The sequence below is a fragment of the Crassostrea angulata genome, chromosome 9 (genome assembly GCF_025612915.1).
Source record: "Crassostrea angulata isolate pt1a10 chromosome 9, ASM2561291v2, whole genome shotgun sequence".
In the NCBI taxonomy this organism is placed as follows: Eukaryota; Metazoa; Mollusca; class Bivalvia; order Ostreida; family Ostreidae; genus Magallana; species Magallana angulata.
Window position 1 is genome coordinate 36,830,469 of NC_069119.1, and position 144,179 is coordinate 36,974,647.

At 34.3% G+C, this 144,179-nt stretch overlaps 1 long non-coding RNA gene and 3 pseudogenes across 1 annotated transcript; 2 read left to right on the forward strand and 2 right to left on the reverse strand.

Moving 5' to 3' along the window:
• The first annotated feature begins 1,413 nt into the window (after positions 1-1,413).
• On the forward strand, positions 1,414-49,093 carry LOC128162321 (plasminogen-like; annotated as a pseudogene).
• Positions 49,094-59,413: 10,320 nt separating this feature from the next.
• LOC128162322 (uncharacterized) lies at positions 59,414-63,931 on the reverse strand (annotated as a pseudogene).
• Positions 63,932-112,895: 48,964 nt separating this feature from the next.
• LOC128162562 (uncharacterized) lies at positions 112,896-114,505 on the forward strand. The gene is made up of 2 exons (XR_008240685.1): positions 112,896-113,337; positions 113,775-114,505. It is a non-coding gene; the product is annotated as an uncharacterized LOC128162562 (long non-coding RNA).
• A 20,611-nt stretch (positions 114,506-135,116) lies between these two features.
• Positions 135,117-139,566, reverse strand: LOC128162557 (translation initiation factor IF-2-like; annotated as a pseudogene).
• Positions 139,567-144,179: the final 4,613 nt, after the last annotated feature.

Here is a 144,179-nt window from a genome sequence, read left to right on the forward strand (position 1 = left end):
TTATAAATTAATATGGATAATATACAATTTCACATGAGATTAGGGATGGTATCTGTCATTAAATGTTTACTTATTTGATAATACCCCCACCCCACATACAAACAAATATCCAGTTCCTTTTATTTCATCTTAAACATAGAAAATTGGGGGTGGATGGGGGGGGGGGGTCCCGGCCTTGTTAAGTTTCTATTGTTAACTCTTAAAATAATTTTTATTTTACTGCCCTTTTTCAGATTGACAAACTTCATTGACATTGCTGTGGATACATTCATATTTTTATATGTTTGCTATGCGGAGCTAAATATACTAGGGGCGAATACAGTTAGTTCGTTGACCATGACATTCACATCAAAACAGACGCGTTTTCACGAAGGAAACTGGAAGAGGAAAGATGTTTGTGCGGTTTTACGGTTATTTAGTGAACAATGTCGTGGAGTGGATTAAATTCAGGGTCGCAATATGAAATTATTTTAATGAATCTCCTTACGCATCTTTGAATATTATTATCACTGATTGAAGAATGAAAATCTACCATACATTTCGAATTTTCTCGTTGAAAGACAACGGCATTGAAATGGGTAAATTTTAAAATCTATACTTGAAGTTGTGAATAGTTTTTACCTGTAATGATCAATCCACCAACCTCCACACCGCCGACAAACCCGGTGAAGTTAGGGGAATCCTCGTGCAGGTCCAAAATCTTTTGTGACACCGCATCGAGGGGGGCTTTCGGTGGTCCACCGCCGGTCTTTTTTTGGTGTACCCTTTGGGACACACTCTCCCCCTTCGCCTTTGAACAGGCTGTACGATATTTTTCCTTCACCTGTTCGATGGTCCGACAGACACCCCCCCCCTCGCATTACAGACTCGGTAATTTTTCTCCAACAGTCATTTTTTTTTTGCGTTGGTTACCTGATTTGTCTGTTTACTCTGGATGATATCGATATGTTTCTCAACTTGTTCAATTATAAATAAAATTTCATCGGGTGAAAAGTTCTTACTTCTTTTTTTGGCAGCCATGTTTGACAGACGGACAAAGTAAGTGCATTGTGGGATACTAACCACTGGTTAAACAACAGTAACCAGTGGTTAGTTAACCACTGGTTAAATTCTTTTTGAGCAACACAACTTTGACCACTGGTTAGTAAACCAGTGGATACTAACTTTAACCATTGGTTAAGTTAACCAGTGGTTAAAGTTAACCAATGTTTTGAGCAACCCAGTCCTGAATGCTATGTTTGCGTCATAATGATTAATTATCGTTTATTTAGTATTGCTTATTTTCCATTACAAAGACAAACAAAGAGTCGGGAAGGAGGAGGGGGGGGGGGGTAAACAATAAAACACATGTCAAGAGGTAAACAAGAGTGGGGGTTAACAATTGGAACGGATGATGTTCGGGCATGTGTAACCATGGCAATGAACAACGTCATAGCTGTTGTTATGGTTATGGATGACGTCAGAGGATCCTCAGGATCCTCTGAGGAGCCCATAGTAAGGTATCTGGGCCAGAAAGGGTACTTTTACACTACTTTTCTGTAAGAGTGAGATTATCAATATTCAAACCTACGTACTTCTGCACTCTTTAAAACAGTTTTTGGTAGAGAAAATTGTGTAGTTTTGGACATGCCTGAACATTTGCGATCAATTTTGGATCAGTTTAGATGTGGGATTTTACCATTGAGAATTGAGACGGGTAGATACCACGGTGAATTATCCCGTTGGTGAGCGAATTTGTACTTTTTGTTGTAAAACAAAAATTTAGAAAACGAAACTCACTTATTATTAATTACATTGTCCTTTATATAACGATTATAAAAGAATCCTTTTCGAAAATACTGAATTTAATCAATTACTAGAATTGTCAGATACAGTTGCACTAATTGTTCTTATTTCAAATTATCCTCGGCAGGTTGCGAATTACATGTACTTACATTTGTATATCATTCTTTTCTCTTTTACACGTAGACATCTTTATTGTTCAGAAAATAAACATATACTGTATCAAATAAACTGTGCAAACTCAAGGTTCTAAAGAAAGCTTTATACTTATACATGTATATGTTCAATCATGTCTTTGTTTACTACTTGATGCTGTCTTATTTTCTTTTCTTTTTTCCTGTGTAATGTTTTTAAAGTGGCATATAGGCCAGACGGGCCGGGTGTTAAATCTACCGTATGCTTACTGTGTTGATATTACACTTGGAAATGTATACATATGTCACTATAAATAAATTAATGAATAAATTAATTACTAACTTACTAATGATAAAAAAGGAGTGAATAAATGCACATATATGCTTTACAAATTTGAGTTTCCGGGCGCAAAAAAATAGAATGAGACAAACGATATTCTAAACATTTTAAGCCATAATTTAACGGCAAATAATGAGATTACAAGAGCCTAGTATTTTGTTGAACTGATACAATGCTTTAAGGATGTTACCAACCAACAGCACAGTGTTTAATCATCTCACCGTTAATTATTGCGGTTTATTATTTGCTCATTAAGTTACACACAATTATTAAGTAATTAAAATCAAGAAATGGTACCATATATTTGAATACTTGTACAATAATCAATTGTGGCAATTAATAGTTTTTCTCTTTAAAAAAAATTCCATTGTGTTGTGTTTTTGTTCCTTTTTAATTTAATCGAGTATAAAAGCTCGTCCGTCCGTCCGTCCGTCCGTCTGTCTGTCTGTCTGTGGTGTGTGTGTGGGGCTGAGAGAGAGAGAGAGAGAGAGAGAGAGAGAGAGAGAGAGAGAGAGAGAGAGAGAGAGAGAGAGATCAAAAATATAAGTCATGTACCTACTAACTAGGAGCAAACATTATCAATGAAAATCACGCGTGTTTTTGTTGTTTGTTTTTTGCTTTTTTTTACTATTTACAACAATGCAAAAACTTGAAATGATTTTAAAAGATTGGTAGCTAATTAAATGTTGAATATTTATGAAATTTATCTTGTTTTTAGCGGTGAATTGAAACGTAACACAAATATAGTGTTTAGTTATAGCATAAAATGACCAACGCTTGAACCTAATTTTTTTATAGATATTAAATAATTAAACATAATGTGTTGCAAGGATATTTTGGGACAGAGTGCAATGAAAAATTAATACAATCCTTTTTTTTATATTTCCTGAGGCAAAAACACACAAAAGTAGAAATACGTGCTACTGGAAAATGATTTTTGTTTACAGAAAGACGGTACGACGCGAAAGGGCCATTAGAAAAAAAACAACAACACCACAACGTTAACATTCATCAATGAATTAGAGAATATAATAGCCTTAATGAATTACAAACACGGTCCATCAGTTATCTCTGGATCGGCGTGAATTATTCAATATCTGTTTTATACAACGCTTGCATTTAACAAAGCTAAAACTGTGAGCGGACAAAGAAAGTAATATCTAGGTCATAATAGCAAAATAAGGCAATGTTAATGTACAGTCTTGTATTTACCAGTCGACAATCGATTTGACCTTTATTAAAATTCGTAGTTTATGAATCAATATATTTTCTCAAACGTTTGAGCAGCGGCATCGAATCTAAAAAAAAAACACCAAAAAAACTATGAATTTTAATTAAATGATTTCGATAAGCTGTATGTATACATGAAATGTTAAATGGGATCTGCGGACATCTTGTAAATTTGAGGATCCAAATGTAAACATTGCATGCAAGAATAAGATTGGTTCTGCCCAAAACTGAACAAAACTGTTTTCAGAAGATAACTTTGCCATCAACTAGATCTATTTTAAGGACAAACTCTACTTCGAACTGTAGTGTCTATGGCTACACATTAACGATATATGTACACCGCTTCATTTGATATTTGATTAATATATATTACAATAGGTACATGTGCAACATCTTTCATAAAATGAAATGCCTATCCATCTATATGTGTTGGTATTATACGGTAGTCTGACTTTTGATATTTATTCAAGTTATATTTGACCTGCCTCTGACGTGTTATCAACAATTGTAAACACAGGCTGGAAGCGTCGCTGGGGGGGGGGGGGTGACAGTGCTTGGCATGCACCCCAATACCTTTTTTCTCGCAAATTACATATCTATATATATTATAAGGTTTACACATTTTATAATGAAGGTCAAATTTTGAGGTAACTGGGCTACCCCTTTTTTGGAACAATAAAAATAGTAAAGAGTAATTAACAAAAATGATATTTGAGTTCTAAGAGAAACCATTTCCTCTATTACACACACAGACACAAATAATGCATTTGACGATTTGTTTATCTTTATTTTTTTCAGCTTTATTTCGACGTTTCGTGTACCTCCCCCTTTTTTTCAAAAACGATGAGCTACGAGCCTGCATGAAACCATATGTTCACAGGCACGTAGCATGGGGCCAGGGGGGGGGGGGCTTGGCCCCCCCACTTTTTTCTCGCAGCCACAAATTTTTAAAATTTACATATAAAAAAATGAATTATAATGGAGTTGGCCCCCCCACTTTTATGGAAGTTAGTAAAAAATTGATATGAAGATAAGGAAATGAGTAGTGAAATGGAAGTAACCGGCCCCCCCCCCCCCCCCCCCCCCCCCCCCCCCCCCCCCCCCCCCCCCCCACCCCCCACGGATTAGGATTTTGAAGATTTTTGGAAACTTTAAATTTCCCTTTTTTTTTATTTTTTTGCTTGTCAAGATTTTTTGGATGGGTCTGGCCCTCCCACTTTCAAAAACGATGCTACGTGCCTGTGTTCATGCATATATAACTATGTACCCCAAGTATCGTTTCATTGACAGTGTTAGTGAATTGCATTGAACTGAATCTAACTAAAATAAAAGTTCAAAATAATCAAAATGAAGCCCCTATCTCTCTCTCTCTCTCTCTCTCTCTCTCTCTCTCTCTGTCTCTGTCTCTCTCTCTTTCTCTCTCTCTGCGAACGCTTTGGTCTATTACTAATTAATTGATATATCTAGTATGTATATAGACCCAAGATCTTTACGGTTTACACCTTTCAGTAGATTAAGTGCTTGTCAAATGTGATGAGAAATCAAATCGATTTTCGATCACTTTCGCGCTTGCGCAAGCATTGATCTTTTTGGTTCATTGTTAAATAACTCGGGGGTTTGAGTGCAGTTAAAATTTAATCATATATATGTACTACAGTGAAAGATTTACATTCAACGTGTCTGAAATGATCTGTTTTAAAATTCTTTTACTTTTATGTGTGGATTAATTGTGTTGAGACTGGGAGAAGACTGATTGGTTATAATTCAAAACTGTTCGTCCAACAGGACATCAGCAGTGTTGGAAACTGTGTACTGGTCATGCAGATTGCCTTTCGGTCAATTTCAGCAGAAATCGGCTGCAGTGCGAGCTGAATTCACAACACGAGACGGACACTGTCCAAGTCACGGAAAATATCGCAGAGACAGAGGATTTTATTTATATCTCAAAAACATTTTTCCCAAACGTGAGTTTTAAACTGGATTGGGGGGGGGGGGGAGGGGGGGAGGGTTTAAACAAACTTACCCAAAATATTAAAAACAAGCTTAAACACACATATATATATATATTTATTTGTTTTGTTTTTTTTAATCTTCAATTTTCACATCCGTGTTTGCGTGTACGTGTGGGAGGAGAAGGGGTAAGTGTTACTCTTACAATTTTAAAACTGTCAAGTCCTATAGTTATCTAGACTTGTCTTGATCTTAGGACAACCCGATATTATATGCATTAAGTCCAAACTTAGCATAGATGCAGCCTATATATTTTGTTCCCAACACAGAAGTTTGAGTTCGTACAGAATTCGGGGTGCGCAGGACTCTGCGTGTGTCGGGTGCGCAGGACTTTGCTTGTGACTTTTATTTTAATTCTGCAGTTGTTTAGAAGATTATAGTTGTTCTGGGTTATGTTCTTTTTACGGAAATGTAAAATGACCACCCTGTGTTGTGGTGTTACAGTCAGTTCAAGCATATCTTTTACAACATACACCATAGCATAGCATAGCATTGAAATCTCATAGTATAGCATTGAAATATCAAAGCATAGCATAGCATACAACAGTATTTTAACTCGGTTTTAAATGTTTTTATTTGAAAAAATAAATGTTTACATAATAGATTTGTGGTAAACTTTGGCTTCTTATTATTTTACTTCGAAATGTTTGGAACTCTTCTGTGTATGGAGGCGTTTTTGTTCAAATCTCATAGCATACCATAGCATACAATTTCATAGAATCGCATTCGTCATATCATACCATAGCATAGCATACAACAGTATTTTAACTCGGTTTTAAATGTTTTTATTTGAAAAAATAAATGTTTACATAATAGATTTGTGGTAAACTTTGGCTTCTTATTATTTTACTTCGAAATGTTTGGAACTCTTCTGTGTATGGAGGCGTTTTTGTTCAAATCTCATAGCATACCATAGCATAGCATAGCATACAATGTCATTAAGCCCTTCATTTCAATTTCTCATAGCATAGCATACACATCTCATAGCATAGCATACAAATCTCATAGCATATCATTAAAATCGCATACCATAGCATAGCATTAAATTGTAAAAGATATGCATGAAATGACTGTAGAACACAATATACATGTATTCATATAAATATATTGTCATATATGATTGTTTCAAAGTTAAGCAATTTAATAAGGACAACAAACTCTTTATAATGACGTTATTTTGACAAGTGGGGTATACCCTAGATCAATCAAAGCTCTTGATAGGACCATCTTGATACAATGTATTTTATATTTTAAGTACTATTCTGTTTAAACTTTAGAAAATATATTTTTGGGATCCTTTTTACTGTTTCGTTTCCATAAAATAATCTAAGTTAAAATGGTTCCGAATAGGTATAACCCTAGGATTCAACCCTTCTTTTTTACTTTTGAATTGAAGTTTAAGAATTAATAAGAGCATTCAAGAATGTTTTTACCAAACAATAGGCTACGTCCCTGTCTTTTAAACTCAGGGAGCTTTGTAGATATTTTCTATGGGTACAGTACAGAAACTTAAAACCGTCTCTTGATGTGTTAAACCTCTTAACGGCACATTAAAATCAATGCAATTTTCCTATAAAATCTATATTTTGTCAAAATTATGACGACTTGTACAAAGATATGTAAACATTTATATAAACAAGCCGCAATATTTTGGATAATTCAATCGCTCAATTCAAGGTTTGGTGACTTTGATCAACGCATAATATTTTTTTGCGTTTTCAATAGATTTGCATTAATGCAAAATAAATGCGTGGGATATATATTGAGAATTAATTATGATAAAACGATGCAATTTTTTTGGCTTTCGCGCCCATATTTTAATGACTTCTTGTCTGTTAACATCGAATGTCAACTTAAGATTATCGTCTTATTAAAGTTTCAGCAACATTGTAACTACATTATTTGACAAAATGATTATAATTAAGGTGTTCAATGTATAATGAAGGGATATTGAACGATTTTTAATAATTTTAAAGTAGTTAAATATGTATTGCTAGATAACTATGAAAAAAGAAATGAACCAAATTCACGTGACAGACAACATATAAGGAGCTTGTCATTTTGCACCTTAAAATTTTTTAAAGTTATCTCCACTTGATGAAAAAAAGAAAATTTTAATTTCTTTAAAATATCTGCGGTAAATGATTAATTTTATTTCATATTTTAATAAAGAGACAGTTTATGCATGTATTAACCAAAAGAGTTTTACAAATTATAAGTTATTTTTTACAATATTTTAATAAAACATATGTTGCCCATAGACTTCAATGCAAAATTCAAGGTGTAATTGGTTGGACTATAATCAAAATTTTGAAAATTCCCTTTGGTGGAGTATTTTTATTTGATAACACATTCAAAATGATATCATGATTAAGAATATCGGACCATTCATTTCTTAGGTACAAAATGTGGTCGTTATATATCTAATATTTTAAAGCTGTACGCATAGTAATTATCTGCAAAGCTCCATGAGCTCAAGAGACAGATGCCTGGAGCATAGATGCAGACCCATCATGACGTGCATATTTTTTGGTAAAATTGGAAATAAACGAATGCCACCCCCCCCCCCAAAAAAAAAAAAAACAAAAAAAAAAAAACAACAAAACAAAACAAACATATATTAAACAACCATGACGTAAACAGTTCTTGGTTAATTAAGTAAATATTTTAATCAATTTACAACATTGCTCTCATTACATTTGTGATAGAAACTGATTGAACTTTTTTGTGGATCATAATAAAGTTCAAAATCAGACATGTTAAGATGTATACCTGAGGAAAGGTTTAAATGAACACAATTGATGATCACGATTCTACATTAGAAGTGCTTTTAAAAAGATGAAATATAAAGTTTCTAAACATAAAATTCTGAATGCTTTTTGCAATATTTGATTAACCGAACACTAGAAAACTAATAATTCTCGATCAAATCTTAGTGAATAATTCTCTTTGAAATAGACAAGTCGCCTACGTGAATTCGCCATTCATGTTATGTTTTAAAGCGGCATAGTTTATATGCATTATTTTACTGTGACATTGTGAAATTCGACTTGGAAAGATTAAAGTGTTTCAGTCTTCAGAAACATGTCAGAAAGCTTCATTGAAGTCACTGAATAGATATTTGCCGTAATTAAATTGCTAAACTTTGAAACAATCATATATGACAATCTTTTTATGAGAACGTATCGTGTTTTAGACAACGCAACATCAAAAGGCTGTTATATATACGGACGCTTATCGGCGCCTACAATAATTATTGTTGTGTTTCAACTATAAAACTGTCCTTCTTTTTATTGTACTGTCAACATATAAAGTGTTGTGATCTCTTATTTATGCAAATTAATTGAATTGCATCTTGTGATTTCTATATATAATTTAAATCACCTTAAGTTATTGACTTTTATCAGTTTAATTGCTATCATCGTTATCGAATTCACAAGATGTGGAGATTGAAATGTTGATTTAAGAATGCGATTTAATTATTCGGAAATAGAAAGTCAAAGAACAATTGAAAAAAAAAAAGATTTATGGTCATGTCGATATTAATATGGTTTCATTTCTGGGGAACATGTTCTTTTCAAAAATATTGTTTTTGATCGAACTTTGCAGAAGTTCCTCTCGTCACCTCACTGTGAATCTAGCTCCAGACGGCACATGTAGACTTGCATTGACAGTTTGATATAAATAAAATAACCCAGTAATTACATTACATGTATATTTATTGCAAGTTATATTAGCATTTGATATCGTAGCTAGATGGATGCAGTATGATCTTCGTTTTAACAGTTCGCAATAATCTTCTATGTTTGGGTTACTGTCCGTAAACATTTAAACATGGAAACGAGTTTTGAGACCAATGGTAGAACAACGTAAATCTGCTTGAAGGATATTTGAACCCGACATGAAACTAATTGAATAATTGAAAAAATTGTTTAAACAGACTCTAATCGATTCGTTTTTGTCAACAAAAGACATTTTAAGCATATGTAAATGAGTTTGTTTCCATGGCAACGACCTTCAAACTTACTAATGTTCAAAAAATTAGAACGAGAAAAAAAACTTAAATGCAAATTAAAAATGTCATAAAAGACATATTTACAATTCACTAGAAAACTGATCTCACCAAAATATTAAAAAGGTTAATAAAATACCTTATTTATCTGAAAATGGATTATAAAAATTCCTTTTATTTAATCCGCTATTTTAGTTTGAATTTCCTCTGATCACTAAAAAAGTGACATTTTTTTCACGTGACCAGAGCTAGAAAAATTACAAAAAATACTATTTCCTATCATTACACTATTATTTTTTTAATGTTGTTTTGAAAAAATGATAAATAGCAAAAAATTTATAATAAACAATTGGCATGTTAGTGAATTGGAAAAAAAAGAAGATAATAACGTCTGAATTTCCTCTGACCTCTATTGAATTAGATGCTACAAACCATACATGCTGTTAGAAAAGACGTATAATTCAGTTTTAAATTGAAATTTCTTTCAACCAGTTATACTGTGAACCTGCATGAGTTCTTGTAGAATAAAATTAATGGAGTTGTGTTGCAAATACTACTATTAATTGAATAAAAAAGGCTGAAAATACGAATTTCCTCTAATCTGACTTTTACAAAAATATCACTCTGCGCGCTACATGAAAATCAATACTGCCATGAATGATTGTATTTCTAAAAACCAATCACATAAAGAGAAAAGGATTCTTTAATTTAACAATTATTTTCACTTCCAATGTATATTAAACGTTTATTTTAATGGTAATTAACAGAGTGCCATAGTTGTGCATTTGGTATAATCAAGAAACTTTGGTCTCTGTACACAAAAAAGAAAACATGCATGAAAACTTTAATACACACAATCTTGATTAAGCCTTTGTTGAAAGATTTAAAATCACAGGTTTCATAAAAATCATATACTGATTGTAATTATTTTGAATTTCCCCTATCAATCTTTAAAAGTTTTGCCTAATTTGCAAGGTGTTGCATTTAAATGGGTGTTGGAAAATAGGAGAATCTTTCAAATGATTACAGGTATAAAATGAAATTTGATACTAAATCATGATTATTCTTTAAATCATATCATCTGATTGGATTAAACAACACTGCAGATTCTGAAATGATTTATGATTTGTCCTTATGTATATTATATGATTGTATGCAATCCTATAATTCCTATATATGCTGAACTTTGAACTGTGAACCCTTCCTTGGTCTCCACATTGGTCTTGATGCTATTTATAATGTATGATTTAGACTTTATCAGAATGATTATGCAGGGTAATATATTACAATGGTTCAGCCTCAATTTGAACAAAAAAAATAGAAAATGTGGAAGGCCACACCAATTCAATTTCTTTTTCATCGGATCCTGCATGCTCGTGTTTAAATAAAACTTTACAAATCATATCATTATGGACCGCCTAAATATTTCGGCTACAAAAAATAATAATCTTATCATTTTATCGCTCGCCTGCTCGTACCCTTTTCCACTTAATGTCCGACAAGCAAGAACTTATATTGGTGTTGCCTAACTAGGATATGTATAGTTTTTTCATGCAAAAATGATAAAAATATAGATAAGTTATCTTTACCGGTATATATAAAAAAAAATATTCTTATCCACAAAAATCATTTCAAAAAATATTTAAAATAAATATTTTACTCAACCATATATTCATAACTCAGTCAAAAACTCTGTCATTTAAGAGGACTGATATTTTCTGTGAGGCTTGTTGTACATGTATATAAGTGTCATAATGGTGATCTCAACTTGATCTACAACCTCATCAGGGTTATAAAATAAAACAGACTTCAGACAGATAAATGGATGGACAGACAGACACTGATAGACAGAAATGATGATTTGATATACTATGCAATCATAAAATTAAACATAATTATAAACATAAGACATATATTTTAAAAACCAGTTTCTCCACATGAACAGTAAACAGTATATATCCATTACAAACTTCAGTACTGCGCACTTGGTCAGTATAAACTACTTTTGATATCTATTAATTGTATTTCTTATAGCATATGCATTATCATAATATATATTCTCTCTCTCTCTCTCTCTCTCTCTCTCTCTCTCTCTCTCTCTCTCTCTCTCTCTCTCTCTCTCTGACTTGTTCGGCTAAAAAGAGCGGCTGTTAAATAAGAATCTATGGATAATCTAAATGGTAACATTTGAAAATTGTGTTAGGTTTTCCAAGAAACTTCCAAATGAAAAAAATAATAAATTTCATAAGAAATCTGTTCTTCGTTCCTGTGAAAATCTCTGAGTAAAAAAACGATGACGTTTTAATTAAAGGAAGTGAACATGAAAAAAATAATTGTTGTTTAATAAATTATAAAAGCCTTTTGAAACTTAAAAATGAGGTCTGTTACCTATTTGTTTATTTCTATCAAGAGATTTTATCAATTTAACACTCTTAGTGAAAGGTTTATGGAGGTAATCCATTATTCCCCAGCATGCATCTGTTCTCTGACGTAGATAAGCCACATTGCTGCTGGTGACTGGGTCAATGTTGGAACTAGGCCAGTGTTTATGTACAGAGTTGATAAAAGTTGACGAGAAAAATTATGCCTTGATGTGAAGAAAAATTTTGTGTACTGTCATGAGAAGACAAGGATTTAGTACATTTCTATAAATGAACCTCAGATAACTATTTATGATTTGTACAAAAAATGAATATAGATAAATTAATTTGTGAAATATAAGACCATCACATTCCAGATGTTTGTACGGAGATGCATGTGGCAGTCAGTTGTAAGCCTTCTGTCTTACGGATCCAATTGAGGGTCAGCTCAAACTTAGTGATGACAAGTTCAGTATTTCTTTCTCAAGCGGTTTTATTAAGCGTGATCGTATAGTTACAATTACATCAGCTAATAGCAGCCCAAATCAGGAGTCTCTGAATTTCTTTAAGCGGTATCTCTCTAAATCTCTAAATCTCTCTATCTTAATCTGTTCAACATCATTTTACATGGGTATATATAACATTTAACATATGATGGACAGTTCTGACTAGTTCGGCCCATTTACGACGATCATGAGTGAACATTTAGTGTTCAAAATTAAGATTAATATTTTATTTCTAAATAAAGTAACAAAACTGTCAAAACTGCCAATCAAAGAGTCTGGATGCAGGATTTGAGTCTCCGAGTCCTGGGTCTCGGAGTCCCCCACCTAGTATGAGGCATCACTTACTCACAATACGTTCATTCATACACGGCATAAAAGGTTACAAAGGTTAATATATAGAATACACAATACATGACTCAATAAAGAGTACTAGAGCTATCGTTGCAGACACAGAATCGCCAAATATGTCACATGTTGTTAAACTCTCAATTTGGATTTTATTATGCCCGTATTATGCACCTGGTTTCATAACATCATTTAGGAATACTACGCATTGCTACAAGAGTCACAGAGTTCATTCTGTCAATTATCATTAACACCATTCAGTGCGCAGCATCTAGGTACACATAAATATCATAGTGACCATTATGGAATACTAGCAATTCAAGGTCATAGCATGGCTATCTGTTTATATACGTCCCCCAAACAAAAGAAATATCCGAAGGGAGATTTCTCATGCCTGGCGCCCGGAATAGGAAAGCGTCCTTGATCTACCCTTGATCAGACGAACTTCCTAGTGACATACCAATCAGAACATCTATGTTAAGAGATAGTAACAAGTGACATGTTTCCACCTCCGGCTTGGAACATCATTCATCTACAAAAACAAATCTATAACCAGGATGTATACATGTTCATAAAATCATATAGCTTAATTATATCGCATTACAATCATGAAAACAATAATGAATAAAGTATGATAATAATGACCAAGATGAAATAACCAAAGTTGAATATAATCGTAATTGATCATCGAAGTAATACTAAGTATGGTTAAGCTTAATGTCACATATATATATATATATACAAAGTCAATGCATGCTTGTAAGTTCACAGAATATCTCTTCCTTCTTAGGGGCGAGGTTAGCGTCATAGGTTCGGAGTCCATCGGTTTCTTCCTGAAGTTCTCCAGAGTGAATCACCAAATGCGAGATTTATATTAGCACAAGATAACGCACATTTCTACTTTTACACATTTTACACAATTCACATTTTTAATTTTCACTAACTTTCACAATTCCTTTATAAGGAATACACAACTTCTTCGCGGCTGCAGCTTTATTATTCATCCATCATCGGCACCCGTGGATAGAGGGTCGGCGCAGATGGCGAGGCGACTTCTCGCGGAGCGTCTCCTGCGTTCCTCAGTTGCGTAGACATCGCGGCCTTCTCTTCCAGGTATTTACGTGCCAGCTCTGGGTCCGGTCGATAGTATTTGGTCCATGGATAGTCTTCATTTTTCTCCTGTCCAAGAAATTGTTGTGCTAGTTTAGTCGAAATTGTCCCCGTGTTACTGGTCAATTTGCGAGTTGCAATTCTTCCGCTTCGTTGGGGTTTCTCTTGGATCCTAGTGTCTTTCGGGATTGGTATAAGTTCAATAATGTCACTAGAGGTCCATTTCTCTGGATTCACACAACAAAAATACAGTGTCTTTGGAAGAACCTTTCTTATCTCCGTCACTACCCCTTTTTCGACAATCTGTCCAGCAACCACTACAGCATATACCACCCCACTTCTTAATAGTTTTCCATTTCTTAATACAAAGTCCTATTGTTATTGTTACTGCCAAAGTTAAACACACATAAAACCAGGGGCTTCCCACCCAAGACGAGGATTTCATGGATTGCAAATTAATTAGTGGCAATTCCGCCATTAGTGCATTCATACGGAAAATTTTAATATCTTTTAGTCTTAAGACATTAAACCATGAAAACCTGATCAACTTTGTCCCATACTCAAGATGTTGATCGCAAAATTTAATTGTTTTTTACGAATTATCTTAAATCACTTAAAAAAATTAGTCTTACAGTTTCTTTACTTAGTCGCTGTTTCATGTATTTCGAGTATATGTTAAATCTCTTTAACTCCGCATATACATACAAATAACCGAGGTGCTGAGTCTGCGTTTGCTAGTCAACGTATCTCGTCATCTGTTTTTATGTCACAGGGGGTCATCCTGTTATGTCTTTTTAAAAGCGTGCACTATATACAAAGCTAAGCTTATTCAAGATTATTTACATCTACATTAAAGCAACTTATTTATTCCAGTACTTTAGTTAATTGCTTCAAAATAGCCAAACAATCTTCAGCATACTTTTGTTTGCTATTTTTCTTACGGGGTTTAGGGATTGGTTTACGCGGTTTAGGGATTGGTTTGAAGCCTAGACCTACTTTAGGGACTATTTCATCTATTTCCATATTTTCATCTAAGGGTACATTAGGGTTATCTAAGGGTATTTCATAGTCTTGACCACTATTTTCATCACATTGTTTTGACTCATGGGTCTCATCCGATTCTGAATCTACGATCTGATCATTCTCGTGTTTATACTGCTGATCATCCATGATCTTTTTAGCTCTTATACGTCTTTGAAGTTCTGCTAGGGGAATATCCTCTTCATCTGAAGATCCTTCTCTTTCCCATTGTTTGGACTGTATAGCTCTTTCTAATGGTTCTGGTTGCATGTCTTCATTTTCTGACGACGATTCATCTTCCGGTGGCACCACATAGTTAGTTTTTCTTAGAGTTCTTCCACCATCTTCAGTAGTTTGTGAAAGGGGACAGTGCGAAATATCTGCCAGTCTTAATTGTCGTGCATGGCATTTGGTGGTTAATCCAGTCAATTGATCTCTCACCACGAAACTAACTGGTCCTTTCTGCTCTATGATTCGATAATACGGTAGCCACTTTTTATCTAACTTATTTTGTCTCCTGTTGTTCTTAAGGTAGACAGGGTCACCTACCTGAAAATTTTCATCTTTGCTTTTCTTATCGGCCTGAGCTTTCTGTTTCTTCTTGGCTTCCTTCATATTATGATGTACTAGCATGAAAGCTTTATGTTGTTCTTGTAGGGCGATCTTGTGTTGATCTTCTCCCGCGTATCTCCTTCGAGGTTTCATCAACGTATCAAGAGGTAATACGACATCTCTGTTGTACATAAGGTAATATGGAGAAAACTTTGACGAATCGTTAGGATGGAAACGAATGGCTGCCAACGTCTGATTAAGATGAATATCCCATGTTTGAGTGTTGTCTGTTATTTTCTTTGCCATCACGTCATGAAGAGTTCTATGAAATCTCTCTACTTTACCATTACTTTGAGGACTGTAATAAGATGTTTTGATATAGTTGATATTCAATTCTTTTAAAGTTTCTTCCACTTTCATATTCACATTTTCTGTTCCGTTGTCTGTGAGGATTTGAAGAGGACAGCCATATCTTGGATATATTTCTTCTAAGATTAGATGTACTATGTTGTCAGCTAACTTATCAGGAACGGGAAAAGCTTCTGGCCAACCAGAGTAAATGTCAATAAAAGAAACTATGTACTTGTTTCCCGACAAGGATGTTGGATATGGTCCTGATAGATCAAGTCCTACTTTAGCCATTGGAAAAGGTGGTATATCTGTCTCTTGAAGTGGAGGTTAATTTTTCTTATTGCTCCTCGTTTGGCATACTACACATCCTTCTATATAAGAGTATAACCTTTTGTACAAATTTGGTATGTAGTACTTTTGTCTGATTACGTCATATGTTTTGTCCACTCCCATATGTCCAAGTCCGTCATGATATTGCTGCACTACTAAAAGTTCTAACTCACGTGGTACATACAGGCGAAGTTTTGGGCCTTCTGAGTCTCCATCTGAAAGATAGTACATTAAACCATCAATTTCCAAAAACTTCTTTTCTTCGGTTGCCGTTGCTGTTCCTTTATTTAACCGATTCTTCAGTTTCTTGATCTGCTCATCGTGTTGTTGACTTTCTTTGATGTTGATTTCTTCTGGTAGATCAATAAAGGGTTTGACCAATTCGTCGTGTTGTTTAACTTCACATCTGGCTAATCTCTTAGGCGAAAAGGCATTGGAGTTAAGTACGTTCACTTCAAAGAAATTGTCCTTAACATCTGGTTCATCATGCTCTGAATGTTCTTCCTCTTCACACTCGAGGTTGACTGTCGGTAATCGGGATAAGAGATCTGCACAGCAGTTAAATCTTCCTTCTATGTACTCTACCTTACAGTTATATCCTGCAATACTTAATGCCCATAAATGAATTTTCTTATTTTGCATTGGAGATTCTAAGATATACTAAAGCGGCTTATGGTCTGTTCTTATAGTAAACTGAGCACCGTGTAAATAATGGTCTAACTTCTGAAGAGCGTAATGGATTGCAAATGCCTCCTTTTCTATGGTTGACCACTTTTCTTGAGTTTTACTCAGCTTGTGTGATAAGTAATATATTGGCTTGTCTTCTCCTTCATCTGTCTTTTGAGTAAGGCACGCTCCAATACAACTGTCGCTGGCATCGGTGTACAGGATGTACGGCTTATTAGTATCTGGATATGCTAGTAAAGGCACTACCGTTAAACTTTCTTTAATAAAGTCAAACGCTTTTTGGCAACATGGCGTCCATTTGAACCTTGCATATTTTCTGGTTAAGTCAATCAATGGTTCCGCAATCTTAGAGAAGTTCGGTATAAATCTCCTGTAATAACTACACATACCTATAAAGCCACGAACTTCTCGGACTGTAGTGGGCGCTGGTAACTTTCTTATAGCTTCGACTTTCTTTGGATCAGGTGTAACGCCATGTTCATCAATGATGAAACCAAGATATTCTGTCTGTTCCTTGAAGAAACTACATTTCTTTAGCTTCATTTTAAGTCCATGCTTCCTTAGGCGGTTGAAAACGTCTTGAATATGCCGAAGATGATCTTCCGGTGTCTCTGAGAATATAAGAATGTCATCCAGGTATGCGATGGCAAACTCCTCTTGTCCTTGAAGAACTATGTTCATCAGCTCTTGAAAGACTGCTGGTGCATTACTCAACCCAAATGGCATCCGGTTGAATTGGAATAGTCCTTTGTGACATGCAAAGGCCGTTTTTTCTTTACTTGAATCTTCTAATTTCACTTGCCAATATCCACTCTTTAAGTCTAGTGCAGTGAAATATTTTGCCTTACCTAGTAAACATAGGATGTCATCAATCAACGGTAGCGGGAATGATACGGGTTTCACTATCTTATTCAAGCTTCTAAAGTCAACGCACATCCGGTCTGATCCGTCCTTTTTCTTCACCACTACTAAGGGAAATGACCAAGGCGATTGTGATCTCTCAATAATCTTTGCGTCCATCATTTCCAGTATGGCCTTGTCAATTATCTGTCTTTTATTCAAGGGTACACGGTAAGGTCTGTTCTTTATTGGGTGGTGATCTCCAGTTTCTATCTTCATTTTAACAGTATCAGTCACTCCCAGGTCACTGTCTTTCTTTGCAAATAAATCATTGTTTTTGCTCACAAGTCTTTTGATTGAGTGTTCAAATCTTCTAGGTACATCAATCTCTTCTTTTGTGTCTTGAGTAGTCTGTATTTCTTAGATTTCCTTCTGTTTTAATGCGGTAATTCGTCCTACTATGTAGCCTCTTGGAATTTTATAATTTTTGTTAGTTTGGTTAACGAAGATCATTGGAACTTTCTTATCTTTCCGAACTATACAAACGGCGTCTTTTAAATATAGTCCTGGGTCTTCCATAATGCAGTTATTATCTATGCTGTTCACTTCAACCAAGTCATTTTTTTTCCAGAGGAAAATTGTTATTTATTTTTCCATAGAATACAGTCACCGTGTTTGGTCTCAAAATAAGTTTCTTAGGAGTTCTTAAAATAGTTGAGATGTGTAAATCTTCTTTAAGTTCCGCGTATACTTTGCCATCAATACGCATGAGTCCAAGATCAAAGTATAAACGAACATTGTTTTTCTTGAGACAATCACGACCGAGAATCATGTTTCGGTTGAGTCCCTTTGTCACATAAAGTTTGTGGTCTAAAGTTAACCCTGAAATCTTAAAGGAAATATTTACATACCCTATCGCAATTAAAGAATTGCCATTTGCTGCTTGTAAAGAGGGGATGTCATTATTAAACAACTTGGGGCGGGGAAATAGATTATCATACATTTTCTTACTAATTAGAGATACGGCTGCACCTGTATCTACCAAAGCTCTAAATTTATTTTTACCTACTTTTAATAAACAGCTACTGGGGTTGTTAGTAAAATTAATTTCATATGTAGGTCTTTGTTTAAAGTTCTTTCTTCGGGCTTCAACGAAGGAAGAACGTCTTAGTTTTCCTGTTTTTGTTTGTCAAAATAAGAGCGCGATTTGAAATTTTGAGACGATCCCCTATTTACTTGGTCGCTAGATTTATATGTTCGGCCTTGACGATTTGATGGTCTGCCCCGATTTTGCTGCGCTCTTTGATACATATGCGAGCCCCAACAATCTGCACGCACATGACCTACTTTACCACAATTCCAACATTCCACAGGCGAACGGGGTTTCTGCTCTATATTATGGACGGGTTTGTTTTGACTGGGTCGTTTATTTATTTGAGGACGGGACCTGACTTGGGGTTTATTTTGAGTACAAAATCGAGCCCTATGACCCGTCTGTTTACATTTAAAACACCTACTATTACGCGCATGGTCAATTTCCATTGGTTCTACATGCCTTGTTTCTACTGAGGTAAGATTATCTGCTCTATCCTTTAATAAGGGAAGAGTAGTATCAAAATTTGAAAGAGTTCGTCTGTTGTCATTACTTTGTACAATTTCTGTCATATTTGACCCTCTTATCGCTAGCCTCTGTCTCAGATTTTGTTCTCGCATTGCTATTTGAATTGCGGATTCTAAATCTTTAGGGTTTTCTCGCAAGATTTTCATTCTGAGATAGTCGAATGTCAACCCGTCACAAAAGATATCTACTAACTGTTGTTGTATCAAAGGATCTTTTAGTCTGTCATTACTGTAGGCGTCTTCCGCGATTTGCAATAGTCTCTCGGCGAACAACTGAACACTTTCATTTGAATTTTGTCGAGTCTTGCGCATTACTGCTAACGCGTGTTGGGGATCTGTTATTTCTTCAAATCTATTCTTAAGGGATTCCTTAAGATCGTTCCAAGATGGGATTTCTTCAGACGCATCTGTTTCATCTAAATACCTTTTAATATAATCCCCCACTGAACCCTTACTCGTTATGTATGCAAGCATGGGGATCTCATGACCTTGTTTCCCAGACATAACACTGTACTTTTCGACTTCCTTTATCCACTGTTTAAATTTTTGAGCATCTCCCTCATAAGGAGTTATCACAGAAGATAGAGGCACTGAGAGTGCGGCTGTTATAGCTTTAACTTCACCAATGAAGAAATCTTTATCATCATCCTGATCTGGGACTCGGTATCGAGGTTCACGAGTTTCATTCGGCCTAGCATCATGATATGTTTCAAAAGTATTTTGTTTAATCTGTTCTTTTTCTGAAGAATTTTGACCTGTTTCTTGCCCTTTATTTTCTTTGTTGTGACCCAACCCCGCGAATTGTTTTTCAAATTGCTCCATTTGATTTCTAAGTTCTTTTTTATAAAACCCATCACCTGTTGCCATATTGGTTGCTTAGACAAAGTTGTTTACTTCGAGATAGCTATAAGAGACATATAGAAATGGTTCTTACCTTATTCTGTTTTGAACTTCGCTAAATCCTGGTCACGGCACCAAGAAAGTTCATGTAAGCCTTCTGTCTTACGGATCCAATTGAGGGTCAGCTCAAACTTAGTGATGACAAGTCCAGTATTTCTTTCTCAAGCGGTTTTATTAAGCGTGATCGTATAGTTACAATTACATCAGCTAATAGCAGCCCAAATCAGGAGTCTCTGAATTTCTATAAGCTGTATCTCTCTAAATCTGAAAATCTCTCTATCTTAATCTGTTCAACATCATTTTACATGGGTATATATAACATTTAACATATGATGGACAGTTCTGACTAGTTCGGCCCATTTACGACGATCATGAGTGAACATTTAGTGTTCAAAATTAAGATTAATATTTTATTTCTAAATAAAGTAACAAAACTGTCAAAACTGCCAATCAAAGAGTCTGGATGCAGGATTTGAGTCTCCGAGTCCTGGGTCTCGGAGTCCCCCACCTAGTATGAGGCATCACTTACTCACAATACGTTCATTCATACACGGCATAAAAGGTTACAAAGGTTAATATATAGAATACACAATACATGACTCAATAAAGAGTACTAGAGCTATCGTTGCAGACACAGAATCGCCAAATATGTCACATGTTGTTAAACTCTCAATTTGGATTTTATTATGCCCGTATTATGCACCTGGTTTCATAACATCATTTAGGAATACTACGCATTGCTACAAGAGTCACAGAGTTCATTCTGTCAATTATCATTAACACCATTCAGTGCGCAGCATCTAGGTACACATAAATATCATAGTGACCATTATGGAATACTAGCAATTCAAGGTCATAGCATGGCTATCTGTTTATACAGTGTTTACATAAATGAAATGCTGTTTTTAGATTTCAATTTAAATTAATATAAAATTGTAATTGCATTTTCCATGTGGGGTTTCTTACCGTTACTTTTTATTTAAATGCCCTGGAAATTTTTCTGATTTGTTTTTTTTTTTACATAAGATCTTGATGATATGTATGCCGGTTCTGTTTATGCTGTCAGAAGAATAACAGGACTAAGACACTTTTTAAAAGTCAGGATGCTGTGCAATTAATGCACCTTGTGTGCTCATTTATGTAGCACACATAATGTTCAAACTCCTAAACAAGAAATTCCCGAGTGCAAGAAAAAATAGGTCACAACTAGATTCGATCTCGTTGCGAGCAACGAGTGGGTCTTCCGTCCAATTTATGAATAGATAAGATTAAACTTATCAATTCAAAGATAAAATCGTAGATCTAAGCGAAAAAAAGAGAAAAAAAATTTGCGGCACTCGAGGCTTGAACCCGGGTCGCCTGGGCCATGTCCACGACTATAACGTCTGAGCTACTCGGACTCTCGCTTCAGGACTTTGACGCTTAATATCTCGAGAATGCCTTGATCGATTTTAAAACTAATTACATATTTTTAATCAGCAAAAGGGTCACTATAAGGTGTAAAAATTTCAAAGAAAAAAATTAAAAAATAAAAAAGTCGAAAAATTCAATTTTTGAAATTTCCTTCCGGTGACGACCGGAAGTGACGGCGGACATTCTCTTGACCGAGGTACATTAGGAAAACGCTAGATCTATCATCTCTGAAAATTTCAGCTCTATATCTTTGCTCGTTTTTGAGAAACGTGACAGACAAAATTGACTTTTAAAAATCGTAAAACGACGATAACTTCCGACCGGAAGTGAATTTTCAAAATCAGTTGCAGCGGTATAAATTTCAGATAACAAGGCTTTAGTCCTGAAAATTTAAGAGAAATCGAGTGTGCCATCTCTGAGAAATCGCCTGCACAAAATTTGAAAGACAAAAAAAGAATAATATTAACTAGATTCGATCTCGTTGCGAGCAACGAGTGGGTCTTCCGTCCAATTTTTGAAAAGATAAGATTAAACTTATCAATTCAAAGATAAAATCGTAGATCTAAGCGAAAAAAAGAGAAAAAAATTTTGCGGCACTCGAGGCTTGAACCCGGGTCGCCTGGGCCATGTCCACGACTCTAACGACTGAGCTACTCGGACTCCGCTTCAGAACTTTGACGCTTAATTTCTCGATAATGCCTTGATCGATTTTAAAACTAATTACATATTCTTAATTAGTAAAAGGGTCACTATAAGGTTTAAAAATTTCAAAGAAAAATTTTAAAAAATAAAAAAGTCGAAAAATTCAATTTTTGAAATTTCCTTCCGGTGACGACCGGAAGTGACGGCGGACATTCTCTATACCGAGGTACATTAGAAAAACGGTAGATCTATCATCTCTGAAAATTTCAGCCTTTTATCTTTACTTGTTTTTGAGAAACCCGACAGACAAAATTGACTTTTTAAAATCGTAAACGGACGATAACTTCTGACCGGAAGTGTTTTTTCAAAAATGAAAAAAAATGTATCAGCTTTAGATAAAAACACGTTTATATTGAAAATTTGAGCGAAATCGACCCAGCCATCTCTGAGAAATCGTCTGCACAAAATCGGTAAGAAAAAAAAAGAATAATAAGACTAGAGCAAAGCTCGTTGCAAAGCAACGAGTGGGTCTTCCGTTAATGTCGGAAGTAAAGCTGGAAGTTCCTGTGAGAAGCAGAGCTCTTAAACCAATAACAAGAGTAACTAGAGCAAAGCTCGTTGCAAAGCAACGAGTGGGTCTTCCGTTAATGTCGGAAGTAGAGCTTGAAGTTCCTGTAAGAAGCAGAGCTCTTAAACCAATAACAATAGTAACTAAAATAAAAAGATGAAAAAATAAAATTATTCCTGGTACGACTAAACAAAATACGAATGATTTTAAGTACGACTAAACAAAAACCTTTCCGATTTCAAGAACGACTTAACAAAAAAAATTCGAATGTGTTTAAGTACGACTTTTCAATTATTTTTGGTACGAGTTAATTTAACTTTGATCATTACGCTATTTTTTAAATCAAAGACGCGGAATCAAAATTTCCGGAAAAATCAATTTTTAAGCCCCGATATCTCTGTAATGCATCGTCTGATTTTAAAACAGTTTTCAGTGTTAGATTCAGCTTAATAAGCTCTATAAAACAAATTTTTGATTTGATCTGAAAATTCATTTTTTCGAAAAATTTGTTTTACTTCCGGTTTCGACCGGAAGTGACCGATTTTCATTTCGAGCCTTATTACAGATGTAAATCGACCAAATCATAACCATTGAAAATTTCAAGCCTCTATCTTAAAGCGTTTTTGAGAAACGCCGCGGACAAAATGCCTTTTTAAAATTTCTAAAAACGACGTCAAGTCAAAACGGAAGTGACATTGTCAAGAAAACTTTAACATCTTTGAGGGATAATAGTGTCACATTATCTCTGAAAGTTTCATTAAAATCGGTTGGAAACTTTTTGAGTTATAAAGCCGAGAAGGAGTCAGAAAAAGAAAGAAAAAGTATAATAATAACTAGACACGATCTCGTTGCGAGCAACGAGGAGGTCTTCCGTGTGTTTTAGAACATGAAATACATGTACGACATTGGTTTTGCTATTTAACGGCTAAACGTGATTTAAAATATAAGACAAAGGTCTACATTCTAAGGGCCAGATACTATTTTGTTTTAGATGTATGAGCTTTGGTTGAAAACATTTAGATCTCTAATTCGAGGGGCAGCCTCTTTTTCCTCGTATCAAATGAAAAGTCATTTACTTTTAAAGATAGTTTTTTCAACAAGTGTATAGAAATTTGTTACCATTCTTGAGATATTTCAGAAAGAGCGTTCAAGGGGCCGATCCCTTATCTCCTTATAGGGGTCGTTTAACGAAATTTTGAAGAATCCATATTGTTTAGTAGATCATTTTGAGTATCTTCTCTTCTATACTGCATTTCAAAATATTTTTCCTTTCTGAGATATTGGTGATCAAAGTTTTGAATTTTGAACTCTTAAAAACCTTAATTACGTATCACATTATAAAATCATGACACTGCTTGGATACATAACTGTAAGATAAACATATTTGCTTCTATATTCTTTCACAAAATATATCTCAGTAAAGGGGCTATAGATGAAAGACTTGAGAGCCCTTTGGTCCCCTAATTTGAGGGGCCAGCCCCTTTGTCTTGATATCAAATAAAAGGTCTTATAAATTTTAAAAAAAAATTAACATTATATGTTTTAACAAAATATTATTCAGAAAAAAGATAAACAAAGAAAACCAGAAAAAATTATGATATTTGTTTAATCTCAATATTTAGGTCAAGGCGAGCTTCGGCGCTTTTTGCGATCGAAATGTTTTTAAACCTTCATGCACAATTTCAATCTTCCGTCTACCATCACTGAAAATTTCAAGTGTATATCTGCTATAGTTTAAAAGGAGTACTGCCGACAAAATACCTCTCTGAAAATCGACAAAACGACTATATCTCAAAACCTGAAGTTACGTCATCATTAAAAAAAATTTGCAATACGCTTCACGTCGTCATCTATAAGATCGACAAGTTTCATAAAAATCAATTGAGTAGTTTTCGAGATCTTGCGTGCACAAAATTGGTAAGAAAAAAAAATAATAATATAGAAGAATAGGGAAAAAGGAACAAAGCAATAACAATAATGTTTTCCGTTGGAAACGGAAGACCTTAATAATAAGAAAAATAGAATAATAGAAGGGTCTTCCGCTGAAGACGGAAGACCCTAATAATTATAGAATGTTTTTGTCTAAATCTTAATGTACGAGTGTTTTCAACTTGTACTTCAGTCCAACAACCCCTTTATTTTGAATATCTTAGTTAGACAGTCAAAAAAAAAAATGGAGAGAAGGAAATAGACAGAAAGAACAAATCTTGGCTCCGGCGAGATTCGAACACACAGCCTTTGCAGGTGTCATAACAGTATTTCATCGTAGACTGGTCCTCTGTCTCTATCATACGAAATATATATCGCGCATATCAGACAGGCATTGCCAGTCTATATTTCATCATCGAAGGTTCACGTCAAAACATGGCTGACGCGAAATAATTCCCGATTTTCTCTTTGAATTTGGGGCGTTTCCGCCCGGGACAGGAGCTGAATTTTTGTATGAGATGAAAAACAACGTGTAAGATGTCTCACTACTCAGGTTTGGTAACAGTGCGAGGTCATTTGAAATATTAATGCGTGTTTGTGTCTGGAGGGGGATGAAAAGGACCGAGCTTGATTTTCGTCGTAAATAAATCGAAAGTAGAATTTTGAGGTGTGGATTTCGGATTCGGTTAACGACAATTAGGGGAAGTCCTAAAACAATGACTGATGCATTTTACACATGTATTTCAGAGTAGAGATTTTTTTGTGTCGTTTACTATTATGTTTGACTGTTTTATACATGTATCAACAGGATTGATAAAATTCTTATAAATGTAGAAATAACGAAATCAGTAACACGTAAATTTATTCATAAAAAAATTGATGACTGTAATTTCCACAGTTCTAACATTCATAAGTAGTTCACACGCTATCGTAGATACAGACTAAACGGAAAACAAGAAATATACATGCAACAGAAATATTACGCGGCTGCTTACATCCCTTGCACTGTGTAAATTTTAAGTCCCCATACAGGCTATACTCGCGGCTTGATATCGGAAATTTCTTCTTAATTGTTCAACCCGCTGCAAATTTGGCAGAAAAACAGAATGAGGTCCGAGGTACATTTACACAAAATTTCATGAGGATTGAGTGAAGGGCTCGGGAGTTAGAATTTTTTTCTACAGTACATGTCAAACACGAAAATTAAAACTCAAATGCCAAAAAGTTCATTACTCTGTTAATAATGAACGAATTGGTCTGGTAATTAGTACGGTAATCTAGAATGGTACTAAGTTGAAATTAAAGGTCCGAGATCAAAGATCAAGTAAAATCGGGCCAGAAAAACTAAATGATTTTATGAAGGGTGGGGGGGGGGGGGTGGTCGGTGACTTCTATATTAAATGGAAAATACTAAATTCCCAATATCACTAGAGTTTGAGATACATGCTTGACCTTTATTTTGCTATTTACCAGCTAAACATGATTTGGAAATAGAATGAAAAATCCTTTAATCTTAAACAGACTCTTTTCTTCAATTTCTATATCCTCTTTTTCTTTTACAAATAAATCATAAATGTATTGGACTTCTCGCCCTTGTTTTGTTTCTGATATATGTATAAGAGCTTTGATTGAAACATTTAGATCCCTCTTATCATGTAATTTGAGGGGCTAGCCCCTTTTTCTTGATATCAATGAAAGGTCCCTTAATATTAAACACATTTTGTTCAACAAGCGTTTAGAAATTTGTTACTGTTTTTGAGATATTAGGGAAAGAGTGTTTTAGGGGCCGACCCTTTATCTCCTTATAAGGACCATTAAACGAAACTTTGGTGGTTAAATATTATTACGAATATTATTCTGAGTATCTTCTCTTCCATGATGCATTTCAAAATATTTCTCCTTTTTAAGAAATAAATGATCAAAATATTGGACTTCTAGCCCCTTTAAAATCCAAATTATGTAACATATCAGAAAACTTTTAACAAATATAGGTAGATAACTGGAAGATAAACATTTTTGCTTCTATAATACATTACAAAATATTTTTCATTCAAGAGATATAGATAAAAGACTTTAGACCCCTCTTGGCCCCTAATATGAGGGGTCAGCCCCTTTTGCTTGGTGTCAGTTGAAAGATCTTTTATAGATAAATTTTTGATGCTCTACATGTGTTAGCAAAATATTGATTAGAAGAAAGATATTCGTGATCAAATCTCAAATTTCGTAAAAATTGTCAAAAAAATTTCACATCAACATTTTCAGTTCCGGGCGAGCTTCAAGGATGATGACTTCTGGTCAAATCTAAAACAAGCAAGCAAATCTACCATAACCACTCTATCTTGCATATAAATTTCAAGTCCCTAACTATAACAGTTTTTGAGGAGATGCGTGGACAATATCATGTTCCAAAATACATGAAAAAGGGAGATAATTCAGAAACGGAAGTGAATTTTCAGACAGGAAGTAAGATGCAAAGAGATATTCACCTAAGACATCATCCCTGTAAAAATCATTAAAATCGATTGAGAAATGGCTGAGAAATTAAGGGTGACTACCAAGAAAAAAAATAATAATATAGAAGAATGAGAACGCGTAGAAAAACAGTAAGGTCTTCCGCTGAAGACGGAAGACCTTAATAAAAAGAAACCGAAGAATAACAAGAGGGTCTTCCGTTGAAAACGGAAGACCCTAACTAAAATAAAAAGATGAAAACATCGAATCATTCCTGGTACGACTTAACAAAATACGAATAATTTTAAGTACGACTTAACAAAAACCTTTCCGATTTCAAGAACGACTTAACAAAAAAAAAAATCCGAATGTGTTCAAGTACGACTTAACAATTATTTTTGGTACGAGTTAATTTTACTTTGAACATTATGCTATTTTTTAAACCAAGGACGCGGAATCAAAATTTCCGGAAAAATCAATTTTTAAACCCCGATATCTCTATAATGCATCGTCCGATTTTCAAACGGCTTTTAGTGCTAGATTCAGCTTAATAAGTTCTATAAAACACTTATTTATTTTTGATTTGATCAGAAAATTCATTTTTTCGAAAAATTTGTTTCACTTCCGGTTTCGACCGGAAGTGACAGATTTTCATTTCAAGCCTTACTACAGAGGTAAAACGACCAAATCATAAGCATTGAAAATTTCAAGCCTCTATCTTAAAGCGTTTTTGAGAAACACCGCGGACAAAATGACTTTTTGAAAATTTTAAAATTGACGTTACGTCAAAACAGAAGTGATGTTGGTAAGAAAACTTTAAGATCTTTGAGGAATATTAGTTTCACATTATCTTTGAAAGTTTCATCAAAATCAGTTGGAAACTTTTTGAGTTATAAAGCCGAGAAGGAGTCAGAAAAAAAAAGAAAAAGTATAATAATAATAACTAGAGCAAAGCTCGTTGCAAAGCAACGAGTGGGTCTTCCGTTAATGTCAGAAGTAAAGCTGGAAGTTCCTGTAAGAAGCAGAGCTCTTAAACCAACAACAAGAGTAACGCAAATAAAAAGATGAAAAAATCGAATTATTCCTGGTACGACTTAACAAAATCCGAATGATTTTAAGTACGACTTAACAAAAACATTTCCGATTTCAAGAACGACTTAACAAAAAAAATCCGAATGTGTTCAAGTACGACTTAACAATTATTTTTGGTACGAGTTAATTTTACTTTGAACATTACGCTATTTTTTAAACCAAGGAAGTGGAATAAAAATGTCCGGAAAAATCAATTTTTAAACCCCGATATCTCTGTTATGCATTGTCCGATTCAAAAACGGCTTTCAGTGTTAGATTCAGCTTATTAAGATCTACAAAAAGCATATTCATTTTTGATTTGATCAAAAAATTCATTTTTTCGAAAAATTTGTTTCACTTCCGGTTTCGACCAGAAGTGACAGATTTTCATTTCGAGCCTTATTACAGAGGTAAATTGATCAAATCATAACCATTGAAAATTTCAAGCCTCTATCTTAAAGCGTTTTAGAGAAACGCCGCGGACAAAATGACTTTTTGAAAATTTTAAAAATGACGTAACGTAAAAACGGAAGTGACGCTGTCAAGAAAACTTAAACATCTCTGAGGGATAATAGTTTCACATTATCTCTGAAAATTTCATCAAAATCAGTTGGAAACTTTTTGAGTTATAAAGCCGAGAAGGAGTCAGAAAAAAAAAAAAAAGTATAATAATAATAACTAGAGCAAAGCTCGTTGCAAAGCAACGAGTGGGTCTTCCGTTAATGTCCGAAGTAAAGCTGGGAGTTCCTGTAAGAAGCAGAACACTTAAACCAATAACAAGAGTAACTAAAATAAAAAGATGAAAAAATCGAATTATTCCTGGTACGACTTAACAAAATCCGAATGATTCTGAGTACGAATTAACAAAAATCTTTTCAATTTCACGAACGACTTAACAAAAAAATCCGAATGTGTTCAAGTACGGCTTAACAATTATTTTTGGTACGAGTTAATTTTACTTTGAACATTACGCTATTTTTTAAACCAAGGACGCGGAATCAAAATTTCCGGAAAAATCAATTTTTAAACCCCGATATCTCTGTAACGCATCGTCCGATTTTAAAACGGCTTTCAGTGTTAGATTCAGCTTAATAAGCTCTACAAAACATATATTCATTTTTGATTTGATCAGAAAATTCATTTTTTCGAAAAATTTGTTTCACTTCCGGTTTCGACCGGAAGTGACATATTTTCATTTCCAGCCTTATTACAGAGGTAAATCGACCAAATCATAACCATTGAAAATTTCAAGCCTCTATCTTTAAGCATTTTTGAGAAACGCCGCGGACAAAATGACTTTTTGAAAATTTTAAAAATGACGTTACGTCAAAACGGAAGTGACGTGATCGAGAAAGCTTTAACATCTTTGAGGGATATTAGTTTCACATTATCTCTGAAAGTTTCATAAAAATCGGTTGGAAACTTTTTGAGTTATTAAGCCGAGAAGGAGTCAGAAAAAAAAAGAAAAAGTATAATAATAATAACTAGAGCAAAGCTCGTTGCAAAGCAACGAGTGGGTCTTCCGTTAATATCAGAAGTAAAGCTGGAAGTTCCTGTATGAAGCAGAGCCCTTAAACCAATAACAAGAGTAACTAAAATAAAAAGATGAAAAAAATCGAATATTCCTGGTACGACTTGACAAAATACGAATGATTTTAAGTACGACTTAACAAAAACCTTTCCAATTTTAAGAACGACTGAACAAAAAAAATCCGAATGTGTTCAGGTACGACTTAACAATTATTTTTGGTACGAGTTATTTTTACTTTGAACATTACGCTATTTTTTAAACCAAGGACGCGGAATCAAAATTTCCGGAAAAATCAATTTTTAAACCCCGATATCTCTGAATTGCATCGTCCGATTTTCAAACGGATTTCAGATTCGTGTTCAGCATGACCAACTCTTCAAACCTCGTAAACATTTGAAATTGAAACCAAAAATTCGAAAATTCGAAAATTTTAAAATACTTCCGGTTTGGACCGGAAGTGACGGAAACTAAATTCCAACCTTATGTCCAAATAAAAACGATCAATGCTTCAACACAGAAAATTCCAAGTCTCTATCTTAAAGCGTTTTTGAAAAACGCCCTGGACAAAATTACTTTTTTAAAATTTAAAAATTGACGTAACGTAAAAACGGAAGTGACGTTGTAGTTGAAAATTTTAAAACTTTGAGGCACAATAATGCTTCATAATCCCTGAAAGTTTCATGTAAATCTGTTGAAAACTTTTTGAGATATTAAGCTTTGAAAAAGTCAGAAAAATAAAGAAAAAGAAAAATAATAATAATGAAAAAGAAACAATAGAATAACAAGAGGGTCTTCCGTTGAAAACGGAAGACCCTAATAATGAAAAAGAAACAATAGAATAACAAGAGGGTCTTCCGTTGAAAACGGAAGACCCTAAAAAGAAACCGAAGAATAACAAGAGGGTCTTCCGTTGAAAACGGAAGACCCTAAAAAGTGAAAAAGAAACAATAGAATAAAAGAAGGGTCTTCCGCTGAAGACGGAAGACCCTAATAACACTGATCCACGGACATTCCATTCTAGTTACATGTCACATTAACTACTGGTGGGAATGCATTATTCTGAGATCCAAAATCTTCCTCCATAAACACTGTTTAAAATGACAACTCTTTACATTCCTTTCAAGTTTCCATTCACATTTTGATGATGGCATTTTATCCCTGTTACTACACGTGTGTAAAAATGCAACGTGTCTCACTGACGGCAGCATCAGTGCTGCCCTCTCTTAGATGCTTAGAGATAACCCAGCAGGGAGGTTATGATTTTAACAATATGGCAGCGCTCATGGATTGCAAGAATTAGTTATTCTAAGTGGTATATCTTTTTACTGAGGAAAGCTCTGTCTAAACGGTTTTCAGATATCATTATACACATCAAACATACAAATTTGAGCCCTTGATAATTTTTTCATGTTCACTTCCTTTAAGGATTTCAATTGTATCTCTTTTAGCTGTGTATGTTTCTATAAAAATCGTCAAAATGTGATGGAAACAGTAGTTTTTGACAGACTATAGTCTATAGCATATTGGGGCTTGAACAAATTTAACAACTAATAAGATCAGAGTCCAGACAAAACAATATATGAAATGACAAGCCAGAGAAAGGGCATCTACTGATCTATAACCCCATTAATATTGGTTTCGCCTTCCAAACGGTTACACCGTAAAACATATTAATCTGTAACGTTAACATACATGTAATACCCTACCATGCTTACTGCTTGCAAATGACAGGTTTAGATCACAGGGAACTGGTGTATGGTCTCGTCTTTTTTTTTCTCAATCCCTTTTTATGACATCCGACATCGGTTTTTATTCGCAAAATTAGTCATACACAAATGATATCCATTAGTTTTTGTCATTCCAACTTGTTTGTTTACATCGAGATTTGGGGAATTACCGGAAATCGGCACGAGTATGTCGTTAACTATATGTTTGTAAATGATTAAAACAGTAAAACCTTTTGATATAAATGTTGATATAAATGAAATGTTATGCAAGTTCATAAACTTACACACATTTTATAACTGTATAACCTGAAATTAAGCAAATAAACCGTCGCTGTGGAAATACGACAGCTCATCGCCAGACGACAGTTCGCGTTGCGCAATGAACTTGTTTTGTCAGGTTCACATATCCTTGAGTACACGTAATACCGGTATATTATTCCAAAAATATTTTTTTTTCATTCACCAAGGCATTGAAACAATATTTATATAAATAATTGATTGTATTTGCTTTTAAACAACTTAAGGTGACATCTGTCGATATTAATGTGGATTAAAGTACTATATGATTGAAAATATTTTCACCGGTTTAGAATTTTCTAATTTTACAATATTTAACCCAAAAAATAGCTTTTAAAAATATTTGTAAAGGTAAAATTTATAAACCCCCAGTGGGATTCGAACTTTTGACTTACAGGTTCGTAGTAAACCCTCTAACCCACTGCGCTACGGAGTTAGGTGACCATTTTTGGAAAGAAACTACTAATATAATTACACTTCATTTTATTTATTTCGTTAAACAATACGTCACAACATGGAAGTGTCCCATACCACCTTAATGCATGAACTGACCAAAACGAGTGTTTCATTTTTTAAAGCTTTTTTTTTTATTGTGGATTAAGTTTCGTAAGGCTAGTATTCGTAGATCGATATTTCGCATAGGTTGATGAGTACAACATTACGTGGAATTAATGTATGGTAAATATAATGATAACTCATAAGTTGTTGTAAATTGAAATTTATAGATGATAGTATCAACAAGATCCATTGAAATTGAGCCAACACGAAAGTCATTGATTCCAAAACTTCAGTCTACATGTATTTCCTAGAGTTAGATTCAGAGTGATGTAACGTTCCATCAGAACTCCCGCCCCTCGAAATTCATTCGATAACAATCATTTTGCAATATGTTACCAAGAAATAAAAACATATTTATACCGATATACATATACATGTATAAAGTATACATTCTTTTTGTTTTATGTCATGTCTTTCATGATATGACTAAAACTCATTCATATATTCTTATCTTAACCCCACATTTTGTTAGATCGATAGAGAAGATAGCAGGAAAACGGATCAATTACATTGAGGTGATATAAATTATGTAAAATCACCTCAATATAATGTAAAATATGTTTTTAAAAATAAAACGACATAATAGTTTAAATGTTGATAAGACGATAAAAAGTATGACAGTGTATGTTATAACAACACAAAAGTAGGTTCCGATACGCTTCCGTACCTAAGTTATAGTTGGGATACAAGTAATTGATTGTCAATTAGTGAAATATGTATTTGTAGACATTTGAATTTCTTTACCGGGAATGATTATGCAGGCCCAGTTTTGGTGATTTTCAATATTTTGCAGGTTTTTAGGGGTGAAATTTCATGGAATTGCCTGTATGATGCAGTAATACAAGTACTTTCTGTATGATGAAAGAATATTTGTTTTTCATTCTTCATATAGGATTTAAATTTGTGAATGTTAGGGGTTCCACGAAACCCCTGAAAATTATGCTTAAAAAACCCCAAAGTTTATAATTATGAAGACCAGGAAGTTTTCTACAAAAATTGTAAATTTCATGTCCACCAGGGTAGGGGTTCTGTAACTAGCACGGGCCACACCAGTCATATATAGTTGAAATGTATTTAATGCTTAAACTAAATTATATGATCCAACGGTAGGGGTTCTTAACGCTGTTGGCTCATAACTAAATGTGCTCGAGCATTTGTTGTTTGTATAAAGACAAAAATGTAGTAGTGAATCAAATTTTATTAAAATCTAAACAAACTTTTACCATATAGAACTGCAAAAAAAAGTCATTAAAAATAGTTTTGTGACCGAAAGTGATAGATCTAATAATTATACCCGCACTTTCTAAAGAAAGTTCGGGTATATTGTTGTTACCCTGTTCCGTCCGTCCGTCCGTCCGTCCGTCTGTCACGTTTTACTTTCTCAAACTGCTCTTACATCTTATAAACCAGCTAACTGAACTCTTGGAGTTTGATTTGGGGTATCATGTTGTTTTGTAAAAAGGTTTCAAAAATTCTCTGTTAGTCCTGGGGGTCAAATAATTGGTAAAAAATGACGTTTTTTCACAAAAAACCTTCTTCCTCGAACTCCTCCTACATTTTCAAAAGTAGACAAATCATCTTTTGGAATATGTTTTAGGGTATCCTATAGATGCGCAATAAGGTTTCGGAATTTTCAATTTTGTCCTGGGGATCATTTAATGGCTAAAAAATGACGTTTTTTTTTACAAAAAAACTGGTTTAAAAAACGTCATTTTTTTTTGGCAGTAGCCAAATGATCTTCTAGAATATGATTGGGGGTGTCATATTGAGGCATGATCAGGTTCCAGAATTTTTTTTTTAATTAAGGGGATCAGTGGGCAACAAAAAATGACGTTTTTTGGCAAAAAAAAAATGGTTCCCAGAACTCCTCTTACAACTTTTGGAGTAGCTACGTCATCTCTTGGGATATAATTGGGGCTGTCCTATAGATGTGCAATAAGGTTTTAAAAATTTAAATTTCATCCTGGGAGTCAAATAGTAGCAGAAAATTGACGTTTATCACTAAAAAAAACAAACATTGATCCAAGAGCTCCTCTTATGATTTAATGGATAGACAATCATATCTTGGGATATGATAGGGACTGTTCTATAGATGTGCAGTAAGGTTTTCAAAATTTCAATTTCATCCAGGGAGTCAAAATGTAGCAGAATATTGACGTTTATCACTTAAAAAAAAACATAGATCCTAGAACTCCTTTTATGATTTAATGGATAGACACATCATATCTTGGGATATGAAAGGAACTGTTCCATAGATGTGCATTACGGTTTTGAAAAATTAAATTTAACCCTGAGGCCCATTACCTAGCGGTACATACCTTTTGATGCCCTTTAAGGATCAAGAATATATATGGTTAAGGGGTGGGGATCTCAACCGTTTTCGAGATATTCGTGCACTTCCTGTTCAAGGGGGGTCATGACCACCCCCGGGGCCCATGACCTACATACCGTTTGATGCCCCTTGACACAAGGAACAAGAATATATAAGGTTTAAGGGTGGGAATCTCAACTGTTTTGAAGATATTAAGGGACTTGCTGTTTGAGGGCGTCAGGACCACCCACAGGGCCCATGACCTACATAACATTTGATGCCCCTTGACATCAGAAACATGAATATATATGGTTTAGGGGTCATGATTATAACAGTTTCTGAGATATATGGTAATTTCAAATTCCTGGGGGGTGGGGATGACCCCAGGGGTCAGATCTAATAAACCCTATATATTGCCAGTAACAGCCAATATATGATTATGAAAACCCTATTTTATTATCTTTGTCCGTTTTCAAGTTACCATTTACAATAGAGTCTATGATTCTTCCTACAAGGTTCAATGTTAGACCCCACACCCTTTTGACACCCTCCCCCCCCCCCCCCCTCCTCCCCCGAAAAGTGGTTGTCTAACCCAAAATGAGAAAAATCAAACCAGGGTGCACAACTAGATTTGCAGGCCTATCATATCCTAGAGTTTTGTACAATTATGTTCAGCCATCTCTGAGAAACAAGTTCAGAGCGGGAAAGAAGAAAAAGAAGATTAAGAATATATACATGTATTAAGAACCGTACAAAAACAATAAGTCTCCAAACTTCATTCAGGAGACTTAATAATTAATAAAGATTAAATAGAGATAGGATCATCAAACATCAATAATTTAAAGATAATTGACAATTTCTGATTCTAAGGGGGTCAGGATGACCCCTTAGGGTCATGACTTACATGCCATAATGATCTGATGCGCCTGCATGACCTAAGGAGGAATAATATCTTTGGATTAAGGTGGGGATCTCAATGGTTTTTATGATATTTGATAATATAAGATAATGGAAGAGCACTTGGGATCATGACCTACATACCATCTTAAATGCCTTGAACAAAGAAACAATAATATAATATGTACATGATATATGATTCAATTTAAGAACCCAGATATAGATCAATCATCTGTTTTGTAATACTTCCTATGTATATATACATGTACATGTATTAGTTTGTGTTTCGTTCTATACTATTCATGTTCATGACTGTAGTATGGCTTAGTCTTATTTTAAATTACATTAAAAAATTGTCAAATATATGACTTGGAACCCCCACTCCCAAACAAACGCAAATATAAACTGTTCTCCCCCCCCCCCCCCCCCCCCCCCCCCCCCCCGCCCCCCAGATCTCAGAAGTTAACAAAATATACAGTGTATCATATCATTTCCTATTTCATAAAGGCGGGGGGGATGGGCTTAAAGACAACACCTGGGGGTCATTAATGTACTTTACACCAGTTGATGCATCATAATGACTTTAGAAGATATTTTGTATTTTCCTGTTTCGTGGGGTCAGAACAGTCCCATAAGGTCATGACCTACATCGTATTTGATGCATTATAATACATTAAGAAAGAAATACTCCTTCCTTCCTATTATTACTCATATAAAAAAATATAAGTGTCTACACTTACTTACATATGTAATACACAAATTTAATAAGAAATTGTTTATACAGGGTCAATGCAATATGGGGTCAACTCAACAGTGCATGCAGTCTGACACATGAAAAAATAACTTTTGCAACTAAAATGACAGAAACTTTACAAATGCGATAGGATAGGTAACGATGATAAGCTTATTTAAATATTAAAAGATGATGATACAGTATGCTGTCAAAGGGAGATTACATTTAGAAAGTGAAAGTAGAACTTATATACATGTGTATGTATGCTGGCAGGAATCCCATGCTGGCATCTTATTATATTGTGCTACTGCTACTACATGTATTATGCTTACCTAAATTGGTCAACATCATAATGATAATCCTATTAAAACACAATAATGAATTCCTTTAGCTGATCTTAACTACCGTAATCCTTTTCTGCATACGGAAAACACAGACATGTATGTATGGGTGTTGCTAAAACGCGGAACGGAAAACGGAACGGAATGGAAAATATCATCACGTTTATCGCTTAAAAAGGGTATAGACTGGGCAGAAACGATTTACTTTGTATCTTTTATTTATATCTAATGAATGATTATCAACATGTTGCTATCTTATTAATATTCATATGAATGTCTATCAATTATAGCATTATATTCATTCGGCTTTAGTTGAGTACGAAACGGAAAAATCAAATGTATACGAATTGTGAAACATTAACATGATTAAACGAGCAAATTAGCTATAACTTTTTACTTATTTCTTTTATATGGTATTGCTGGCATATTAGCGTAACGTACGCAGTTAGTGAAAGCGTTTTATGCGTGTTTTGAGTATTTTTATATTATTTTCAAATATGATGTACATGTATATACTTACATCAAAATTGAATTTTCGGTGTTCTAGACGATCTTTTATCATACAGACGATACAGTATCATTGAGATGGAAGAAAAAACTGTAGGACTGACGACATTAAAAAATTAGAATACAGTAAACATTAAAATACCCGGTAATTTGTGAAACTAGTCATTTGTGAAACTAGTATTTTTAGCAATGCAATTTTGTTTACGTTTGCATTACAAAGCATGCAGTTGTTTATTCCAGCAGCTATATACATATGATCCGAATAGAAAGCTCTAGACGTTGCCTGGTTTGATTTTCCGATTATAGGTAGCAAGGGACAGTTTCGAATAAAGTACCCGTCAATATTTTTGTAAAATTGAGAATTGCTGTACTTGAAGGCTTATGAGTGTTGCTAAAATTCATGAAATGATTTTTAATGATTATCATTAGTTAGAGGGGTGTCTCTTGTTGAAATTGATATGCAATATGTAGGCCCCATATGTTAGGTACATGAGAATCAGAAGTAAAATGCGAAACCTGCGGCTATGACTGTTGTGCTGACTTTACACAGTGAAATTGCAAGTTACAGACGGGAGGTAAAATAACACGAAATGTAGGTGGATGGGACATTGTAAACTATACACCGGTAAGTTTCTGACATGTGATAGTGCAACATGCACGCGTTACGGAAGGTCAACCCTCTGCAGGGAATTAGCTGGGGGAGGTCTAAAAAGCTGAAAAATCATGAAAAATTAGCAAAATATGAAAGGGTCAAAATCTCATAAAAACCAGTATGTGGAGAATTTTACTGGTTTTGACTAGTAATTTTCTTCAGAAATTGGTGACTGGCCTTATAAAGAGTGAATTGAAGGTATTTGTGCTGAATGGGAACTAAGGAAATTCTAGTTACAGAGTTCCGAAGACATGCATCCCTTGGCTACAATGAACCGTATCAAAAAAACTGTCCCCTGCCACCTTCAAGACTACATGGTATTTTCATATTTCTCCTTTAAGTGTAATTTTGAGTGGATTTTGTACCATAAGTAATACATTTTGTGAAAATGGATGATTTTCTTTGCTATAGATGTCATTACATGATTTATTAGCTAAAATATTCAAGGGGAGTAACTCCCTCTTAAGTGTGTAGAATGACCACCACTAGAGTAAATTGGCTAAGAGAGTAGGTATTTCCTATCCTGATGACAATTAATAGGCTTAAGTTAATTACTGAGATAAGAATAAATACTTTAAAACAGTTTTTATCGATTAAATCATTAAATTTATGAATTTGCAGCCATTTTGCTGTCTGATTTTATGAAATAACATTAAGCCACCTGACTTATATCACCCAATATTTTTAAAACAGCATATTTTTATTTCAAATGAACTTAACATGTAGACAAATGCAGTTATCAAAGTATACAATATGTCAAAAAACTCAAGTTTTTGCTCCTACCAATAAAAAAATGGTATTTTAGATGTATTTACAGAATTGAAAAAGACACCCCCTCGTTCCAATGGACTCCATTACCATTACATGTAGGATATGTAAATGTACATTTGACCTTGAAATAACATCTGCTATGATAATTACTCTTGAAATGAACAAAAAACAACATATTTTTACCCTTTTATTGTATAAATGCATCAAAAATGTAGAAAAACATGAAAAATTTGAACATTTTTCATGGAATTCTCAACCGTCCCCAGGTACCCGGATGTCTTTGAATTTCATTTTAATTAAACGCACACATCACACTCGTAAGTCTTACTAATTTAGCAAAGTTAAAAGGAGACTAGAAACCAGAATATATAAGATATCCACTAAATATGATTATAGGCTTAGTTTTTCATGAAAACAAGAAATCACATGTAGGGCGACATGACTTTTTGTGAATGAAAATGCTACAAATTATCCATTTACCAAAAAAAGATCAATTTTAAATATCAGTGATGGTTGTTTTCAAATATGTGTAAGAAATGACTCAAGGAAACTGCCACAAGTTTCATAATATTAGGTTAAAGTGTTCAAACTAATACTTCTTGTGAAAATCAAAAGATAGGGGGAGGGTATACATGTAAGGGTATTTCTAAGTGATGTGATGCTTTTATCATGATAATATCAAGCAGATGTATGTAGTATTGAATAAGGTTTCTTATTTAAGGAGGTTGAACAACAGTTGACCTCTAAAAGGTTAGGTAAAGATGCTTTATTGATGGAGAGCCCTGTGAATCTGTGTTAAATAGAGGAAAGTGGAAATGGTGGGTTCACTTAAATGGCCATATTTTTCTTAAACCTCAATGGAATTGGCAAAATGTGGTGTACTTTTTTTCAGAATAGCATAAGCTTTTTAATTTTAAGACAAGATGACTTTTCAGAGAATGTTAGTGTATGTTAAAGGTAGCAAGGGACAGTTTCGAATAAAGTACCCGTCAATATTTTTGTAAAATTGAGAATTGCTGTACTTGAAGGCTTATGAGTGTTGCTAAAATTCATGAAATGATTTTTAATGATTATCATTAGTTAGAGGGGTGTCTCTTGTTGAAATTGATATGCAATATGTAGGCCCCATATGTTAGGTACATGAGAATCAGAAGTAAAATGCGAAACCTGCGGCTATGACTGTTGTGCTGACTTTACACAGTGAAATTGCAAGTTACAGACGGGAGGTAAAATAACACGAAATGTAGGTGGATGGGACATTGTAAACTATACACCGGTAAGTTTCTGACATGTGATAGTGCAACATGCACGCGTTACGGAAGGTCAACCCTCTGCAGGGAATTAGCTGGGGGAGGTCTAAAAAGCTGAAAAATCATGAAAAATTAGCAAAATATGAAAGGGTCAAAATCTCATAAAAACCAGTATGTGGAGAATTTTACTGGTTTTGACTAGTAATTTTCTTCAGAAATTGGTGACTGGCCTTATAAAGAGTGAATTGAAGGTATTTGTGCTGAATGGGAACTAAGGAAATTCTAGTTACAGAGTTCCGAAGACATGCATCCCTTGGCTACAATGAACCGTATCAAAAAAACTGTCCCCTGCCACCTATATATTGGGACTATAGTCTGTCGATCCCAAAATATTCATGCAGCACATTTGGACGATTTATAATGGAAAATGTTGACATCTTTTCTCCATTTGGAAGTAACTCAGAAGACCTTGCACAATTTTTCAACACTATCATCCGGGTCTGTTAAAATGCAAAACCCCGTAGACTTCTTTATTTTTTGCCGTGTATTTATACCAGCTGATAAGCTAGAGAGGACGTTTTAAAGAAAGAATAATGAGAATGTTTAATGCTTCTAAAAGGGAATCGCTTGAACCCTGAGGTATATATAAATATACAGCAAAAAGTGAATCGAGGATATTTTGGGACAGAATATAGTGGTCAATGCATGTACTGTTAATTTTGAAGAAATAAATATTCTTGAATAAATAATCTAATACATGTATTGCTAATCTTTCAAAAAAAATTAAAAAGGTACATAAAGTATATCGTTTTAGCATACTTAACAAATCTATGAGGTAAATAACATTAGATAAGATTTTCCGTTTTCCTTCCGTTCCGTTTTCCGTTCCGCGTTTTAGCAACACCCATGTATGTATACACGTGAACCCATCTAATCGAAGAGCTGGGTAAAACTAGTACCCGCTAATGAGACATGCAAACCTGTGTTGTGTACGTAACTTCAGACAAAGATCAGTCATTTGTAACATGCATGTATTTTTATGACCTATTCTTCAAATCCACTTGCACTATTTTATTAGGTAAATAACAGCTTTAAGGTGGTGCAGGACACCTGCATATTGTGATGTACATGTATACTTCCTATTGAGATAAACAATAAAGTATTTTGAATATTGATTAAATATTTACCCCCCAAATAATGTTACCTAACATTGAAGCGCAATGGGTTAGAGCGTTTACATGTCTGTAAGAGCATTGGGGTCCAAGGTGTATTTTTGATAATTTACGAATTTTCATGGGGAGGGGGGTATGGACCCCTCACTCCCACCCCTTCTCTAAATCTGTGCACACGATGATGTTCATGTAGGCACACAGAAGCAAATCTTAAACCGGCAACCGCCACGGGGAGGGGGCATAATTTAATTTTTTATTTTGTTTTAAATAATTATATAGACCATTATACTTCCTATGACATAAAATGTTAAGATTATTGATTAACTGAAAATTCACTGCAAACAGTTCTACCCCAAATTGCACATAAAGTGCTGCTCATGTCACGATGTGTATTATCATATGGGCAGGGATCTCATCCTTCAGTTATGAAAATTATAATTTTTAAATGTATTACCGGAGTTTGCATGTAGCCTTCATTTTTAATTAAACTGGTACAAAACAGTGTTGTTTAGGGGCAAACACATGGTGCGGGTATTACTGTCTAATGACAGCATCTAGTTATCATTGGTCAGATCTTAGGAGAATATAAGATCTTATGACAATCTTATGATGTGTCTTATGATAGATCATACGATAGTTTTGTGAAATCCAGCCAATAAAGTTTTCTTCTAATTTAATTCAACGACTTTTCTGGCTTTTCCACAATTAAAATGTTATATAAGGAACCACTGCTTTTACCGGCAGTACTCAGGATAAACGTGTGTTTGCTGAGGAATATAACAAAAATATGGTCTTTTATGAAATGTTTAGATTCAGTCAATTTCACAGTATTTTTAAAATCCGTTTCCTATTCCCTTTAATTTGATTTAAATAGATATTTTAAAATTTTAAATGGTCATGATTACGGTTTTGTTCAAAATTTATTCAGTCAAATGCTCTTCAAATGATAAAAAAAAAGTTCCGAGTGTCATTTCTAGAGTTACACAGAAGATCTAGAACTCACTTTTAGTTAAAATAAAGGATTTTGTAGTTAAAATTTGGTATATACATGTAAACTGTTTCTATTAAATTGTGTCTTTATAGTCTATGTGTTAGCTATTACAAAGAGCAGTTTGTTAAAACTTCTTACGACGGTCCACAGCATCTGTCTTTAATCGTTCATTTCTTTCTATTTACTGCCCAGTCAATAATCAGTGTCTCTAATAGTATAAAATTACACGTTATACCATTCCCTTTCCTATTTTTAGGAATTAACACCACAACAAGGAGAAGGCGGGAATTTGACGTGCCCTAGAGGACAAATGCGTGTTTCGCATTCCACTAACAAATCTTCCTGCTTCATATCACGTGAGATGAATGACGGTCCTTTTATGCTCGCTACTGAGTATTTTTTTAGTATTATAATATATTGGCGCCAAGTTCTCTACATTTTCAATGACTACTTTTATAATATGTACGTGATGTGTCTTCGAACTTTTGATTTGGTAAAAATTTCTATTTTACCCAAAAACTTTTACATCCTACGGTATTATTACGTTTTATTGAATCTAAGTTCATAATTTCTCCTGTATCAAATATTGGTTTAAAATGGCTTACAGTAGTATTGTAAGTTATATAAGTGTCAAGTAAGATTATACATTTAAAAAATAATCAAAAGTCATTAGTAATGCTTACTTGATCCACCTTTTCCATTTCTGCACAAAAGGAGGCAGTAAGGTCTTTCCATCTGCTTCTTTCATTTGAAAGTACATGAATATACTTTACCCGTCTTCATTATAAAACATGTTCAATATACATTTTGTGGTCATCCAAATGAACTGCTATTTATGATATTTCATTAAATTATGCGCCGTGGATGCCATTCATATGTTGAGATGTTTATTGTGGCCACATAAACGTTCACCAGCGTTATTGATCAATATATTAAAATAACGATTTGCACGCCATTTTTGAGATACAATTATAGTGTATCAACGCTACGTAAATGAATGCCTGTGTACTGGGTTATTTTCGCCCCGTGATTTTTTTGTTGCCTTTCTTCACTTGCAAACTGGTTTGCCTCGTCTTGAATTATAATATAAAATTATGCAATTTCAATTCATCCAGTCATATTTGCTCGTTGACAACGAAGAAAAAAAAACTTTGGAGTATATCTCCCTGAATACAATGATTATATAACAAGCTTAATATACGAATTGTACGAATATCAACAGGGTGTGTTGAGGCGACACCCCCACCATACATCGGATACAGTGCCAATATATCAGTTGATGTATCATCTTACACTGGAAATAACACACCGGGTAACGTTGGGGAGAGTCGAAACTTCACGTGCCCTCAAGGAACAGTTGCATTGGGCAAGGAGACTATAACGTGTCTTGCTAACGGACAGTGGGAAACGCCGAGATGCCAAGGTAAATTTTAATTTGTATGGGTTTTTTGTTAGGAAGGGGGGGGGGGGGGGGGACTTAAATACGGGTAAGTTCATTTATTTAGTACTTACACCCCGTATATATATATATATATATATATATATATATATATATATATATATATATATATATGTATGTATAAAAAAAAAAAATAACAGAAAGCCGATTCAAAACTCTACCGGTTTCATTAAAATCTTCAGGAGAAAAACTCCTGAAGATTTTAATGAAACCGGTAGAGTTTTGAATCGGCTTTCTGTTATTTTTTTATTATTTATTACTTGTGTGGATTAACTTTACTTAGTTTGGATTATATATATATATATATATATATATATATATATATATATATATATATATATATATATATATATATATATATATATATATATATATATAAGAAGCACTAGCAAACCAACAACACTCGTTATCTAAAGTGTCGGATCAAAAGATACAAGGTTATAAGATGAGATATAAAAAAGCACTAAAAATAACCAACGACACGAACAATAAAGTAAAATATTGTCAAATTTTCGGGACAACCCGTCCCTTCTTCAGGACAACAAAATAAAAACTACATAAGAAAGAAGAAAAACATCTACAAAACTAGCACTAAACTAAACTAAATAATATATAAAAACTAGATAATGTTTAAACACCGGATCAAAACGTGGCAGCTACATCTTTATATTTAAGAATTCGAGCCCGAGAAAGAAAAATCCCGTCCGACGCAGCGGACGGTCTGTGAAGAAGTGCTGAAAGATAACGCGAACGAACTAACTTGCTAATTGGGGGTTGCTGTTAATTAAGTTGTACTAGTAAGATAATTCGTAGTGAAAGTTTGTAGGGAAGATTGGCCCTGTAAAAGACCACATAAATAATCATGAAAAACTAAAAACTAATGGAAGTGAAATAAAGCAAAAGAACAAAACCGATTAAGGAAATAGCTAATAATTTGAATAAATAACATGATTAGTAGTTTGTACATGGACCGAAAAAGATGAAGATGGTGATATTGCTACGAAAACAAATCAGTACTTAGTTGATGTTCATTTTGGTGAAGTCACTTAATTTGTTAATTTGCCGTCAGGGCGGAATGACTTCAGTCTATGCATCCAAAATTTTTCTTTATTTTTTCTCTCCGCATCTGTCCAGTTAGGGTTGTGATCAATGACCAAAACCATCATGTCCTCCCATTTGTGATCATCTAAATTAAAATGTTCCCCGACGGGTTCTTTAATTTTCTTAGTTTTGATGGTGGAACGATGATTATTGATGCGCCTGCGGAGGTCTCCTGTTTCCCCTACGTATTGTTTCTGACAAAATTTACAATTGATGAGATATACACAATTGTCCGTACGACAAGAAGTATTTGCGAAAATTTTGTACTCGTTTTCATTGGATGGTCACGCGTCTCTTTTTTGTCAATAGCCAATGAAAATTTAATGACTTCAAGGTAGTCGGAATCAGTATTTGGTGATGCAAACAATTTCAATGATAGATTATTTAACATTAATTTGAACAAAATTAAATGCAAAAATAGAAAGAAAATATTCTGTTCATTTCTATGAAATGCGGGAAGTAAATTCTTCTGAATCCCGATTAAAAATAATTCTACAAGTTATTACTTTGATTATTTAAACACTGATAACGGAAAACAACAAGTAATTAACACACTGAAATTTTTCTAAAATGTACACATGCAATTAATTATTATGGGAATCTATATGTATGGTACTTAATTCAAATAGATTATGATAGATACATTGTACGCCGTTATGCGGGGTGCCGGTTATGTATACGAATATTGAGACAAAAATCTAAATCATTTTTTTATGTTTTGTTCTTTCCGAAATCCGAAATATTAATGACAACTTTCTTTATTGTTAAATCCATTGATTTTTTTTCTGTGATATTATGTACGGAACATTTATTTACGCGAATGATTCAACATAAAAAAAAAAAATCTTATGTGACCTCTTTTATTTTATATAACTTTCAAAATTATCAATGTAAATAATTACAGGTTTATTTACAGTTAGTATTTTTATATCGTATTCTCTGAAACCAATAAAAAATAATAATGTGAGAAGAAAAAATAAATCCCGCCGAATACTGAAAAACCGATTTCAGTTTGTAATCATACGGATTTTATTTTTGGTATTGAATATTGTGTTACGGTAACTTTTTTCTCTGGAATTTTTATTATTTACGGGACTAATAAGAATCATGGATATTTCTGTTGAGCAATAAATATATTTATAGAAGTAATATTTTTCGCTAATTCTGTGAATAAATATTTTTTTGCTTTAAATATAAGCACCAAATTAATCTAATTAATCAATTCAATACTTATGTACATATATTTTCTAATATCAGTATTTCTATTATTTCGTGTTTTCTTAAAATTAATTCTTACTAACAGAGTCAGGGTAAAAATCCGAGAGGACCCGAATCGATCAGGATAAAAGCGTGTCCAAAGCGTGTGAAAAGCGAGTAAATCGTTTCGTGCGAGAATCGTTTCGTGTAAACCGTTCAGCGTTTCGTGTAAATCGTTTAGCGTTCCGGGCAAAGCGTGCAGCGTTTCGTGTAAACCGTTCAGCGTTTCGTGTGAACCGTTTAGCGAGCGTGTAGCGAGCGTGCAGCGAGCGTGTGGTGTAGTAGTACGTTTCAGGGACTGTAAGTACGGCCAGTAATGGGGCTAGAGAAGTCGTCTGCATCAGAGCTGTGTTTGCACAACAGACATCTGGTGTCAGAACAAGTTCTAAAGCCACCATTAGGCAGAGGGTTCTTTAGTTTGGTTCTTACCACCATGTCCTTAAGGTTTCTAGGGCGCTTGAAAGCTGCCATCGGGGGGTTTTTGAAAACCTCAACCATTTTATCATTGCTGTAAAGGATTGGTAGGTTCTTCTTTAGGACTGCATTTAGGCCCCTAAGGACAGGGTGGTAAGTAGTGACAAATGGGACCTTGTTGTCTTCGTTTTTGGGTTTATATTTCAGAAGGGATAAACGATCCTCTTTAGCTAAATCATCAATTGCATTCTGTACAGAGTGCGAGCTGTAGCCCCTGGCACATAAGTGGGATTTTAGGAGTTGACTTTGCTCAGAGTATAGTTCTTGAGTTGAACAAATACGTCTGCTCTGGTGGCTAGGCCTTTTGGTATGCCTCTAAATGTATGAGGTGGGTGGCAGCTAGACGTCATGAAATAGAGGTGGGAATCTGTAGGTTTAGTATGAAGATTGAAATCGAGTTTACCATCGACTAAAGTTGAAGTAGTGTCAAGAAACGTGTTGTTGAATGAGGAAAATTCAGTCGTAAATTTGATAGAATGATGGAAAGAATTGACAAAGGTAATAAAATCATCGAGGTTGAGGTATATGAATATATATATATATATATATATATATATATATATATATATATATATATATATATATATATATATATATATATATATATTCATTCTATTAAGATATTATGATACTCAAAGTAGTTCGTGATTTTGCACGAATACGTCGTTGCAGTATGCATTGAGTCGACCGATCCTAAAGGAGAAAATTACTGGGGGAGCAAAAACATGACGTACACCGGCAAAACGTGTCAGCGTTGGGACTCACAGACACCACATAGTCATTCCTACCAAAACAACCCGGTATGTCCAACATGCTGGTTATAAACACTACATAAAAGGAAGAAATCCCAATGTACTGTTTAAATATTTTTTTAGCTTTCTTATGGTTTTATGAATGAATGGTTCATTGCAACCAAGATTTGTTATTACATTAACATCAGAAAGTTTTGAAATATATGAAATGGAGAAAATACATAATATTCCTGTCAACCTAGACTTATCAATGGCAATTAAGGAGGCTTGAAGGCCAACAAATTATCAATAAGATCTTCATCAATTATTTCGTTTTAATACTTTTAGTCATAAACTGTCATTTATAGAGAAGAAAACTTTCCAAATAATTTAGCTTTAAAATGTGGATGTTTCTTTGTATCTTACTTTAGGTCTAAATTATAAGATTAAAATAGTCTAAAAGGGCCACGTTCGTACAAGCACAGTATTCCTTTTTTCAATCATTTACCGGTCCGCTGTTTCAGATATTTAAGTTTTCTAGTAGCAATTGGTTGCTGTTCTATAGTAATGTATTTAAAGAAAATAAAGGCGTAGTTTTAAAAAAAATCACAGAGATATGAACTAGGTTGTGTACCAACCAAATCTATATCACGGTAGGATTTTTAAAATCGCTGTTAAATACTAATATAAACGTTTGAAATATGTAAATTGTTAGAACTATTAGAATAACCGTGTATTTATGTTTAAAATAAAGCAACCGTCAAACGACCAGGGCGTGCGATGATCATTATGATGTAAAAAGTATGACCATTTGACCTGTAAAACGTTCACACAGAAATGGACGTTTCTGATTTTCTCCATAAGTTCACATACATAATTTCATATTGTGCATGAACACAAGAGTATATTGTTATCCATTTGTACGTCAGTATTAATATGATATTATACTTCTAAAATCTTTTACCGATCACTATATTATTTTTACTTAATGAGTTACAGTTTGAAACAAAAATGTGAATAGAGTTAGATGTAACGATTAAACAATAATATCAATGGTTGCTTGTTTCAATTTGCAACTGAGCAATATCTCTCTGTGCTATTAAAAAAAATTTGGAGTATAGCAGAACTAAATTGATATTATTTGAAATCGGTATATCAAATGTTTGATAAACCAAGCTATAATCATTCTGAAAATGCTTATTGTTTCCCCCCTAGATTTTTGCTTTGAGGTATAAAAAGTTAATTCATCGCTTAATAAGTTCATATACATACACATATCTTTTTTAAAAAGTGCCGACGTCAGTTCAATCACAATTGACCTGTGTTGTTTAATTCATTTCATTTTTTTTCTCTAGGAAAATTACTGTAGAAATCCGAGCAATCACAACGGGACGTGGTGTTACACGATGGACCCGGACAGTCGGTGGGAGGACTGTGATATCCCCAAGTGTTGATTCAGCATAAAATGACAAAAATTTGTACTTTGAAATATGTACCTTTGTTTTGGCATCACATAGGCTTTTAATTTACATAAGGACGTACTTTTTAAGTTGATTTATTCATTTCAATACATTTTATAGTTATTTCTGACTATCAAATTAAAAATGTATCGTGTCTTTATTCGCATTATCCGGTATTTATATTAAGGACTAGATCTAGAGACAATAAGCCAACGTCTCCTTATTTTTCAAAAAAGATAGAAAGGGTATACTTTTTACCTGTTTTGATGTTTTGTGTTGTTTGAATTTTTTTCTCTCAGAATTTGAATCATATAATTACACCGTTACTCTTCAAAAACAACCTTTAAAAAGACGCACATTTGTGTCGGGGCATTAGCTCTTAAATATACTCTATCGTACATACAGGAATAGACTGTTAATAAAACTAATTATCATACTGTGTTGTGTGGAAAAGGAAAGACTATCAGTAAAACGATGCTGTTATTTTTACAACATCGAAAAAACAAGGGAAGACAGTCAAACGGTGTTGTTATATGAACTGCATCGTACGAAGAAAGGGAAAACTAAAACCATGTTGTTCTATAAGGCTTTCAGTAAAACTGTTACATTATATCTGCTGCTGTTATATGTACTATATCGTAGAGACAAGGGAATACAATCACTAAAACCATGCTGTTATTATTTTGTTAATCGTGCGGACAAGAAAATTCTCTCGGTAAATCTATGCTGTAATATTTATTGCATCGTGCGGTCAACCGTAGTCTGAATGTTACAAAAAGTATGCATTGCAAAAATAATCCACCAAAGAAAAGAAGAAAAAAAAAACCCATTATGATGGATGATTTAATTCAAAGTAAAGGCACTGACGAGTGCTTGTTGAATTAAAATAAAGTTATTTCTCAAAATATTTTTACAAACTGTTTTATCATTCATATTATCATAGAAAACAATTAACTTTGGAAACTAAATGCAAAGAAAAAAAACTTCTTTAAACTAACAACCAACAGAACATTGAGGCACTCAGAAGTACTTACTCAATAGATCATTCGTAGAATTGTTTGCCAGGGACACTTGGTAAGAGGAAACCAGAGTTTCAGGATGGGAAATGAAGAAGATTGACGCCATCAGCACGACAGGGAAATGTTTAGTTCCGTCAACGAGACTCCAGTAATGCACAAAACAATATTGAAATGTATATTTTAGTTGAGCTCTTGCTATAATAACTTAAGAAATTTCGGGAGGTTTGTTTACGATCGAGGTTTAAATATAAAACAGCGTCATACATTGACGGATTGATTAAACCTTCAAATGAAAAAAAAGAAATTGATAAAATACAAAATCATTTATATTGATTAACAGGGAACGTCCACAAATATTTGAAATATAACAAATAATCTAAAACTAGAGCCGAGCTCGTTGCAAAGCAACGAGTAGGTCTTCCGTCGCAACTTCGTGTCGCAAAAGGATTGTCCATCAGTCTGACTAAAACACCCCCTTCTCCTGACACTTGTCAGAGCCTGACAGACCCTGTATTGATAAAAGGTCATCTTTACACGACCATTTCTTCTTACCAATTAGAGCTTTAGAAAATTGATTGGAACTCTTCAAATGGAGACAAAAAAGATAAATTCATGCCTGTTTTCTATGTAACCTCTAAATTGAGTATTGCACCACTCCTTAAACAGATAAAGGCATATCTTTGCTAAGTAGGTGTTTATTTAGATTGTATGCAAATGTGGAGGTCAAGTGGAGATAGTCTGTTATTGATACAGGTCTATCAGAATCTTGCGAGTGTAAGGAGAAGGGAAATGGTTTTTAATGATACTGGATTATCAATATGATAATAGTAAGTTCAAGATACCGAAAACGAGACTCAATTTCAAAGTATTATTTTCATACCAGGCAAGTTCTTCGTTTAACTTACTTCAAGTTTAGGATAACATTAAAAAGTACATCATTTATGTACATGTATATAATTAATTTAAGTATAATAAAAGTGTGGATGTGGCGGTGGGGGAAATGACCCAAAAATCAATTTTCTAAGCGTTAACTTAAGGGAAATTTTGGTTGAGAGAAAGGGGGGCATTGTTCCCACTGGACCATCTAAAAGGTACTGTTAGCAAGCTCACAAATGATATCCCCACTAAGAAAGGAGTCATTACTCACGTATTTCTCTATTAGAGAATAGTGGATGGTTCTTTTTTTTTAGCGAGTCAGACAAGGCAGGGTATATTTACAGGTCACAAGTATTCTTTATGTCAAACTTAAGCTTTTACTCATTTTCATTAATACAAGATATGACACATGTTTAATATGACTTTGAACTTGCGCAACTGACCATGGGCCAAGTTCATGACACATCATCGGTCATCAGGAATCTTTACATGAAATAGAAACTCCCAATGTTTCTCCTTAAATGACTTAGGGACAAATCATTACACACCCTCAGGTCATAAGCAATCTTTGTGTGAAGTAAGAAATTCCAAAGTGGACCGGAAACAAATTTTGCACTTTTCCTGCCAGTAACCTTTACTTTGTCCAAATGACCTTGGGTTTAGCTCATGATGCTTCGTTAGGTAATGAGTAATATTTGTACGAAGTAAGAACACTTCCAATGTTTTTCCATCAGAAAGATATAGACCGGACACGACGTACGGACGGACAAGGTGTTTTTTATTTAACCCCCCCCCCCTCAATTTTTTTTCGTGGGGTATAAAAATCCTTTTCGCCCGTTTTGTGCGGCACAAAAAAAGACCTATATTTTTCAATTATTTCTATCATATCACATATAAATATACATGTAAATGTATGATTTGTATGCATATTTGAGTTCTTCTCATCATCGTCGGAAAGGATAAGAAACCCTTGGGGTCCAATAATGTCTTTTCATGGGCATTTGTCAATTTGCATCACTAAATGATTTCCAAGCGGTAAGCCATCAAAGCTTTTGAGATGTTACATGTAGATATTGAATTTCTATAGATTTATATTTAAGGTTAGGAAAAACAACACTTTTTATACAGTAAAAAAAAATCTAAAATAGCTTTATGTACGCGTACCCATAAATAAGAAGATGTAGCGAAAGCTATAAAGACTTTATTTCTTTTGTTCTAGACTTTTTCAGAGTTAACAAGCTACAAGTTAACAATCTCCCATTTTGACAAGCTAGATTAAAAATAAAATATTCAGCTGAGTTTTAGGTCACTTAATCTGCATTACAACCTCATACTACACAACTTCAATGATTTTTTTTTATCAATTTGCATATAACAATAAGTAAAATCCCCAAGAACAAATATGTATCGCAATTAAATGCATACATTTTTGGAATGCAGAAAAGTCGCTATATTATAGTCTGCAAGTCAATTGAACTACTCCAATTATTTCAAAGAAATAAGAAACTGTCGACACTTGCAGTACTCTGATGATTTAATGACGATCGACCGACTTTATTGCTTAATGTAGTCGTATATCATTACTTCTAATCCTGAGAACAAATTTTATTTAATCTTTGACTTAAAACTGTTAACTTAATTCTCAGATTACGATATCGCACCTTTAAGGTGAGGTTGATTGACATCGAATATTTAGACACTTATTGTTTAACAATTGACCGCTGCAGTGAAAGCATCCTTCAATTATTTATCAATTGCTGGTCTGCAGCCCGGGGGCAATATTCTGAGCTATGTGCGCTGACGCGACACGAGATTTTCGGTCGCACGTGGAGCGGATTGACTTAGCATAGACTGACCGAATAAACACACGGGTGGGAAAGTGACATACATTGAGGAGAAAAATGTACACATGTTAAGTAGTCGCCAAAAATAGGTCTTCGCCACATTTGGAAAAAAATAAAGCCCTTGCACTGTGATCAAGAAACCGATAAAATCTAAACAAATCGTGTTTAAAAACTCATGTGAACATTCTAAAAATAATCACTTAATCCCTCAATTCTGGACAATTCTTTTATCGTGTCAGCCTCTACCGCCCATCGCAACTTTTCGGGCCTTTCCGGCAAGCTCGGAAAAACACTTCGAATGTATTACCTAGGCGTCCATGACAACCCCCTTTTTTATAAAACTTGATATAATTACAACACATTTTATGATCTGTTGAGATGTAAGCTATACTTCATTAAAGGTATCAATATACAATAAAATATAACACAGAAACGACATACAAGACTTCTTACCGATACTTATTCTAATGGGAATTCTAACATCCGGTGATGTTAATACATCGAGGTGTTTTTCCAAACTTGGCGGAAAGGCCAGAGAAGTTGCAATTGCCTCTACCGCATGTGTTAATTTGATATTTGATTTTTTTTTTATCCTGCCTTGAACGCTTGGGGACTGTTTCATTTTCTAAATTCGGCTAAATAATGCTTCCAATTTTGGGTTCTTTCTCTCTCTCTCTCTCATTTTATGTGCAACCTTATGAAGATGTCAACTACTTTCTACGATATCTATAAAACCTCTCAGCAGTATTTAGCGGAAATATTCGTGGGTAAATAAAAAAATCTTGAAATTGAAGTCAATCTTACATGTACCGGTCAAAATCTCGAAAAAACAAATAGTTGGAATCGTCCAAAATATCAATAAAAATGCACGTGTGATAAAGTACATGTAGAAGAACACGAAGCTACCGCGGATCACTTGTCCACTCGCGCGGGATCTCCTTGGCTTCATGTATGTTCTGGGGGTGATCATCATTTTAAGGTTTAATCTTTGTGGTTTTTCGTTGTTTATCTATAACATTATTAGTACATGTATAGTTTTTAGAACATTTTAGAATTACAAATTCACTATTGATTTATGTCTGATGATGTTTCTGATTTGGAATAATATCGCTTTTATCAATTTTTAGAGGGGCTTCTCAATTCACATTCTAATGTTAAATTAAATAAATTGAAGGTGAACAAACTAACTGAAACAGTTCTGTATCTTGTTATTAGATAACCGCTGACCTCTAGGTAGTGCAGCCGCGACCGATTTCCTCGGCCGCGGATGAGGGATCGGATAACTTACGTAATGTTAAAACACACGTAGAGAGCTCAGAACCCAGGAAGATTTACAATGTTTGCAGTATGATGACTAAACTCTAATTAATATAAGTTTTCCCCCTTTAATCCCACAGTTGATCTATCTGTCTGATACTGCTTCAGTTCGAGAATGGCATTGCTTTTATGATTAAACAGAACGATTTCTTATTGACACTCTTTCGTTTAATTCAAATTAAGAAGAGTAAGCTTTAATGTCATTGTGTACGATTCTTGTGTTTGCAGGTAAATAAAATCACATATGACACACGCGATTCTTGTGTATTAGATAACCGCTGACCGCTAGGTAGTCCAGCCGCGACCTTGGCGATCGATTTTCTCGGCCGCGGGCGAGATGGGTTATGTAAATACGCACACAACTAAGAATTTAGGTCGATTTGAAATGCTTGCAGTAAAATGACTCAAATTTAGTTCATGGAAGTTATTATTTTTTTAAATTTAGTTTATGTATCTCACTAGATAAGAAAAAGAACGTTTATATTTTCTCGTTTTTGATTTTCTTAACGGTTGTCCACTATAGGACCTAAACAGAGGTGACTCCAAAAAAGGCTGTAAGAAAAACATGTACACGTATACGTTTTAGACACTTTTTCAAATGAATCAAAGCATCCCGTATATGCTGGTACACTTTCAGCTGTTAATTTATGTACATTATGCGCACAAAGACGATTCGCTTACTTGCCAAATGAATACAGGTACATGTTAACAAGACAAGCTTTTTACACTCATATTACGCATTGCCGGTACAAAATAATTTTGTAACGACATTGATAACACAATAATGAACAACTTTTCTATCGACAGCTATAGCGAAATATTAACCATTTTTGAGTTATAAAACGAAAACTGTTAAGGGCTCTAGACCCCTAATTTAAGGGGCCAGCCCTTTTTCAATGGTGTCAAGTAAAAGCCCTTGATATTTTGCACATATTTTGTTCTATATGTGTTGTAGGAAAATTTTAAACTAAAGAGCTACTTAACAAAAACACAACCAAATATCGGCATTTTTTGAAACACAAATTCAAATTAATTTTTTGAAACTTTAAAGGAGGAAAATTGTAAAAACAAAAATCGGAGGACAACGTTCAAACTCTCTATTTTTAAGATTTGTGACTTTGTAACACATGCTGTGAGCGGTTTCAGAGCCTATGCGTGCACAAGAATGCCTATATTTTTCGGAAAAAGGGGAATAACTCGGTACCGGAAGTGTCGATTTCAACGATTTTCCGTAGATATTGAGAAATAGTAACTACCAATAAGCTCTAAAAATTTGAACTTTATAGGACAACAAACAAACAGGATATTTGAGTTTAAAAAAACGTCTAGAAGAAAAAAAAGAATAAAAAGAATTATCAACAGAATCAGTACAAGGTCTTCCGTTGAAAACGGAAGACCTTAACAAATTCCAAAAAACTAGTCAAATATTTGCGTTTATCAATACATTTGAAACCATTTTGAAAATGAAATGAAACAAGTGAATGCAAAAAAGAAATCAAAGAAAGGTGTGATGTATTCAATCTTGACCTAGAAAATTTACGCGAAAAATTCAATGCTCAGGCACAGTCAATAAGACAGATGAGGGAAAGCTTGAACTCCCTTCAATACATGGCAGGTAATGCTTTAACTTTGGCAAACCAGACACAACAATACTCGCAGAAGAGTAATATTAAATTTCTACAATAGAACGAAACACAGAACGAAGATCTCCGGGACATACTGTGCCGCATCATAGAGGGGGTAGGGGCGCACCCAGACCAGTAATCAGCTAATTCCGCGATACCGATACAAAGATCCGGATTATAAAGAACTGCTCGGCCGAAAAAGTAAAAAAACACTTCATCATACATGATCATCTGACTCCGCTGAATGCCAAGCTGATCCGTGACCTTAAGGATGATTCCAGGATACATTCAACCTGGTATTACAATGGCAAAGTGTTTGCGTTGGACAACGAGGAAAATAGACATAATTTCGACATCCTGGATGACATAACCGAGAAACTAAGGCAACGGCGCTAACTTTTATTTTGTGTATGTTTTGTCAATTGCGGAGTCGCAAAAACATTTTGTGAGATCGGGATCGGAAAACGATACACGCTTCGGGTTTGATGTTTGTTTATTTACAGTTGGTATGGAAGGTGAGAGTCTGGGTGCGAGAGTGCTTTTCATTTTCTTTTTCAAGTAAACTCCAATATAACTGGATGCATATAGCAGTGGTAAGTGGTTGCTTACAGTTTTTCCTTTCTGATCATTTATATATGACATTTGTTTATCTTTCTCCGTTTGAAAATGGTTGATTCTATAAAGATTGCCACAGTTAATTGTCAGGGGTTGGCCACTTTATCAAAACGTCAAGATGTTTTAAACTTTTATAAAACCAAAGGTTATTCTATCATATGTTTGCAAGATACACACTTTATTCCCGAATTTGAGCAATGTATAGAAGCCATGTGGGGCTACAAATGTTACTTCAACTCTTACAAATCAAATGCAAGAGGTGTCTCTATATTTTTTAATAATAACTTCGAATTTAAAGTTCACCAAGAAAGAAAGGAAAAAGCAGGAAATTTAATAGCATTGGACCTAACAATTGAGGGAAATATGGTTACTTTGATTGATATATATGGTCCAAACACAGATAGTCCTGAGTTTTACGAGTATGTTCGTGAGATTTTTTTAGAACTGGATAATGAATTTTTTATACTTGTTGGAGATTTAAATTTTGCGTTAACTCCTGTTATTGATACAAAAAAAATATAATACAATAAATAACCTCAAGGCAAGAGAAAAATTACTTGAAATTATGGATGATCTAAGTCTATTAGACTACTTCCGGACTTTGAATCCTGACAAAAATGTATATACATGGCGTAAAAAAACCCTTAAAACAAGGGCGTTTAGATTATATTTTAATATCTGAAAGTTTGTCCAACACTGTAGAGTCATACACAATTAAACCTGGTTATAGATCAGACCATTCCATTGTCATTGTAGAATTAAAATTGTACTCTTTTAAAAGGGGACATGGGCTTTGGAAATTCAATAATAGTTTACTTCTTGATAAAAAATATGTACAAACAGTGAAAGAAACCACACAGAACTTCTCTACACAACACTTACAAGGTGATACCGATGAAGTAGACGATAGTTTATTTTTAGAAGTTCTCCTAATGGAAATAAGGGGTGTCACTATTTCTTACTCCTCCCATAGGAAAAAGGAAAGAAACTTGAGAGAAAAGTCATTACTTGAAGAAATATGTAAACTAGAATCTAAGGAAGAAATTAATTTACCTTTAATTGAGGAAAAATGTCATTATTAGAAAATATACGTAAAGAAAAGATGAAAGGACATAAGATTAGGTCTAGGGATAAATGGGTAGAAGAAGGGGAAAAACCCACTAGATACTTCTGTAATTTAGAAAACCGTAATTATTTAAATAAAACAATTAAAAAGTTGAAAATTGATAGAATTGGTATGATCCATGACCAGGCACTTATACTTGATGAAGTAAACAATTTTTACCAAAGTATATATACAGAAAAAGATTCAGAACTCTTAGATTTGGATCTTGAAGATATTATTCAAAATTATGAAGTTCCAAAATTGGACAAATGTCTATCGGAGTTGCTAGACAAAGAGATAACTGAAAAAGAAATTTTTGTTGTTTTAAAAAATATGAAAAATAATAAATCACCTGATAGTGATGATTATACTGCTGAGTTTTTTTAAGTTCTTTTGGGTAGACCTAAAAAAAACTATACTGAACTCAATAACATGTATTTTCTCCAAGAAAGAACTTCCTATATCTCAGCGTTTAGGAATTATTTCATGTCTACCAAAAGGGGATAAACCCAGACAATACTTAAAACACTGGCGGCCTATTACACTATTAAATGTTATCTATAAACTTATTTCAGGTTGTCTTAGTTATAGAATAAGATCTACTTTGGATATTCTTATCTCTGATACCCAGTCAGGTTTTATAAAAGAAAGATTCATTGGAGAAAATACAAGGATTATTTATGACTTAATGCACTATACTGAACATAAAAAAATTCCAGGACTGTTGGTCCTAATTGATTTTGAAAAAGCTTTTGGTTCTATTTCTTGGTCATTTACTTATAAAGTCTTGAACTTTTTGGTTTTGGTAATTATATAATCCAGTGGGTTAAAATATTAAACACAAATTTTAAGGCTTCAGTGTTGCAAAGTGTCTTTTTATCTAAATACCTCTCTATCGAAAGAGGTTGTAGACAGGGAGACCCTATTGCAACCTATTTATTCCTCCTTTGTGCTGAAAAACTTTCAATTCTTATTAAACAAAACCATAAAATAAAGGGTATTACAATAGGCAGCAAAGAACATGAAATAAGTCAATATGCAGATGACACATCTCTTATTTTGGATGGTTCACCTACTTCACTATTTGCATCTTTAGATACTCTAGACTTTTATTCAAACATTTCTGGGTTGAAAAAAAATAGTTCAAAAACAAAAATTATATGGATTGGCTCAAAAAAAATCTCAAATCAGGTTTTTCACCACACAAGATGGAAACTAGACTGGGGCTCAACAACTTTTAGTTTATTGGGTATTAACTTTTCTGTCGATCTTGAAAAAAATACTGAGTTAAATTACTCTACACAGATTCCAAAAATTAAAAGCATGCTTCAACAATGGAAAAGAAGAAACCTTACACCAATTGGACGTGTGACGGTAGTAAAATTTCTAGTTATTCCAAAAATCAACCATTTATTTATGTCTTTACCTACTTCTAAAGAGGTAATCACTACATTGAACAAAGATATTTTTGAATTTTTTTGGAATACCAAATGTGATAAAATAAAACGTGCAGTAGTTATTCAAGATAATCAAAAAGGAGGTTTAAAAATGTTGGATATTAACAAGTTTATTATGTCATTAAAATGTTCATGGATTAGAAGATGTTTGACATAGCTCATGGACTTCTATATTGAAGGCCATTAATGGTGAAGACTTTGTCAACTGGTTACTTGATTTTGGTGATGCATTTATTACTGAATGTGTTATTCCCAAAAATAATAATTTTTGGAAAGATGTATTTAAATCAATGCTCTATGTTATAGAATCTTTTGATGATAATTATACTGAAGAAAGCATTTTTTTATGCCTATTTGGTATAATAGTCATATTAGAGTTGGTTTGAAAACATTGTTTATAAAAAAATGGTACAAAAAAGGTGTAAAGGTCATCAATGACTTTCTAGATGATAATGGAAATTTTTTGTCACATGTAAGTTTTGGAAAAAAAAATTGATTTGCATATTTGTACAATGCAATACAACAGTATAGTTAGTGCTATATCAACATATCTAAAATCCTTTCTACCGGTACATATCAAATGTTTATTCAAGAGATCCTTTACCCCATATATTCCATTATATTACAAACCTTTTCTTTTGCAAAACAAATGTACAAAACCTATCTACAAACAACTTATTGCCTGTAAATTAACCCCAACTGCAATACCAAAGTGGAACTCAGAATTGGTACAATATGGAGTAGAAATTTGTGTTTATGATGCTTTTAATGTATGTTTTAAGACAACCAATGACTCATCTATTCAATGGTTACAATACAGATTACTTCATAAAATTCTTCCTGTAAAACTATTATTTGAAAAAAATCAATGTTGTATCTTCTAATTGCTGTTCCTTTTGTGAATGTGATGTTGAGACAACCCAACATGTTTTTATAAGCTGTGAAAAAATATCAACAATTTGGTGCAACCTAAGCATGCATATTTACCAATATACTTCTATACGCATTGGTTTCAATGCTATTAATATTTTACTGGGTGAACTCCCATTGTCAAAAGACAATAAAGTTGTAAACTTTATAATTTTGTGTACAAAACAATATATATTTTGTTGTCTTAAAAAAGATATACTGCCTAGTTTATCAGGGCTGTTGTTTTATCTATATAACAAATACAAAGTTGAAAAATATATTTCATGTCAGAAATTTCAAATGCAAAAGTTTACCAACAACTGGCATGTATGGAAACATATATTTGATACAATTCAATAATTTTTCATCTTTTGTTTCTTCTTTGGTTATTATTAATATTAACTAATTATCATTATTAAACAATCAACCACTGCCAAATCTGGGTGAATGTGAGCATGAATGTGTGAGTGGATGAATCAAAAATGGCTTTGAATTATATTATTAAAATGTTTGTATGCATATGAAAAAATAATAAATAAAAAAAAAAATAAATAAATTTGAAACCAAAAACATTCAAAATAAACATCAAATATTATTAAGAATTCGTTCTACAAAAATAGTCAACCAATACAGCTGACTTAAATTTACGATTCAAACAAATCACGCCTGCATGCTAACAAACATCAATTCTTAATAAAATGTACAAACTAAAGCTGAACATGATCCATAAAACGAAATCAAATTTGTTTGTGCTTTTTGTTTTATACTTAATAGGGCATGGTCATCATTTTCGTCAATTCTAATTTTCCTATTTCTATTGTTTACAATGCTTTAGTAATGCATTTCTAATAATTAACCAAAATTGGTGTGTCCTTCGTAGATTTATAAGTACAAGTACGTATTTATAAGCACTGCACACAATTTTTGTGATGTAAACAAAGTTATGTTTATATTGGTTCAATATACCAGTAATATACCATATACCAGTTCTATTACAAGCTGATTTTTCTGTTTGCGTATTCGTTTTAACATTAAGTCGTTGCTTTTTCCCCCATGGACACTTTCTGGTAAAAGGAGGAATATTTAGGGTGGCTTTCTTATCAGTGAGCAAATATCTTATTGTAAAACCTCTGTCAACCATTATTTATGTCATCACCCTCTTCCACAAAATGCAAAAACCCTGAATCTTCTGTAATAAATCTATCAGACACATTACCACCATAAAGTTTTGAAACAAAAGTAAAATTCCCTGCTGGTAAAATAGCTAGCAAACATCGAGCTTTGTTTTTAGACGTATATGTACTACACATGTTTGTAGCTGCTTGAGCATGCAGTTGGAGATCTTGGTCGTTGTAAAAAAAAATTCAGTACAAATTATAATTGCACATGTATTAGGGTACTGCTTTCTAAAGGATAATGGCATATACTTCTTTACTTGTCTCCGAGATGGCCATCTCAAAAAATCTCAAATGCATTCGACATAAAAGTTACCAAGTAATAAAAATCTGGGAAGCCCTACTTTTAGATACTCCAAACAGATCAGCAATACAAAACTCAAATACACATAAACGCGAACAAGTGAAAGAATAAATTCCTGATAAAAAGATAATTTCTTGATGGACCAGGTTTTCCATGTCTGTTCCTCTGGTAATTTTTCTCCTGAGCACTGGGTGGACCTGACCATTTTTTTGATGCTGAACACTTGGCAGCTAAGATATTGAAAATACCCAATAGCATAGCAAGTGATGGTAACCCTGTATACAACTTAACATTCTCATTATTTTTAGCTCACCTGAGCTGAAAGCTCAAGTGAGCTATTCTGATCTGTCGTCCGTCTGTCCGTCCGTCTGTCTGTCCGTCTGTTATCTTCTTTTACATTTTGAACGTCTACTCCTAAACCGCTTGGCCAATTTAAACCAAATTTGGCACAACGCATCCTTATGGGAAGGCAAATATAAATTGCACAAATAAAAGACCGATCTTTATTTCGAGCGGAGACAACCTTGAAACTGTAGAAAAAAGGGAGTGCATTTTTAAAAAATCTTCTCAAGAACTCCTGAATCTCTACATAATGGTTGATGAATACAACGTGTTTTGTTAACATTTTCAGTATAAACGGAGATTGTTTTCGCTGCTAGAAATATATAAGTTTATATATATTATGAAAAAAAAAAACATTGTGCTCTTTCTATGTTTTAGTGCATGTTTCTTTTGTTGTAATTGATTACAATTTTCTCTTTACTAACCATATTTGAGTGTCAAGTTTCGAATTAAAAGCAAGATACAGAGCTTTGCACACAGAATTAGCTGAGGCCATGCTTTTGTTCATTTACATTTTAAATGCTGAATAGGAAATACCAAGTTTGAAAATCAAAAGTTTAATGTAATAAAATATTGTGAACAAAAAATAGACTCAAATCTAGAAGAATTGTGAGCTCTGTATCTTGCTTATAATTCTACGATTGACGCTGAAATTTTGATTGATCACTAAAAATGTCTTGCTAAACGTTTAATACCTAAAGTACAGGACTATTAAAAGGACATTGGTGAGCTGAAAGCTCAAGGGAGCTATTCTGATCACATTTTGTCTGTCGTCTGTCTGTAAACTTTTTTACATTTTGAACTTCTTCTCTAAAACCGCTTGGCCAATTTAATGGTTTTTCAGACACAAATAAATAAAAACGACCTCTTTATACCAGTTTAAAACATTACTGTTACGGGAATAAAAGTATTATCGCTATTCGTAAAAAAATATTACAGCAGAAAATCATCTTGATTTGTAGACATTTGTTATTGTTGATTTTGAATAAAGATGAAAATAAAGGGTGAGCCTTAGTGAAATAGAGTGATATGCCTGTCAATACATTGCAGTTGGAAGCTAATTGAGATGGGGCTGGACCTTATCAGAAATCTTGACGAGCGAAAAAAAAGGAAAGGGTTTTTAGTACGGCTAGGTCTAACTTTGCAAAAAAAAGTTGGTTGGGGGGCACACCCGGTTCCGACGCCTATGCATGGATTATAATAGTTCTTTAACATATAACATGACAAGATTTTTCATTCAAGCGTATTCATCGATCAAGTGAGTAAGGTTATAAAACGTCACACGAGTTCACACCTGGTAAACAACAATCGTTTATAATGAAGAACACCAATCAGACTTTTGAATATTTTTAATTTGAGCACATTGAGGTACAATTTCCTTTTTTCACATATAGGAATTTTTTTAATAATTATAATAACTAGGTAGTAGTTGAAGACGAAAATGTACCTATATGCATTCTCTCATATACAATTTGATAGTTTATAAAAGAAGAGGGCATATTACCGAAAATAAAGGGAATTTGAAGTTAACAGTGTACCTCTACCCAAAATTTAGTTTTAAATCTTGCATAGGATCTTGTTTTTGGTAAGAATAGTATTTCATAAAGGTACAAAGATTAAGTTAAGTTAAGTTGTCAAAGATTAAGTGTAGGAAAATGAGTAAATAATTGGAAAACTTCATGGTATTTATTTTTAGTTTTTCTACCGAGGGGCCTTATGGCACACTATCCTATGAACACACATATAAATCCATTGTTGCTCAGGTGAGCGATGTGGCCCCATGGGCCTCTTGTTGGTAACAGTCTCAATAAAACATTTTCTTAAAAGAGTGGTCTTGTCATCAAGTTTTGCTTGAAGTTGGTGGATTTGATCAGACATTATGTTGATATCATACATGGTCATTTCCGTTTGCACTGCTGTATCCTGGACGTTCACATCAGTAGAACCTGGTGATGTACCAGTAACATAACGATGATCGAGGAAGGGAGGATTCTAACACATTCCACTCTCTTCACATGCTTCACACCTGGAAACATATAATTTTATTATGAGAATGAATAAAGTAATACAGCAGGTATGGTAACACTTTTTCTAATTCTTTGAAACTCGAAGCTTAAATTCAGAGTTTAATAAATATATCAAAAGTAAGGTTTAAAAATATGAAGTTGTTTCCTAGTACTCATTTTTATTGCAATTTAAATAATTAAATAACAGTTGAAATATGTATGATAACAGGCAAGAAAGCATGTTTTTGATTGATAAGTAATTAGTTTACCCTCAGATCTATCATGCCTTGTGTTGATTTCATATTCCTCAGCAACGTAGGGGATGTTGTCTTCTTCATAATGACGAAGAAGTACATATGTATGCCACTATCTGTTGAAGTTTCATCCTCATCACTGATATCATCTGACATCTGGATAAAGTTGCTGGTTTCCCTGTTATATCAATTTCATTTTAGAAAAGGGATAGCTAATATTTTAACAATCAAGAATTAAATGATAGTGTTAAACAATTTTTACATTAACAAACTGTCAGAGAAAATCCTAAGCATTTGACGTGAAAACAGCTGAATTTATACTCATGATACTCATCACATTCTATGGATAAACACTGAGCTTGGAAGAAAGAACTGTCGTCTGCTAGCTCATTATAAGTTTGCCAATATTCAACAGTCCATATTATCTTATAATGAGTTATTCATTAACAGATATACCTAGTATAAGACGATTTCTTGAAATTGTTGTATTGAAATAAATTTTAATGTCGAAGTAATTGAGCCGGGCTCAAAATGGCAAGAACAAATTTTTGTATATTTGTTTGGCACCCAAGACTTCTATCGTCTGATGAGCCTTATCCATTGGTTTCTTCTCCTTTGGTCTGACTTTTTAGGCAAAGAATAAAAAGTAATATCTTTCATGTGTGGATATTTATCCAAATCTTGTAGTTTTCTTGTTGAAGATGTGCATTCTGGCACACAGCAATGATAGTCCGGCATAGTTGACAATATCAACAAATATGTCCCACCTTCTGGTTTACTCCGAGACAAAATTTACCTCCGCGCGCGAAGAGCTACGTCAAAGGGGGCTATCTCAAAACAGATGTATTGACATTACGCCATATTTCACCAAACTATGTCAATCGACCCTGCAAAAGAGCCGTACCGCAGTTACCGTGAAAGGGTCTAATGTAATCAACAATTATATAAATATACCCTATGGACATATATTTATAAACATATGTAAACTGTTAAATTGGTTGTAAAATTCATTTTTAAAGCATTTTAAGCATTTCCTGAATGAATACTATGTTGTGGCCTTATTTAAAATTCATGTTTCACATGTGTTTTGATCTGATAATCTGGAATATAGCTGCAAACAAATCATTTGTAGTTTTTACAATTCTGTCAACGTATTAGTCAAAGTTTTCAAATACATGTAATAAAAAAAGGATTAAAGTTCCATAGAAAGGCTGATGTGTTATTTAAAGTTCACATGTAGTTAACAGTCTAATTTGAACTTATATAAAGCAAACGATGCATTCATGTTTATGACATACATATGATATGTTGTTTACTTTTTAGGTGTTTCATCCTCATTCAAGGTAGAAGTAACTGATCCAGTTTTGGAAAAACATTAATAACTGTGGTATAGTATGAACATTAATTTTATTTTATTATGATACAGCAGTAATTTATTCAGCTAATCACTCATTATCAACAATGATATTAGTTGGGTGAATTGACTGATATCTGTATACATGACATTCAAACTTTGATTTAGATGAGATGTAACCTTCCCTGACACTACGTACTGAATGAGGTTCAGCGTAATAACGTATATGTTGATCATATTTAGCTCACCTGAACCGAAGGTTCAAGTTAGCTTTTCTGATCACCCGTTGTCCGTCCTTCCGTCCGTCCGTCCGTCTGTAAACTGTTCACATTTTGACTTCTTCTCAAAACCCACTAGGCCAAATTTAACCAAATCTAGTACAAAGCATCCTTATGGAAAGGGGATTATAAATTGTTAAAATAAAGGGTACAACCCTTTTCAAAAGGGAGATAATTGCGAAACAGTGAGTATAGGGTGCGTGTCTTCAAAAATCTTCTTCTCAAGAACCACTGCACCAGAAATGCCAATATTTACACAAACGGTTGTATATGTAGTGAAGATTCTAAATTGTATAAATCGTGACCCCCGGACCAAATTTGGGGCCCTAGGCAGGGTTCAAAGTTTAACATAGAAATACATAGGAAAAACATGATTTTTGTTCCATTTATTCAACTAAATTGTGCACCAAAAACCTAACTGTGTCTCCCTGATTATTGACATCTCATTGCATAAGTATATGAGGTTGTTTATTCAAGAAATGACGGATGAATACGCTAAGGTGTAAAAATTCACTAAACATTATTTTAGTTTATCGCTTAAATTTAATTTGGATACCGTGCCCGATAAAAATAAAAATTAATATATAAATGTATTTGTTATCGGGCACGGTATCCAAGATAAATATAAGCGATAAATTTATCTTGTGATTTTGTTGCAAGATTGCAGCTAGTTTGGTTGAGCATGATAGATACGACAGATCAACGCACGTGGTGTTGATTTATTTGTAAACAACCATACCATAGATAATCTTGTTTCACACGGGAATTAAATTTAAAAACAAGTATGTTTTATTATAATTAGGGAAACACTGTTTTGTGTTACCCTCGTATACACATGATGAACCCGTAAGATTTGTTCAAAGAGTGTTTAAAGCAGAAAGAAGATTATTTATTTATGAACTTTGAAATTTCTTCGATTTTTGTAACCATGATGAGTTATGATTCATTGTATTACAAATGCATTACTACGTATTTTATAAGGACATATACTGAATATACAATCACATGGTGATGTTAAAATTGCATATAAAATATAGTTGCATATTGTATTATTTATGTACTAATTGTACGTACGACCTAACGCAGACAGCGCGTGCAGGTGTCATAACAGTAATTCAAAACATGGCTGAGGCAAAATAATTCCCGAGTTTTCCTTTGAATTCGGGGAGTTTCCGCACGCGGCAGGAGTTGATTTTTTGATGAGATGAAATACAATGTGTAAGAGGTCTAACTAACCCAGTTTTGTAATAATGCGAGGTCATTTGAATTTTTGATGCGTGTTGTTTCCGGAGGGGGGGGGGGGGGGTTAAAGGCCCAGGCTTGATTTTCAAACACGTGTAACTTGGAGGTAAACAAAGTCTAACACCTTACTGAATGCACGTGTGGATTTTGCTAGAAAATTGGAAATAAAGCGTTGTTTTAAAGGATGTCAAGAGGATTTTCTCCACTAGAAGTTCGTTTTGAATTTTTAATCTGTATGTAAAGTTGTGCAATTTTGGTAAGAATATATAGTAAAATTTAATACTGTAGTGACACCTGCACGGATCTCCGCGGGCACCCTGGTCGAGGACGAATGTGTCCCGGTGCACGGCGAGGGTATTGTGAACTCTTGTTGATGAACCCATGTTTATGTGTATTTGTATGTTGTCTGCATGGCAATAAATAGTAAACAAAATATTTTTATTATGATATTATTTGATATACGACTATTGGTACTGAAATTTAAATTAATGATGTCAGCTCGAGGCCTTTGTGGGCATTCATGCCTTTGATATGTATAATGAGGACTCTAAATTGTAGAAATCGTGACCCTCAGACCAAAACTGGAACCCCAGGCGGGGTTCAAAGTTTAACATAGAACTACATAGGAAAAATGTTGAAAAATTTTCTTCTCAAGAACTACTGCACCAAAATTGCCAATATTACACAAAAGGTTGTATATATAGTGAAGATTCTAAATTGTAAAAGTCATGACCCCCGGACAAAAAGTGGGGCCCAAGGAGGGGTTTTAATTTTAAGATATATAGGAAATTGTTTTAAAATCTTCTTCTCAAAACTATAATGCAACAGTTTGGGATATTACTATGCATACATGTACACCCTTAAATAATGTAGATTCTAATTTGTAAAAATCGTGACTCCCGGACAAATAATGGGGCACCAAAAAGGGTTCAAAATTTGACTTTTAAAAAATATAAAGGAAACGTTTAAAACTGTTCTTTTCAAGAACTCCAATGTTATAGTTTGTGGAATTACTATGCATGCATCCCTGGCTTATGTTGATTCTTAATTGGTAAAATCGTGACCCCCGGACTGATACTGGGGCCCCAAAAGGGGGTCAAAGTTTATTATAGAAATATAAAGGTAACATGTTAAAAAATCTTCTTCTCTGGAATTACAATGCTTCAATTTGTTAGATTACTAGCATGCATACAATCTTGGATAATGTAGGTTTGATAGTTTTAAAATAGTGACCCCTGGACTAATACTGGGGACCCAAGCTGGATTAAAGTGAAAAGCAGAAGTATATATGGAAAATGTTTAAAAATCTTTTTTCTCGAGAACTACAATGCATCAATTTGTCAGATAACTACGTAAGCATTCTCAAATAGTGTAGATTTGAAATTTTAAAAGCCATGACCCTTGATCTAATACTGGGTCCCAAGAGGTGTTCAAAGTTTAGCATAGAAATATAGAGGAAAATGTTAAACAATCTTTTTCTAGGGAACTATAATGCTTCAGCCTGTGAGATTACTATGCAAGCATCCTTAAATAATGTAAATTCCAAATAAATAAAGCTTTGGCACTGGACTAATACTGGGGCCCCAAGAGGGGTTCAAAGATTAACATAGAAAGATATATTGAAAATGTTTTTTCTCGAGAACTATAATGCTACAGTTTGTGAGATTACTATGCAAAGATCCTCAAATTCTGTAAACTCTTATGTAGTGGAACCAAGAGTTATCTCTTTTGATGTTGTTCTGTACAGTCTTACAGTTATTCCTCTTGATGTGGAACTCTTCTACGTTCAGTTTTTCAGGCTTTGTACAAGCGGTCCCGCCGCAGTGCTACACATTTTCATTCCTATGTTACTATTTATGTTGTTAAAGCCAACTATAAAGCTTGGACCAATACTGGGGCCCCAGAAAGGGGTTCAATGTTTAAAATACAAAAACCATACTCTACGAAATAGAATGTCACAAGGAACTGCTGTTCAGGTGAGCGATGTGGCCCATGGACCTCTTGTCTTTATAACGAATAATTCTGTTATTAGGTAGGTCAGTATACCAATGTGCTTTAATGATTTTGGGGGTAACATAAAGCTTTGTAGGAATATGACTTATAAAGTAATATAAAAGAAAAAAAAAGTAAAAAATCATTAAAATCTTTACACACAAAACAATGCTCTCCATAGTGTAACATTCGAAATATTGAATAAGATTCGAACAAGTTTATAATTATAATACTAGTATTTTTTTTACTTATAAAGAATCAATTATATTACTTATCCATATTTCAATTTGAGGGAAATCGCTACTGTAGCATATTTTTAATCTGCTTTGAACTGGGGAAAAGGACAAATATATTCCTAAAGTAAATGTATTTGTGTTTTGAGGTGAAAATAATTTTAAACTTGATTCCTTGTTACAAACATAATTTAATCGACCTTTGCTTATCAAAGTTTGTTATATAAATCAAACAAACCAACGACTTTCCTGCTGGGTATAAATTTGGTTATTTCTTTTAGTTTTTATCTTGGGTTTTTTTTGTTTAAAAACTTTCATAAAATATCAGTATTTTCAAGGGAGAGATTATTCCTATTGTGCACCATTTGGTACTAAAACTATCTTATCAACAACAAAAAATATAAACAGAAAATCATGTTATGAATAAACTGGGATAACATATAGTCAGCTTCCAATCTTATTTTGCATGTACATATTTGTTATTATTGTACCCTTATAATATAGTTTCAATAAAACAAAAAGAAAGAAAACAATCAAAAGGCAGTTATATATCATTATTTATCGTTTGTGTACACAAAATGTTAACATTTAATCTCAATAGATTCTTTCCGCCCGAATATTGAATAATTAAGATACCCTAGCCTAGCACAGTAAGGTACTGCATATTTTTCATCTTTAGCTGACCAAAATGGTTTATCAATATATTTCTATACGTCAATGAATGACGGTCCTCACTTGCGCTTTAATATGTATTTTTTTCAAAATCTGCTTAACTTCAAATTCCTGATGACAAACTGATGATGAGGAACTCGGTTTATCTTTCTGTACCACTCATGTTTCGACCAGCGTCTCTATCTTTCCTGTATATACCAGTGACGTCCATTATTTATAAGTCTTTTGAACGAATATTTTCTGACCGCTACTTTTCCCATCAATTTGTGATATTTGGCAATATACAATTGTAAGACTTGGGATCCAAGAATAACTCCAGATATATATCAAAATATGTATTAAATGAAAAGAATGATGAAAATACAGAGTATGACAAAGATGATATATCCGACAGACGGACACACTTGGCTCCAACGACTAACGTTTATCACACGCGGACTCACATGCGGCTTTTTCTCAGCAGTTCCAAGAACCAGTCAAAAACTCACACGTGACCTCTGGTCACACTAAATATTCGATAACACAAATACACACTTACACAATGTATAGTAATATCCAAATGATTCATGTCCGATTCTTAAACATATCTCCTCTTGTGTTAATGCCAGCCTTTTTCGTGGAGTATAAATCAACTTTAACAATAAGGTTACACATCATGAAGTCCGCTGTTACAAAATGTACTTGGATTACAAATTCATTGCTATGACGTCTATCACGTTAACATTCAACGATATCCTTACTTACTGACTATAAACACTCACCATTAGTCACTAGTACTATTATTAATTTTCTTTTAATAAGTATCAATCCGTATACTATTTTTATTCAAATTTTTAATTGTACATCTATAAAGAGGTTGCAAATATATATTTGAGGAAGAAGGAATCAATCTTTGCTTTGAGTATCATGAGGTAATAATACTTTTGGCCCGGACATGATTAAGATTTGATTAGCCTTGACCGAAACTACTACTATAAGTACTTATATTCATATATTCAGCAATTCTACGATTTAATATTTAAATATAAATAATGCGTCATTTATATTTAATTTAATGGACTGTATGGTATACAATCGATACGTTAAGTTATCATAAGGAAGGACACTAAAAAATGTAATTTTTACGAAAAATGGACTCCTTATCTTGCTTGTATCTCAATATTTTACTTTTCAATTTTCAGGAATCATTCAAAATACATATAATTATCATAAGAGTATAAATACTCCAAATGGAAATGTATTATTAAAACATGTTTGCTGCAAAGCGTGTTTAAGTCCGGTTAAGTCTCTATGAAACAATGGTTAATGTTAATCATAGTATTAAGCCAAAGTATAATTGATTAATTAGTTTAAAAAATCATCAAAATATACATGTTATATTAAATAAAAAGTAAGCAACCTAGAAGAATGGTTAAATCGACAATTAAAGCTTTCAGAACTTAGCAGTGTATCTATTTAATTTTGTCTTTGATATTGTTTATTTAGGAAATGTGACTTGGGTTTGGGGTCGGAAAAGATGATCTTCGAAGACTGATGCACGCGACAACAAAGGAGACTAAAGCTTCATGTCAAAAACTGCTCATGTTAACACTCAGCGTTTTATGCTATCGTTTGCTTTTCTAGCAAGGTATTTTGTTGGTATTTAGATTTAAGGTGGGTCACTGGTTTATTCCATAAAAATTCTCACATGAAAGCATAATTTGTCAATTTTTTTTTAAAATCTACAGTTTAAAATATAATTTATTTTATCAAATTTGCTTAAGCTATTTTATGCAATACCGCCTTGAACTTGCTATTGTTGATGGTCCTGTTTTTACATTTTCTAATGAAATATATAGAAAAATGCATTTTTCGAGATGGAGTTATTTTGTGAAATTGCAATGATCTTTCATATTATTTAGATTGTTTATGTGCGTAAAGAAAAAAAGTGATTAAAAAATATATATGTAAAAAAATATATGTGCACTTGCTAGATATTTTACTTTTTTTTCTTTAGTTGTTATTATTTTACCAAAAATTGCCATATTTCCGTATTTGACGTCATGAGTAAAATGTCAGATGTTTTAAACACGTAAAATAACCGAAAAACAGATCAAGACTGCTTAAGCTAAAACTAGAAAATTGCATTTCTAAAAAAGCAATTTTGAAGAATATGAAAATTCGAAAGAAATTAAAAAGGCATTTTTGAATTATGAATTCGGAATTATTATAAGGGATGGAGGGTAACAACCTCTGATGTACCCCTGTTTGTATTGACATGTAAATATCGGTTATTTATTTTTTGTAGTATAAATATATTCTCTAAAAGAAAATAAATGAATAAATATGTTTAGGTGCTATCAAAAACATCAAATTTAAAAGCCAATTTTGCCCTCTTATTCTAAATTAAAGAACACAGAAAAAAATATGTGTTACATTTTAGATTTAGAGGAAAGGGTGGTACCAAAGTTTTAAGTACAGTGGCCGTCGGGTATAACGAGATGCTGGGGACATAGATTTATTTCCTGTATATACTCGATATAACGATCTACTCGTTATATTTGAGGTTGGAATTTCCCAGGTGACACGTGATCGTTGTTCTTTACATTTCAAATAACGTTTATATACAAGTGATAATAAAACAAATACGTATAATTTATTCAAACTTTGTTGAAGAGTAGCATACTTACAGCGTATTCATGTAAATGACCATGGAATAATTAGGTGTACAATCTTAACGAGATACTTTCACTTCACGAGAGACAAAAATCATGTGATTGTTGGTTGCTTTTTTTCATTAATTCTTTGGTAAGATTCAATAACGTCAATCAGTTTTAATTTTGAAAATCAGTTAATGTGGAATCTTCGATGTCTTTTTTCTGCATGAAGAAGGTTTAAAAATCGTTACCGCATTTAATGCATTTTTCTCAAGTTTTTGCCGACACACCGAAATCATCACCACCTTTTTTTGTGTCAAATTCTTTAATTTCACTCCGAATTTCACTAACTTAGTATCGCTGTCGAAATTTAATACCGTAACCAGTGAATCAAAACTTACATAATATGGGAAGGCCTAATGTCTGTATCACTATTTTTAGAGTCGCGCGCTTTTCCCAAAAAGTCCGCTAACTCTTCCTAGCTTTCTGAATCTTGTTTTTTTTAAATCGTACTAAATGTACTCGAAGTTAATCCATAGTTCTTTGCAATTTCACCTTTAATTTTTATTTCATTGTTAACTAAGTCTTATTGTTTCTAGCGAAATTACTTTCCTTTGCCGGGGTACCTTATTATATCCAATAGCGTTTACAACTAATGAGCACAAATTATATCTAAAAAAGTCCTATTGTTTCTAGCGAAATTACTTTTCTTTTCTTTTACTTCGAAGCCATGACTGTGAACATTGCAATAAAAACAACTCATCATTATTACTGAATACTTTTTATTTTTAGGTCACCTGAGTCACTCAGGTGACCTATTGCAATTGGTCTTCGTCCGTCGTCGTGCGTCGTGCGTCGTGCGTTAACAATTTTACATTTTTAACTTCTTCTTGAAAACTACCAAACTAATTGTTACCATTTTTGGTGTGAAGCATGTCTATGGTAAGGAGAATCTAAATTGTGAAATTCATGGCTCTACCACCCCTGGGGTGCTACAGGCGGGGTAAAAAAATGCCAAAAAAGCCAAATTTTCAAAAATCATCTTCTCTTCTCCCACGCATGTGAGGAAAAGACTGGTTGCATGTTTATGATGTCCATGAAGCCGTCTACCAAAATTGTGAAATTTGTGGCCCCAGGGTCAGGGGTTCTGGCTCTAGGGTGGCGCCAATATGGCCATATAGTAGAAATGTATTAAATCTTAGAAAATCTTCTTATTTTCTACCAAATATGTTTTTTAAAACCTAAATGCATGATTATGATGCCCATGAAGCCCTCTACAAAAATTGTGAAATTCATGACCCCTGGGTAAGGGGTTCAGGATCTAGGGTGGGGCCAATATGGCCATATAGTAAAAATATATTAAATCTTACAAAATCTTCTTCTTTACTCCCATATATATTTTTTAAAAACTAAATGCATGATTATGATGTCCATGAGGCCCTCAACCTAAATTGTGAAATCCATGGCCCCTTGGTCAGGGGTTCAGGCTCTAGGGTGGGGCCAATATGGCCATATAGTAAAAATGTATTAAATCTTAGAAAATCTACATCTCTACTCCCATCTTTATTTGTTAAAAACTAAATGCATGATTATGATGTCCATGAGGCTCTCAACCAAAGTTGTGAAATTCGTGACCCCTTTATTAGGTGTTCATGCTCTAGGGTGGGGCCAAAATGGCCCTGTTTTAAAAACTGTTTTAAATCTTTAAAAATCTTCTTCTCTACTCCCACACATGTGGGCAGAAAACTGAATTCATGGTTATGATATCCACAATCTCCTTTACCTAAATTGTGAAATTCATGACCCCTTGGTCAGGGGTTCAGGACATGAAGGGGGGGGGGGGGGGGCGCAATATGGCAATATATTGTTAATGCATATAAATAAATGTTTAAAAATTTTCTTCTCTATTCTCACACATCTGTATAAAAAAAAACTGACTAATAATTATGTTTACCAGGAATCCTCTACTGAAATTTTAATTTTCATGTCCCCTCAAGGATGGGTTTTGAATCTATAGGGCAGAGCCAAAATGGATGTATAGATGTAATTCACATAATGTTAAAACATTATCTTCTTTACGCCCACACACCTGAAAGGAAAACTGAATTCATGATTTTGTAGACCAGATCTTTTAGTATTTCACCAAAATTATAGGTTGCACGGTTTTATTTGAAATGTGGTCGTCATTACAAATTTATAATTTTTCTACCCAAGTATGAAACCTAATTAATTAGATGCATATATAAGACTCCGTGACAAGTTTGTGTATGGGATATATGCTACTCAGGTGACCGTTAAGGCCAATTGGCCTCTTGTTTGTCCTGTGTATACATACCTGTGAAAATTACATGGCCATACCGTTAGTTACTTGGAACCAGCGTGTGTAATCAAGCGTGCAGAGAGTACCTCGCTTTATCCGATAACGCGTACAACTAACGGGCAGATATTGTTAATTCGTAATATACGGAGTCTCGTTATTAACGATCTCGTTGTATCCTGTATTTTTGAAAGGAAATACAGTCATTTCATGCATATTTTTTACAACTTAATGCTATGCTATGGTATGCAATTTTAATGATATGCTATGAGATTTTAAATCAATCCCATGAGATAAGTATGCTATGCTATGAGAAATTGAAATGAAGGGCCTAATGCTATGGTATGCTATGCTATGGTATGGTATGCAATGAGATTTGAACAAAAACGCCTCCATACACAGAAGAGTTTCACACATATGAAAGTAAAATGATAAAAAGCGAAAGTTAATCATTTATCCGCATTGTGAGCATTTATTCCTCCAAATAAAAACATTTAAAACCGAGTTAAAATCATGTTGTATGCTATGCTATGGTATGCTATGACGAATGAGATTCTATGAGATTATATGCTATGGTATGAGATTTCAATGCTATGCTTTACGATTTCAATGCTATGATATGCTATGGTGTATGTCGTAAAAGATATGCTTGAACTGACTTTAATGAAGAAATAATTTGGGACAACACAATCATCTCGTTGTAAGCGGTACCTCATTTTATCCGAGCTCGCTATACCCGGAGGCCCCTGTATGTGCAACATTTTCCGGTTCCCCATCTCAACATTCTCGGGGTCGAAATTTTATGGTTTAAGAAAATAATTTCGTATGGTCCCAACTCTATAAAATGGGTGATAATCGTAAGATATGGACTTTTCTTTTCCTTATCAAGACTAAACCGCTAGATAACTGAATTAGATAAATAAATCTAATCCCCGGCTTTGCTATTACCTTCTTCGGTCAAAATAGTTACGGTATAATTACAGTTAATGCTAGTATTTTTTTTTATTTGAATTTAATCAAGATTACCGAAATTAAGGTTATCCCTACCTTATTTTGTCCAAGGCTCTGGTCGACTTGTAGTTGAAGGGTTTTATATTTTCAGAATATACACAATTCCATACAAATATTTTAGTTAAACGATTTAACGTATCCTCTAGAGAGTCCATTGGTTCTTACAAATAATAACATGTACAAGTATCTTGCAAATAATTAGTTGTAATTGTTTGTTTCAAATTGCAGAGATTTTTATTTACTTGTGTATTTCAACTAATGCCATTTTAGTATTTTATATGCATATTTAAAATGCACTATTTCATAGCACTTAAAAGTTATACTTTTCTTTATTATACAAGTTAACTGTTGAAGTAAAACATTAATAATATGCTACTGCTTTATCGATATTGAAAGTTCGTCATTTAATGATATACTGTATACAGAGAAATATTCGCCTAGATTTATTTTAACCTCTTTTGCCTTCGCTGTCAGCAGATCAATGTAAGAGTGGGCGAATTCCAACGTCTCAAATTATCTCTCTTTAAAGATAGCGAATTTAAGACTTTATGCAGCACATGAAGAAAAAGCGAACAATACAAGGGCCGAAATTAACCCGATATACAGTATATACTTTGTGTCTACCTTTGTCTACTTTGTATAGCACAATGCTCAGTACATAAGATTGCATTTCCAAACATATTGTTTCACTTTGATGGCCTGGAATGAAAGCAATCAGCCTGACGGTTGTTTTTTGTTGTTGTTTTTGTTGTTGTTGTTGTTTTTTTTCTTGGAAAACGGGAGTTTTTACACTGCACAAACATATACTGGTATCACAAACTACCAGATGATACCAATGCCTAGGTCTAGGTGTATACGTTTGCATCGGATATTCAGATCAAAAATACCAATGCCTAGGTCTAGGTGTATCCGTTTACATCGAATATTCAGATCAAACAGGGTTTATATATAGACAGAAACTACACATGAATTCCCACGTCACGGTTTTAAGTTTACTTGTGACCTGCAGATTAAATGAACACTTTCGTAAAATCACTCTGCTTAGAAGTTGTGGAAAAGTAAAAATTAAAAAAAAAAGCATACTGTGAAAATTTGTCAACAATAGAGCAACGTTCAAACGATAAGCCCGTGCAGTACTCATAGTGACCTCTTCACAGAAATAATCATATTTCATATGGGAAAACATATTTACAAATAAAAGCATTGAGATTTGTCATTCTCGATGATATAATTTAACTCATTAGTGTTGATTACGATGTCCATATCATCATTGTGTGATCGATGTCGTCTATCAAATTTGGTGTTTGACGTGTATGTATAACCCCAAACGTTTGAAGTAAACTGCTTGTTAGAGGTTTAAGAAATAGATAGTAAGATGCCTACAAATACGCGATTTATTCCACTATGAATGATGGAAAGCTATGCAAAAAACATTAATGTCAAGATACTCACAAAATCAGGATATTTTCAATATGAATAAAGGGACTATTATCATAAAATTTTACCGCCAGGATACTCGTGACATCAACACATATCACAATAATACGGAACAAAGTTTACACACGTGTACATGAAACTGTGCATAATAAGGTTTTTAGTTTAATGATTATGACCCTTCTACTTAGATGGAAAGACTTTAAATGCGTACTCTATTCCTGCAGAACCCATAGTTACTAAACTATATCGTTGTGTGTATTAATTATGTCGCCTCATATACTCGTCAACAGCAACGTATCACTAAATGAAATTAAAGAAATTATTGAGAACCTGATTTACAATAGAATTAAATCCCTATCTGAGATCAATATGCTCTTAAATTTGAATTTTTCATGCTAGGACCACCGAATTCTAACAAGTTGTAGTGCACATTATCTGACCCTATCAGATTATCTCCCTTAAAATCTTACAATCAAACGAGACCGTCTGCATGTAGCATCATTATAATTCAGTTTTGTATTATTCAGTCACCCTTGTCCAAGGTACGTGCATTTAAAAAAAATATCTAAAGCCCATAAAAACAAGTTAAAATCCTTACAAGAAAATAACTGCCTGGTATAAATGTTTAACTCGTGTTGGTGATTTAAACAGAGTTCCATGCGTAACTTACGAGTGTAAAGACAATTGGTTAATTTCATCCAGGGAGTTAAACAGATTTATTCTTTTAAATTATTGCGAGGGGTAAAAAAGATCCAGAGATACAGTGTATGATAAGAACGCTTGCCTTTTTATATAACTAATATTTTATCCCGGGTCTGAAGGGGCCGGTGTTCAAAACTAGCATTTTGCGTATCAAACATAAATATATACTTAAAATAAAGTAAAAATAAAGTGAACATTTGTCTTTCGGTGAGTTTACGTGCATATACATTTTAGATTAGGAACGTTTTCTTCCACTGAGTGAAATTGTGGTAAGACATTGTAATTATTCAATTACAAGTGTTACGCCTGAAAAAAGATCTCATTGATTTTGTCAATTAATTTTGTATAAACAGGAAAGAACAGTGCATGCGAAATATTACATTTCGACCATATTGAAAAATGAAAAATCAAACATATGAGTATGATAAATTCTATATTATAGGACCCCTCAAGTAGAAAAATATCTTCTTTTTTCTAAAATGTACGTGTGATTAGTAATTGTAAACCCCGAAACCGAAATTTTATACGGTTTCATTATGCATATATATTTTCCTTTTTTTCTTGATTGATCTGGTATATTTATTAAACTGCACTTAAAGAGGTTTGATCCTTTGATTTTGGGTAGCCATTTTGGGTCATCTCTAGTCTTGAAATTCTGTGTCATATATGAATTCTACTTGTAAATTCTTTTTTTTACAATGCCAAATAAACTATATTGAATAAAATAGTGGAGGAAAAATTCCAAATTTTGAGAGTGTAGTAAAGGACTATATTTTGTGGCGGAAGGTTTTTAAGAAGAAAATAAACATTTTTCATAATTTAGTTGTTTAAGAGTACCGTAATTTTAGCTTTCTTTTTTTCAGTGCAGACCAAATTTTTAAATAGTTTATGCATTGGGATATACATGTATTTGTGTTGTTCCAAAAAACATATTTCAACAATATTTCAATATTTTTATCGACATATATTGGCATATTTAAGTGATATTTTATAAAAGTAAAGAAAAAATCAATTCCAATTTTCCACTAAAATTGGCTTATTTCATGCCATATCTCAAAATTTACATAATAGACCCATACTTTTGCTTTTATTTTCTGAATATTTAAGTTTTTTTGACAAGTCTGTCATAATTTGAGAAAAAGTTTGAGACTTTCAAATAATTTAATTGCATGTTGAATCGTTTTTGAATAAAAATGGGGGGGGGGGGGGGTTGTTTCAGTGCAAAATGGTAAACATATCAATAAGATGAAAAAATTGCAAACTTTTTCATGTTGATAATTTTAATTTTATTAATTCTAAATAATGTAAATTTGTATTTGATACCATGGTTCATCTCGAATAAAAATTATAGAGGAAAAAGCGATTTATGTGCAATTTGCGCTTTCAGTGCAGAAAGGTCATATCAAATACACCGTAGCACCGAAAGGAGCATATATACCCCAAAATTTTGTTTTGAATTTTGGTTTAGATATGTGTGCAGATGTTAAAAAATTACTTTAGAAAAAAACTTAAAGACTTTTGATAGCGGGATCCAACGTCCTTAAGTGTATAGTATTATGTTTATATTAACGAACAAAAAAATGTGATTTATAAATAATCACTTTATATTACATCTTATGAAGCACCGATTCACTGGACATTTAAAGCGGGTTTTAGTTGGTTAAACGACTGGAAAACGACTGGTGTCCATTAAACAGGGGTCGACGTTTTTCTAAGGGTTTATATCAAACATATTTCGATGGAAATTTTAAATCAACCAACATTAAGGTGAAATTGGTTTTAAGAAAACTGCCGGTGACTTTTTTAATCGACCGATATTAAGGGGGCGCTGCTGTTTAGCGGTGCTGTTATTAAGAGGTGTTACTTTACCGAACTTATATTTTTAAAGGGGCATGGTCACAATTTCGGTCAAAAATTATGTTTCCGATTTTAAATATTTACAAAGCTTCAGAAAGGCATTTTGAATAGACAATCGGATTGTTATTTGTTAAGTTTTAAGCGAGTTACAGAGTTTGAAATTCTTCGCTATGTAAACAAAGCGTTTGTTTACATTTTGAACGTTGAAGTAATAATTTCAGTTTTAATTCTAAATCGAATGTTTTTAACGTTAGGAACTGTTTATCTATGCTTAAAATAAATAAAAAGATAGACAAATAAGCTGGAAAAAGAATTTTTACTGGTTTATTGAGCCTATGTAAACAAAAACAGGGCACGAGCCTTTTTTACATGAAAAAGAATTGTGAGCCCTGTATCCTGCTTATATCTCAACGAATGACTCTCAAATTTTATTTGATCGTTAGAAATGCATTGCTAAAGCATTGTAAATAATAGAAACTAAAAATAAATTTTAACAGAATGGTGACCATGCCCCTTTAATAACAAAGATGATGTTTGGAAATGTGTTACCATTAATATATATCTGCCAGTGTGTAATTATCAGATATCATATCAATACAAGTAAAATAACAACATTAGATTCGGTGTTAAGTGAAAATGATTGTAAATGTTTGAGAAATAAATGAAAATATACTCACAATTGCACGGTATTCTCAATATGAATAATAAAATCGGACAGTTGCATGTCGCATACAACAGTCAACGTCAGGCTAGGCTAATAAACCAACAAAATATAAACGTCAAGATAATCACTAAAACCAATAATAATGAATTAGGAAACAATTAACATAAAACGTTTATCGTTTGTATACGCGAAACGTCAACAACTATCAAAAATGTTTATATATGTATGTATGAACAGGTGCAGAATCAGCTCCTTGGCTTTTATAACAAGATTCCTTTATTTAGATGCAAAGACTTGGAGTGTGTACTATGTCCCTGTAGAACCTATGTTAATTAAACGATATCTTTGTATAAATTAATCATATTGTCGAACATTATCGTCAATAGGTAGTCATGCAAATATTTAAGTTTACGAAAACTAATTAAACTGGAAACTCAATTTTATAAAGGTTAAAATTCTTACGCTACAATTGCCTGAAATAGAAGATCAAGTTGCTCTGATATTTGAATTTGTTATGCTAGGACGACCCAATTCTAATGAATTGGGGGTGCACATTATCTCACCTTATCAGCTCATCTATCTCATTATTCTTTACTAACAAAACAGATCTTACAAACAAAAGAGACCAACTGCGTCATCATTATAATCCAGTTTGGTATCATTCAGTCAATCATGCCCACGGTACGTACAATTAAAACAATAGAATACAAGTTTAAATCTGTATGGCAAATAAACTGCCTGGTATAAATGTTCAACTTGTTTTGATTTTAAACGAAGTTTCATGTGTAACTTACCTGTGTAAAGACAAATGGTTCATTTCACCCAGGAAGTTGAAGATAAGTATTATCCAAGAAATGAATAGGCAAAAATCATTTGGAGGGATAGAGCAGATCCAGAGACACGGTGCATGGTAAGAACGATTCCCTTTACATTTACCAGTTTATCAGCGGTCAGAAATAATGTTTGTCACTAGCAGTATTCGTAAAAAAGTTTTTAAAAAAATACATATACCAAAGTAAAAAAAAATAGATAAGCAATGTGAAAAGTTAGTGAAGGTGTCATTACACAATATATTTCCATGTTCTGTGTCTGTGAAAACATTGTAAATAAATTTTGAAGCCTATAGCTCAATATATGATTCATAAAAGATGAGCTATAAAAATGGCATTACGGTCTTATAGGATAACTGAAAAATAGTAGTGGTTGCGTCGCGTAGTAAAACATAGCAGGGGTAGCAAGTTGTTTCGTTTGTTGTTATTTTTTTTTGGGGGGGGGGGGGGGGTTAGGGTGTTGAGGGGAGGAATTGAACCGGATTTGACTTAAAATGTAGTTATTTTACAATAGGTCAAATCATTATTTTATTTTTAAATCATAATTTTTGCCTCTTTTTTGTTCTTACTACATCAAACAAACAAAAAATGTTCATGTGTTTATAGTTTGCTTATATCAGTCTCTATTGCACTTCAAAAACGTCCAAAAGTGAATATCCGTGAATCCCGTGCTGACATTTGAATGCGAAAGGGTTCAAAGCAGCTTAAGCATTTCGGTGAATGTGCAGGATCAGATATATATTTCATTTTTTTCTGTTATGGTATATTGTTGAAGTTCGTTTCGATTATAAAATCGTAAAGAAACAGAAAAATATGATTTTCACAGATTTTATTTTTTTGTGATTAAAACGTCGTCAAAATGTACCGTAACTACATGTGTAACCATGGGTAGAAATTTAACCAGACTGAACTATTTTTCTTTCCTGGCGAACGATTTGAAAACTTGATATATACAGTATTAATGATTAATAGATGTTTATCCACCAGTTTGAAGTTAAAATGCATAAATTATCTAAAGGGAATTAATATTTTGTTAATTGTCAACATAGCCAGAACACACACACACACACACACACACACACACACACACACACACACACACACACACACACACACACACACACACACACACACACACACACACACACACACACCACATTGGCTTGTGTTAACAATAGCGTTAACACTTACCCACTCCATTGAACGCAAATCACCTTTATAAAGTTCTCTAGTCTTTTTGACAAAACATGTCACTATGGTAGATTATTTTCTTACTTATCTATAGGGATGTCAGGTTTACACGGAGATACAAGTCATTTTACGGAAGGGGGGGGGGGCGGGGGGGGGTCGATCTGTAGTCGAGTATTCATTGAAGTTGTGTTTTCTTTTCAAATTAAATAACCCTGAGTAACATACATCTTGTCTTACATAAAAAAGTATACAAACAAACTTATAATAATACACAAAAATAATGAATTTGGTTAAAAATAAATTATTTGTTTTTTATCTAAATATCTGTTAGCAAGTTTCTTGGCTTTGAGCACAGACCTTTGTATTAGCGTTACATATCAATCTATAAGGCTTGGTTCATGTTAAATCCTCTCCCAAATCAACTATTAAAACCAATTTAAAACTTCTTAAACGACAAGAAATTCATACCATGTGCTACATGAAAATAAATTGTGGTTTTGTAATGATCTTTTAATCGTACAAACTGGAAATATTATAAATAATGGTAATAAGAAATCATTGTTTTAATACTATGACGTGATAATTTTGGTCGGACTGTGGTCAAATCTATTATAAAGCCCGACTCATAGACTAAAATTAACACCTCATAATACCCAAAGAATGATTCCTAATTCCTTAAGGATGTTGTTTACTCAGGGTTCGAGTTCTCAAATTCGGATTGTTACAAAGTTCAATGTCATGAGTAAAATTTGTTTTAAACACTAAAAGTATTCATGAAATGATTTATTATTGACAAACCTTTCGATAGTCTTACTATATTATGGAATTAAGCTCAAACAAAGTCGGACTTTAAGCAAAACAGAGGAAATTCAGGATTAAAATTTTCAGATTTTGTTTTTCACTGAAATATTTTTGGTAGTACTGTAATATTCAAAGTTAAGACTGTATCTGTTAGTCAACATACTTTTGCATATTTTCTGTTGGTTTTATCTCACTTTTTCGTTTAGATATTCGAATGGCACACGCTTCAAAAATATTGAAAAATGCTTAAAAACAATAAACGACACCATATCTCAAAACTTTGATCATTGACCTCATTTAACTTTTATGCCTGCAAAGTAAGGTCAATATACCTAGTTTAATGCTATAAATGTTTTCGTATTATCATCATTCAGTTTTTTGTAAAATTGAATCAAAAAAGGGTAGGAATTTGAAAACTGATAGAAGATATTCGGACTGGAATATTCATAAAAATTGTGAATGAAAACTTAATGTTTTGTATCTCTTTAGTGTCACTGCCATTCATTAACTGTATTTCATTTTTAAAAGAGTTAAGTAATTTGTATTATTTTCACAATTAAGAAAACTTTAATCATACTCTAAAAAATTTAGAGACCTTTTTGATATTTTCAAAAAAATTCAATGAACATTATCTCAAAAAGTAGGTCATTTACCTACTTTATTGAAAATGAAAAATAGCACTACCATGATAGGCCTTTAACACACAATAAATGGTTTTTCATTATCATCAGTGGAATTTTTTTTTCATTCTGAGTAAACGTATACCTTAAGTATTTCCATATATTACATTTACAGATATTATCCTTAATTGACTGAATCAGTTACAATTCCTTATCTAAATCACTCGATAGTATCGGCAATTTTTTTAAGGAATAGTATTAAGAAGATCATTTTGTGTATAATTCAAACAACTCAATTTTTCCAGCTACCAGCGGTTTTGTACGTGCAAAGGCCCTATAAAATATCTCATTAATTTTGTCAACTAACTTTGTACAAACGAGAAATAACCAGCTATTTTAATGTTTAATCAGAGTTCCATGGACAAAAATATTTTCATTAGAAAATCGGTATGTTCTTTTTCTTATTACCTAATACTATACTGTACTATATGTACATGCAAACGATATGTTTCATTTGATGCAATATTGCTGTTTGAAACTTATGTTTTTCTCAGTGTCAGAAATATCGGACAAACCAATATGAGTATGCTTGTTACAAACTAATAATAAAAGAAAATAAGAATTTCATTATGTATTTGAATATTCTTTGTACTTAATCTAAACAACTTCTAATCTGAAGTTAAAGTCACCAAACCAATAAACAATGACAGTTTAAAATGATGCCTATCACGTCATTCTTAATTAGCTTCAGAACTCCTTCTCAGTAAAAGACACCCCTTTTATGTGATACCATCTTAGTCCTAATCATTATCGATACCAATCAGTTATGTCCGAGGTAGTTAAATTGACGAACACAATGACTGTTTTGAACGATGTCAAAGATTTAAATTCAACCTCTGCTTTACGATCAAAGCTTATTCCGGAAAAATAATGAAGTGTAAAGCCCATATATTGTGCGATCGTATAAGAACTTGTTCAAAAACTGATTTTAGTATCAGCTGTGTTGTGTACTGGAGGTGATCGCTAAAGATAAGACATTAATGATACGGAATATATGGTGCATGTTTAATTGAAGGACAATGCAAATTATTTGTAATTGACAAGAGTTGAATTGATATAATTCAATGACTGTTTTGATTGATGTAAAAGATTTAAATTCCTCATGCAAAACCCCTGTATTGCATTGAAGATCCTATTTTTCACCGCAAATGTAGTATAAGGTCCATATTTTGTTTTGTCTTTTAAAAACTCTATTAAATTATTGCTTTTACTTCTTATAATTGTATAAATGCATTGAGCAGTCCGGAAATTGTAGGAACAAAGCATAGTTTTGGGAAGTTGAGGAGGGGGAAAACTTACCCAAAATCCCGACAAGCAAAAAATAAAGATAATAAAAAATAACAAAGCTGACCCAACAATCTTCAAATTCCTATTCCAATGTAGGGGGTGGGGGTTGCCATGGAATTTGAAAAAAAAACGTACTTTAAAAAGTGCGTTATGCAACATTATTTTTTTTTATCATCAAAACACTTAACGCATTAATTTTGAAAGGGTATTAAGTTGGAATCGGTCGTTACAGTTGACAACTAAGGAGGAGTTTCACTACCTGTTAAAATGTTATGCAATAATTTCTGTTCAAAAATGTTTTAGCTAAAATATAAAATATATTTTAGCTAAAAAACTACCATCTTCAAACAAAAACTCTAAACGTCTGTAATTACTGTTGAACACCAACTCTGTGTTACTTAAGAGGGCTGGATGATTTTGGCCCTTCTTAGATTTTATCAGTCTCCTAAAAAAAGAGTTCTGTACACAGATATAACACAGTACTATATATTGTTATATATACTTTCATGTTAAATACTGAAATCTGATTAGTTTAGAGGTTATAATTAATTAAGAGTCTGTATACAGATAAAACACAATATACAAACTTTTAATCTGAAATATTTAATATAATAGTATATAATTAAACATTTTATAATTAATTAAGAGTTTGTATATAGATAGAACACGATATAAAAACGTTTAATCTGAAATATTTAATATAATTGTATATAATTAAAAATTGTATAATTATTTAAGAGACTGTATAAAGATACAACGCAATATTATATATTGTTATAATATATTTATAATATAATTGTATATAATTAAACATTATATAATTAATTGAGAGTCTGTATACAGATATAACAAAATATACAAACTTTTGATCTGAAATATTTAATAAAAGAGTATATAATAAAACATTGTATAATTAATTAAGAGTCTGTATACAGAAAAAAACACAGTATTACATATTGTTATACTTTCATGTTAAATACTGAAATCTGATTGGTTAAGACACAGTTGATAATCCTTTCATTACCCTCAGCGTTAGCAACAGACTTGGCAACGGGTTACACAACGAATTGTTACATGCGCGTAAATTATGCGCGTACGGTTCGACGTAGAATTCAAGTCATTTCTACATTAAAGCAACTTAGTTTTCCTTAAAGTTAAGGCATTCAGTATAATAAAATAAAAAGTGCCTGTTTGGAATTTGACACCCCTCGAAAACCATTGTAAACCCCCGCTTCGCGTCGTTTGACAATGGTTTTCTCAGAGTGTCAATTTCAACTGCTACCCTCCCAAACAGGCACTATTTATATAACATTTTTTTTAAAGGACATGTTCTTATCAGAAAATAGCGTAGTTACATTTACATATTAGCACTCTAAAATATATAGGGTTAATGTAAACCTCGCTGAAGAGGTTGATAACATTAGTAATATCCTTTATGACACTGCAGTCAACATGTTGTCAACATGCTCATGCACAACTTACAAGAATACTGTAAACGTATTACATTTAGCTGTGTTTTCTTTTTGGCGTTTTTGCAGAATGCGGCTGAAATGCATATATGTATATGAATAGTCACAGTCAGGAATACGCTAATTTAAATCCACGCCAACTTTTCTACCAAATACCGTACACGCAAATTATATACGTTAGTATATCCGAAAGGGACGGGACGGTAGGATAAAAAGAATAATCGCAAATGTAGAAAGAATTTTAAAAGAATAACACATGTAGAAAGAACTTTATGAATTATCTTAGACTCATTTCATATAGATTGGACTACTAGGCCAGTAGTACAAAACACTGATGTGTCTGCATGTTTTCTCTGGAGTGATTTGTTGCATTTGCTTTTAACGAAACTGTTGTTCTAGATACAGATTTGTACCAATTTTTAACTCCATATCTTCTATAATATACTTAACCATTGGATCCTTATTATTAGATATCGTCGTAAAGTTGGATGTCCAAATAGCAAACAGTACAAATAAAAAAAAGAAAACAAATGTTGAAACGTGTATTTCCAACGTAAATCGAAATTTATAACACGAAATCTTATCACCCACATACTTATCCGATAAGCCTCAAATGAAATTTTAACAGAGTTAAATGTATCTCCTTTTCTTAATTTTGACACATTATGGGTCACATATATCACTTCCATTATCACCTTTAGACATCCTCTTTGAACCTTGAACCATACCACCCCTTTTCCTTAGTTTGAATAATATATGGAATATTGTCGCACTATGACTCTACAAGAATTCAATCAAATTTTCTTAACAAATCATCGTCTAATAATTTAGGTCATAATTTACGGATTTTTCCTTTCTCCTTGCAAGTCTAAAATATCATTCAAATGGTATCCATGTCTTTCCCAGATTTTTTGACCTCGATATATTTACTTCATGTTCAAAATTTAATCATGTGAATCCTTGTCTGCTCAGAATAAAGGATTGTTTTTTTTTGTTTTTAACACTTGTTTTACAGGTTCACTGGTCCATGAATATATGATAGGAGTGTTTGGTTAGGGGCACCTCTTACATGTAAAACTTTTAAACGTTATCATCCGGATATTTTCAATGTCTTTTGCAATGTAAAATCCCCATTTGACTTTCTAATTCTGGATAGGTATTGAAATCTGAAGTTGTAAAGGGACGTTTCAAAACAGAAAATCTGGATTTTTTCACCCAATTGGATGAAAATAGTTTGGACACAAACAATATTTACCAAAATAATATGCAACAAAATGATTAAAGCAGAAAACTGTGGATCTAGAGGGGATACGTGTAAGTTACGACCCCCCCCCCCCCCTTTCATGGCGATCGAATTCAAATTCGAAAAATAACATAGCATAGGGAACCCCGGCCCCCGCAACTATAGATAATGTTTGTCAAATCCTCATTCCCTATGGACTGACTTAGATCTGTCGAAGCATGTCCAGCCCCTCATTGTTAATTTTGTTTGACAAAACTTAGTGCTTAGCTAATAGTCCACTCTGTTATGCGGACACCATACGTGTTGCAAGATTGTTGCTGGGGTTACCTCCCTTCGTTCGATGCGCGCATCACAAGTTGGCGCCTTATTAGTCCCTTACGGTGGAACCGAGAGCGGGGTGGTGTGCTCATGTCTATATGGCTGTTTGTCAGCTATTTCGAACCGAATTCGCCACCATTTGGCGCATTATTGGTCCCGTACTGGTGAAATTGGGATTAAGGTGTGCTGTAGTCTTAACCGCGGTTTGTCAGTCATTCAATCACTTTGTTTTAATGACTTTTTTTACGGTTTGCAAATTGATAGCAAACTTCCTGTCTAACTAGCAAAAGTGTATCAGCACGTTAGAAACAACACATCTCGCGCATACACAAACATGCCGCTGCGCCTACACATCACAACAGCGTGACGTACTCATGGTCACCAATGTTCATAATATTGCATTCAATGGTACATATTGATGTAATAATTAGCAAGATACAATAAATTTGTTGATAAGGGCTACTGTTGTCATGGTAACACATATAAAAATGACAAATCTTAGCAACTTCAAAACCATATAGAAGTAATTGCGGGTTTCCTAAGTTATTAAATATTAAATTGATTTTATGGTCAATCTTCAAATTACAGAAAAAAAAACATTAGTGGGCAAATCAAAATCTTAAAAAAAAACCACGGAAACCGAAAATTATTTTCAAAGGAAAATTATTTTATATATATATTTTTTTAAATATCATAGAAGTTATCATTGAACCAAACTCATTGTTTTTCAGCTGAATATAAAATATACATGCGTGTTGCGCAAAGTTGCGCTAGCGCGACGTTGTGTTGTGTGTTAGCGCGACGGCGTGCTGTGCAAAGTTGCGTTGGAACGATGGCGTATTGTGTGTTAGCACAAGGGCGTGTAGTGCAAAATTGTGTTAGCGCAATGTCTGTAAGTATATCGGCGGATTTTGCAAAATTGCGTTAGCGCGATGGCGCGCTGTGTGTTAGCGCAACGGCGTGTTGTGCGAAATTGTGTTAGTTCGATGTCCCGTTGTGCTAACTTTTACCTGAATCCGATTTTGCGCAAACACAAAAGGCCTTATTCAGACACTATACACATGTAGCTCAATTAAGTCGGAATTTAAGGGAATATTTTCAAGAAATAAGGCATCATTATTTGAATATTTTCTAAGGAATAAATTTAATTTCTATCTATTAGTATGCTATACGATACAACACAACTTCGGGCAGTTCACGCTTTATAAACCGTAAAGCGGTTTATAAAAGAAAGCGTAAACTGTTCCAAGTTATTATACTAAATTAAATTGATCCCTTATTTACAATTTAATTCAGAAAATAAAGCCCATTACTTAGTTCAAAGATGTTTAGAATTTGTACAAAATTTAAACGTTACGTGAAGCGGATCAATACATTTCGCACGCGCGTCGTATTGTGACGTAAGCAAGTTATGTTATACGATATACATGAATTTGTTTAGCCAATGAAATGAGGAGTTACAATCAAATTTAAATTATGAAGTGACAATTTTGGTCTGGGCGTGGCCAAATCCATATTTATGATAGATTCGATCATGCTCTGACGGAAATTATCACCTCATAATATTCAAGTATGATTCCGTATTACTTATTTTTATATAATTTTGAGGATTAAATATTACAGTAGGATATTGACATAATTGTGTGGTTTTCATTTATTTTAATTATGCAAACCCCACTTGCACCCCAACATACGGCATTTTTATTTATTACCTAATCAAAGGGATTTTGTTGTTTTATTACAAATTAAATATTTGCGTTTATTTTGAACAGCCGGTCAATAGACTGCGATCTATTAGACTGCCGGTCAATAGACTGCGATCTATTTGACCGCCGGTCAATAGACTGCGATATATTGGACCGCCGGTCAATAGACTGCGACCTATTGAACCTGCAACGTATTTCAGATCGCGGGTATGTTAATGTTACATCCTTTCAATAGTTCTCAGGTAATGTATATTCTTTTACATAGACGCTGTTTTTAGTACTTGGGGACACCAAATTCAATGTTATAAAAATGGAGTATCAAATAATTAACAGTTTTAAAGCTTTATATAAGGTAAAAGACTATTTTTAAAAAAAATGTAATGGGTGGAAGACTCCCCCTTTTTTGTGTAAGTTAATATTAAATTGAGATGTTGTAATGCATGCAACAGGTTTTGTGCATGTAAAAGAAGTTAGACCTAACCGTCAGGCACATAACATCAGGAAGGGGCCAGCCCCCCCCCCCCCCACTTTTTCTCGCAGCAAACATAATTAGTCCTAAACATACCTTAAAAAATAGAAAAATTAATAGTGCTAATGAAAATTTGAGTCATAGGTATACTAGCCCCCCCCCCCCCCCCCAATATGGAATTTCATGGTTTAGGAATAAATCTTTTTGGTTGGTAGGATTTTTTTTAGTTATATATATCCTCTACCCCATCCCCCACTTCCACCCGACCCCCGTATTAAGCTTTTCATGATTTGTCTGTCGTCCGTCTGTCTGTCCGTCTGTTTGTAAACTTTTCACATTTTCAACATCCTCTCAAGAACCACTGGGCTAATTTCAACCAAACTTGGCACAAAGCACTCTTAGCCTAACAGGATTCAAAGTGTGAAAATTAAGGACCACGCCCGTTTGCAAAGGGAAATAATTAGGAATTTATGAAAATTTTCGAGAAATTTTCAAAAATCTTCTTCTCATGAACCATAAGATTAGGAAAGCTGAAACTTTTGTGAAAGCATCCTCACGTAGCTAAATTCAAAGTTATGAAAATCATGACCCCGAGAGGTAGGGTGGGGCAACAATGGGGTGGGGGGGTCGAAGTTAAGCACATGAATATAAAGAGTAAATCTTTAAAAATCTTCTTCTCTGAAACTAATCAGCCAGAAAAGCTGAAACTTGTGTGGAAGCATCCGAAGGTAGTGTAGATTCAATATTGTGAAAATCATATCCTCCCGGGGTAGGATAGGGCCACAATGGGGGGTCGAAGTTTAACATAGAAATACATAGAGTAAATCTTTAACAATCTTCTTCTCAGAAACTAATCAGCCAGAAAAGCTGAAACTTGTGTGGAAGCATTTTCAGGAAGTTTAGATTTAAAGTTGTGAAAATCATGACCCCCGGGGGTAGGGTGGGGCCACAATGGGGGGGGGTGTGGAAGTTCAACATATGAATATATAGAGTTAATCTTTAAAAATCTTCTTCTCAGAAACTAATCCGCCAGGAATGCTGACACTTGTGTGAAAGCATCCTCAGGTAGTATTAATTCAATGTTGTGAAAATCAAGACCCCTGGGGGTAGGTCGGGGCCACGATGGGGGGGGGGGGGGGGTCGAACTTTTACATAGGAATATACAAAGTTAATCTTTAAAAATCTTCTTCTCATGAACCGTAGCATCAGGAAAGCTGAAACTTGTGTGGAAGCATCCTCAGGTAGAGTAGATGTAATGTTGTGAAAATCATGACCCCCGGGGTAGGGTGGGGCCACGATGGGGGGGGGGATCGAAATTTTACATAGGAGTATATAGAGTAAATCTTTAACAATCTTCTTCTCAGAAACTAATCAGCCAGGAAAGCTGACACTTGTGTGGGAGCATCCTCAGGTAGTGTAGATACAAAGTTGTGAAAATCATGACCCCCAAGGGTAGGTTTGGGCCACAATGGGGGTCGAAGTTTAACATAGGAGTATATGGAGTAAATTTTTAAAAATCTTCTTCTCAGAAACTAATCAGCCAGGCAGGGATGGGGTAATCATAATCAGTAATCGTAATCAGCTGTACTCGATAACAGGTTGCTGAGTAATCATGAGTAATCAGTAATCATCCATTTTTCTGATTACAAGTAATCGTAATTTAATCGATTACTCTGTGAAAAACTCCTGTAATCATTATTAATTTTTGATTACTTTTATGATTACAATGGCAAAATTCAATAGATTGAAATCATTATTCATTGGATCTTATATTTAGTGAATAAGGTTCAGTCTTAAAGTTGGGCAGTATTCCTTTATAGCCCTTGGGCATGTTTAAATTCATGTCCAGTCACGATACAATGAGTTTGCTATTCAACAGTCCTTGCTTTTAGGCGCATTAGAAAAAAGTTCACATACTGTGCTTATTTAATTGGGAAAATTATTTAAAGGCTCGGACTTTGTTTAGAGAAAGATGTCTGCTGTACAACATTTTGAGTTTTCTGATGATCAACCATCATCGGGTATTGTGAAAGCCAAATGTAGATACTGTTCTGCATACATATCAGGGAATGCAAAAACTACTTCAAATAGTAAATAATGCAACAAACTACATTGATACCAGAATAAAGAGTCCTGTCAAAAAAAGAGTTTTTTTAAAATGAAACATTTAAACTATGGAAAGACTGAAAAAAAATAATGTAATCTAAAGTAATCAGAAATAATCATGTTTACAACGAGGAAAAGTAATCTAATGTAATCGACTACTTTTAAAAATGGATGTAATTAGCTTGTAATCGATTACTTTTAAAACCCAAAGTAATTGTAATTTAATCGATTACTTTTGAAAGTAATCGACCCCATCCCTGCAGCCAGGAAAACTGAAACTTGTGTGGAAGCATCCTCAGGTAAGGTAGATTCAAAGTTGTGAAAACCATGATCCCCAGGGGTAGGGTGGGGCCACAATGGGGGTCAAAATTTTACATATGATTATAGAGTAAATCTTTAAAAATCTTCTCAGAAACTAATCAGCCAGATGATTCTTTATAATTGTTAAGACTTTGACCCTAGGACAATTATTTGGCTTCACAAGAAGGTTCAGAGTTTGATGTAGGTTTATACATGTATCCTGTATATTAACTATTGTTAAGGATCTTTTTGAGAACTGTAATACTCAACATATGATATGATTATAAAATCATCCTGTTAGAAAAGGGACTAATGATTATAAACATAAGAATATCCAGGGAAAAATGGATTTTATTTACACAGGATCTACATGTATTATTGTACATTGTCCAGATAGTTTGTATTATGACTCCATTAAAAGGTATGATTTTATCATACCTATTGTTCCTCAGGTGAGCCCATGGGCCTCTTGTTTAATCATATTTTTTTCAGCTGATCCCTTTCTATTCTTTCAGTAATAGTATAAATTGATGAATTATGGATTATCTGTTTAAATACAAATCTGAAGGTTGATTGAGCTTTCTGGGAGTTTTTGGGCACTACCGCTTTTATTTAAACAGTCTCTCTGAGTTGTTCCCCATTTCACCAATACAAATATACTTGTAATGAGTGCCTTTGGATTTTGTCGGCTGATTGAAAAATAAGATTTTGTAAAGAAAATAAACAAGGTTAATTTGAACAAAAAATCAATAAACAAAACAAATCATTATTCTCACTCCCCCTTTCACGCCACTTTCATTCGAACATAAGTTAAAAAAAGAAGAATAATAATTCAATTAAACAAATGAACATTAAATATCTGATACTATCAACTGAATACAAAATTAAATCACACTGTATCAGATACAAAATGGAAGTAAACTACAAAATGTTGTTTAGAAGCTATTTCACCCAATAAAACTCTTGTTGAAAAATTTACTCAAAAAAATGTTAAAGTTCAATAATTCAAAATACTGTGATATTACAATTACTTCAAATTTCAGCTCAAGATCATGTATATGAAAATTAGCCTGTAATAACAGTCGCTTTTAAACACTTAAAACCTCTCTCTGAAAAGGAACTCAGTCACTTCAAGGTCACCATGCACCCAAGACGCTCCTGCACTCGTCAAATTGCCTGTCCTTCTAGTATCGCTATCCTAACAGAAAGCCCCGCACTCACAGGTCTCTCGCTTCCAGTCTACGACCACCTCTTGGACAGAAAATTACGCCCCGCTCAACACAGCGTACGTCCCTGTCATTCGTCTTTTACCCACATGGCCTTCCATAGGGAAATTCCCGTCTAGCACCCACAGTCAAGATTTTAATAAATGTACAATTTATACTTCTTTTCTTAAATCATTATATTCATGTTTAACATGTTTAATTAAGCTAGAAATGCAAAGAGTAATTAATTATCTCGATTATTACAAAACAGTTCCAAACACACAAGTTACCCATGGTAGATAACGATTAGTGTGTTAGTAATTCTCTCTCTCTCTCTCTCTCTCTCTCTCTCTCTCTCTCTCTCAGTACTTTTGCTTTCCTATATGTTTTGATTGAAATTTTCTGTATAATATTACTTTGCGTTTTACATGTATTGGTGTGTAGAATTGTGTGGTCTCTTTATAGGTTTTAAGTGTATGATACATGGAGATACAGTGGATGAAATCAAGAAAAACAATATACATATGCGGTATAGTATTCATGAATTTTTCATATATATGAATTTTTATAACGCAGCTAATCTTTTTGTTAATGGTCACCCAGGAGACCTATTGCTATCACTCGTCTGTCATTGTGTGTCATTCATATACATCATTGTATACAGCTCTTAAATAGGTATGAGGGCAGTAGTCATTGTGTTAGCCCTAGGGTAGGAACTGTTGTCCCGAGACCATAGGCCAAGGTCAACATCAATTTTGTACCAAGTTATTGACAAAATAACTATTGCCCTCTCCTTTTTTAAGGTCTGTTTGGTGATACAAAGGAAAAATATATCCTTGTAGTAATGTCAGGGCTAGGATATTGTCAAATTATCTTCCCCAGGGACAGCAAAATACTCAGCCAAGGTAAGGGGGAAAGCCATTCGTAGACCACAGTAAAATACTCAGCCAGGGTGAGGGGGAAAGCCACTCATAAACCACAGTCAAATACTCAGCCAGGGTAAGGGGGAAAGCCAGTCATAGGCCACAGTCAAATACTCAGCCAGGGTAAGGGGGAAAGCCGGTCATTGGCCACAGTCAAATACTCAGCCAGGGTAAGGGGGAAAGCCGGTCATTGACCACAGTCAAATACTCAGCCAGGGTAAGGGGGAAAGCCGGTCATTGGCCACAGTCAAATACTCAGCCAGGGTAAGGAGGAAAGCCAGACATAGACCACAGTCAATTACTCAGCCAGTAGAACCTGTACATGTTTATAAGAGCATGTCATAGAGAGTGATAGAGCATAGAAAGAAAGTGGGTACCAGTACATGTTTATAAGAGCATGTCATAGAGAGTGAGAGAGCATAAAAAGAAAGTGGGTACCAGTACATGTTTATAAGAGCATGTCATAGAGAGTGAGAGAGCATAAAAAGAAAGTGGGTACCAGTACATGTTTATAAGAGCATGACATAGAGAGTGAGAGAGCATAAAAAGAAAGTGGGTACCAGTACATGTTTATAAGAGCATGTCATAGAGAGTGAGAGAGCATAAAAAGAAAGTGGGTACCAGTACATGTTTATAAGAGCATGTCATAGAGAGTGAGAGAGCATAGAAAGAAAGTGGGTACATGTTTATCAGAGTAAGTCTCTCAATCCCTTTTTTCTCCATTTGTTCTCTCTCATTATCTGCTCTCTCTCTCTCTCTCTCTCTCTCTCTCTCTCTCTCTCTCTCTCTCTCTCTCTCTCTGAGAAAGCAAGCATGTATGGAAGCAAAGAAATTTTGAGAAAGGGTGTAGAATGAAAGAAGAAATGAGAAACAAACTAAGCAAGAAAACTCTGAGAGATATACAGAAAGAGAGAGAGAGAGAGAGAGAGAGAGAGAGAGAGAGAATACCTGTCTGAAAAGTGTTCTAGAAAGTGGGAAAAAGATAGAGATAAAAAAGAAAAAAAACAAGATTACCTGTTAAACAGAGAAAATCAGAGAGAGGGAGGGAAAGAGAGAGAGAGAAATACTAGTAGTTTAGCAATGAAACTAAGAGAACAAGTTTCAGTTAAGCAGGGTAAATGGGAAAGATAAATAGAGGAAGAGAAAGAATGAGAGAACAAGGGTACATGTTTAACAGAGAAGGTCAAAGAGAGGGAGAGATTGACTGGAAGTACTTATACATATAGCAGAGAAAAGTCTTATAAAGTGAAAAAAAATTAATTGAGAGAGAGAGAGAGAGAAAGAGAGAGAGAGCAAATGTACATGTCAGAAAAAGAAAGCAAATGTTCTTAGAGATAGTTTGTGAGAGAGAAAGACACTTGTTACATGCTTAGCAGAGAATACAGTATATCTCATTACCAGTTTTACATGTATGCTTGTTTTTTTTTTCTATCTCTCTCAGTACTTTTGCTTCTCTCTCTCTCTCTATCTCTCTTCTCTCTCTCTCTCTCTTTCTCTCTCTCTCTCTCTCTCTCTCTCTCAATTTTGAGAAAGAGGGATAACAGGATTGTGTCTAAAAATTGAAGTAGAAGTGAAAAATAAAAGGGGGTTTTAGGGTCTAGGTTATAGGTAAATTGTGTTTGAAATGCAATAATAGTCAGGTAATTATTTTAGGTGGGGGTTTGGGGGGGGGGGGGGGAGGAATTTCCCTCTCCCACATCAGAGAGACAGAAAATTCTTGTGTGGAAAATGTTCTAGAGAGTGAGAAAAGGACAGACAGAGGGATTAAAAGAAAGAAAACAAAATTACATGTTAAACAAAGAAATTCAGAGAAAATGAGAGAGAGAAACAGAGAGGGAGAGAGCAATATAACCAGTACATGTTTATAAGAGAAAATTAGTGAAATAGAGAGAGTGAGAGAGAGAGAAACTCGGTGTCATAGAGAGTGGGTACATATTTAGCAGAGAAAGCAAGCATGTATGAAAGCAGAGAAATATTGAGAAAGGAATATAGAATGAAAGAAAGAATGAGAAACATGAGTTCAAGCTAAGCAAGAAAAGTCTGAGAGATATATATAGAGAGAGAGAGAGAGTAAAAGAAAAGAGACCAGGATAAATGGTAAGTCAGAGAGAGAGGGAGAGAGAGGAGAGAATAAGTTTAGCAATGCAACTCTCTTTCTCTCTCAGAGAAAGCAACTGTGTAAATAACAGATATATTATGAGAAAGAGAGATGGAGAATGAAAGAAAGAATGAGACACATGATATCAAGCTCAGCAAGAAAATTCAGAGGGATATACAGAGAGAAAGAGAGAGAGAGAGAGAGAAGGAGAGAGAGAGAGAGAATTCTTGTCTGGAAAATGTTCTAGAGAGTGAGAAAAGGATAGATAGACTAAAGAGATAGAAAGAAAACAAGATTACATGTTTAACAGAGACTAGAGAGAGAATGAGAGAGATATAGAGTGCTTGCTCTCTCTTATGGGATTGATGAGGTCTATTTATATTGTTTTCATTAAAATTATTTCATTATTTCAAGCTTGTGGGTGGAATGAAATCAGTTTCACATGTTATATGACATAAAGATGTCCTCTCCCCACTTTTTCTCGCAGCAACTATTTTTTTTTAAATTTACATAAACAAATTGAATTATCATGGAGTAGCCCCCCCCCCCCCCCCCATTTTGGTAGCATGTAAACAAATAGTATGAAAATCATGAAATTTTGCGTGACATTTTGAAAATTTTTGTAAAATTCAAAAAAAAAAAATTCTTTGTTTGCTTGTCAAGATAGTTGGATGAGTTTGCCCCCCCCCCCCACACTTTCAAAAACGATGCTACGTGCTTGGAAATTACTCATTTCCTTATTCCCCTCTTTTATAAACAAAACAAACTAACAAACATAACCGATCCAGATAAATATAGTTACATTTATTAAAAATAAACTTAAAAAAAAAAACTGCACATACATCCTTTACCCACAATATTGCCTTTTCGATATTTGTCATCGTTGTAGACCCGTGTAACAATCTGTTAAGTGGGTGCTTGCACGACAAAAAACCCCTTGCTGATCTACATTTTCATTAACGCATACAAAGAAAAAATATATTTTCATTTATTTTTGAATTTCTTTTGATGTAAAAACAAAAGAGAAGAAATTGGTTCTCAGTTTCTCTTTATGCCTGTTTGTTAGCGGTTAATCCAAGTTCATTTTAAATATCCTTTTGTAATTTAAAAAATGCGATGTAATTTTTTTTCATGCAATATTTCGGATAAAGCAATGAAGAGTTGTTTCTTGAAATTTTATTAGACCATTAAATTGTAAAATGCTTACATTGAAAATTGTGCCCGATTTCTTTCTTTTTTTACGGTAAAACTTTATTGATTTAAAAAATGATTCTTTGAGACAAACGAATTGACATAATCAATAAGAGTTTGACAATCTCAAACTGCAGGTCTGTAGCTTTTAGTTAGAAAAAGAATCGGATGGACGACGTAGGACACAGATCATCCATCCGAATTTCTTAAAAATTGCCATTATTTTGGTACGCGGACGCAATACCCACCGAGACTAAATGGTTTGTATCTTAAGTTCTAACTGCTTTGAAAGGTAATATTGGTTTTCTGATAATTATGATCATGAATAATTCAATAAAAATGGTAAAAATTACAGTAAAATTATCGGCATCGGTCTTCTCCGTACGCGGATCTAGAAGGGGAAGGGTTCCATCCCCCCCCCCCCCCCAGCGAAAGGATTTCTTCCAATTACGTGTACAATATAAACTTACCAAATATGCCTCGGACATTCCTTGGCAAACTCAAATAACCGTCTGAATTTTCAACGCCCACCCCGGAAATATGTTCTGATCCGCGCCTGTTCCCCCTCCTCGAAATACAAAATTATTCTTCAAAACCCCTTGTAAAATTTCCAGGATCTCCGCATATATACTAAGAGATTCATTGGCGCTTGCGTTCGATAAAAATGCGTGTAAAACGTTTGCCAATGGTCTTTTTACCTTCGTACCGGGCATAACCACAGTCCCACTCTGTCAATAAAATGCGGGAATCAAACTAGAGACAACGTGTTAAGATCTGTATTTGCTTATAAACAGGTAGTATCATCGTGCAAAATGCACTGTTCAATTATAATTTTTTTTTTACTTTACTTGTAAAATTCAACATCTGTTTTGTAATTTTTTCTCACAGTTTATTTCTTACAAAGATACTGTTTTATTTAGTGATTGACACTTTTCAGACTTTATGTGTGATTTCAAAGAGACAGAGTGTCACGTCTCAAGGACTGTTAATCTCTTAAAACAACATTGTGCAATTATCAGATTTTCATTTCTTGGACATCAAAGACTCATTGAGTTTATTTAATTATTTTGTGAACCTTTCACTCAGGTTACTTATGTCAATTTATACTCATTGTTAAGATTCTTATAAATACTAGTAGTTATGTACAATTGTCAATGCGCAGTCTGGAATACGGCGGCCAGCCCCGGCCACGTCCGACTCTCCCAGAGTCTTGAGTCCGGGGGCCACTACTGGCCATATTCGACTTGTTTGTAACATGTCTGTCTGTTAAATTGTTATAATGTTGCCATCGTTGAATCTCGTCCAATAAATGTCGAATCCTGCATCAATTGCCTGTTTATTTCTCTGGAACTGTATACTGGTGGACCTTCGGGAGTATGGCAAACCAACCCTTCGTTTTAGCTTACGGACCACAGCGGGCCACAACCTTATACCTTGTACGCTTTACGCCAACATTCCCTCACCCGGTTCGTACTGCACACGACCGATGCAGATCCAGACGAGTTCTCTCTATCACCGTAAAATCTACGCGGTCACAGAAATATAATACTTTGTTTCTCAGTGTTCACACATCTAATATTGCACCATGGTCAGCTATCAATTTTTTGTAATACGTCACAAGTATGACGCAACTACGACGAAAACCCTAATCGTTGCTTGCAACGAGCTCGTCTCTAGCTAAAAATATAGTTATAATGAGGAAGAGTGCTTATTTCAAATTTCATTTTCAATGAATTTCATGGCCCCTGGGTTAGGGGTTTTGGTGTTCGGGCAGGGATCCTATAATTATAAAGGGTAAGCTTATGTAAGTTCGGCCGATTATGTTTTTAAGTACTTAACATTTGTTCAATTATGTCACTATATTATGCAACAATTTTAAAATATCTTTTTAGAATTTAGAAAAGGTTATTGGATTAAACAATTCCGGATTATTAAAAATGATTTCATTAGCCGGTGATCCCTGTATTTATGAATGTTCATCATTTGTTCATGAATTTCATTTTATGATCATTTTCATGAACAACATTAATGAACCATCTTTTTAAACCAGTGATGAACCAGTCATTAATATATTATAACAATTCATGAACGTTTCATTAAAGTTTTCTAGGTTATAATTTCTAGTATTTCATCAAGAGAAATGCCAGAATGATAAGTCATTATTTATTTATGTAGGGAAAGTATACTATTTTATTATTATTGTTATTATTATTATTATTACTACTATTATTAATGTAACATCAGTTTAAATGAAAACATTCCTTATAACATTTGATATTATATCTATAAAACAGTTTAGAAGAATTTAGTTGGCATAATTATAAAACACGTTATTTTCTTGCAACAGGTTGTGATTTTGAGAACTAGACCATCCACATCATGGACACAGAAAACATTCAATATAGATTATATCAGTGTTCTAAATGTCCGGGAAACACAGAATACTATTGTGAATCGTGTCCATGTGATCTGTGTCTCCAGTGTAAAGAAACCCATGTACAAGATCTGCAAACAATAGACCATAATGTTGTGGCAAAACGGGATAAAATCAACTACAACCCAACACAAGAGTTTTGTGTGAGGCATCCTAGCAATGTTTATATAAAGTACTGTGAAACTTGTAAACTCCCTGTCTGCCATCATTGTAGAAAGCAAAGAAACCATACACGACTAGATGTTAGAGCAACCTATGAAACAAAGCGACAACATCACAGAAGAACCATTCACACCATCAGAAGTGACGCTCTCTTTCACAGGCATGTTCTCCTGAAAGGAATCAAAGCTGATTTCAAAACTTGTCACACAGAATTTTCCCTCTATCAATCAGAGTTGTTAACAAAGACTCAGACACTAAAGGATCTCATTGACTATATACAAAACGATTTCATGTGCAATGTGTTCTGTGACTTTGATTTCAAACACAGATGTTTAAAACAGAAGCTAGAAATGAGCAAATATATTGTCAGCCTACAGAGATATTTACACAGATATGAACAGAGAGCAATCAAACCGCTACAATTCCTCTCATTCATGAAGAAAGCCCTTCCCCAAATACATTTTATACTCCACACCAGACAACTCTCCATGACTGAGTCACTCAACAAGGAAGATGTGAATAAATTGTTGGAGTCACTGAGTGCAATCCAAATCACAGAGAGAGGAACCCGATGCGTAGGAAACGAGCGTCTGTTGAAACTGATGTATCGTCCTGAGCTTCATCAGTCTCTCACACTGACAGATGTTGAATGTTGTTTCCACATTTCCTGTGTGAGATCAGACCAGATCTGGGTTAATGATAGAAACAAGCTCATCTTGACAAACACAAAATGTGTCACTCTACATCGTGTAGAGAATTTGTGTAGTGCTTTAAATAAAGGATTGCACACAGTGAACAGTGCTGGTGAACTGATTTATATAGATAGGACGTTTAACATCAACAAACTGTCAAAGGATATGAAAACAACCACTACATTTTTAGAGAGAACAGACTCTACATGGGAACCACAGTGTGTGTACTGGTCGTCGTCCACTGGAGATCTACTGGTCGGAATGTGTAGAGAGAACCCCAAAACAGGCAAGGTAGGCCGGTACAACCAAAGCCGACAACAAATACAAACCATACAAAACCACAACGCAGGACGGAGACTGTATAGATTACCGAGCTATATAACAGAGAATAACAATGGGGATGTTGTGGTGTCTGACGTAAATGCTGTAGTGGTGACAGAGCGTGGAGGAAGACATCGTTTCTCCTACACAGGACATCCATCAGGATCAATACTATGGCCTCGTGGAATCTGTACTGACGCCCTGTCGCACATCCTGGTGTGTGAAAGTATAAACAAAACAGTACAGATGATAGATAGGGACGGTAAGTTTCTATCACATCTACTGACGCAAACACAAGAGATAGTGTTACCACACAGCCTGAGTTATGATGTCAACACTCACCGTCTGTGGGTTGGATTACCATATATCAACAAAGTGTTCGTCTACAGGTATATCACCAAACAGGACGCTCTGACAGGTAAGTCTGAGTCATTATCATTCATATTGATAAGATATATATAACTAACACACACAGTCCGTGTTTATAATTAGTCAATAAGATGCATTTAAGAGATTTTAATCTGCGAGATCGTTTGTCAATATAAACAGGTCATTGTTACAGGATTAGCTGTATCTACCCGTCATTGGAATTACCATGATTTATATATATATATATATATATATATATATATATATATATATATATATATATATATATATATATATATATATATATATATATATGATGTATTATTTCATTAATTTGATCTGCTCTCAAATGGCATTGTATTTAGTTAATTAAAATAGCGGGTTATCGTATTTAATTAATCAGATATATATGATGACACAATTTTTTGTATTTTGTTTTCTTACATGTCAAGTGAATTGATTGAGTTCATTAGAAAAATATTAATGCAAGTGTTATTGTAATTGGACTGAACTAAAATTTGTAGATATATCATTACATAATCTGTATGAAATTAATTAATTCATTAACAGCGAATTATTTCCTTGTTGTAGATGCATGCACACACTCCTGATATGGATGTCTTGTCCAGCTCAAGACAATTCGTAAAATGGATGTAACTTGGATATTGATAGGTTGTTAATTATTCTGTACAAATCTAGTCTGCTTAAAAACTCACATATTGTTTGTCGCTTTCTTCAACATATGCAGCTGATATTGACATGTGCATAATTCAAATAGACTGCAATACTGACTCCTTTTATTTCACACTCTGTGATCGTCTGAACGAGCTGTCTCTTATTAATAACGTGAAAATAAATGTAATAGAAAACAGACTGCAGATATCAATTAAATATAAATTGAATAAATTTAACTTATGTTTAAATTCATACAAATTTCATTTTTTTCTCACCCATAAGATACAAGGATTGTCATTAATTACAATCATTTTTGATTCCTGACAATGGATTTCCATTTACACACTTAAAAGTAGAATCAGCGAAATAATAACAATAGAGACAAATACCAGTATATTATTCAGTGATTAACGGACTGTGTGTTTATAGCTCTACACAAACTTATTCAGTGATGTAACGGACCGTCTTTTTAAAGCTCTACACAAACTTATTCAGTGATGTAACAGACCGTGTGTTTATAACTCAACACAAACTTAATCATTGATGTAACGGATCGTGTGTTTATAACTCTACACAAACTTATTCAGTGATGTTACGGACCGTGTGTTTATAGCTCTACACAAACTTATTCAGTGATGTAATGGACCGTGTGTTTATATCTCTACACAAACTTATTTATTGTTGTAACGGACCGTGTGTTTATATCTCTACACAAACTTATTCAGTGATGTAACGAACTGTGTGTTTATAGCTCTACACAGACTTATTCAGTGATGTAACGGACCATGTGTTTATAACTCTACACAGACTTATTCAGTGATGTTACGGACCATATGTTTATAGCTCTACCCAAACCTATTCAGTGATGTAACGGATCGTGTATTTATAGCTTTACACAAACCTATTTAGTGATGTAACGGACCGTATGTTTATAGCTCCAGACAAACTTATTCAGTGATGTAATTGACAGTGTGTTTATAGCTCTACACATACTTATTCAGTGATGTAACGGACCGTGTGTTTATAGCTCTACACAAACTTATTAAATGATATAACGGATCATGTTTTATAGCTTTACACATTTTTGCACATCATGTTATGTTTTCTTCCTAAGTAATATCGTTTATGATTCACAATTGTTGTATATGAAAGTGAATAAAATACATCTAACTTTACATTTAGTAAATAATTATATCTTTTTATTTGTCAGACTCTGTGCAGTTAACAAAACGAACAAGAAAACAATAATGGATCAAAATAATTTTCTGAGCATTGTCTATCTCCCTCAATATGCATTTTATAAACAAAATGATTTGATATTAAAAGGGGCATAACTTCTCATAAATATATCATATCAAACTTTCCTTCAATCATGCATATCTATACTTCTTTTTTAAAGGGGCATGGTCACGATTTTGGTCAAAAATTATTTTTTCGATTTTAATGTTTATAATGCTTCAGTAAGGCATTTTCAATTGGCAACCAATATTTGAGTGTCATTTGTTGAGTTATAAGCGAGTTACGGAGCTTACAAATACTCGCAATGTAAACAAAGCTTTTGTTTACATTCTGAATGTTGAAGTAAAAATTCCAGTTTTAGACCTGAAATGAATGTGTTAATCGTTAGGAACTGTTTATTTATGCTTTAAAAGAATAAGAATATAGACAAATCATCTTGAAAAAGATTTTTTACCGGTATATTGAACCTATGTAAACAAAAACAGGGAACGAGCCTTGTTTACATGACGAAGGATTTTGAGCCCGGAACCTTGCTTAAAACTCATCGACGAGCACTCAAATTTCATTTGATCATTAGAAATGCATTCATAAAGCATTGTAAATAATAAAAACAGAAAAATAAAATTTGACCAAAATCGTGACCATGCCCCTTTAACGACAATAAAATTATAAATTGAAATGTTCAAGAACTCGCGAAAAATTTTGGAATTAGTAATTTCTAGTACTGGTTTGTGCACATTTACACATTATGTCCTAAAAACCTACAAGGCTTTGCGTAATTCCGTGCAGCGGTTTGCGAGGAGTTGCGCTTAGAAACTGTTCATTACAATATTAAATTAATGAAGTCCAATGTTTGTGGTTATATCAACATCTTCACTGTTTTCTAAACACCTACAAAGTTTCTCGAAATCCATTTAGCGGTTTAAGATCTATAAAAGTTTTGCTCTAAAAAGGGAATGGTCTGACGAGAATTCTCAATCTCGTCATGCCTTAGTCCACCACTGTCCTTAACGGAGACGTCACAGCCGCTCTGGGTGGGGGCCCTGGTGCCCTCTACACTCGCCTGGTTTTTACATGAACTTCCTCCTACTTTACCTTGCCTTCGTTCGTCGTTTTAAGACGTAATGCAGATTTCCTGAAAAGAAAGTTTGTTATTAAACAGTTGTTGAATTTAGGATTATTTTTCACAACGTTGGGGCATAATTTTATTTTAAAACGCACATTTTTGGTGGCAGTCATCAACAATACAAACATTTTAACATCCCCAACACTTGGTTCTCAGATCAAATCCTTTAAGAAAATACACACGTTTGAAACTCGGACTTGAGACGGGATCGGGTTCTTCCAACAAACCAGCTATCTTTGAAATCAGTTAATCTATTCTCCCAATCCTAATAAATAGTACAATGATTACAAGTCATATAAACATATTTACATATACCTGTATACAAACGGTGAAACCGTAATAGTAAGCAATGCTAGATCATTATGTTCGTGTGGAACAGACAATCTCAAAAACTTATGAATATATTGATTTTTTAAAGTTGGGATTCTACAACAAAATAAAGAACTATAGAGTATTGGATTGAACATTGTCTTTTTGTGCAAAGATTTTCGAATAGAAGATAATATGTTCCGTTCTAAAAGATAGTGGAACCCGTATTCAATGTTATCAATTTTACAGTAAATAAATTACAAACTCTTTTGTGCCGTTGTAAAATATGGTGTTCAAATGGGGCCACTTGGACCTTCGCACTTTCGCCTTTAGGACGAAGATGCGATAGTGCGAAGATGCGAAGGCAAAAGCGCAAAGTTGCGAAGGCGAAGGAGCGAAAGTGCGAAGATGCGAAGGCGAAAGTGCGAAGGCGAAGGAGCGAAAGTGCGAAGATGCGAAGGCGAAAGTGCGAAGTTGCTATCACTTCCTAGCCTTTGCAACTTTGCATTTTCGCATTAGCCTTTTTTGATTGCATAACAAGTTTTGGTGGTAACATAGAAACTTCACACTTTCGCTTTAGCCTATTTTTAATTGCGTTCAGAAATTCACGGTCGATTACATAAACATTGATGCAGGTAACGTACTCGCCCGAGATTTACGGAACACTATCGGATCTTGTTGGTACGCATGCGCTAGAAAAACGTGCTTACTATGGATACTTATTTATCTTTACTTTGTTATGTGACATACCTGGTATACATTTACTAGTGCTGGTTATGCATAATCCACTGTAACATTTTAATTTCTGTATGCAATCTTCCTTGTTCATTCAAGGATTTAGAGGATGAAATGTGGTCCGCACCCCCTCCCCCAGCAACCGTAAATTCAATACGCGGCTATGTTAAGGCTGTCCGAAGCTAAACAGCTGCTAAATATATATCGAAAAACGATACTATTTTGATTATCGAAAAAATACTTTAACCTAGCGAGTTTCTTTAAACTTTTATTACATGAATTAACAGTGACATCCAACACTATATCTCATGTATTTTTGTGACGTCATATATTTTTCTTAAGCACGTGACGGGTGTATTCTAACACGGTAAATAATCTATAAAAATCGCATCGGCACAAGTGAATAATGACATTAAATCAAAAATATTTTTATGAAAAATCCTTCGATAAGTAATGTATTTTGCAGTTCTTGCTGGGGGTTCATATAAATATTTCGTTTATTTGAAATATTGTCAAAACATTTCGCACCGCCATCAAAATTAGGCACATTTTTACCCTTTAAGCTCGATTTACACAAAATCGGATCAATTGGTAGGTTTCCCCCAGCAAGATTCACATTGGTACTTATTTTCTCTCCCGATTTAACGTAAAATATACTAAGATTGTTTTCATCTTTCACTTGTGCCAAGCCGTTTTTTATATGCATATACATATCACCATTCATTAGATTACGCGTAGCAGGGGGAGTCTCAAAACCATTAGTTTATGAATAGTTATTTACCTATTACGAAGCTTTAAAACTGTTGATTTTTTTATACTCCATATCGGTGATATTGAATTCAGTATCACTAGTATTTACAACAGTGTCTAGTATGTAAAGGAATGAAGCGGTTTTATTATGCACAATGAATATCACTTATTACGTTACGATACATTCCCTAAGAACGATTGAAAGGAATGCAGATCGTGACGTCAAAGTTAACTATGACGTCATATCTTATGAAGTACAGACAAGTGACTTTCTACATATCGCTGTGAAATTAACCGGGCAGCCTTAACATAGCCGCGTATTATTAATTTTAAACAGTAAAGGAGGAGCGGGGGTCAGGACCCCCCCCCCCTTCCCCCTGGAAAATTTGGTATTAATTTCACATAGTAAATTTAACAAAAATATGCCTCGGAACCTCCCCTTTCCAACAGCAAATACAATTAGCCCTCGGACCCTTCCCTCGAAAAAACGATGCAGGCTGTTGAAAAAGAATCTTAAAAGTTTGTCCCCTGCCGCATATTCATTATATACAGTTAAAATTATCTTTAAACAATAGAGAAGTCCAGAAACATAAAAAGGCGAATGTGCGAAGGCGAGAGAGCGAAAGTAGTAGGCCTTTAGCTTCTTCGCCCTCGCACTTTCGCCTTCGCAACTTCGCGCTTCGCCGTTGCATCTTCGCACTTTTGCTTTTTCGCCTTCGCATCGTTGCGCTTCGCAGTCGCATCTTTGCACATTTGCTCCTTCGCCGTCGCAACTTTGCCCTTGCAACTTCCACTCTTGCACAATAAGGAAATGCGAGAAATCGAAGTGTCATTCATTCCTGTTGTGTTAAAATTATTCTGTATACATGATATCTACGGACTAGTGGTCTGGTTCTTTGGTTAACATGTAATAAAGATATGTACAGTAAAACACGCTTATAATGGAGTGCCAGAGACTGGCGATTTTACTTCGTAATAAGCGTAACTCAATATATCCGTCAAGTTTAAAACATAAAATAAAGTCACAGGGAATAGAAATAACTTCACTTATTATATATGTTTGTATCTATGCAATGTGTATCGTTCCGATCCTCTCAAATGGTCGTTTAATTGTATTCCACCTGTATCTCAAGCGACTGTGTAGTGCGCGGCCAGCGCGCTAGGTTCCGTTCGTTATCGAAAGCAAGATTTTTGTCTTGCCAAGATAACCGAGTGGGGACCGCAGTGGCCGCTCACTGCTTGGAGAATGGGTTCCAGAGGTCGTGAGTTCAAGGCTCGGTCGGGGCGGAAGGTGGAGCTCCAACAAAAGTGAATTTCTCTGTGCTTTATATATATATATATATATATATATATATATATATATATATATATATATATATATATATATATATATATATATATATATTATGGTGTTTAAACAAATGAAAAACGATCATAAACAAGGGCTGTTTAAGTTAACATTCCCAGTATGACAAGTAAAAATTGCCGATGAAATAACGCTTAATCCACGCCAACGAAGGGTATCGGTTACTCTTGAAAATCGCGGTTTTTTTTAAAATTATGATCATATCAATGCAGTTTTGCAAAGCACAATATCAAAAGATAGTCAAATTAAAAAACGCAACACTGTGCAAAATGTAAAAAATTACTAGCACCTGAAAATGTGGCTGTATCGAGTCCTTTTTTCTTTATTAATTTCAGTCACAACGATTCGGTTTATTAAATCGTATACATTTGCGACTTTGATGACGACTTCACAGACACCTATTATATTTCTACAACGTTCAATTGCTAGGAAACAAAATGATATTTCTAATACCAAGTGGGTCATTACTCGAACTTGTTGAGACTACAACAAAAAGTAGAATAAGATTCACACTTTATATTGGCAGTCAGAAAACGATACTTTTTGAAGATGTTGGTAGGTATATATTGCATTTTAAATAAAATGCACCAAAAATTGAATATGTACGGTAAAAAAATTGATGTGAGCTTCACTACACGGTATGCATCCATTAAAAGACATTCTTAAAAGATTATTTAATGGAAATACATTTTAATTCCTCAATATTTTTTAAATATTTTTCAAATACTTTTAGAAGCATTTTGCCCTTCTTATCTGCACATTTTCTTTGTTATTACATCCAATCTTGGTATTAAGATTTTTAAACACGGCTGACGCCATTTTAAGACACTTTATATATTGAAGTTTGTAATACACTGCTCAGGAGTTCTAATTCTGGGATGCATCAGTACATGTTAAACAAAAATTGTCAAATCGATTGTATTTTCTGATGCATATTATACAAATCACGGTACATTTATCTCTGTCTGATGATTTGTTTCCACAACAAAACAATTTGATATATGATGTTTAACAAATATTACCCAGATTCCTTTGAGTTATTACGTTCTTTTTGAGGAGTTATTCAAAATGTAAATCAACATGTATATTTTAGTTGTTCTTCGATGCAGGTTTTACTGCTTAATGTTATAGGTTTAATTTTTACCTCAACACCAGCTAGCGCAGGAAAGTCTTGGAACCGTTCATTCTATGACGACATACTTACAATATGGGTGCATATTATACTTCATTAAAATGCTTTTATGTTCAATTCTGATGCTAATGCAGTCCATGAAACGTTCTACTCTTCCACATGAACGGTAGGCGAGCGACTAGCGTAAATCTGATATATTTAAACTGTACTAATTTCATGCATGTCTTACCAAGGCAAATTTAGACAATTGTGTGTACATGAAACTATATACATGTACATGTGTATGCATGTTATAATATGTATAAATAAATTCAATGAAATACTCACTTTTTTCCCTAGTCTATAGTCTGTCCCAAGATATTTTTGCCGCGTATTTCATTAAATTATTCGATATTTATAAATACCTCTTGGTTCAGACGATGTTCATCCAGTAGTATGAAAAAATCCCAAGATTTCCCGAATGACACGCCCCTTCTAGATTGTCTGGTATCAATACACGGTTAAAAATTAAAAGTCTAGAGCGTTTTTCCATTGCCAAGGATATGAAAACGCCCAGATGATAACATTGAAAAATTGTGTGAAGTGTCCTGAGTACTTCCGAATGGAGAAAAGATGTCAACTTTCCCCATTATAAATCTCCATAGGAAATCTGTTTTCGTTCCTGTTGAATTTTATAAGGAAAAAATAATAATGTGTGAATGAAGTTATTTTGGGAATTTTTCCTTTCATCGATTTTAATTGCACTTATGTCACAGGTATGTGTATTTTTATTAAAAATCGTTCAAATATGCAGCATAAATATCTTGGGACAGACTATAATATACAATGTAAACAATAAATGTATGAAGTATTTACGGAAATGTTTACGGGTGAATTTTTTTCGGGGGGGGGGGGGGGAGGGGAGTAAAGGGATAATATTTGATAACATTAAAATTTGAAATTTACTTGTTTCGAAAGGGGTTGAACTATGTTATTACATTTCATTTAAATTCAACACCTCCCGCCCTTCCAAAATCATACATAGCTAATGTTATATAGATATAATACATAATACGTTTTCTAAATTTCTCTTCTAATATTTACATACATATATGTACTGTAAAACGAGAAAATATGGCGCACTACAAATTTTAGCGCCTTTGGCGCAACTGTCTCTAAGCGCTAAAATTAATAGTGCGCCAACGATTTTCCATATGTATTAAATTTCTTCAAGTTGCAAAACAATAACGTCAGTCCATTTTTAAGGCTATATAGAAGTGTTCAGTTAAATATCAGATGCTGTCGGTTCTGTTTGTTTAAACAATTACACAAGTAAACGGTATGGGTTATCGGGTATAAGTGCCTTAACATGGATTACTTAATTCAGTTTTAATTGCTTTTTAATATTTCTCATTAGCACCTTGAAAATTGGGCTTCTCCCCATGCCACTTCCATTTAGCGCCTCGAGGTGAAAATGTGATTTAGCGTGGCGATCGTTAACGCTGACAATACATGATTGATAATAATTTCTTTGATCTCTGATTAGTGGATATAAAGATAACAAGACGATACCTATTTTTTTAAATGTAAAATTACTGCGAAAAAGATTCTCTCATGGTGATCGAAACTCATGGTGATTTCATTTTTAGTTTCGGTTATCCAAGTTGACACGTTAATTTCAAAGTCCGATAACTCAAATTTGCTTACCAACAAAAATTCCACATCATCGCCAATAAATGAGGTTTTCATATCTATCTACTGACGATTAACACAAAAGTAAGTGTATTGTTCTCAACGACAGTTTACCATGCATGCGAGATAGAAATCAAAGTCATTGTGTTCACGTGCTTAAGTGAACACAGAATTAAATTAAGGGCGTGATCATTAATCAAACAACAACATTTTTGTATTCTTTTTTAAAGAAAAGATGCATGCGCTAAATTATAATTGCGCTAATGTACTGGCACTTGCGTTTGCGCTAAAATACGTATGCGCCAAATATTCTCGTTTTACAGTATATGTAGGTCTTAATTTTAATATATCTTAAAAACACGCCCCACGGTCTCTAAAACTCGCAGGTTTTCATTACGCTGTTTCGTATATTGTCCCAGCATTTTTCGAATAAACAAAACAAAAAAGCAGCGGTTGTGTGTTATCAATCATGATATCAAATGATCTCCGGGGGAAGGATGGAATAAATAAAAAACCTTTCATTTTAGATAAACTACTTCGAAGTAGACAAAAAAATGAGCGTAATAAGTGGCGCATGTCTTGGTGGATCTATTTCAGTAGAAGTTGCATCAAGATATATGATTGCACTGAATAAAATAAAATGCGCCAATTCATTTTGTGACTGCACGGTTTCAGTTTTGATGGAAAAAACGTTCAAGATAATGCTAAGAATAATGTGAAGCAGAACAAGGCTTAAATACATAAAACTATATCAGAAAATGTGATGCAAGTTCATTATGTAGCTACTTACATCGGACAACTTTTGATTAAAATGTACCATTAATCATACAGCCACTCGCATTTATGTATATATAATCATTTTTATGTATATATAATATATATTTGCATTATATATTATGATGTGATGTGAATTGTATATACAACTATATATAGTATTTCTAAAATCTTTTTGAATAAATGTCGTAGCTTAAGATGATTCATTTGTCGTGGCCATTTTAAGACTGCATTGATCTTCTTTTGAAGAAGAGCTATGTATACGAATAATAGAAAATATCCAAATTTACAAGATAAATTATATGGAATTGTCATTCTTAGTAATAGTTCATAGCTGAATAAATTATACATGAAGACTTTGGATAAATATAATGGTTACCTTGTTGACCATCACGCCTCATTAAAACAGAACTGTTGCATTTGGAAAGGAAGAGACGGGAGAGGGGCTTGATCCGCCTTTTTCAAAACATACTTTTATCTGAAATTTACATAAAAATAACCCAGGTTTGACGCCAACGCCTACGCCACCCCCATAGCCGGGGGTATAGCATTTAAGCTCTTCCCGACTTCGTCTCGGTGAGCTAATGAGTCGAGCATTACCTGTACTAATCTTATTTGGTAGTGTTAAAATAATAAAGATTATTTTTTATTAATATGTTTTACGGTGCTACCGTTCTGGCGAGCGCAGCAAAAATTATACACATACCTTGCATCATTGTCAACTTATAGTTTTATCTAGGTATCAACGAACGTCAAAGAATTTTTGAGAGAATATATTGCTCTACAATAAGTATGCCAAAGGTACTAATTTTAATGGTTATGATACATACAGCGCAACCCCCTTCCCAGAGAGAGAGAGAGAGAGAGAGAGAGAGAGAGAGAGAGAGAGAGAGAGAGAGAGAGAGAGAGATACCTGTTTGTAGATGTGTAATTTCCCAATTTTAAATTTAATGGTCTGACTACATGTATATGCCATATCTACATAATTCTTTTTAACTGTTTATTTTTTTTATTTTATTCAAAATATCCTATTGTTTATTTCCTCCCTACTCATTCATGCACAATTAGCTTAAAAATGGATCGATATGACAGTAAAGTATCCCTTACCAAAATGAATTGTTTGCGGCAAACTTGCAGCAAACTTGCCGCAAATTTTCGGCAAACTGATTAGTTTACCAGAAAACTTTAGAACTTGTTTGCCGATCTTTGCCAGTAGTAGCGAACTTCTGGTAAACCTCTTATATTTTGCCAAAAGTTTACCAGACACCCAATTATGTTTGCAGCTTCTTCGCCAGAAGTGGCAAACTTTTGGCAAACACCTAAAAATTTGCCAGAAGTTTATCACAAACATTTCTTCTTTTTTCTCTGTTTGTTTTACTTCGTGAGCTTGCCAAAGCTTTACCAGAAATAAGACTTATACAATTTCATTTACACATTCAGCACAAATTTAAGACTGTCAATTATAATGAATTGCTTTTATAATTTGTGTATAGAGAAAAAATAAATCTAATTAATATTTTTGGATTTAAGTTTTATTCTAAGATAGTCTCGATAAAAATATTATTACGAAAATAAGATCAACTTTAATCGCATGATGCTTCATAATGAACCCCCCCCCCCCCCCCCCCCCCCCGACCCCACGTATTACGTGAACACCAACCTGTCTGTTCTTTTGTTATGCTATATTTTTTTTTCCTACGTTCAAATATCAGTCAACTTGGATTTGAGTATATAAACCGCTTGATGTTGAATCATGTAGATTGAAGAGTTTTCCGTAACGTTATGCTGTTCAGTGTTTGTTTCTACTTTTACTTTTGTTTCAATGTTAAGCTACGCGCGCGCTGATTGGTCGATCAATAGCTAGACGCCAATTTTCACATTCGATGCTGCCATGTTGTCTGCCATCACCGAGATGGTAAAGTGAATGAAAATAAGGGAATAAGGCTGTGCACAAGGTAAAAGAAACATTGTCAATGGAGTGTTTACTTTTGGAAAATCCACGGCTAAACAGAGGACGAATATAAGTGAATGAATCGAGTCTCAACACCTATGGCCACTGCATGCACCATCTGCATGATCATGAGCACGTTTTTGAAAAAGTAAGTGAAGTAATGAAAACATATTCGTTGAATGGCAGTTTAAACAGTTATTGGAATTTAAAACGAAAGACTGTGATCTTTTATAATGAGTTTAACAGTATAAGGCCGTCCCTATGACAATGCGGGGTGTCGAATCGAGCAAAACGTTCGTTATTGACGTCGTTGTGATGCATGAACAAATGATTAAAATTTATTTAAACAACGCCAAATTTAGGAAATTATCATTACATAGTGTAAAAGTACATTTCATATGATTTACATTTTTATTACTTAAATAAAAGAATTCATGTTCTACTCGCATAGTCAGAGTTAGAGTAGGCCTAGTGCAAATTTGTAGCTTTATATAGATTTATAGATTGAGTAAGTATATGATAGGCTAACTTGTTTTAATCTGAAAACAATTGTGTTTATATGAAATCCATTTATCTTCCCAATAGGTGTCTGCCCTGGTGACTGGGTTACACAGACCTAAAGAAAACCATGCGCAAAAAAAAAACCCCAATGATTTTATGATCAAATGATGCAACCAAAAAAGAGTGAAGACAGAATTTGTGTAAGACTTACGTAGAAAAGCATATAAACAACAGTGCTGAAGTCTGACCATTCCATTGTGGGCATTATTGTGATATTCGGCTATTTGTGTGATATTGTTTATGTGTGAAATTAAATCGGAGAGCACGTACAGGAGACCGTCATAAAAAAGACATCGAGAATGCCTTAAAGAATCCGTGATTAATTGTAACATGACCAGTGACCGTGCAGGGCTTAATTGTGAACTATCGGTAAAAGTATCGACCTAATTTCCGAAAAATATGGTATATGGTTTGAACTTCGCTCATTGTGAACTTTTGACAAGTCCATCTGTGCATGCATGTTGTGATCAAACTGCATTCAAGTTTATCGATCTGCAGCAACAAATCATCACCTATCGGTTGAGTACCATTTGTCAAATTTCAATATGGTTTGTTCATCAGTTTTGTGTTTATTTTTGAAATTTATAAAATGTGTAAAATTTTAAGTTAATTACTTGTGTCCTTTATCTCTAATTTTGCTGCAACTGTTTAAGTTAAACAACATCTTTGTCAATCACCAGTAGAAGTTATTTGTTAATTGATTGAAAAGCATAGTACATGTATTAGTAACTCATTATTAAATGATTATTAGTGTTTATTAATTGTTTTTCTTATGTTGTAATATCTTAAAGTTGCTATGTCTATCTGTAAGCTTGCGGCAAATTTGCCGCAAACAGTTTGCCGGAAGCTAATTTGCATACGAATACTGAACTTGCTGCAAATTTGCCGCAAACAGTTTGCCAGAAGCTAATTTGCATACGAATTCTGAACTTGCCGCAACTTTGCCGCAAACAGTTTCCCAAAAGCTAATTTGCATACGAATTCTGAACTTGCCGCAAATTTGCTGCAACTGTTTGTCGCAAATTTGCAGCAACCTCTCTGCAAATTTGCGGCAACTGTTTGCCAGAGGCCTTATATTTTGGTAAGGGATGGCTCTTGCTAATATATATACATAAAATCTCTATATTTAAAAAAATTAAAAACAAATCATACGTCAATGAGGCAGTTATCGCAGCTGAAATAGCAAGAACACGAATTACAGATGTTTGATCCACCTCTAAATTTATCGCGGGAAATATAGCGCGAGTGCACTGTGACGTCATCCATTACTTTGTTCGTCTTTGTTTACGTTTCTCAACTCAATACGAAGGTATGGAAGCATGTAACAAATCTTTTGAGTCTCGCCAAACCATATGCGGTGCTCAAATCTTGTCTTCAAACTTTAAGTCACCGTAAATTACGAGTTAAAAGTCGGCCATTTTTGGCATAGCACCACGGGTGAAAACATTAGAGAGCATTATGGGACGTAGACAAAAAATGTTGTTTGATGAACTGTAGGTTTAGCTCGTTCTTTTTCCCGCGCACACTGGTTCTTAGAGCTCGCTTCGCTCGCCGGCGCTGCACGCCGGCGAGCTGCGCTCGCTATAAATAACATAATTTAGAAAATATATACGACGCATTACACCACCTTTGGTTTAAAATTTCCCGATGGATTTTACAGCGATGTGTAGACAGTTACTTCGCAGCACAGTTAAGGCAGTCAATAAAAATATCGGGAAATTTTTGTGATGAAAACAGGTATACTTTAGTTCAACTGGCATGTCCTTTTTAAAATCAATAACAGTCACTCAAATGCAATACATTTCTAATATATATATATATAACAGTACAATATTTTATGTCCATAGTGGTCACGTGATATGGCAGTCGCATGGTACAAGCAGATGTATTTAACAGTGCGACATTTAAGTCCGGACATGACAAGGTCCGGGCTTTTAGCTACCCTTTCCGTTGGACATAGCTTACTTTGTTTATATATCTTGATGGGACATTTTACTTTGATCCTATCATGTCAGCATGAATGTACACATTGCTCTAGTTTTCTTATAATTGTCTCTCAAATATCAAAATCCCATGGGATTTTGGTGGGATTTTTCATCCCATCTCAAACCCCACCAAAATCCCATGGGAGAAAAAAATCTTTGTGGGATATAAACTCCCATGGGATTTTTTCTCCCATCTTTGGTGTTTATAGGATAATTAATCCTATAAAAGGCTTTTATAGGATTTAAAATCCTCTGAATGACCATGTTGGGATATTTTATCCCAGAGGATAAAAAGTCCTCTAAATATATTATCTTGATTGATTGTATGTTGGGGTTAACTAAACACTTATGATTCAATTGTCTGATCATATAGTCTAGAAAAAGCAATATTCAAACAACCAATGTATTAATTTATTAGATAATGTCATTATATCCATCTAATGAATTACACATGCTAAATTATATGTACCATCAATAACATATTCTTCTTGAAATGACTTTATAGAGCTTATAACAATAAGATTTAACAAATTCTGCGAAAATAAATACCAAAAATTACCAATTCTATTGAATATTAATGAAAATATTTCTGTTTATGTAAACCTATAAACTCTTACTTTTCACTGCAGCCAAGAGAATCATTTTCGTTTTAAATTTTGATTGATTGATATGATTTGATTTGATACTGTACATCAGGTAAACCGGCATGACCCAAGGAACAAGAATATATATGATTTATGGGCGGGGATCTCAACTGTTTTCAAGATATTTGGGCACTTCCTGTTCAAAGCAAAAGAGGGGGGGGGGGGGTCATGACCACCCTTGGGGCCCATGACCTATATACTATTTGATGCTCCTTGACACAAGGAACAAGAATATATTTGGTTTAGGGGTGGGGATCTCAACCGTTTTCGAGATATTTGGACACTTCCTGTTCAATGGGGGTCCGAGGACAACCCCCAGGGCCCATAACCTACATACCATTTGATGCCCCTTAACACAAAGAACAAGAATATAAGTAGTTTAGGGTTGGGGATCTCATAGGAATTTAATGAGATATTTAAATTAGGGCACTTCCTGTGTCAGGGGTAGACGGAACCACTCCCATATGGCCATAACCTATATACCATATGATGCCCCATTACACAAGGAACAAGAATTTATACGGTTTAGGGGTGAGGAGTCACGGTTTTTTAAATATTAAGTAATTTCCCAAACCTCGGGGTTGGGGAATATATATAGTCCCCAGAGATCATATCTATAATGTACCATGTATTGACCATAATTAACACTCAATATATTTAGCATTTGAAAAATCCATGTCAATATATTTAACGGTTTTCAAGTGATAACCATTTACAATATAGTGTATAATTTTTCCCTACGGATTCAGTGTTAGACTCCACCCCTATTTGACCCCCAAAACTATGGTTGCCCAACCCCAATTTAAAAACAATAAATTTAAAATTTAAAACAGGGTATGCAGGCCTATCATATTCTAGATCTAGAGTTGTGTACAACTCTGTTCATGCAGCCATCTCTGAGAAAAGCAATGGACAAGTTCAGAGGCAAGAAAGAAGAAAAAGAAGAAACCGCTTTCAAAAACAATGTCTCCAAACTTCTTTTGGGAGACTTAATTACAAAAGGTTACACAATGTAAACAATTATTTTTATATACATACAGAAGGAGAGTTTATTAATACTCCCTCTTCAGTTACATGAGTAGAATAGCCACCACTTGAGTGAAATTTGGCAGAAAGTTGGAATTTCCTATTCTGATGACAATTTATAGGCTTAAGTTAATTACTGAGATAAGAATAAATTAATACTTTTAAAACGGTTTTTATCAATTTAATCATTAAATTTATAAATCTGCAGTGAAGTTGCTCTCTGGTTTAATGAAATAACATTAAGAAACCTGACAAATTATAACCCATTTTTTTTTTTAAAAATATGTTTCTTTCAAATGTAGTACAAATGTAATTACATGTAAACAAATGTAGTTATCATAGTATCAACCTTAAAAACCCAAGTGTATGTATCCTGTGCAAAAGTGATATTTAAGATGTTTTTACACTAGTTAAAAAATCATCTCCCTTCTTTCATTACGTATACATGTATGATATGTAAAGGTACACTTGACCTTGAAAAACATCTAGCTACTATAATTACGGTACTACTATTGAAATGAACAAGAATCAACATATTTTTACCCTTTTATTTTATATATATATGCGTCAAAAATGTAGAAATACATGTAAAAATTGAACATTTTTCATGAAATTCTTATATATATATCCATCTCCAGCGTAACCCTGGTGTGTTTTAATTTTATTTAAATTAAAGGTAGGCATATCATACTTGCAGGTCCTACTGTTTATCAAAAGGAGACTAGAAACCAGAATAGATAAGATATTCACTAAATATGATTGTTAACTTCCATTTTCATGGAAACAAAAAAAAACAAAAAAAAAACACATGCAGGATGGCATGTCTAGATGTGAATAAAAATGCTACAAATCATCCAATTTACCAAAAAAGAGCAATTTCTTAGCATCAGTGATGATTATTTCAAATATGTGTAAGAAATGACCCAAGAAAATTGCCACAAGTTTCATAATATTAGGTAAAATATTTCAAACTTATAAATGCTTTTTCTGACAATCAAAATACGGGGAGTGTAATACATGTAAGAGTATTTCTAAGTGATTTGATGCTTTTATCATAGTAATATTATGTAGATGTATGTAGTACTGAATAAGGTTTCTTATTCAAGGAGGTTGAACAACAATTGATGTCTAAAAGATTAAGTTAATATGTTTTACTAAAGGAGAGCCCCATGAATCTGTGTTAAATAGAGGAGTGGGGAAATGGTAGGTTCACTTAAATGGCTATATTTTTCTTATACCTCAATGGAATTGGCAATATGATGCATATTTTTTCTCAGAATTGCATAAGCTTTCTAATTTCATCTTTTCATAGAATTTTAGTGTAAATTCAAGAGAGCAAGTCAGACAGTTTTGGATAATAATGGGAGTAACTCCCTCCTAAATTATTATTTTATTTTTAAATAAAATATGTTTAAAGATATTAATTGTTCCTCTGAGTTGGGAATTGTAACTTATTTTTTAAAAAGTGTTCATCCCACGGGTACATAATTAATACTAAGGAAGTTTTTGTCCCATGCTTTTCCTTTATAAAAAAAAGTCATTGCCCCATGCCTGTTAAATGAACTGGGTCCCATCATTGCGATAAATTTAAGGTTCTCAAAAATTATAGCTCATACAGCCTCAAAATATTAGATTTGCTCATCTGACTTATATTGGAATCATTATTATATGATTGACATTTATTAGTCAAGATTGTTTTAAAATATTTATTGAATGGCGGATCAGAGGCTAGAACCCATTAATTTCTTAAATAACATTTATTTATTATGCAGTTGTATTATGTTGGTCTCAGTGGTACTTTTATGGATATTGTAAGGTTATACTACAAACACTTATATGTTTATTCAATAGTTATGTTACATATTAAATTTTTCCTAATACTCTACTCAACAATGCTCAATGAGCTTAAATAAAGCTCTGAATACATACCAGGTACATGTATTTGTAACCATGTTCAACAACTCTCTCTCTCTCTCTCTCTCTCTCTCTCTCTCTCTCTCTCTCTCTCTCTCTCTCAGCTCTCCTAATGAATGATTCTGGTTTGTTTCAAAGTTAATTATGAACATGATTATATATACCGGGTATGTTCTCTTTCTCTCTCTCTCTCTCTCTCTGAAAATTTTTGGCCATAGGTTTTAAATAATTAATTCTGATTTTTAACTTGCAGTTACCTACGTATACATGTAGTACTTAATTATTTCTGATCGACTTCTTCTATTCATTGACAAGATGTTTTAGTAACTAAAAGCCTTGTATTTATGTTACTCATTATTTACTGAAGTTGTTGTCTTTCTGGGCAGTCATATGGTATATCATGTACATAAATTGTGTTTGACAATTAATACACATAATAAAATGTACATGTAATAGTGTGACAAGGACTATTCATAAAAGCACAATGTCTATTCTAGATGATGTAGATATACTAGCTGGCAACCTATGAAAATATGCCCCCATGTACTTCATGTAAAATATATATTAACTCATTTTATTAGCAAACAGCAGTTAGAACATGAACTAAGATGGCAAATGGATATCCACATTAAATACTCCTAAATTAAGAACATACAAACTATCAAAGGAAAATTTTTGCCTAGAAAATAACATCTCAATGAACATTCCTAAACATATTGTTAGCTAGATCAACAATGGCACAATTTCGGTGTGGGGTATACTACCCCTGAAAATAGAGACTGCACAATTTCAGGGTGAACTTGTCTAGACTGAGTGCACATGAAAACTCTGTAGACGAAATACATGTAGTGGACACATTCCAATTTCTTCTAAAATGAACTAAGATTACAATCTCAGAAAAAAACTATATCAAATTGTTATTTTTCCAAATAATCTCTTTAATTTCTCTAGTTTCTAAATTCAAACTCTCATTTGTAATTTTCTAAGACAAGCTGCAAATTTTATTCATTCTGCATTTTAATTAAGACAAATTAAGTTCTTGCCCATGCATAAAATCATAACTTAGTGTTAACAGTGACTTATCATAGGTCCAATGGGCAGGTGTTTGATTTATGTAATTTTATACTACTCAGTTGTAAAAGATACACATGTCACAATAATAAATGATTTACTTACTTACATATAACTTCAACCATTCAATCATTCAACGGACTTATATAAATTTGAATTAGTTTGGTAAGACTATCTTAGATGTCCAGCTCAGTCAATTAAGTTATTCAAGTTTTTACAATCCTCATATGGTATATGATATATATTACATCAAATTAATAATTTTTGGTAAAAATATGCTTTGCATAAAGACATTAATAATTGATAATTTTATACACATGTATAATATTTTTGGAAGAATATAAGTTGACATATTAGTTTACTTTGAAATAGGAGTAGTAAAATAATTTGACTATAAGACAAAAACGGTTCCTGAAAAAAGTCTTCACCCCCCCCCCCCCCCCCCCATGAGAGAATGCAACAGTGCACAGTCTATAATAGACATGATGCCAGACTATATAATGTTTTTTAAAATGTTGCCAATTGTACTAATGACAAATTTGAAATATGGATCTGTTCATATTACTTATAAATATTTCCTTAAAATGAAAACAATACAAGTATAGTAACAAAACTGTATTTAAACGTTATCAATTTAGATCAATGCATATAGTTTTAGGAATGCAATGATTTGTATTACATTGACTATATATGATAATCTATACTCTTTCAACATTTTATTACTTGCACATTCATTTCATTTATAATATCATTTTAATAACTTTTAAATATTGTATCGATGTCAATTACAAATAAGCTTTACATGTGCCAGCTGTGTACATGTAGCATTATAAGTCTTTGTTGTGTTCATTATGAATTCCTCACAGATAAGTCAACTGACCAAGGAGACACATTCTGTGTATACCTAATTACTATCCTATTGTCCTAAAGCATCTACCAATTCACATGGCAGTATCTACAGGTGTCAGTCTGTGTATATTAATTAGCACCCTATTGTTCTACAAAGAATGGAGATATACACGTGTAAGACACGTGCGAGCAGATACAAGATTGAACAGAAACACGTGACACAGGTGAACTCGCTCGAGGCTAAAATTGGATGAAGAAAATAATTAAGAACATACATATACTTACTGCTCATGATAGCAAAATTATTCCCCTCGTTTGTCTTCACTCCACTTCCGAGTTTTGGGAACTGGCTGTGAACCAGTTTATCAAGTTGCATGATAAAATGGAAATTTGGCACATACAAGGAGTGAATTGTGAATCTTTATATTAATTTTGGATTGTTTTTCATCCATTTTTAAGGTTCTGCGTTCTTATTTTTTTTTTTTACTGGAAGTTCAGATGCGAGAAATTTTTACCGAACACTTATCATTAAGGTCTTCCGTCTCTACGAAATCAAACACGGTTTTTATTACGTGAATGTAAACATTATTAACCAATTTTGTTAACTTTTAATCGTTACTATCAATATTAATGAATCAGATAGCTTTTGGCATTAGAAATTTACGTGGATCAATGCGACATATATCATTTTAAGTAAATGGTAGTTGTCTTGACAGTGAGACACCAGCGTCCCTGGTTTTGCAAAGCCCGTTACAATGCCATCCCGAAACGAAGATTATTATATTCACATTTTGCCAATCAATACAAGTGTGCGTAAGTTTTAAAACACTGTAAATTATCGGGCTTCTTAACATGTATTAAACGGGATGCCACATATTTGGGCTGATCATTCAATTAAATTATTTCGTGTAAATCCAAGTTAACTGCAATACATGCATAATTTTGAGAATCATTTTCAAGAATGAACAAGTGTGTCGGCTATAATGAAAAAAATATCATTGGTTTCTAATTGGAACATATAAATGATAACGAAATTCAAAGCTAATGCTAAGCTGAGTATCAAACCGGCAGTGACAAAACGCGTATTATTGACCGGACGGACCCCTTTGAAAATTTAAATTTACATAAAGAAATATCGAAAATATGCCTCTGACCCCCTGGCAAACTAAAATGTCACTCCGAACCCCCCCCCCCCCCTCCCCAAGGAAAAAAAGCTGGATCGGTGCATTTCATGTCAGGCGGTGATATACATAAATGTCCCTGGTAGTACTATAAAACATCAAAAAGTAATTATTCAAATTTTGAATAAGGAACCATAACAATGGGTGAAATACTCTATATTTTTAAGAATATATTATTCCGAAGAAAAAATTAGCTTTACTTTTATTGATTTTCAGTTTATTTCCTTTTTAATAAGATAGCCTTACCTTATATTTAAAAAAAAAAAACACATATCATTAAAGCGCGAGTGGCGCAGTGGCTGCGCGGAGGGCGATATAAGTAGCAGTACTGTACTAGCGTGGGATCAAATCACGCCCACGGCACTGATTTTTCTCCAAAATTTCTTCATAATAAGTTTATAATTGAGAGCAAAATTAACCACAAGCTAAGCAAGTTGAGAGAAAACAAAAATCTAGACAAAAACACTGACTTGTGTGTTGTGTACACAATGACCTTCTCGATATACATGTACATACAAAACGACATGAAAACAAAATATGTACACAGATATACAAAGCAAATATATAGGAATTGGTGAATAATATATTTACTAATTTAGCATCACAAATAAAGCTCTATGAAATGGAGTATCTACGGTATGAATGCTAGCAGTTTGAATTATAGAAAATTATTTGTTGTACTTACATAATATAACTATAATTAAGGCGACATATTCAACATTATTTTATTAATTTGCTTATTCAACATGCGGAAGAGAGGTTACGAGATCAACAGGAAAGGAATTACCTTAAAAAGCATTACAAAATAAATTCGATTTTGCAGTCAAAAATTAAAAAAATTGATATAGCTCTGATGTTTTGACGTATCTAGTTATTTAAAGTATTGTAGCTTTAGAAATTTGTATCCGTAATTAATTTGTTACAATCAAGTTTCTTTTTAAAGGATTTTGGCTATTCTCGTCGCCTTTTTTATCGATGATTACGATATCTTAAATGCTTGCATGGACAGATTGATGTTCATTATTCAGTTGTTGATTACATAATCTCCCTTCACACACGATTGACCCGAGACGATGGCACAGGTAAACTAACGAAGTTACTGCTCCAGACACGTGTGTGTCTGGGGTATGTATACACATGGTACACGAGTCTGGTGAACAAAGAGGAGGTTTCACACCTCTAGACTAGTAAATTGATTTGTGTATAATTAACTACTCACTTATTAACAGCTAAAACAGAAATTAAATTAGACTGTGTAAAATAAGCATTCATTAGCTAATACACGGGTATAGTCCGTCAATCAGTGGACATAGAATGCATGCACGAGACTATCAAAAAGAAACTAATGTTCAAAATATGCCTTAATCGTTACTTATCTTTTAAAAAATGACAAAACTCACAATTCAGCAATTTAAACCTTGTTTAAAAAATGCAATCAAGTAATCAAGTAATAACGAAGTAATAATTTCGGAAGTAATTACGTCCCTGGTCTTAATTTCTTGTCCAATAAAGAACACCTTTCTTTCAAGCGCTATAGTCAGCAATTTAACTCCAAATAGCTTAATTAAATTGTTACACTGACACTAAATCATTATTTAAACATATCTTGACAAAGGATGTAAATAAGTGTAAAATTAAATTCCATTATCGTATTTTCAAAGAAGTTACGAGACAAACTTCATCATGCGGCTATCTTGGACTTTCGCCTTGATCTGTTAATAATCCCTCGATTGTTTGTTAAAATGTGCATGCTATTTTGATTGTAATAAGTCCGAAATCAATATAAAAATGAATAATCGGGCAATATTGATGTAATTTCGGGCAGGTGGCATCGTTTTTATCCCCCCCCCCCCAATTCAAAAACGATGCTACCTGCCTGAAATTACATCTCAGACTCATCCAAAAAATCTTGACAAGCAAACAAAAAAATAAAGGGGACATTCTTCTATATCCTTATCCGTGGGGGAGGGCGGGAGCTGGCGTGGTATATATCTGGAACTTCAATTTCACTCTTAATTTCTTAATTAATACTTACATACTCCCCCAAAAAGTAGGGGGGGGGAGGCTCCATGATAATTCAAATTTTTATATGTAAACATGGTAAATGCAAGCCCCCCCCCCCCCCCGACCGATGCTTCGTGCCTGAATTTTATATCTCATACGAGGAATAGACCCCCACGTCACCTTTTACAAAAACATATAAATTTATCAATATCATTATTAATGTCATGAAAAAACATCCGAAAAATGTTTAAAAAATAGGTTTCTTATAACAATAGTGCCTTGATTGATTGTCAATTTGCTACATAGAATACACATGTGATGCAAAATGTGTCACATATTTGAATAAATTCATGAAGCAAACGTTCACAAGTTTCCGAATTCGGCATTTTTGTTCGATAAAATATGGGTTTAAACTCAAACAACAGTATATTTAGTCATTCAGTGTTGATAAGGAAATTTAAAAAAAAATGTTCATATATCGAAAAAGCAATGCAAGAAAACAAACAGTTATCATACGATATTCTTGTTTTTCATATGATAGTAGTTGACCCCGTGACGCCACAGTTCATCCCGCGCCAAATCGGCTTGATTAAAAATCGTTCTGAAGGTGTGAAATCGGGTTTTCCCCAAATATCTCGAAAAGTACTTATGCGACCGCAGTAAAATTTTCAGGATGTTTTTACACATAGATCTCCATTATATCAAAAATTGACCGCACTATACATGTAGGTAGTCTAGATACCGTTTGTCCCTGGTATACTTTAAAGCAGTACTTAAGCAAGCAAATAATGAGAGAGAGAGAGAGAGAGAGAGAGAGAGAGAGAGAGAGAGAGAGAGAGAGAGAGAGATTTCAAAAAATGAAACATTTGGTAAATGATTAATTCATATATAATTTCTTTTATAGGGAAATATTACTAAAACCGAATTGGTTTGACTTTTCCGATCGCGTCGCGTTCAACTTTTTCAGCTACGTCATACATAAACAATACCCGCACCTTAACCACAGTTTTTTTTATTGGTGGATTCAGCTTACCGCTGATTGGCTGCTGGTTAACTAAGACTAAATTATGCACGGACAGAACAACAACATATCAGAGAATGAAAAATTCACATGGGTACTCGTGACTGTCGAAATTGGGCTATTTTTCGAAAGTGTACACTTGTGATAAAACAATACATACGGTACATAACATATATAGCTGTAGCTCTGTGTATAAATTTTGGGTTAGAAAATATAAAGCTACAGTGCATACAATACTTACATGTACAAAAAAACTTTACGGCAATTTGCCGCGTATAAAAATAACACTATTTTTTAAAAATATTTACATCATACCATACCACATTTTGTGCAAATAATCCATTTAAATAATTTTTCATTTAGTTTACTACTGTTAATAATTGTAGCTTTACCCGCCCCAAACTTTCTCCTATTAAACAACCTTTAACCGTACTCGGAAAGCGGATCAAGAACTGTATTTTTAATGTATGTAAACAAACCAGTGTTCATGTATGGAGCGGGTGATCGGGGGTTCAGAGACAGGTAAAATAAAGAAATCTGCAGCAAATGGTTTGTGGATATTTTAGTATATATATTTACACCGAAAGTGATAGGGCAACAGAAGAGAAGCGAATCGGACACTTGCCTAATGAAGACGCACATGTACAAACCTCCTTGCACTCTCCACTTCCGTCTCGTTCTTTCACACCATCGTTCATTACTTTTATTGACTGTCGATTGCCGATCGAAAGGTGTAGAAATCGAGGAATTCATACCTATCACTTTTACTGGCAAGTTAGTAGGTAATACATGTGCATTATATATTTACGGTATTTACATGAAATGAACGCTTAGCAACATTTAAATATTATATTTTTTATAACGCCGTACTCTGGACCGTAGCTTGAGGCTATGGTTTAACGCCCGTTTAAAGAGAGAGAGAGAGAGAGAGAGAGAGAGAGAGAGAGAGAGAGAGAGAGAGGAGAGAGAGAGAGAGAGAGAGTTTAGCACAGAATTTAAACATACGGGATAGTCGATTTTGAATGAATAATATTGGGGGGAAATAAACTGTTCTGAGAAATCCTTCAGCTCTGGCATTGCATTAATATAAGCGTATACTGATAACTCGGCCTAAAAATAGGAGTTAACCAATCATATAGTTTTCACACCGGCGGCGTGTATAATTTATGCATGACGTAGCTGACAGAAATGATCGTGACGCTATAGGAAAAGTCAAACCAAATCGGTTTTGATAATAATATTGTAACCAGTAAATTGAATTTTAAACAAAAATTTCACCTTTGTTTTTTCCTAGAACCGTACATCGCGGATTTAATTACAGGTAACAAGTCTTAAACATCCGGGGATATAATTACATGTACCGGTATATACAATACGAACCACCGAGGGGTAAGAATATTAATCAAGGTGACAGTCTGACAATTTACGGGTTGATGTTTGCAACATTGCCACCTTTGGTCTTCTGTACTATGTATGTCCATGTATTTTTAAAATAAACTTATTTGATCTACTGTTACTTACACGTGTGCAGGTAATACAGAAACTCGCTCAAAGCTGAGCTCGGTGCAACCAACCTATAGAAATAGCGTTTGTGAATTTATTAAACTTAGCGGCAATTTGAAGTCTTGTTACCTTCTTACATGTATCAAAACAACAACAATCACATTGAAAAAAAACACCAAACAGTCTCACTATAATGACTTAATTAAACTACAAAACTTGATACAGTTATTTTAGCATGATTTTGAAGTCAATATAAAACATTTTTTTTTTCCAAATGTTATATTTTACACTCTTTTATTTAAAAAAAATCCGTTCAATGGGTGACAATGCGGCGTAGACAATCGCCGTTATTGACGATGTGGTGATGTGGTTCTTGTTCTGTGCACCTGACTCCATGAAACATGATATGAGATTGTCTTAGTATTCCGAATTCTTTTAAAGGGGGGGGGGGGGGGGGGGTAATTTAACAATCGGGTTCGTAATTCAACATAATTATTACACTCCAAGATGGAAACTAGGAACATCACTGGGAACACCAAAGTCAAGCTAGCACGCACTAACTTCAACGCACTAACTCCGTTCTAAATATGCTTATCGACTAGTTTTTCGATCCCGACGGGAAAATATCCCTCGGTAAATAGGCGCAAGGCGCCTAAACTAGGACTTGTGACAATTAGGTGACCCCGGATTCCTGAGGGTGGGGGTCCTGCCCGGGGGTGACCGGTCTCAGAACCTTCAATAATTATGCCGTTCTTGGCGCCACGGCCCCCTGAATAATCGTTATAATAACTATATTATCATATTATATAGGGACATAAACAAGGCGCAGGGCGCCTAAACTAGGACTTGTGACAATTAGGTGACCCCGGATTCCTGAGGGTGGGGGTCCTGCCCGGGGGTGACCGGTCTCAGAACCTTCAATAATTATGCCGTTCTTGGCGCCACGGCCCCCTGAATAATCGTTATAATAACTATATTATCATATTATATAGGGACATAAACAAGGCGCAGGGCGCCTAAACTAGGACTTGTGACAATTAGGTGACCCCGGATTCCTGAGGGTGGGGGTCCTGCCCGGGGGTGACCGGTCTCAGAACCTTCAATAATTATGCCGTTCTTGGCGCCACGGCCCCCTGAATAATCGTTATAATTACTATATTATCATATTATATAGGGACATAAACAAGGCGCAGGGCGCCTAAACTAGGACTTGTGACAATTAGGTGACCCCGGATTCCTGAGGGTGGGGGTCCTGCCCGGGGGTGACCGGTCTCAGAACCTTCAATAATTATGCCGTTCTTGGCGCCACGGCCCCCTGAATAATCGTTATAATTACTATATTATCATATTATATAGGGACATAAACAAGGCGCAGGGCGCCTAAACTAGGACTTGTGACAATTAGGTGACCCCGGATTCCTGAGGGTGGGGGTCCTGCCCGGGGGTGACCGGTCTCAGAACCTTCAATAATTATGCCGTTCTTGGCGCCACGGCCCCCTGAATAATCGTTATAATTACTATATTATCATATTATATAGGGACATAAACAAGGCGCAGGGCGCCTAAACTAGGACTTGTGACAATTAGGTGACCCCGGATTCCTGAGGGTGGGGGTCCTGCCCGGGGGTGACCGGTCTCAGAACCTTCAATAATTATGCCGTTCTTGGCGCCACGGCCCCCTGAATAATCGTTATAATTACTATATTATCATATTATATAGGGACATAAACAAGGCGCAGGGCGCCTAAACTAGGACTTGTGACAATTAGGTGACCCCGGATTCCTGAGGGTGGGGGTCCTGCCCGGGGGTGACCGGTCTCAGAACCTTCAATAATTATGCCGTTCTTGGCGCCACGGCCCCCTGAATAATCGTTTATTACTATATTATCATATTATATAGGGACATAAAGAAGGCGCAGGGCGCCTATACTAGGACTTGTGACAATTAGGTGACCCCGGATTCCTGAGGGTGGGGGTCCTGCCCGGGGGTGACCGGTCTCAGAACCTTCAATAATTATGCCGTTCTTGGCGCCACGGCCCCCTGAATAATCGTTATAATAACTATATTATCATATTATATAGGGACATAAACAAGGCGCAGGGCGCCTAAACTAGGACTTGTGACAATTAGGTGACCCCGGATTCCTGAGGGTGGGGGTCCTGCCCGGGGGTGACCGGTCTCAGAACCTTCAATAATTATGCCGTTCTTTGCGCCACGGCCCCCTGAATAATCGTTATAATTACTATATTATCATATTATATAGGGACATAAACAAGGCGCAGGGCGCCTAAACTAGGACTTGTGACAATTAGGTGACCCCGGATTCCTGAGGGTGGGGGTCCTGCCCGGGGGTGACCGGTCTCAGAACCTTCAATAATTATGCCGTTCTTGGCGCCACGGCCCCCTGAATAATCGTTATAATAACTATATTATCATATTATATAGGGACATAAACAAGGCGCAGGGCGCCTAAACTAGGACTTGTGACAATTAGGTGACCCCGGATTCCTGAGGGTGGGGGTCCTGCCCGGGGGTGACCGGTCTCAGAACCTTCAATAATTATGCCGTTCTTTGCGCCACGGCCCCCTGAATAATCGTTATAATTACTATATTATCATATTATATAGGGACATAAACAAGGCGCAGGGCGCCTAAACTAGGACTTGTGACAATTAGGTGACCCCGGATTCCTGAGGGTGGGGGTCCTGCCCGGGGGTGACCGGTCTCAGAACCTTCAATAATTATGCCGTTCTTGGCGCCACGGCCCCCTGAATAATCGTTATAATTACTATATTATCATATTATATAGGGACATAAAGAAGGCGCAGGGCGCCTATACTAGGACTTGTGACAATTAGGTGACCCCGGATTCCTGAGGGTGGGGGTCCTGCCCGGGGGTGACCGGTCTCAGAACCTTCAATAATTATGCCGTTCTTGGCGCCACGGCCCCCTGAATAATCGTTATAATTACTATATTATCATATTATATAGGGACATAAACAAGGCGCAGGGCGCCTAAACTAGGACTTGTGACAATTAGGTGACCCCGGATTCCTGAGGGTGGGGGTCCTGCCCGGGGGTGACCGGTCTCAGAACCTTCAATAATTATGCCGTTCTTGGCGCCACGGCCCCCTGAATAATCGTTATAATTACTATATTATCATATTATATAGGGACATAAACAAGGCGCAGGGCGCCTAAACTAGGACTTGTGACAATTAGGTGACCCCGGATTCCTGAGGGTGGGGGTCCTGCCCGGGGGTGACCGGTCTCAGAACCTTCAATAATTATGCCGTTCTTGGCGCCACGGCCCCCTGAATAATCGTTATAATAACTATATCATTTATAAATACCAGGGTTCACGTCAAAACATGGCTGACGAAAAATAATCCCAGAGTTATTCCATTTACATCGGGTTATTTGCCGATGGCAGGGACTGAATTTTTTATGAGATAAAACTCAACACGTTAGAAGTCTGAGAGTCTGATACATTCTTAGTTTTTAGAAAAAAAAAATCAAGATCACTAGAGGACGGTGTGGGGGAGGGGGTGGTAGTGAAAAGGCCCTGACTTGATTTCAAATTTGAAGGTGTGTGTGTTTCTTGCTACCAATGTTTTATTTATACAATGTAATTTTATTTGATAAACTGTTTACGGGAATATTTCAAAAACTTTGTTTTGATTTTACATGCAAATAAAGTTTTAAATATTTGGTAAAATTTTATATTTCATGCACTACAATATTTAATATTGTAGTGCTACCTCCAATCAAACTGTTTTATCCTTAACACTTATGATGTCTGTATATGAGATCATAACTTAAGTTATTTTTCATCTTTATGACAGAATCGTTTGTTAATTAGATGGCCATTTTATTTTTGGAAAGATTGTAAGCGCATATATATTTTCCTTTTGTGTGGTGTGAAATGGCTCGTTATCAAACACTGGTTGTAGGGTCATTCGAGTAGTCAGAAGGATCAATTCCATTCAATTCTTTATGTCTTTAAGCATTACAGCTTATCAGAGCAATACATGTATATATATATATATATATATATATACATGTATTGCTCTGATAAGCTGTAATGCGCTTGGGTGCAATTAACTCTATAGAAAGATGGATACGTAAAATTAGCTTGGGTAAGTTCTGTCAATGAAAAAATAGCTTGGACAATTATCAATAAGGGATATATATACAGATTTTCACCATTTTCAATCATCAAATGTTGAGCAGCTTCAAACATGTCAACACCACCGGCCAAGAGAGCGAGAGTTACGATCACCGCTAGCTTGAAGAAAAAGATTTGTCAGCGTAAAGTGGAACACCGACTTTGTTATGCGAATGTAATTAAAATATCGGTTTAATACAGTGATTGTTATGTACATGTACATGTGTTGCATTGAAGAATGTAGTGCTAAGTTTCCTGTGGAAAAAACATACCTTAAATAATGTTTTTAACAATATTTTGATTTGTTAATTAAAAAAAATCTAAACTTTTTTTGTAGTGCTTATGGCTATCAAAATAAAATATTTAATTGTATAATTAATTTATGAGTTATGTTTCCATAAATATTAAAGGTAAATATCACAATTCAGATATCCGGACGCTTCACCTATCCGGACGATTTGGCCTGGGGACAAAAGTGTCCGGATAAGTGAGGCTCCACTGTATATATATATATATATATATATATATATATATATATATATATATATATATATATATATATATATATATATATGTCCAAATAAAATAAAGGACATACAGATTTTGTCAATGCATAAACATGATGACCTTTGCTCATCTCATTCCTCTCATTCACTTACACGCACACGTACACCCTCTCATGCATTAAAAATAAATGGTTAAGGTAAGGTTGTATATTAGAAAATAAAGGAAGACACATTAAAGAACATGTAGAACTGAGGGGGGGGGGTGTTATTAGTATACTCACAAAACAGACATCTTTGAATTGCATAACTTTTTTGTGGAGCTGTGTTAAAAATGCTTCCTTTTTTTTTACTAATAAAGAGACGTTAAATGTTAATCAATTTCTGGTATATTTAACTTGTTGTAAGAGCTACAAATTCACAGAAGAAAACAAATTGGCTTGTTGTAATGCATTGCTCTTCTACATGTAAGCTTTCAACAAGTTAAATCATACGGCAATCAGTTGCTTAAAATAGAAATATCCCTTTCAAAGTTTATATAAATTATTACGATTGAATCAGAATCCATTCGTTTATACATACAGTTGCAACTCCATACACCTAGGAAAAGTTCCTTTTTTTCCCCCAAATAATTTGCGTATGAAATACATTTATAAAAAACACGTGAAAAAGAGTTCATGGGAAATATAAAGAACATGTATGCACGTACATAAGTTTATACGTAAATCCGGCAATAACATCCGAGTATAAATCTGCAGGCAAAACTCATCAATGGCACTTAGCGGGATTCAAACCAGGGATGCACTCGGTCTGTTCAAAAGTCAAAACATGACCCACTCGGCCATTGAGAGAGATAACTGACGTTGCAAATTTTCGATATTGTTTCCTTTTGATAAAAATATTAACGAACTATAGCTTATGAAATACACGGAAAACCTGTAACACTTAATTTGTATCTTTAAAAAAAATATTTTTTTCTTTTCCAAATAGGCCCAAATAGGCCCCGTGGCACTGAACGTAGATATTCAAATAGGCCCAAATAGGCCCTGTGGCACATAAGTGGTTAAAATAAAAGAAATTAACAACACGATATATAAAACGTAAGCGCTTTCATTACATATACATATATATATATCCAAAATGTGCAGTCCTTGGTATAGGTAAATATAATTTAAATGAAAGTCGATGAAAACACGTTTTCAATCACTCTTTAACCACTTCTGTGCCACAGGGCCGATTTTGGGCCGATCACACAGTTGTCCAGAGTGCCACGGGGCCGATTTTAGGCCGATTTTAACTTTACACTTTTTCCATATGATTTATTAAATATACGTCAATAAATATAAAAGCATCGTATGTTATTATGAACAATAAAGTATCCAATTGTAATTTATTGACATATTAATTTATTATTTTGATTTTTAAAAGAGATTTATTGCGCTAGAATTAACGGATTTCTTGATACATAGTTACACAAACTAAGATCTTTTTATCTGCCATCAAAATTTGCATAATTATTATATCAATTGTTGAAATAAAAGTTAATGTGTTTTTTTTTATTGCTAAACATTACACTAAAACAGCATATGTTCATGTGCATTAATTTTATTAATTCATCGTAATTAACATATTGTTGCATAATTTTGTTCCGATTGTTTGTTTCTCAATAACTTCAAAAATTCAAGCAACAGATAATATTATTGCCCTAAATTATTTTTAAAATGTTTACGCAATGCATGCATGTATATTATTTTCGAAACATATAATTCTTAAAAATAATATCAACATTGAAAAGAATGACATAAATGACTTCCATAACGCGGTATTTTGTTATAACGTCATTTTACGTAAATGACGTCATAATAACACGTGCGTTCTGCCTTGCGCCGTACAAGATGGCTGGAGTGTGGTTCCGTGTATTGCCGCCTGAACCGGTGCAAAATAAGCCATTCACTGGGAACCCAGGGCCAAAGAACATGCCGGCGAGAAATGCATCTCCGTTGGAATATTTTCTTTTATTCTTCAACCTAAACCTAATACGAGAAGCTGTGCGTCAAACTGATAGGTATCGTATCCCATAATTTTTATAAATGATTTGGTATTGCATGATGTAAGACTGTACAGGTCATATACTTCGTGTACAAAATTGTATAGGGCGTATACTTTGTGTGCATAATTTCGTGTATACATTGGACCATATATAACCGATGATACATTGTGTATACTTGGTGTAAACGGTCTATACGCTTTGTACATTGGGTACACGTGGTGTAAACGGCCTGTACAGGTCATATACTTCGTGTACAAAATTGAATAGGGCGTATACTTTGTGTGCACAATTTGGTGTATACATTGGACCATATATAACCGATGATACATTGTGTATACTTAGTGTAAACGGTCTATACGCTTTGTACATTGGGTATACGTCGTGCAAACGGCCTGTACAGGGCGTATACTTTGTGTACAAAATTGTATAGGGCGTATACTTTGTATACCCAATGTACAAAGCGTATAGACCGTTTACACTAAGTATACACAATGTATCATCGGTTATATATGGTCCAATGTATACACCAAATTGTGCACACAAAGTATACGCCCTGTACAGGCCGTTTACACCACGTATACCCAATGTACAAAGCGTATAGACCGTTTACACCAAGTGTACACAATGTAAAAAGCGTATAGACCATTTACACCAAGTATACACAATGTGTACATATATAACCGATGATACATTGTGTATACTTGGTGTACACGACCTATACGCTTTTTACATTAGGCATACGCCCTGTACAGGACGTATACTTAATGTAAAAAGCGTATAGACCATTTACACCAAGTATACACAATGTACAAAGCGTATAGACCGTTTACACCAAGTATACACAATGTATCATCGGTTATACATGGTCCAATGTATACACCAAATTGTGCACACAAAGTATACGCCCTGTACAGGCAGTTTACACCACGTATACCCAATGTACAAAGCGTATAGACCATTTACACCAAGTGTACACAATGTACAAAGCGTATAGACCGTTTACACCAAGTATACACAGTGTACAAAGCGTATAGACAGTTTACACCAAGTATACACAATGTATCATCGGTTATATATGGTCCAATGTATACACCAAATTTGTGCACGAAGTATACGTCCTATACAGGGCGTATGCCCAACGTACCAAGCGTACAGGCCGTGTACATCAAGTATACACAATGTATCATCGGTTATATATGGTCCAATGTATACACGAAATTGTGCACACAAAGTATACGCCCTGTACAGGCCGTTTGCACGACGTATACCCAATGTACAAAGCGTATAGACCGTTTACACTAAGTATTCACAATATATCATCGGAAAAATTTACAGTAGCTTGTCAGCTTTTATGTCAGATTTAAACAAAATGTATCAATTTGAATTTTGCTAGAATGTTAAATGTTGACACCAACTTGAAAATAACTGGCTTGCCATGAACATCTATGGAAAACCCTGACCATTGTTGTTTGTCAATCTTCTCATGTGAGAGCAAAGATGATCAAAGATACATCCAGCTTCAACAACTATATTGCTGTAGGATATATGGCATTCAGATAATATTCAGAATATTGTTCCGTCAGTCCTGTTGTGACAATCAATGAAAACATTCGATTTCAAATTTTGTGTAAATATTGAAGCTTGTAGAATTTTGCTAGATTTCAGTACTCATCTGCTTTTCGGATGAGGTGGGTAATACAATACACCATCTTGTTACAATTGTAATGACCAGATCATTGGGTATATTTGACCAAAATTTTCTGCATGAGTGGCTTTGTCTCTGCTGTATATTTGGATATTAGAAAGAGAACTTTGTAATACAAGGTTTAAATTGTATTTTGGTCACATTGACCTAGATTTACCTAGGTGGTCATTTCATCTATGCTTCAAAACTAAAAGAGGTAATTTTAGTTCACCTGATGTCTGCATGCAGTTAAGAAGAGAGCAAGCTTCAGATGTTGGCTGTGACCTACATTTCATAGTTTAGCGAATTATTAAGGGAGAATGGGTCAAGGCAATTTCTCAATTAACTGAACAAGTTGAACACCGAGTATTGGTGCCTCTAGGGATGCTGAGCAGGATGCAGGCTTTAGATACTGACTCTTGACCTACTTTTCACAGTTGATCAACTTTGATAGGAGGAATGGTTAAAGTCTATTTCTGGTACATAACTATATTGTTACATGAGATATGAACTACATGTATAAGATAAACTTGGATACAAGTTGTTTAAGCGAAAAGCGTAGTTCAAAGTGATCTAGTTTGACCTAGATGCTGATATACCACCCCTGATACATTCATATAACAATTTAACCATGTTTGATGATCCTACAATGTAAAGTTGTTAAGATATTAACTTGTAACATGAAAGTGGACACAGATGATGGGGGACGCTAATAGTTCTGGTGAACTAAAATTGTTAATAAGCTAGGCGACTCTGAACAACAAGGTGAAATCTGTAATCTTTAGATTATCTATGTTTTAATGGCAAGTTCACTTTGTTACCACTAAAGTCACCAACTTGATACAAATATTACTCAGTGGTACATAATTTTAGATGTATCCTATATTTTTACGGTTCGCTGACTTTGGGACTTTGTCAGAGCTAACAGATGACAGAGATTGAAATTGGCATGCTTCATATCACATCCACATGCAATTAGGAAGAATGCATGCTTCAGAGTTTGGCTGTGACCTACATTTCACATTTGAGGGACTCATTTAGGAAGAATGGTTTAAGTCCATTTCAATTACTGACAACTATATTGGTACCACCAGAAACATATAATAAAGAAATGGAGCTGTCGTCCACGACTGCAAACCCCCTCGCCCATTAACCTAAAATTTAACCTAAGTAGTAAGTAGCTCAGCGTAAAATGTAGGTCAAGTGGACCTAATTTTGGTACCAACATTTTTTTTTTCAAAGTATAAAAACTCATAAGATTATAATTGATCAGTATCTTAACTTTTTAATGTGGATACTTGTATATAGTTTGTAGCAGTAACTTACAAAATCTCAAATCAGTGGACCTACATTTTGGTACCGATATTAGTTACTACCCAAGATGTATCCACTGACCAAATATCATCCCTCTACCACTTGTAGTTACTGGAATATGCACCTTAACCGAAACTTTAAGTCGCTCAAGCGCAAATTGTAGGTCAAGGTGATCTAATTTGGGTTTGGATGTTGGTTACTGCTCAAGATGTATCCACTGACCAAATCCCTCTACCACTTGTAGTTGCCGAGATATGCACCTTAACCGAAACTTTAACCTAAGTTGCTCAAGCATAAAATGTAAGTCAAAGTGACCTAATTTCAGTACAGATGTTGGTTACTACCCAAGATGTATCGACTGACCAAATATCATCCCTCTACCACTTGTAGTTGCCGAGATATGCACCTTAACCAAAACTTTAATCTGACTATTACTTAAGTACGCATGTACGTACTAACGAACGAACCAAACGCTATATACCCTCTCTAACTCCGTTGGGCTCGTTGATAATAACCAATACCTAAGTTTTAATGGCAAGTTCACCTTGTTACTACAAAAGTCACCAACTGATACAATTATATGTAACGACCTCCCAAAGTTTCATAAAGATTCATTAAGGCATATAAAAGTTATGGACCAGACAGGAAAACTGCACAGACGGACAGACGGACAGACAAAGTGATTCCTATATACCCCCCCCCCCAAACGTTTTGGGTGAATTTCCAAAGTTGATTCAACAACTTATTTAAACTTTGGGGGGGAGGGGGAGATGAGCTAAAACTGTGGTGGTGTGATTTCCAGGTCCTCCTCACCAAATGATACCACATTATTGATATAGTCATTTCTCTCTATGTGTTTTATTAAGGCTTGTGCGCTAGCTAAAGGTCGAGGATTACAAGTGCACTTGGTATATCTTACAAAGTATTGGCCTAAAAACAATATTTGATTGAGTGCACACTTTTATTCTTCAACCCACATAGTTCTACAGTTTGACTCTCATACAAAATATACAGTAGTAAGAGATATTCTTCAACCCACATAGTTCTACAGTTTGACTCTCATACAAAATATACAGTAGTAAGAGATATTATTGCCAAGATACTTGCGAAACAGTAGAAACAAAGTAACTGGATATATCAAAATATAAGGACAAACAGCATTTACAAATAACATAGAATGCCAAAACATGTATTTATATGAAGTGCAATTGCAGCGTCAACAAGTTTCTGGGAAATCAAGATATATGGTTACTATAGGTAGAGCATACAAAATATAGTTGAACCCACTAGACAAGGGTGAATTTCCAAATTTGAATTTGGGGTGAATTTCCAAAGTTGATTCAACAACTTATTTAAACTTGGGGGGGGGGGGGGAGGTGAGCTAAAACTGTGGTGGTGTGAATTCCAGGTCCTCCTCACCAAATGATACCACATTATTGATATAGTGATTTCTCTCTATGTGTTTTATTAAGGCTTGTGCGCTAGTCAAAGGTCGATGATTACAAGAGCACTTGCACAGCACACCTGGATATTCTGTAAACATGCTTTTCAACCAGGTCCTCCAGGAACAGTCCAATAAATTTTTATTGCCAAATTTGCCGTCAGCACCTCTCCTCTGGTCCTTATTCCCTTTTGTTTTGTTCCCTTCTTCAATTTTTGCAGCAAGCAAGTCGATGTACCCGTCGAAACTCAATTTGTGGCTTTTCTGGGCTGCCTGCAAAAAAACATCTCCATTAGTCGAATGTTCAATAATCAAATATCCAAACACACTACTGATGATACACTGCGTTCTGGGCCGGTAAGGCCAACAAAAATAAATGTTGGTGTTATTAAAGGTTTCATAGCAACAAACAACCAAACAAATTAGGTTGGGTTTTTACCTTTCGTTTCTTCCTGGCCGGTTCCTTGGAGGAGGAGGCTGCGGGGATTCCTTGGAGGCTGCGGCGGCTGCCTTGGCTGCCTGCCAAAAAAAATTTCCATTAGTCGAATGTTCTAACATTACAAGAATTATACATGAACATTACAAAAATTATACAAGTGTATAGGCCGTGTACACCAAGTATACACAATGTATCATCGGTTATATATTGTCCAATGTATACACGAAATTGCGCACACAACAAATTAGGTTGGGTTCTTACCGTTCCTTTCTCAGAGGGTTGCCTGCCTGCCGAGTCCTCGGAGGAGGAGGATGCTGCGGGGGGTTCGAGTTCAGGGCTATTGGCCACCTGCAAAAAAACATCTCCATTAGTCGAATGTTCAATAATCAAATATCCAAACACACTACTGATGATACACTGCGTTCTGGGCCGGTAAGGCCAACAAAAATAAATGTTGGTGTTATTAAAGGTTTCATAGCAACAAACAACCAAACAAATTAGGTTGAGTTCTTACCTTTCGTTTCTTCCTGGCCGAGTCCTTGGAGGAGGAGGCTGCGGGGGATTCCTTGGAGGCTGCGGGGGATTCCTTGGAGGCTGCGGCGGCTGCCTTGGCTGCCTGCAAAAAAACACCTCCATTAGTCGAATGTTCTAACATTACAAGAATTATACATGAACATTACAAAAATTATACATGACCGAAGCTTGAAAAAATAGGACCAAGGGCCCAGCGCTTACCGGCAACCGGGCAAAGAATTTTTTTCCAAAACAGACATTTTAGACATACATTCTAAAACATTTCACCAATATATAGGTTTTGACGTACCCGAAAGGCGGTCTTCTTCCCACTTTTCCAAGACTTTGTTGCTGTACGGGGGAGTTCAGCCACAGTGCCCAGCTGGCACACTATTGTTTCTGATAGTGTCGGAAATAACCCCACCCGTACATGGCCATCAGGCATAATGGCGACGACCTGCAAATGAAATGAAAAATTTAACCAACGTACATCACCGGTGTAGATCTATTCATTTCCACATGTATCAGGGCTGTTTTACAGTATTTGCACACAAGGTGTCTCACAGAGCCTCGGAAATGAAGTTATTTTTATGTCCATTTTGCATGTTGATATCATTACATCGACTATTACGCATCACAAAATCCGTTTCAATTTGGAAAAAGCCTTCATTTACCTAAAAATGGCACCTATCAAAGCAAGTGATATGTAAAATATATGTAAAAATGTCAATACCATGAAAACTCTAATAAAAGTTTAATTGTTGGTGTATAATACCACTCAACATGCTCAAATTACTATACCCACGCATATCATAGAAGAAAAAACCTAAAATTCAGCATTATAATTAAAATTATGCAATTTTTTTTTTTTGTCTTTATACTGACATTTTTTTTTTCTGTTCAGCTGAAACTACATGTCTAAAATACCTAGCTATATAGATAAATGATCAGTTCTTTCAAGTCACAGAACCACATGTATGTCCTGTTTGCCATGCAGACTATTTTGTTCACTATTCATTCTACATAGGGGCTGTTTAAAAAAAAATGACCCCAACATTATTACCATACCCTATTACAAATCATGATGATAAATACTAAGTATTAGATAATTAAAAAATGTATCCCACCTGTGACTATAATCGTACAAATTTTCGTGATGATATCTTTGATAATAAAAAAATGCCGGCAAAAAATAGGGCCAAAAATGTCAGGAGTGTAACACTTTTAGTGTGACATTTTGAAAGAAGCAAGTGCTTCAAAGAGCTGTCTTTAAAAAAAATAATGATGTCTAATATAAAATGATGGGTTTGTTGAAAACCTGTGTATATGCACTAAATTTTCTCATATGAAGTAATACATATTTTGTAATTACAATGGTAAAATAAGGTCTGTCAAATTTCCTAATGAGGGAAAAAAATGAAAAGGAAAAAACTTAATTCTTAATTTTAAATGATGATAATTCAAAGTTCCGAAAGATTTTGGACATTTTAATATTTCTTATACTTTACCACAATATTCTAGATCAAATTAAAAGTATTTGTAGATATCTGTGACATGTTTCTGGTGCACTTGATCTCATAGAACCACACCTGCTGATGTAGGTCAGGAGTGTAACATTTAAGTTTGCAATGTCATATTTTTGAAACACTGTTAGTAATTGTCATAATTATTGTTTTAAATTGACCAGCAGGTGCAGCAGTTACTATGAGATGCAAACATGACTGCCTAAATTTGATTAGTCCTTTTTTATGGCCTTGAAATAGGTGTCAGGAGTGTAACACTAAAATTCTGTGAAATGCTAGGTTTTCCACTTTTAGTTTCTGTCAACTTACAGGATAGGATCTGATCATTAGTGTTTATTTGAGGCATTGTAACACAATTCTGATACTTTCACAACAGTTTTATATAGTGTAATTGTTTTAAATGTCCTTTTAGTATTTATCGCACTTATTTTTAATATTCAAACACTGTATCAAAAGCAAATAATATATTCCAATCTTTAAATTTGACCTTATTGAAAATTTTTGAGCAAATTAAGTGTAAAAAATCTCTTCCAGTTAAGTTTAGAATTTTTTTAAACTAAATAAAAACTTTATCATTAAAGAATGGATAAATGTTACACTCCTGACATAATTTTCATTCATTATGCCATCACATGCCATCCTCCGCGTCAAAGTCTGCTATCACTTCAGATAAGGTCAGATTAATGGTTAAAGTTATTTTCATACAGAAAATTTTTATTTTGCCAATTTATCGTAATATATAGGGGGTTCTAATCCCGTATCACGTTAAGTTCTTTTGACAATTCCCATGTTAGGTGTACCAGTTCATGATTTCCCGCTTCCCAAATTTTGGTTCATTTTCTGTACATAAAAATTGCATGAGACATGTAACAATATGCACAAAGTTGATAATCTAAAAAAATACAAGTTTTTGAGACAATAATGATTGTTACATACGAAAGCCTGCTATCAAAATTTTAAGGAAAAAATATTTTTCAATTTCTTGCTTAAGAACATTAATATTTTCCCAAATTCCCAAATCAATTTTGAGTTATTCCCAAATCCTTGTCTAATAAATTTTTGTTTTCTCGACAAACAATTAGCGAATTCCCAGATAAAAAAAACCCCACTCAATCCCATGTCCTGCTTAGATCCCATTGAGACCTACTATATATGTAATCACACCCCCCTTTTTCCCTTTTTTTTTAATAAGCAATTTACTCTGAGTGTGGTCATATTTCAATAGCTAATCCTTTATTGGATTGAAAAATAGCTGATACCAATCTTTAGTGAACCTCAAATCAATCCTTAACTCAGGTGATGAAAAGAAGTAGCTGGACATTTAAATCTAAGGGCTATCAGTTTTTTTTACCTATAGACAAATCTCAAGTAAAAAATAAAAGGCTACGCTGAGCGCAGCAGATACGACCGCAGCATGTCGACCACTGAAATTCGAACAAGTGTAATATGAAGTGAATGTGGACACAGTAAAGAGGTTGACACAATAATTAGATGGACACGATAAAGAACTTGACACAGAGGCACACAGAATCTGCTGACTCCCAACTAAAAGCTTGCATCTAGAGGAATACATAAGATGAATGTAAAGATACAAATCATGAATACTACTGAAACGCAATTATATAAGCAACAAAATAAAAGAAACCCCATTAAAATTCAATAAAAAATAAACATTTGGCAACTATATTTGCGAAAAACACCCAAAGTGGCCCTTTTTGGTATTTTTTTCTGAAATGGGTGAGGCCATAAATTCCTTATTTCTTATACAGCTTCGTTTTATGCCATGGTACATTGTGTGAAAATTTCATGTTGATCCCTCCACTAAAACAAAAGTTATTCCACAAAAACGAATGTGCACGGACGACGACGACTGCGCCATACCATAATTTTTGCGGTCGTATAAAAATCAGTAGTCACCTGTACAGCTGGAGATTTAAATGTCCAAGTACTAATGAAGTTAGAGTTGACAACAGCTTTTATTAGGATAGATTCAGGCAACTTTTAAATTTGATAGTGGAAAAGGTTTTAAATCATAATGACCACAGTAGATCCACCTTAAGGTTCCTCCACACCCCGTGACTTTTCCAATTTCCTTTACAATTTTAACGAAAACCGGAAGTTTCGTTTTGGCTGCGAACTAAATAATATAGGGCTGAAAATATGGTACCAATTTATGCAAAATACGATTATCTATAAATGCATATCAAGGACGACCAAATAGACGTCCTAATTTTTTTGGAAAAAAATATTTATGAAAATGAAAAATAAAGAATTATAACGATTATAAAAAAATATTTATGAAAATGAAAAATAAAGAATTATAACGATTATTCAGGGCGCCGTGGCGCCAAGAACGGCATAATTATTTAAGGTTCTGAGACCAGTCACCCCCGGACAGGACCCCCACCCTCAGGAATCCGGGGTCACCTAATTGTCACAAGTCCTAGTTTAGGCGCCCTGCGCCTTGTTTATGTCCCTATAATATGATAATATAGTTATTATAACAATTATTCAGGGGGCCGTGGCGCCAAGAACGGCATAATTATTGAAGGTTCTGAGAGCGGTCACCCCCGGGCAGGACCCCCACCCTCAGGAATCCGGGGTCACCTAATTGTCACAAGTCCTAGTTTAGGCGCCCTGCGCCTTGTTTATGTCCCTATATAATATGATAATATAGTTATTATAACGATTATTCAGGGGGCCGTGGCGCCAAGAACGGCATAATTATTGAAGGTTCTGAGAGCGGTCAACCCCGGGCAGGACCCCCACCCTCAGGAATCCGGGGTCACCTAATTGTCACAAGTCCTAGTTTAGGCGCCCTGCGCCTTGTTTATGTCCCTATATAATATGATAATATAGTAATTATAACGATTATTCAGGGGGCCGTGGCGCCAAGAACGGCATAATTATTGAAGGTTCTGAGACCGGTCACCCCCGGGCAGGACCCCCACCCTCAGGAATCCGGGGTCACCTAATTGTCACAAGTCCTAGTTTAGGCGGCATAATTATTGAAGGTTCTGAGAGCGGTCACCCCCGGGCAGGACCCCCACCCTCAGGAATCCGGGGTCACCTAATTGTCACAAGTCCTAGTTTAGGCGCCCTGCGCCTTGTTTATGTCCCTATATAATATGATAATATAGTTATTATAACGATTATTCAGGGGGCCGTGGCGCCAAGAACGGCATAATTATTGAAGGTTCTGAGAGCGGTCACCCCCGGGCAGGACCCCAACCCTCAGGAATCCGGGGTCACCTAATTGTCACAAGTCCTAGTTTAGGCGCCCTGCGCCTTGTTTATGTCCCTATATAATATGATAATATAGTAATTATAACGATTATTCAGGGGGCCGTGGCGCCAAGAACGGCATAATTATTGAAGGTTCTGAGACCGGTCACCCCCGGGCAGGACCCCCACCCTCAGGAATCCGGGGTCACCTAATTGTCACAAGTCCTAGTTTAGGCGCCTTGCGCCTATTTACCGAGGGATATTTTCCCGTCGGGATCGAAAAACTAGTCGATAAGCATATTTAGAACGGAGTTAGTGCGTTGAAGTTAGTGCGTGCTAGCTTGACTTTGGTCACTGGGAACATCAGTCT